At 32.0% G+C, this 144,179-nt stretch overlaps 7 protein-coding genes across 15 annotated transcripts; 5 read left to right on the plus strand and 2 right to left on the minus strand.

Annotated features, from left to right (window-relative positions):
- Positions 1 to 5,133: 5,133 nt before the first annotated feature.
- LOC148299694 (nuclear RNA export factor 2-like) lies at positions 5,134 to 20,133 on the minus strand. The gene is made up of 11 exons (XM_088275791.1): positions 19,944 to 20,133; positions 19,518 to 19,723; positions 16,415 to 16,507; positions 16,084 to 16,327; positions 14,699 to 14,825; positions 13,921 to 14,143; positions 12,394 to 12,586; positions 11,119 to 11,273; positions 10,416 to 10,619; positions 6,832 to 6,953; positions 5,134 to 6,465 (listed from the first exon to the last, which is right to left on the minus strand). Exons 2-11 carry the CDS (start codon positions 19,686 to 19,688, stop codon positions 6,393 to 6,395), a joined length of 1,605 nt encoding a protein of 534 aa, XP_088131917.1. The 5' UTR covers positions 19,689 to 19,723; positions 19,944 to 20,133; the 3' UTR covers positions 5,134 to 6,392.
- LOC148299695 (nuclear valosin-containing protein-like) lies at positions 7,331 to 10,380 on the plus strand. Its single transcript, XM_088275790.1, has one exon. The coding sequence runs from the start codon at positions 7,394 to 7,396 to the stop codon at positions 10,166 to 10,168; it is 2,775 nt and encodes a 924-aa protein (XP_088131916.1). The 5' UTR covers positions 7,331 to 7,393; the 3' UTR covers positions 10,169 to 10,380.
- Positions 20,134 to 21,420: 1,287 nt separating the features above from the next.
- On the plus strand, positions 21,421 to 32,340 carry LOC148299696 (uncharacterized). Of its 4 annotated transcripts, none has more exons than XM_088275795.1 (8): positions 21,421 to 21,634; positions 24,084 to 24,291; positions 24,759 to 24,920; positions 26,858 to 27,039; positions 27,738 to 27,856; positions 28,420 to 29,045; positions 30,700 to 31,011; positions 31,936 to 32,340. In XM_088275795.1, exons 2-8 carry the CDS (start codon positions 24,111 to 24,113, stop codon positions 32,073 to 32,075), a joined length of 1,722 nt encoding a protein of 573 aa, XP_088131921.1. In that variant the 5' UTR covers positions 21,421 to 21,634; positions 24,084 to 24,110; the 3' UTR covers positions 32,076 to 32,340. The 4 variants fall into 4 exon arrangements, with proteins under 4 accessions (XP_088131921.1, XP_088131922.1, XP_088131918.1 ...); XM_088275796.1 differs by having other exon boundaries at positions 28,420 to 28,703; XM_088275792.1 differs by having other exon boundaries at positions 21,421 to 21,507.
- Positions 32,341 to 37,523: 5,183 nt separating this feature from the next.
- Positions 37,524 to 53,126, plus strand: LOC148299697 (uncharacterized). Its single transcript, XM_088275803.1, has 10 exons — positions 37,524 to 37,587; positions 38,020 to 38,225; positions 38,744 to 38,899; positions 39,451 to 39,684; positions 43,656 to 43,901; positions 45,640 to 45,868; positions 46,904 to 47,037; positions 48,532 to 48,656; positions 49,894 to 50,019; positions 52,005 to 53,126. The coding sequence occupies exons 2-10, from the start codon at positions 38,039 to 38,041 to the stop codon at positions 52,011 to 52,013; spliced, it is 1,446 nt and encodes a 481-aa protein (XP_088131929.1). The 5' UTR covers positions 37,524 to 37,587; positions 38,020 to 38,038; the 3' UTR covers positions 52,014 to 53,126.
- Positions 53,127 to 64,303: 11,177 nt separating this feature from the next.
- On the plus strand, positions 64,304 to 83,867 carry LOC148299698 (insulin-like growth factor 1 receptor). 2 transcript variants are annotated; one of them, XM_088275805.1, is made up of 5 exons: positions 64,304 to 64,824; positions 78,763 to 78,962; positions 80,014 to 80,151; positions 81,066 to 81,237; positions 81,683 to 83,867. In XM_088275805.1, the coding sequence occupies exons 1-5, from the start codon at positions 64,423 to 64,425 to the stop codon at positions 83,774 to 83,776; spliced, it is 3,006 nt and encodes a 1,001-aa protein (XP_088131931.1). In that variant the 5' UTR covers positions 64,304 to 64,422; the 3' UTR covers positions 83,777 to 83,867. The 2 variants fall into 2 exon arrangements, with proteins under 2 accessions (XP_088131931.1, XP_088131932.1); XM_088275806.1 differs by lacking the exon at positions 64,304 to 64,824 and adding an exon at positions 78,135 to 78,565.
- A 3,356-nt stretch (positions 83,868 to 87,223) lies between these two features.
- Positions 87,224 to 112,432, minus strand: LOC148299699 (ammonium transporter Rh type A-like). 5 transcript variants are annotated; one of them, XM_088275800.1, is made up of 10 exons: positions 112,407 to 112,423; positions 110,943 to 111,053; positions 103,873 to 104,125; positions 99,684 to 99,875; positions 98,703 to 98,845; positions 97,289 to 97,439; positions 95,721 to 96,022; positions 93,601 to 93,774; positions 92,675 to 92,801; positions 87,224 to 87,506 (listed from the first exon to the last, which is right to left on the minus strand). In XM_088275800.1, the coding sequence occupies exons 3-10, from the start codon at positions 104,039 to 104,041 to the stop codon at positions 87,313 to 87,315; spliced, it is 1,452 nt and encodes a 483-aa protein (XP_088131926.1). In that variant the 5' UTR covers positions 104,042 to 104,125; positions 110,943 to 111,053; positions 112,407 to 112,423; the 3' UTR covers positions 87,224 to 87,312. The 5 variants fall into 5 exon arrangements, with proteins under 5 accessions (XP_088131926.1, XP_088131928.1, XP_088131924.1 ...); XM_088275802.1 differs by lacking the exon at positions 110,943 to 111,053 and having other exon boundaries at positions 112,407 to 112,432; XM_088275798.1 differs by lacking the exon at positions 112,407 to 112,423 and having other exon boundaries at positions 110,943 to 111,082.
- Positions 112,433 to 127,564: 15,132 nt separating this feature from the next.
- Positions 127,565 to 129,678, plus strand: LOC148299700 (uncharacterized). Its single transcript, XM_088275807.1, has one exon. The coding sequence runs from the start codon at positions 127,684 to 127,686 to the stop codon at positions 129,676 to 129,678; it is 1,995 nt and encodes a 664-aa protein (XP_088131933.1). The 5' UTR covers positions 127,565 to 127,683.
- The last annotated feature ends 14,501 nt before the right edge of the window (positions 129,679 to 144,179 follow it).

The following is a 144,179-nucleotide window of genomic DNA, read 5'->3' on the forward strand; positions in this document are numbered from 1 at the left end:
ATTTTTTGACATCTAAACAAAGATGAAGAAGAATATGGGAGTCTGGGCATTTACGGGGCCTACGACCAACATATGCAGGTTTAAGTGATCACTCTACACACGTGTAACACTGACCAATCCTACCCATGATCGACAACCACACAACTCAAATTCTTGGAACTTCTACATATATATATTTCAAATTTGAAACATAGGGCTTGAATTCACTAGAATTTCACTATAGACATCTATGGTGAGATGAAAAAAACTTTTTATTGAGCAGAAATTCTCTCATTTGTATTTGTAATAATATACATGAGAAACGCTTAGAAATATCTCTTTCATTTCTTTACTTTAGCTTATAATTTGACAAATTATAAGTTAAAAATTATTTTTATAAAAGTACCAAGCGTAGTCTAAACCCCATATAACTAATCATAACTGAAGCGTGAAACTTAATTCTCGGTCTTCTTCCGTTTCGTATCTAGCGTTTCAAGGACCAGGATTCTGAAACTCATAAAATTATGTGTTGTGAAGAAGATATTTACATGTATGTATGTAACCCTTGACAATTAAAAAAAACTAACCAACCATCTTACAGCAGAGAAAATTGAACGAAATTGAAAAACACACCACTATGTCTATGCAAACAATCTTCGCCTCTTCCATATTCATGCATCTCCTCATACATCCCCGCCAATTATTTTGACTTCTGCCCTGCCTATTTTAAGTTTCTTATTCTCTCTGCCTTCTACTACGGAGAAGCGGCGTGATGGTTAGTTAGTTATTTTTTGTTTAGATTGCACAAAAAAATTGAATAGGTAAAGAATCTTGTCAATATTTTGATAATCGGGAAAAGATCTTTCATTTATTATTAGAGAAAATGTGACTGTGGATACGTCATAAGGTCGATTCCCTCCCTTACATTTTCCAGAAACAAAACAAGGGTCTTTATGTAAACGGATTGGTTTCGTGTTGGTGTAGGTTTGGGAAGACAAGGGAGTAACAAGTTATCATAAGGGGAAGAATGCCTTTGTTTGCTTTTATGTCAATACCCTCAAGAAACTGAAAGCGTCACAAAAGTATGACATGTTATTTTTACATTCACGGTATATTTTTTATTCAGCACTCATAAAAGTCACAAAGGAACATATATGAAATTATGGTATGAAGTGTATTAATAGTTTTATGTACAACATTTTGAGCGAGTCCAAATACTTGTTCACAAATTTGGATTATCAAATTATTATTTATATTTTTGGCATCTCAACATAGATGAAGAAGAATATGGAAGTCTGGGCATTTACAGGGCTCATATGCGTCATAGGGTTGGGTAAGTGATGACTTTATGAACTGAAAAATTGAAAATCATGTTTTCAGGCGGGTGTCAAGTATATATGTACATGAATTTTATCCAGGAGTGATAACTTAACCAAGCCTATGACGATCTTAACCCCCGTAAATGTGCAGACTTCCATATTCTTTTTCATCCATGTTGGGATATTAAAAATGTAAACGATTTTATACAGTATAAAGCAATAAAATATAAAAAATAAATTCACCCAAATTATTGTTATTATCAAATATTTCAAGGATACTTTAATTTATTTTTAAAATGAATGACAATTAATAAATGATATTTAATAAAAATCCAACAATAATACACGTGGTTTGTTTTATTTCTTATCAGACCTTTTTATTTTAAATTTAAAAATCACAATGAAACCACCATCACTAATACTTTGAAGGCAGAAAAATTCAAAGCAATTGCACGATCGAAGAATAGTCTACCCTTTACGCAAAAACGCAGTAAAAAGACAATATGCTAAATGCACCTAATAAAACTTGCAGTAGACGCTAAATTTGTGGAAAGTACCTACGTGAGACTCAAAACACGATTTAAAACCTCTATTTCTTGGAACACGTCCCACATTTATGAATATACGCAAGCTTGTATTTTATTAATATTTAAATGCAATACATGAGTAAGCTAAGTGTATATAAAATTATATATATACCTAAAATCGTTTTTTTTTCATGTAACGCAGTGGAACGGCGTTCCGGCACCTTTTTTACGGATTTTTTTTTAATTTTCAAAATCAATTAGACGAGACAATTTTCGTGCTAACGTAATTACAATCTTTATACGCCAAACCTTAATAGTTTTCATAAATAACAATAATTGCCAGAAAAACCGTTAAAATTCAAACATGGCAGGAATAAAATCCTGGTTCTTTCATACGCCTTCATCATTCGTCATTTTAGAAGAACCCGAGACGAAAAGGAATTTAAAACAAAGCTGGCTTAAAAATGATATATTTTATTACGTACTTTTCTACACAGGTTCAGTAAAAGTGCAATTTTTCATTACTAACGAATGTACTAGTTTCCTCATAGTATGAATATGATGACCCTTCCGTACTATGCAAATAAATTGGCGAATTAAATGGTCGGTTAGTCAATGATTTCCTTTGGTGGTGAATCTAGTACCGGCCTTCTACGGTCGCGGTCGTTTGAAGAACTAAGACGTCAAGTCGGAAGGCGCCGAGCTTTTGGAGCCGACGACCTTTTTTAGTCATTGATATGAATTTAAACGAATGATTGACCTTTAAAAGGGCCCAAAAAACTTGCACAAGGGCAACAAGGAGGCAAAGACTTGAAGTGGAAGGGGCAAAGAATTTTTGACGGTGGGTGATGGCGCAATGTCTGAAATAATAACTAGACTTAAAGATAGGATTCCGCCGCCACTGGAAGTCATAGACAAACTACAAATCGGATGACCTGTCATTGCATTGAGGAATGTTTATATGATAATTGAATGCACGCGCTCTTAATTGATTTTTTTTTTCATATTTGATTTGTATTTGTAAATGGTTTATATTTCAATGCATATTTCTCTATAATATTACTCATTTGCTGCAACAACGATGTGATGCAATTTTTTTTCTAAAGAGACTGGCATATAAAAGTATTTTCTTTTTCGGTATTCAATAGTGATAAATACAGCGAACGTAATATTGATTACTATCGAAAACGAATAATACAAGCACTTTTATTTGTGAAATAGATACATATTATACAAAACCGTTCGTCTCATGCATACAAATCGTTTTTTTCTTCAATAATTCTAGTCACGAACCTCGCATCTTAGCGGCATCTTCCAATAGAAGGCGATATAGGCCTTAACTGAATGAATTCTATAATTTTATTCTTTTACAGTGAACACGTAATTAATTATCTGAGAAAACGACAGAAAAACATCGTTATTATGTTTAAATAATAAAAATAATAATAATAAATCTGGCAGTGCACAACGGAGTCTTGGTTCCAACTCTAATGTATGGAAGTAAAACATGGAGTTGGCAAAAGAAGGATGAAAGTAGACTGAATGCAGTCGAAATTCGATCGCTCAGAAGAATGTGCGACAAAACGATGTACGATAGATGTTCGAATAGTGAAATAAGGAAGGAATGCAAAGCTGAGATAAGCATTATCGGTAAAATGAAGAAAGGTGTGTTAAGATGGTTTGGACATGTAGAACGAATGAGTGAGGAAAGAACGGTAAAACAAGTTTACGAGGCGGATGTAATTGGAAAAAGGAACAGAGGAAGACCGAGAAAAACATGGCACGATCAGGTATGCCAAATACTTGAAAGTGGTCAGGATAGGAGTCGTAACAATCGGCGGGTATGTATGAGATGCATGAACGTGGAAGAGGCGAAGAATGTTTGCAAAGACAGAGTGGTGTGGCGTTCTATTCTCTCTGGCTACCCCTGCGGTGAAGCGGCGTGATGATTAGTTAGTTAGTTAGTATAAATCTTTATTCCAACTTGACTAAGTGGTGGGTGCAATACTTAGTCAGTTTTACAACATTTTTTATAAAATGAAATTAAAATTACAATAGTAAACAAATAAAAAAAATAAATGAAACAGCGAAAGAAAAAATAACGTTAATTTTTTGGAGAGATGTAGAAGATGAAGATTAGCTCGCTGGCAAACGCAGCACTGTGCTCCAGTGCCGCCACATGTCCAGCCCCCATCTGTGCTCCACAAGCCGCTTTCAAAAGTTTAATAATTGTAATCCTGACATTACAAAAATAATTGTTTTTAATTTTTCCTCAAGGGGACAGGTATGCGACCCGAGTGTCCTAGCCATTGCTACTTTTATTTTATTCCTCTGCTCTAGTACCTGTTATTCCTCTTTCGTTACCTTTCCCACATAGCAGTTATGTCCCTTATCAAACATACTTTATTCTTTTGTCTTCTGCGTGTGTCATGTCAGGTACCCCTGTCATCAACTTTCACTTGAGAGTTATTGTTCTTCTTTTGTGTAGCTCTAAATAGCGACTCGACAGTCCCGACCCTGCCCAATCTCGTATGTTACGGAGCCAGGAGATCCGTCTTCTGCCCACACCTCGACGACCCTATACTTTTCCTTTAATGATTAGGACCAATAATTCGTACTTCTTTCCTCTTAGCACATACCCCAGATAGGACACCTTCCGGACCTTGATTTCAATCAGCAACTGTCTCCCTGCTCTTGCTCTTTGGACCGCATTTGAGTTGCTAACCATATCGGTCGATGGAGTGTGTAGCATTTTACGGTGTAACCACATTTCGAATGCCTTTAATCGGTTCATAGTTTTGATCTTGAGGGTCCATGAAATTCCTAAATCCCTGAAACCGAAGCTCAAGATTAATCACTCTGCCTTCATATGATCATGGTAGAGTTAATACCGTGTTATTTCCGGGCAACACTGGGCTGTACTTTTAATAAATGAGAGCTTTAAAACTAAAAAAAAATCTACTTGCAATAAATAAGAACTTCAACATTATTAGAATGGCAGAGACTAGTCTATTTGTTCTAGAGATAATAGGAAAAAGAGGGCGAGGGAAGACTTCCTGCGGGTCCTTCTGGTTTATCCAAAACATGCAGGTCATCAATGCTAAGGGACCTACCAGGGTCAAATTAAAAAATACAGGAAAATTTTATTACTAATTTATGATTTATCCATTTCCAATGGAAGTAAATTTTAACCTACAATGGATACCAAATTTAAGTTTCTAGAGCCATTTAATTATTCTTACCTCTCGTATTTGAAAACAAGCCTCAATCTCATAATAAAACGGGGTAAAAAATAAAAACTCAAAACAGTTGTTTAGTTTATTGATTTAATACATTTAACATATAAACGCTTTTTTAAATACTTAACATCAAGATATTTACTATCGTAAGTATTTCAGAATCTTCCAAAGGAATTTGTCTTGTTTAAAATAAATTCTGATTATTTTATACATCATTACCAAACTATAAATGTCTTAAATCCCGCGGCCCGCAGCGCCCTTACGTGCGGCCCGCGGTCATGTATGACCAATTCATTTTTAAACCAGTGATATAAATGTGATGTTTTTTTTATACATCAACAAAATTTATGCGCTCCATTATTATCTATGAGCCAAGTCATGCATGTTGTTATAAAAACAGTGATCTATATCCATTCGCGTGCTCTTCAGCGTCGCCAATTTAAGGCAATTTCGAAAACCAGTTAAGGTGTTAAACTTCAACTATTGAAATAGATTTAGAAGAATTAAGTATAATAATAAAACCCTTATCCGCACCCCAATGGTGCATAGGGCACTGTGTCATATAAACGCAGTGTTATCTTGATCGTTTATACATGAAGGAAAGGTGATCAGCCCTCCGCTTCAGGTACCAGTCCATGGTAATTTTGAATAAATATTACAGTGAAAAAATCACTTATATTTATTTTACCCCCCTTGGGAATCGAACCCGGGACCTCCAGAACGGTAGCCGAGCGTGCTGACCATTACACTACGGAGGCGGACAGAATTAAGTGAGCCAAAAGAAACTCAAATCTAGCACTCGGTGGCCAATGATAAATTGTTTTTTTTTAAATTAAAATTGGTAATTTTGTTTGATTTATGTGTCCTAATCAATAATTTTGATTATTAAAATTTTCCAAAATGTTTACTATACAGACACATTTTTTGTTAATGTGTTTTCTTCTCACGTCTGGTCGAAGTAATGTTTTTTTTTCACAATTAACCTGATTGTACTTGCTGATTATCTGTGCATTCAAATTATTTATAATACTTTAAAAAAATATTATAAGTATGAAATTCGTTGTTATAAAAGTATTAAATATTTTTTTTCTAATGTCTGTATGTGGCCCTTCGGAAAATTTTAGGTCATCGGTGCGGCCCGGGTGGAATTTAGGTTGGCCAGGCCTGTCTTAAATGAAGATCACATAACTTGAAGAGATGAACCACATCATTTTTGAACCACACATACACTTTATAATACGTCTGTCATCACATATAACGGAATCGTTTTCAAGAAATGGTGATTCTTAATTTGGACCTGTCCAGTAAAATTTCCAAATAAGCAAACGTTATTCCTTTTGCAAAAGATTTATGACATCCAACAGTGCAGCTCGGAAGTTCCATCGATTTCGCTGCAAAAACCTGGAAATAATAATAAAATAATAAGTAAATAAATACATTTATCTAAATCATTTTATGTTATATTTTTCATTGCGTTGTATAATGTGAGAACCTAAGAGGTTTGCTCACTTCACAAGGATATAAATAAATAGATATGAGTGATACAAATAGACTATTAATTATTTTAATAATGCATTTTGTGTATTCACAAAATGCATTTTTAAAATAATCAAAAGTGTATACGATGAGTAATTATTTTTGATAAAATTTAGAAAAGTGTACCGTAGTTCGAATATTTACCAAACATTTAAATGTCAAATACATTTTTTAAATTTAGTTATTTTATATCCTCCTTATTTCATAAAAGATATATAATTTTTAACTCACTGTTTGGCATGGGAGTATGGTAGTTTAGTCACAACAATAAATAGTTCTACGATTCCATCCGTTACAGGCGCCTCCAGGAGGGATGGATCCAAGTTTATTAAACTCGGTTTGTCTTTAACAGTCTATAAAAAATGCAAAAAAAATTGTGTGTGTAATAAATTAAATAAAAAAGTTTGAAAAAATATAACGAAAAAAATAATTTCAACTACACATTTTAAATAACCCGCGTATAACCTTGAAAATTATCAGTGTTGCTATATTAAGAAAATATATATATAGTACGGAACGTTTTATTATCATATCAGCATTATAAAATTACAAGTTATGATACATTTTTTTTAATAACGTGATTATAAAAACAAAAATATCTAAAATTCTAATTTTGATATAAAGAAAATTTGAAACAAGAATAATGATTTGTTCTCAGTTTTCAGTACCTACGCACCCATGCGCAGACTTCATTTGACAGTGATACAAACTTAACAAAATAAAGTTGAACGTTTGTGACGCGGGCGTTCGGCGGGCAAGATCACATTTCTTTCGTGCGGATTAGTAAACGGCAATGAAGAAACAAACGCGGACCAAATTCAGCGATCCGTTAATAGTACCGCGCGTTAAAAATTATCTAGCCGAAAATGTTGACAAAACATTCGTCGACGTCAGTCAAATGGCCCGTTCCTTGAAAGAAAGATACCGGGAATACAACAACAGAAATGAAAGCGCCTTCTGTCAGATGGTGGAAGCCGCTTACAAAATCGTACTCCACAGCTACGGACTAGATGAGGGAACGTCTTCCGATGGTTCCGAAGAAGATTCTGACGATTTGGAGCTCCTGGACGACAGCAACGTGTTAAACGATCAACTGATGGCAATGTATAAAATGCAAGACAAAAAAAATCAGAAAAAGGATCGTAGCGGGAACGATAAAACCAGCGAACTGATCGACATAAGTAGTGACGACGAATCGAATAGTGGAAAAGCTCCGAAGCTCCCCAAATTGAACGACCAAATCACAATATCTACGCACATTCCGGATCTCAATCAACACAAATCCAAACAAGTCACTCCGGCAGTTAGCATAAACGCTACTAACGACAATAACACAAGTAAATACGACATAACCTCTACTCCGAACGACAATCACAGAAAAAGGAAATCGAACCACGAATCATCGAAAACAATTCAAAAACGAAAGGTTCCAGTAGAATCCGAGTCCAAATTAGAGTCGACCATGAGTAAAGTAACCTTTGAAGACATGGGAGGAATACTGTCCATACTAGAGCAAGTGTGCGATCTCATCATGCACATGCAACACCCGGAGGTGTACAAGCAGCTGGGGGTGAAGACTCCGCGGGGCGCTCTACTGCACGGGCCCCCGGGCACTGGCAAGACGCTACTCGCGCACGCTGTCGCGGGCAAGCTCAATCTGCCGCTGCTCGCCCTGCCCGCTACCGAGCTGGTCGGGGGGGTTTCCGGCGAGTCCGAGAAAAGGATCAGAGACCTGTTCGAGAAAGCCACAGCGTTAGCTCCCTGCGTATTATTTATAGACGAGATCGATTCCATTTGTGCCAATAGAATAAATGCGCAAAAAGACATGGAAAGGAGAATAGTTTCCCAGTTGTTATCCAGCTTAGATGCGCTTGGCGACAACGATATATCCGTATTGGTTCTGGCGGCTACCAACAACCCGGATACGCTGGATCCCGCTCTCCGCCGAGCGGGGCGGTTGGAACAAGAAATCGCACTCGGGATCCCTACTCTGAAGGCCAGAAAAGACATATTGCGAATTATGTGCCGCGGTCTCAATATGGACCAGAACGTGGACCTGGATATTGTAGCGCAGCTGACTCCCGGATTTGTCGGAGCTGATCTCCGAGCTCTGATGAACAAATCCAGTACAGTCGCTATCAAAAGAGTCTTCCACAACATCAAGAGACAAAATCTGTCTCTACCGGCAGAAAACACTTTTGCGAATGACCATAACGAATCGAATATTCCTTCCATTATTCCAGAGAGTGTAGGATCTGCTACGATAGAAACCCAAATTGAAAAAGCCAATGAATCCAATTTGAATGGGGACATTCTCAATTCTGAACCAAAACTCCCAGAAGACAACGTAAATCCAGATAATGCTGACGGCCCACCCAATTTGCCGGATGTTCCCTCGTTAGATGTTAATAATGCAAACGACATTGTGCCACCTGTCGCTGCGGATATTCCGGGTGAGAATATCGAAACCTGTTCCGTGAATCCGGCAGTAGAGGTTTGCGAAGACCTAAAACGAACGGAGTCTCCCCAATCTGAATTGAAGGATATACAAAAATTATTAGATGAAACGGAACCATTTACAGCGGAACAGTTATCGACGATGAGTATCACGCAAGAAGACATATTAGCGGCTTTAAAATCCACAAAGCCCTGCGCAATAAGAGAAGGGTTCGCGACAGTTCCCGATACTACTTGGGAAGACATAGGATCCTTGGGAGATGTGAGACGAGAATTACAACTAGCAGTTCTAGCCCCGGTGAAATATCCCGAACAATTAGAAGCTTTAGGCCTTTCCGTTCCTAGCGGAGTTCTGCTGTGCGGACCGCCGGGTTGTGGCAAAACTCTCCTCGCCAAGGCTGTAGCTAATGAAGCCGGAATAAACTTCATATCTGTTAAAGGACCTGAGTTGCTGAACATGTACGTAGGAGAAAGCGAGCGCGCAGTAAGGACATGTTTCCAGAGAGCTAGGAACTCGGCACCTTGCGTCATATTCTTCGACGAGTTTGATTCCCTGTGTCCTCGGAGAACGAGCGGAGACTCGGGCGGCGCCAGCAGAGTGGTCAACCAGCTGCTGACGGAAATGGATGGAATCGAAGGCAGAGAAGGCGTGTTCGTGTTGGCTGCGACCAATCGCCCGGACATAATAGACGCCGCCGTTTTGAGGCCGGGAAGATTGGACAGGGTTCTGTTTGTCGGAATGCCTCTGCTTCAAGACAGGATAGATATTCTGAAGGCCATCACTAAGAAAGGCACCAAGCCGCAGTTGGCGTCGGACGTGGAGGTAGAGGTGGTGGCAGCCGCCACCGAAGGATACACGGGGGCGGACTTGGCAGGACTGGTGAGGCTAGCGGCCACGCAGGCGCTCACCGACTTCATAACGGGCAGTATCCCCTCTTCTCCGCTACTCGTGTCCGCCACTCACTTCCAGAAAGCTCTCGTCAAGATGAAGCCTTCGGTGTCACCCAAAGAACAGCAGCATTATGAGAAACTGCGTTTAAAATATTCATCGCTGGGAGAAGAAAAACTCGATGTAGAAATGGATACAGAAGAATCAATGGACACTGTATAGTAAAAATATGCTAAAATTAAATCACTTTGTACAGATAATTTCGATTTTTTAACCAGACTCGAGTAAAAAAGTTATAGTTAAGTAATTTTTTGCATAATTTTTATAATTTAAGGGTTCTTGATTGTTTTTGACCATGTTTTATTAAAATTCTCATATCATTTAGTGTTGGTAGATCTTTGTAATAAAAAATAAATAAATGAATGAATACTGCATTACAATTATTTTATTTAAATTAAGGTTCACTTACCATAGTTGTAGCAAAAGCATTCGCTGCATTTTTACTCAGGTGTGAGCTGATATTTAAAAAGTCGTTGGTAATCTTGTACTGGTGTTTGTCATTTATTTTTGTCAGTATGAAGGTTCTCGTGAATTCATACAGGGGTTCGTCTTGGGAGAGAACTGCGGATGGTATCTTGAATACGCCTGATATTGTCAAAATTGTGGAAGGATCCTAAAGAAATATAAATTTAAGATAATTAGCAAACCCGGAACGATAAAATAACTCGAGATTATTCATATTAAACACATTACTAGTTTTAGACCAACTAATCCATCTACAGGTGTAGTGTAACTAATCTAAAAACATATTGATGTGTCGGAGTGCAAACGTGCATCGTGTAATTTTATCTTTATTTTCCAGGAGAGTAATTTAATACTTTAACATTTAACAATAAATGTGTGAATTTATCTTATTTATTATTTAATTTTTAAACATCACTTTTTTTGACATCTCCACATGGATGAAAAAGGATATGGAAGTCTGAGTATTTACAGGGCTTATAACCTGTCATAGGCTGGTTAAGTGATCACTCTACACATACAACATTCACCATTCTACCCGTGGTTGTAAATACATGTCACCGGTAGAGACGTTAATATCTGTCTACATAGTTTGTAGAAAATTAGTTCAGAACAGTTGCTAATTAATTAGAAATCTTCTCTTTGTTTACCGAATATCCTGTTACATCCACTGTGAAAGTAAGAGGGTCGTGTTCTGTTTTAGGGAGGAAACCCAGACATCCGATAATACCCCTCGGACCAAAAAAGACATTTCCTTTTAGTTTTGAAACAAGCAGATTATGGGACCTCTTGTGAAAATTAGAACCTGAAAATATTTTAAATTAAGTTCCTGCCGATAGTAATTATTGGTGTAATGTATTAAGAACACATATAAACATCCGTAATGTTAAACGTAAAGCACATACAAATGTACAATTGAATCGGTTAATTACCGAAGGGAATAAGTTTAAATATGCTCTTATTCACAGTTAACCTTTCCCTCCCGGTGATAGTATTTACTACAACTCATATAAAATACAATAGATATGGGCTCAGAATTTTTGTATTCCTCCATAATATAATTATGTATTACATGAAAGTATTATAATATGAAGTTATTCATTTGCAGGGATGGAAATTAATAATTGGAAAAAATTGGGAATAAAATCGCTAATACACAAATGTTTCTGTATGTGCGCGTGTGGCGTACTTTGTAAGTATACGCGCATGTCGTAACGGCATACCGTCTTACGTGACGTCAATAAAAGCAACATTTAGGAATATTCACATTTTTCCCATTATTAAACCACATTTTCATATGGTGTACAAAATACATACCCCCGGTGCACGGGGAAATTTTTAGCACCGTAAGGGAAGGGTTAATATAAAATTTAAGATTGTTTGCCTTTTTTAGAATTTATTATGCTAATTTAACATTGCCGACTTATTCCCTTTGGTTACTAATCATAGTTTTAAGGAAAAAAAATATACACATAAGTCTTAAAAATAAAAATAAAATTTTAGCATTTGGGCCAATTTTCAATTTTATATTTTTAGTATTGAAAATTGGCCCAAACGCTAAATTTTATTTTTATATTTAAGACTAATGTGTACATTTTATATTATAAGTTAAAAACTTATATGACTTTTATAAGATACGCTTCAAGTTTTCTATTTTATTAATTTGATGGCCACAGGCCCATTATACGCTTTTTCCGTTGGAAGTGTCACAGGAAAAAATGGAGTGGTACCTACATTTAACTGTCAAATGAACTGACTTAGTCCTTTTCTTTATTCTCTTTCTTTAGATCTCCCTAAAATAAATCGAACTGCATCAATATTGCTATATGGGAAAAATGGTGACTTATTCCCTTTGGTAATTAACCGATTCAATTGTGAAACCTAAGCCTACGGAAAATATATTTTTGATAACAATAAATATTTACCACAAGTCATCTGACAGGCAATATTAAAAATAGCTTTGTTGGAGTACATGTCTGTTAACAGTCCCCGTTCATCCGAATCAAACAATGTAAAATAAACCTCCATAAATTTGTTAACCAAAGGCGTAGCATTTCTGTCAACTGTAAAATTGCGGTGATTTACAGGGAGGCGATCTTGAAAAAATGACTTACCATCCTAAAAAACAAATAAAAACGGGTTTATACAATCAATATTTGAAGCACTAACTTTGTGATCTTATACTTTGCTTAAAATCACTAAACTGTGGCTTTTATTACATCAACCTGGCAAAATATTATAAAATACAAAAATGTAATACAGCGAAACCTTTATCTATCGTTACTCGAAAAGTCGTTTTCCCGTATGTGTCGTTTATTTATTCCATCCCAAATTCATTTCATACAAAAATAGGTCGCATTGATTGTTTCTCTAACACCATTTTACCACATTCATCGTTTAAATTACGCTGCATATTTGATATATTTTGTCTGTGTTTTTTACATTTTCCTCAATTTTCTCAATAGGGTATTTTCACTCGAGAGGAATATATAATTAAACATACTCAACCTATAAAGGATTGTATAAGGCCCGTTTTGTGTTTGATATAATCAATATTTTCACTTATCATTTTCTTTTGCAAAATTCGCCGTCGTAAAAACAATGTTTTCGTAAGTTGGTAACGAATGACGTCACAGAAACGAATCCACACTACTACTATTACATCTCTATAAAGCAGATACATAAAGGGATACGCCCCATAACACACCCGATAACGTATAGCGGTGTCCATTTTTCGTTTTATTCAAACCTTAATATCTCCCTTATTCTCTACAGATTCCAATAAGAATGTTACTGATAGTCTTGTGATTTTTAATATTAATTTACTAGCCGATAATAACACATCATGAAATTGATCCATTGTATTCCAATGTGTGGGATAGAAACTATCGAAACCTTGTGTGATGTAAGGTTGAAGGACACAGCAGAATAGGTCGATATTGATGAAGAGGAGCCGCTGCCTGTTACTTTATTTTCAGAAGCATGGACACTCTTTGAAACATTGAAAATTTTGTACTACGCGTATTCAATAACTGATCCCGAAAAAAATATTATTTGCAAAGCCCAAAATATACTGTTGACTTATGTAGATTGGGAGGACGGTATCTTTACTCGATAGTATCTCCTAGTGTATTGACCTCTTAATCCTGCATTCATTGTTTTCCCGCATTTATAGTTTGTTTCAATAGGTCCCTTCAAAAACGATAGAAGTTTTACCGAATAATGTTTGTTGTTTTAATATTAAAAATTTTGGCAGGTATATTTTTGCTAAAAAAAGTAGCACTTCACTCTTCTTTATAAAATACTTATGGTTCTTACAATGTTTGTATGGAGAAGTGCCCAATATGTATTCAAAGAAGAAAATAAAGGTTAATTCGAGCTATTTAGACTACAGATAACTGCAATGACCAAGAGAAAAATTGTTGTAGTATAAATTAGAATGTAAAACTTACCAATTTTATTATTAGGGGGAAAATAGCTTTGATATGATCTATATAATGTTCTTCTTGAACATAATTCATGCATATATCGTTCCCATCCAACCATAATTCTGTTATCTTATTTGACAATCCTTGCAGGGGCGTCAAGGCTGCCACTCCCGGTATAAGGTTATTTGAAAGATTTAGTGAATTCACAGCACAAAAAGTGGTTGGGATGTCTAATTCTGTTACTGATCTGGAATTTTATATAATATATATATGTGTGTGTGTGTGTGTAAATACTCATATCGCTCACTCCTTTCAAGAACGTCATAAATCAAAAAACTTCATTTTTCAGGAGAACGTTTTTAAAGTGTAAAAATATAATACAATGTATTAAAAATAAATATCAAGCCACTTATTGAACTTTTTACTGTGCAACAGATATTTTTAGGTAAAACCTGAGGTTTTTTCTCCATTTGAAAAATAATTAGTATATTTTAAAAAATAATTAAACTATACATTTTCTTCAAAATACAAAAACATCACTTTCTGCCCTGTAGCAGGTAAACATTATGTTAAAAATATGCCTCTTTTGCTGGGATACAGTACGTTTTCTGGGCATTCCGGAAGCATGCACAACTGAAAATTGACGATTTTTGATTTATGACGTTCTTGAAAGGAGTGAGCGATATGTGAATTATACAATAATAATAAACTACAGATTAGTTCATGCAATCATGCAGTTTAGTATCAATAATTACGTAGTTTTTAAATGAATATCATAATATCGTCAAAACTTCATACTAACTTTAAAATGTTTTCGGAGAGATTCAGTGTGTAAATGTGCGGTGATAATTCAAGAGTCTTTATTAAAAGCCTGATGATTTTTTGGTTTCCAGGATACGAGAGTGGAAAATAAATGACATCCAGAAAACCTGTGGAATATTTTTTTTTTACTACACATAAAATAAATAGTTTTTACAACATTTTGAGTGTGTCCAAATACTTGTTCACAAAATCTGGATTATCTCCAATTACAGGAGTTATTTTCATATTATTTTTTGACATCTCATCAAAGATGAAGAAGAATATGGAAGTCTGGGCATTTACGGGGCTGACGACCGTCATCGGCTGGTTTAAGTGATCTCACATCTATTGGTGAGATGTAAAGAAGCTTTTTACTAAGCAGAAACTCTTTTATTAGTATGTGAGGTCCGAATCCTGGATTATAATCACACACACGAGAAACGCCAGAAAATACCATTCTCATTTTTATTATTTAAGCTTATAATTTGAGTAGTGTGGTTGTCAATAATGGGTAGAATTGGTGAATGTTACACGTGTGTTAAGTGATCACTTAAACCAGCCGATGACGGTCGTCAGCCCCGTAAATGCCCAGACTTCCATATTCTTCTTCATCTTTGATGAGATGTCAAAAATAATATGAAAATGACTCCTGTAATTGGAGATATTCCAGATTTTGTGAACAAGTATTTGGACACACTCAAAATGTTGTAAATAAATTATCTGGTCAAATTATAAGCTTAAATAATAAAAATGAAAATGGTATTTTCTGGCGTTTCTCATGTGTGTGATTATAATCCAGGATTCGGACCTCACATACTAATAAAAGAGTTTCTGCTTAGTAAAAAGCTTCTTTACATCTCACCAATAGATGTCTCTAGTGAAGTTCTAGTGATTCAAGAACAAGGTTTCTAAATTGATTGATATATATAGAACTTCCAAGAATTTGAGTAGTGTGGTTGTCAATAATGGGTAGAATTGGTGAATGTTACACGTGTGTAAAGTGATCACTTAAACCAGCCGATGACGGTCGTCAGCCCCGTAAATGCCCAGACTTCCATATTCTTCTTCATCTTTGATGAGATGTCAAAAAATAATATAAATAGTTTTTAATGTGTAATAATTATGTAATCATATTTGCTACTTTACTGGGTATTGATTTTTGAGTGTATTATTAAACATTGTTTCTTTTTTACTTCTTCTCATTTCGATTCGATAAGATAATAATATTTACACAATGATTTATATTCTGTACTAACATCTGTTAATATTCAACAGCTGTGTACATAATGTGACGACCACTTGGTTTTTAGAAAACATGATCTCAAGTTACCGTATTGTAAGAATTTTCAAGTCTTACACACAAATAAGTAAATGCAGATTACAAACCAATGTTATGCTGAAAATTTGAGAGGTTCAATTCATTACTGCCCATATTGAAGCAATCCTTAATAACATTATGGATAAGTTTAAACGGGTTTATGTTCTTATGTGGAGGATCATTGTGTGCAACTTTTAAGCGAAAGGGCCATGCTGAATCATTTGCGCAGAAGAATTGGAATCCCATTGTTGAAATCTTCTTAATAGCTCTCTCGCATTTAGTAACATAAAACTTTTTCAGCATATGACCTTTCTGGAAATTATAAAACAATTGATTTTAAATTTGAAACGTAATTGATAATGTGAAAATATTTTTTTACTCCAAATTATTATTACAAACCTCTTGTAAAACTGGAACAAATTCAAATGGTGAAATTTTCTCCAGTATTCCATCAAAAATTTCACTTTTTGTATGCTTTCCAGGATCATCCACCTGAAAATTATATATTATTTTCCATAGTAGTTTGCACATTTGGCTTTTACTCACACAATATGGAAATATTCATGTCCAGTACACAACGGAGTTCTGGTTCCAACCCTTACGTATGGAAGCGAAGCATGGAGTTGGCAAAAGAAGGATGAATGCAGTCAAAATGCGATTCCTCAGACGAATGTGTGGCAAAACGATGTTTTATAGATGTTCGAATGATGAAATAAGGAAAGAATGCAAGGCTGAGATAAGTATTATCGATAAAATTAAGAAAGGTGTGTTGAGATGGTTTGGACATGTGGAACGTACGAGTGAGGAAAGAACGGTTAAACAAATTTATGAGGCGAATGTAGTTGGAAAAAGTAGCAGAGGAAGACCGAGGAAAACCTGGCACAATCAGGTATGTCAAATACTTGAAAGCGGCCGGGTCAGGAGTCGTAATAATCGTCGGGTATGTATGAGGAGATGCATGAATGTAGAAGAGGCGAAGAATGTTTGCAAAGACAGAGTGGTGTGGCGTTCGATTCTCTCTGCCTACCCCTGCGGAGAAGTGGCGTGATGGTTAGTTAGTTAGTTAGTTTGAAACACAACCGAGTGTTTTACATAGATTTTTGACACAACCAGAGAATAAGGATATGATTAATTTGGTTGTGCCAAGTCTTTCTTGTCCATCCTCATTCTGTTCTCCCATTCACATTTGCCATACCTATATACTATCTTAGCCATTCTCTCGTCATCCTTTTGCTCCTCATGTCCAACCAGCCTCGGTGAACCTTTTTATTTCAACTATCCCTAATTCCGTCATATGTTCCTTTCTAATATATTCATTTTTGTATTGTCATACTTATGTGTCCGCCTCCGTAGAGTAATGGTCAGCACGCTCGGCTACCGTTCTGGAGGTCCCGGGTTCGATTCCCAAGGGGGGTAAAATAAATATAGGTAATTTTTTCACTGTAATATTTATTTAATATTACCCTAGACTGGCACCTGAAGCAAAGGGCTGATCACCTTTCCTTCATGTGTATAACGATCAAGATAACACTGTGTTTATATGACGCAGTGCCCTATGCACCATTGGGGTGCGGATAAGGGTTTTATTATATTATCTACATACTAATATAGATTTTTTCCACACATTTTGCTAAGTGATTGGATTTCAACAGTACATATTCACTCTTTTTTCATGCTTCTTTTGCCAATCCTATATTTCATTTTCCATACATCAGTTGGCACTAGCACTCTTGTTTGATTGGCATGAAAATAGTTTTATGGTCAATCGCCATATTTAGAGTGGAATTAAAATTAATGAAACAATATTTGAACATAAAAAAAAATTGGACTCTTTAATTCACCATCTTGTGTACTATCAGGCTAGTTCCGCGGTGGGCTGCAGGGGGCTTGGAGAGATCTTGTTAAATTAAGAGAAATCAATATTCTCTGATTCATATTATCCGATCCCATACAAAAAATAAGTCATATCTATATTTTGTCGTTTGATGTGCATATAAGGTATTTTTACTATTTTTAATTATAATGTATTTTGGATAGTTTTTACAAACTTATACAATTCACCCCCAACCCTTCCACCCGCGAGCCCCTTATTAAATAATTGGCAGCCCACCCCTGGGCTAGTTGTACAGAAAAAAGAAAAGTGTTAAAAATTCAACAAACAGCTCGGCTGTTCAAACGTAAAACACAGTAAGGGACATTTTTTGTAGTACGTCATTTTTGCATTTTTGGACTAAGTAGAATCTACTTAGTCCAAAAATGCAAAAAAAACATACTACAAAAAAAATGTCCCTTACTGTGTTTTGAGTTTGGACAGCCGAGCTGTCACTAGAGGTATTTTATTTATTGTTTGGCTTTCACTTCGTGGTAAGATATGATGAAATTGTTGAAGAAAAATACTTGTTTTTTTACCACTTGAGTTTATTTTATTATGACAACAAGTTTATATTTAGACCTGAAGATGAAAGCACAGCTTCCGAAACTAGTCATCATAATAAAATAAACTCAAGTGGTGAAAAAAACAAGTGTTTTTCTTTTACAATTTTAAGTCACAAGAGGTAGCACATAAATTCCTAGTTATGCAACAGGTTGTTGCCTTTTATCAACTACTGCCGTAGTGGGATCCAATTTCTTCAGAAAGCTTAGTGGAGCTGACCAGTATGTTTCTCTGAATTCTAAGCTTTTCTGCATTTTTTTTAAAAATATTTATTTATTTAAATAATCCGCAAAGGCTCCATTTTAAAGGCTTGTCTGCAGGTAAGATTTTATGGATAGAGAAGGTAGATTTGTAAAATATACCACAATCATCCATACCAATTAATAGATGAATAAATAGATCTTTAGAAATTGGTAGGAATCCAACCCGCGATTCCAGTTTCGCAGTCAAGCATCTACCCAACTACGCCACATTACCTTTTAAAATTAGATAAAGTGATAAAAAAAATAACTGGTAGTTTTTACAGCAGTTGTATTACCTTTTACTTTACTTTGAAATGAATTCTGACAATTTATATCACCGTTTTCAAGGGTTAATAGCTATATAAATTTCCCATCTTAGAGGGCTGCCAGGACTTTGTTTCGGCATGCCTGCGTTATAGCATACCTTCATCCCTGTATGTTAAGTACTCTATATCAAGTATGTCAAACTCGCGGCTCGGGAGTATTTATTTTGCGGCCTGCGGATACCCGCGGTTATATTTTTCTTTTATTTTAATTCTTCATTGAATTTTTTTTTTTTGTTAGGGAACATATAATATTCTTTTACAAAATCATTAAGTTGGATCTATTGTACCTCATGACTGTCTTTGATGATAAGTTATTCACTTAAAGTTATATAAAAATGAAAATGAGATTTTTGATGAGGCCCGCCGGCGTACCCAATGTACCTTATGCGGCCCTTGGTGGTTTTTGAGTTGGACACCTCTGCTCTATATCATGTATCAATCTCGAATGTGAGAAAATGTTAAAAGAACCCTGCCATAAAGAGTAATGGGGAAATACGTACCGTTATGGAATACCACTTAGAGTCCACAAAATCCAAATCTTCAATTACATTTTGATTGCTTTTTCGGTCACGAGTTTTAGCCCTGAATGGTAATTCATTCAACTCATTCTCATCATCGCTATCAATACTAACATATTCATTATTTTCATCCGAAATGTCAATGGATATCATTTTGCGATTTTTATCTAAACCTAATATCCATAAACCTAAAATATAATATATTAACCCATTATAAAGTGTTTAAAACCTTGAAAATGTGTTTGCTTGGTCTTTAAACATCGTAAAAATTAGTAATAGTAATAATATTCATGGACATTGACATATGAAATTTAATGAACACTCCTTTTTGTGAAGCTACTTCTTTGAAGAAAAAAATTACATTTGGCTCAAATAACATCTGATACACTAAGTGAAACTCATCCTAACCTTCACAACCAGAAGTAGTATTTTTTTCTAGTTCTGAAAATGTGAGAAAACACGTGAAGAACACATCGAAATATGAAAACGCCGAAAACCGAGAAATTAATCAAATGACATTTTCTGAGACGTTTATTTTTGTTATGTTTTATTTTTAATATTGGTAAGATTGGTTTTGACCTGTTGCTGGCTTCGTACTATCACTTAGTGTTGCCCATGTATCAGTTTTCCGATTTCGGAAATATAAATGAATATGTTGACGAAACCCATACAAAAGTTTTCCCTTTCTGTTTTGATGAATTTTTGGGAGAAATTTAATATTATGAGCCAAAAAAATGACCGTGCAGCACCTTCCGCGTGATAGTATTGAGAAAAATAAAGAATAATGAAATCCAAATGAATATTTAGACGAAACCCATACAGCAGTTTTAATACATAAGGTTCCTTTCTGTTTTAATTCATTTTTGGGGAAACATTTCGGTATTTTTAATATTTTAAGCTAAAAAAAAAGGACCGTGCAGCATCGTTTGCGTGATAGAAGTGAGAAAATTAAAAAAATAACAGAGATTTATAATGAGAATCAAAGAGAGAGAGAGAGAAAGAGCATTTCTAAAAAAGACTAGAATACTAAATTTGGTGATTAATAATCCGTTTATTCAATATGTATAGTATCATTGATTGGCACTTTAATTGGTTTTACTGATATGGTTTGTAATATATGTCCTTATGAACTTAAATATGAGATAAATGTTCGTATTTCGGTGTTTTCGAGATAACGAGAAAAAATTGCATCTATTCCGGATTTTGTTGTCGATTCGTTGGATTTGTTATTTATGTACAGACCAAATTTTTCGAAAAGAAAGTTAATTACTTTTAAGACCTATAAAGTCCTTTCCTTCATTCTTATTCATTATTTCTTTGATTTTGCTAACAACTGTAGGTGTAAGTATGAGGGCTACACTCCAAGGTATCTTCTTTTTGTTGACTGCGCGTACTGTTACACTTGTTACTACTCCTGTGGCCGTCTTGGTTTTTCTTCACTCTCACGTAACGAAATGTACTTAATAATTGTGACCTGTCATTGAAATTTCACTGTCAATCTCATATCTCATCGAATCGCCGCTATAAAAGTGTCAGGTTGTGGTCCCGTGGTAAGTGTCGCGGACTCTTGAGTCAGAGTTCGAAACTACTCTACCACAATTTGATCCCTACTTTTGATAATAAGCCGCTTAGGCTCACAGAAATAGAATGAAAGTATTTTTGTAAATAATAAAATCACTCATATTTCTCTTTTTTAAAAAGAAAAGAAAGAAGTATCTTTTCAAAAAATTAAATATATTTTTTAAAGATTTCTTGCATTCGGAATTCCGAAATTGATAAGGAAAACGTCAGGAAAAGCAATTTAATATTGCTGTTGGTATCACTGTTTCGAGAATCTTCGGGAAGGTTGTATGCTGAGCTTTATTGATCGTTTTCCCCGGAGCCCAGTTTTCGCGATGTCATCTCGTCATTAGACTGCATTACGTGTTTTGGTTCTGTTGTGTCCACCAGTTGCGCCATACGGTGAAATAATGTGAGTATATATTTGTTGATTCTCTCCAAGCCGTTATCAATTCGTTTAGTTTGTTCGTCGAGGTTCCATCTGCATTGATTTTAATAGTTTATTCTGTTGGTCCTTTACTTTTTGCGTCTTAGTCGCGGTAAGTATTTTCCTTCTATATGAAGAATAATATTAATTAATAATATAACCAAATATTAGCTTTATTGTCTGATATTCTACGACCTTGTGAAGATTATAATGATTACCTCTTGGACAAAACATGTTTGAGGTCGTGTTTCCTCGCAGTTTAATTGCGAATGGATGTTAGTTTGCAAAATCTCAAGTCGCCATATTGAAATATGTATTTACATTACAATATGTTTGTATACTCCTTCCAAAGCCGATGCTAAAATCTGATTTTAAAGTTCCCTTTAAAATAAACAAAAATATTCATGGTATTTCTTTAAAACAAATCTGGACTCTGCTTTTTCGCTTCACAGGGCGTTGTCACTCATCGATCGAGATTTTTTTTCTTCATATGGAATAAAAATATTCTCTTTTGATCGCTTTTGATGAGTTTTTGTTTGCATTCGCATTGGATGGTCGAGTTGGCACAGTCAGCAGACGTTTGCATATATTTATTCAATACATATTTGTCATTTTCCATTTACATAGTGATGAAATTATGGCGCAATAATGCCGGTATGTCGCAACAGGTCAAACTGAACATTTATTGATTAACGTTAACGATGTTATTAGTTGTGTGATTTCATTGGTAGGTAGAGAGGATAGAATGTCGCATTACTGTTTTCCAGAATTTTTCCGCATATCGGACAATAATTAAAAAGCTGTTTTTTTCTGAATTTGTTGCTTGACTCAGGATCAATACAAATGAGGGTGTTGTGACGCAACAGGCGCTACACAGCTGCGCATTTATGGTGAAACAATTTCCCTTATGGACGGCACCTGCTGCCAATCTGTCGCATTTAACGACAGTATATAGCCTTTTTTTGTTTTCAAACAGTGTACCTACCATCAAAATTCTTAATTATAATTATTATTAAGGGAATTATACTTTTATTTTATTTGGATTTGAGTTTTTCCATTGGGCAGGAAAAGAACAAAGAACAGTAGACAAAGTTAAATGGAAGGTTTTCGTAACATTTATTGCTCATTCATCGTGAAATAGTGTCTGAACTATCATCTTCAACCAGATACAAATTATCCTGCGAATATTCGCTTGCATTTTCATTAGCTCTAATGTCCAGGTATCTAAATTTAGGATATAATTATCAAAAGTTAGCCATATTGGTTTTGGTCAAATTTTCACATTGATCCTGGTTTTTGTTTTAAATTCCTCATCCATCTTCTTAGGTTGCAGTACAAGTTTCAGTTGAATAATGGCAAGGAATTATGGAAAATGAAAAAAAATTATAAGAGAAAATAAAATCATGAGATTCTGACAAAATAGCCATTTTAAAAACGCTAAAAAAATATATTTATGAAATAACTTTTTGTAGATACTGTTCTCGTTGTGTGTAGCATTCATACACTGCTCATGTTTATACTCACTTTGAGACAAGTGAATAAGTATGAGTCAAAGGGACTAAAGGCGAGTTCTCACAAATTATGCATTGCAACATTTTTAGTGTGTCCAAATACTAGTTCACAATTTATTTTTTTTACATTTTTTGACATCTCAACATAGATGAAGAAGAATATGGATGTCTGGGTATTTACAGGGCTTATGACCTGTCGAAGGCTGGCTAAGTGATCACTCTACACACATTCATCATTCATAGATGAAGAAAAATATGGAAGTCTGGGTATTTACAGGGCTTATGACCTGTCATATACTGGTCAAGTGATCACTTTGCACACATTCAACATTCACCAATTTTACCCATGGTTGACAACCACACTACTGAAAATTTCTTCTTCTTATATAGAACTTCTAGACTTCTAGATATATTTATTAATCTCTTGATACAGTACATTGAGTTCACAACAGCCATCTATGTTAGATTGAGGAAAACTTTTATTAAAATTTAAGTAAAAGTTGTTTTATTTTATAAAAATACCCTACAGATTTTTTGTACTCTGTAATCCGAATGCTCCACTAGTCCGAACAGGAGGTACATTTTCGGCATTCGGATTTTAGAGATCCTGCTGTACTAACCCTGTTACTAATAAATAAATTATATTTTATAATTTATATTTGAAGCAATAACTTTGTGATTTTTCATTTTATAACTAATGTATAACTTTTGCAACAGAGAACTTAAATAAGATTACTTAGAAATATTAGAAATTAAAAAAAACAATTAATAATAATTTTAAACTAATAAATACACAAGTGATAGATTTTTCTAGAAGTCTGTTATTAAATATGTTTCCAATCACTCAACATCCCTGATACCTTTTGACTGTGACAGCTAATATACACAAAAAATAAAGCCACTTGGGATCTACCCAAGCTCTTTTGCTTAGCGTTTTAGTATTAAGAAGCGGTTAGCCTTGAAACCGGTAGACATTATGATTAAGTTATAATAATTATAGTGGTTATAAAACAAAGTTGTATTTTAATTATAAATTATATTTTCTTTCAGAACTCAGAACTCAAGAAATCGAGAAAAATGCAGCCCGAACAGAGCGTTTCGTTCAAGGTGTTCCTCATCACGCCCGATGGAGGCGATTCCGAAGTCAGGAGATTTGGGATTGACAGGAGCGCCGTGACCAGCTTCGAATATCTTAAAGCGAAGCTGTACTCCGTGTTCCCGGTGATGAATAATGGGCCCTTTACGGTTTCCTGGAAAGGTATATATTTTTTAAGATATTGGAGTATTAATGTAAACTATAGATGAATAAGTATGGAATGAATTACCTCTCCTTGTAAAAAATGCACCTTCTTTAATACCTTTTAAGAAACATCTGAGACATTACTACCTATCATTAGAATCCTAACTGTCCATCAAACCTCCTCCCTTAGTTTTTCCCTCTACCTCTTTCCCTAAACTCCCTTTTACCTTTCCCTTCCTTATTATCATCAATTTGTGATTCATGTTTTTTTAAATGTTAAAGTACTTACTATCTACCCTCTGATTGCAAACAGCTATACATATATGGTATCAAAAGTACGTGGCATATGGCGAGCTGTAATTACACTCCTTATCATTCATCGTTCACTTTGTGTGTATCATATTACCACACCACAAAGTTACCAATGCTTTTAATATACAATATATCAATAAATTACATTCTAAAATATGTGGTTATTCCCTTAGATAACGAAGGAGATGAAATCATGATTTCCAGCGATGAAGAGTTGCTCTTGGCTCTTTCGAGCACTCCGGATGACTTGAAGAAGTTGTATGTGAAGAAGCTGAACAAGACTACTGCTGCTGATGCGGCGCACGTTTTGTTCGGTGCCGCTACGTGCGGCCGAAGTAAGTTTCTTTGTTTTTTTTATGTATTCTCCATATTTTATTTTTGTATCATTTCATGCTTACGCGGGCGCTATTTGCGACTTCTTCAAACCCTTATCCGCACCCGATGGTGCATAGGGCACTGCATCATATAAACGTAGTGTTATCTTGACCGTTAACACATGAAGGAAAGGCAATCAGCCCTGCGCTGAACGTGCTGACCATTACACTACTGACCCAGACTTTGTGACAGTGCACGTAAAATATTTATATTTGTTTTCCGAATAGCTCAGGTACTTTGGGATATTTGAGTTGTTAGGAGTTCTCTTAACTCGATGCAAAGTATTCTTAACTGGCCATCCCGCAAACTGAATCACTCGCTTATGGTTTCCGAGATATCTACTCGAGTGAGTGTGGATACGTTTGAATTCTTCCGCTTAATTTGTGATATTCTTTTCATTGTAATGAGAAAAATTAGTTTGTGATGAATACCAACGGCTTATGCTATTTTACAGAACTGATTTGCGAATGGTGATGCCGATTGCCATTTTAAACCATTTTGTACCTTCAGATATTGATATCTTCTAGTTAGCGAGACATATTTCAGGATAGATATTTTCCTTTTGTTATAATCATTAGGTGTTCACACTCTTATGCATATTTAAAAAAATATTTTTCTAAATTTAATTCAACATTTATTATATGTATTAACTTAAGTAAAATTTTGCAATCTACAGAAATAGTTAAAGAGTGAAATGTTTCGGTGTCGACATGTTTTTGTTTTTACTTTGGGTACTTATTACGAATGGGCTGATACATTGTACCAGCTGAGTCAGACCAGAATTATGCTAAAAATAAATCAGAGCACAATGGAACAATGGAATTCCAACATAAATAATAATGATAACTAAAATCTAATGACTTGGGTGTTTTTCCACTGTGTGATAAAAATTCACGCAGTATATAATATGTTTTTGTAGAATATTATTTTTATACTATGCAAATAACCTATCCAATTGAGGTCACACTACCAATACATTACACATTGATGATTCATAAGCATGTATTGGCATATTTCTGGCATCTAGAACATCATTTGTTTACAAATATGTGACATTATTTCTTTGAATGCAACTTGTTTTAACGTGTAACTTAATTATCAACCAGAATATTAGTTTTCTTCTTTTTATAGATCCTCAGGATCTGTTGCTCTTGGCATGTTGACTGCCAGGTATCTCTCCACCTTTTTGGAGGTCTGCCTTTATTAAGTAGAGGTCTCCTTCAGAGTTTCCTTGAAGGGATATCTTTCATCATGATATCTTTCATCTTACACATGCTTCGGATATCAGTGTTTCTTACGCGGTCTTGCAACGTGTTTCTGGTTATAGATCGGAGAGTTTTCATCTCAGAGATTCGAAGTCGAGATTTCGTTCTAGAAGTATCTGCTCATGCCTCAATTCCATCATCATGTTTATTGGTTGAACACATGTTATGTATATTTTTTACTTTCCATTCTCATGTGTTTGTTCCTCCGCACTCAATTTCCGAGGCATCCGGATATAGCTGCAGCCTTCTTGATTTGTTTTAGAGTCTTACCATAGAGATTACCGATGCAACTAACGTCAACTCCAAGATACTTAAATTCCATCACCTGTTCAACGGCTCTGTTATTTACAACTAATTTGCATCTTACTGGACTCTTGGATATGGTCATGCTTTTAGTTTTGTCAATATATATCATCATGTTGCACTTTTCCCATGTCAAGTGAAACTTGAAAATAGATTCTGCTGTTAAGACGGCATCATCAACGTAGCAGACATTCCTGATTCTTTTCCCGCCCAGTTGGTAGCCCAGGTTCACGGTGGCAACCAAAATCTAATTTAATGAATGATAAACACAGTAAATGGACAATATTCTAGATATGTATAATTGAATACATAAATTGATGTTTTTACAGAGCGCACTTTTGATAACAACGCTGAGCATGTGGGAGTAGTGTGCGATGGCTGCGAAGGGCCCGTCATCGGGTATCGTTACAAGTGCTTTTCGTGCATTGATTTCGATCTGTGCTCCACGTGTGAAGAGAAGAAAATGCACTCGCAGCATTTCATGATTCGCATTCCTTCGCCCATTTCCTCTGTAAGTTTTTCTATTTTATAAATGTATAATTAATAAACCAGCTTCATACAGTACTTAAATATCTATAAAACAACCCATTTTTTAAAATGGCTATTTGTAAAAATTAAATATTTAACATTTTTGACTTTATCTGAAAAATAGTGGAAAATGCAGATTTTTGACTTTGGCATTGGCACAATGATATATTGTGAGGATATGATGAAAACATTTTTTGTTATTAATTATGTAAAAATGAAATCATTCTTTTAAGTTTAGAAGAGAGTTTTAAATTGAATGTTGGAGTAATATTCACTCTAGGACATGTCCTTACAACATTCTGAATATTAATTCTCGGTCAAAAGTAATTTGGTACTCTATGGTCAGTAAATAAAAGAGGTAAATCAAATTACCAACTATTTTCATTCTTTCATTCCTTACAAAATAAAAAGAGTGTTTTGAGATAATAATGCATTAAGTGTTTTGATACAATGCAGTTGTGTTGTATACACTACATACCACCATGATAAACAGTAAATGAAATGTGCTTCCTTTTTCTTTTAGTATTTCGCCATTGCACCACTATACATACCATATTGTATTTTACACATAAAAAAAGACTATAATTAAATTGACATGTGAAAATATTTTCACACGTTTTTTATGTAACCTTGTGTTTTTGGTTTATTTTTATATTGATGAGCATATTTTGATGATTTTAGTCGAAACTGCCCAAGATCTTTCCATCTAAGATGCGCAGGATTGTTGTGAATGGACCCCACGTAGTTTTGGAGAAGAACGAAGGACCAGAATGTCCTCACAAGAAACATCGCCGCGATAGGTAAGATCTTTTTTGTTAGCTAGTGTTAATTATAAAATAAATATATGCATACTGGTGATTTTGTCAAACAAAAAAAGTCAAATTCTAATTGATCAATTTTCCCGAATTCCTCCCAGTATTTATTCTATCGGTAAGACTGATCTATCCTAGTAAAAAAGCAACTTGAAATTATTTTACAAAAAATGACATAATAAAAAATACCACATCATACTTTGAATTAAGCATGTCAAGCTCGCGGCCTGTATTAAAAAAAAAATATTATATAAAATCATGACTAAAACCTTTACTTACTTTACATGTAATTATTATTATAATACAATATTTAAACTCGTTCAATTTAAATTCATTTTGTCGTAAAAATTATATAAAATCATGGTTTTTAACTCCTGCCTTGTGTATGTAACACAGAATTTTGTCTAGCTTCACACCAGTCTGATGATGTCGGTTGCTGGTCAAATAAAATTTATTTGGAAAAAATTAAATAGTTATTCTATTCTATAAAATGCAGCTCCACCGAGAAATGTCAGTACAAAACTTAAAACTTATTATTTTCCAATCTGCAGGCACCACGGAGGTAAAGGCCACCACGGGGGACGGCACGAGGCAAGGCACGAGGCGAAGCACGAGGCAAAGCACGAGGGCCAGCAGCGAATGGGAAAAGATTTTGCCAACTGGATGTCAAAAATGACTGGTTATATCAACGGATTCTCCAACCTGGCCGGAAGTTTCGATATCGAGTTGCCGAATGGCGCCGCCGGCGCTTCCGCTACTGCGCCCCCGACCACCCCGTCCGAGCCCCAAGCTTCCGCTAGCGCCGCAAATGCGAACGAAGCTAAGCCTCAAAATGGTAATATCCCTAGCCCATCCGACATGTATAACCGTCACGTTATGTTCGTGAACGGCTTCGGCAATAGGGTCGCTCATATTCTAGACCCTTTCGGGGCAACCATCGATATCAATCTCAGGGCTAGGCCTCAATCGAAGGCCGAGTGCTGTGCCCACGATGAAAAAGTAGTTCCTGAAGATGTTGCAACAGAGTATACCCCGACAGCTGATGAGTTACGTCCTCCCACCATTGACGTTGACGCTGAGGATGACTCGTCCTCCTCTGATGACTCGGATGCGAGTGTGTCTGAGAATGTGAAGCCCGAGGGATGGACACTTTTGAATACTGACGAACCTGTAAAAGGTTAGTTTTTGTCTAGAGCCAACTACATTTTAATATCTGGAAACCATCATTTCAGAATACACTAATAGATCTTTATACGCACTATTGCGCATGCTAATTTTCCAATTAAATTGGAAAATAATGCCTTCACATTTTCATTCTAACATACAGTTTGTCCGACCTCTATACGGTAGAATCGTAGCGTTAATTTTGTCCATCACAATCGGGACAATAATTTTGTCCATCACAAATCTGACTAAAGCGACTTCAGTATCATTTTGTTAATTGCTGTATGCACAGTATTTTTTAATTAATTTAAACCTTTGGTTACCAAAATCTGATATATCGGCTTTCGGTACTCTAGAGAGAAATATCGGATCCGTCAGATCGGACATCATGATTTATAAAAAGTATCAGATACATTTTGGACAGTATGTTAGGGATTCCTTCAGGTTTGTGCAAAGAAATTCATATTTTTTTTTTCTTCAATAAGTTATACATTAGATATTGAGAATTAAATGATCATTTATATCTTACAATGAGTTGTAATATTATACAAATTTATGTTTCCAAAACTTGAAAAAAAACGAGGAAAACAAAGTATGTATAAATATATAATATATAAAATATTATATACTTTGTTTTCCTCGTTTTTTTTTCAAGTTTTTGAAACATAAATTTGTGTAATACATATTACAACTCATTGTAAGATATAAATGATCATGTAATTCTCAATATCTAATGTATAACTTATTGAAGAAAAAAAAAAATTTTTTTTTTTAATATTTCCAAACAATGTATATATATAGTATACTAAACCAATTTTGTTTCCGTGTAAAATAAGCTGTGCTATTATTCAAATAAATATATTTTTACGTGTCAAGGTTAATCAACACAACAATATGCGATAAATTGATACAAATATAAAACATATATTGCGTAACTTAAAAAAATTAAAATGACTCAAACCCCTACTTTATTTCTTTCAACATCGGATGTCGTCAATTAGGTCGGGAAGTCGATAATTTGTTGAATTATGTGCGCAACCTAAAAAGGAGGTGGACATTAAGTGCATTAAGGCAGCATTTACTCCTTAGTCAATTTTTTATAGCGTTGCATACATTTAGTTAACCTGGAGAGATATTTTTGTCTTTATAAATTATCGAACATCTTTTATTTTTGAATTATTTATGTTTAAATTGCGGTATTTCTAGCATAGTAATCCCAAAAGTCCTGGTAGCCAAAGGGGTAAACTAACAAGCTCAAATAAATATGCATGGTAGTAAGATCAAATTGTTTGATACACCAAAAATTTTCCTTATACTTTTCAATTGATTGCACGATATGGGTTTTTCCATAGTGTAGGAAATGTTTCTAAGACATTTGTATTTTTTGACTTTGAACTGAATTGAAATTATGGGGGAGCAAAAATTTTGTAGTACTATTCAAATTATGGTAATATTCAAAGTACATATTTTGAATTAAAGAGCTTTTACTAAACAGTGGCACCTCTCATAACGAGCATAATTCGATCCAGAATGTTACTCGTTAAGTGAAACATTTTGTTGTTTTGACTAGCGCAGAAGTCCCGGCTCACAAGTGAATGTCTATTTAAATATGACAGTAGAATATAACCGTAATTGGAATTTTAAAATATATGTATATTTTATTTTAGAAAACAATCAGAGCGGCGCACCCATGCCGCCCCGCAATATTGCTTTTGACATGGAACAGATGACGCGTGAATTCAACAAGCAACTGGAGCTGCAGGCTCGCGCTATGAAGAACGAAGTTATGGCTGCATCGTCCGCCAATGTGGCTAGTGGTAATACCTACGCCGGAATCTACCCTCTGATTTCGGAGATGATTGCCAGGCCTTCTGCTCCTATTCAGAATGATCCTTCCCCGGCTCCGATGGAAGTTGTTGCCGAAGCCCCCAAACAGCCAACCCCACCGGCTGCCCCAGTTTCTTCCGTCAGACCTACGGGTAAGTCAATTCTAAAACCATAATCAAAGTAAACACGGCCTTTTTTATGTAAAACTCCCCTTAAATTTTTTGAATAACCATTAAAACAACTCGCTTTCTGAGGTTATATTTGATTTATTCTTCTTGTAACTCTTAGTTGCACTTGATGCCGCATAGGTCTGAAGGTTTTTTCTCCATTTGAAAAATATTTAGTATATTTAAAAAAATAATTAAATAATACCTTTTCTTCAAAATCCAAAAAAAACACTTTCAGACATGTAGCAGGTAAATATTAAGTTAAAAATATGCCTCTTTTGCTGGGATATAGTACATTTTCTGGGCATTCTGAAAACATGCACAACTAAAAATTGACGATTTTTGATTTATGACGTTTTTGAAAGGAGCGAATGAATTGTCACAAAATTGATTTTTAACAATCAAATTCAACTTGGTAGACTCGAAAAATCAGTGTTTGATTTAACATTTAATATGTAAACTAAAATTCATTTTATTTTTTGACTTCTCATCAAAAATGAAGAATATGGAAGTCTGGGCATTTACATTCACCAATTCTACCCATTATTGACAATCACACTACTCAAATTCTTGGAAGTTCTATATATATATATATGAACCAATTTAGAAACCTTGTTCTTGAATCACTAGAACTTCACTAGAGACATCTATTGGTGAGATATAAAGAAGCTTTTTATTAAGCAGAAACTCTTATATTAAAAACTCTAATGAAGTTCTAGTGATTCAAGAACAAGGTTTCTAAATTGGTTCATATAGCTCCGTGAATGCCCAGACCTTCATATTCTTCTTCATCTTTAATGACATGTCAAAAAATAATATGAAAATAACACCTGTAATTGGAGATAATCCAGATTGTGTGAACAAGTATTTGGACCCGCTCAAAATGTTGTAAAATTCGTTTGATTTCAGCTCCCCGTATCGCTGAAGCCTTTGACAGGATGCTGAGCATGGGTTTCAAGGATGACAACGGTAGGCTGGCCAGGCTCTTGGAAGCCAAGGATGGGAACATCAGTGCCGTCTTGGATATCCTGACCCAGAACATCCCTTGAACGAAGCGCTTGCTGGCAGCATTGGATATTCTCACCCACTGCGCTTACTAATAATCATATAGAATATATTCCAGTTTTATTCCTTCAACTTGTAGCGGCATACTTCATGCCCGTAGTCTTGGCCATGTCACCAAACCAATTGACATTTACTTAAAGATATGTTATTGTAGCATGTATACTTACTCATACATGATAAAATATTCCAAAACGTATTTGTCATTCAAATGTATACTTACTCATACATAATAAAATATTCCAAAACGTGTTTGTCATTTTCTGTTATGGGTTCATTCTATTTCATTTTATTTAGATGTTAATGAAGCATTCTATTTAAATACCTAAAAAAAATATATGCAGAGGATATGGAAATGTTCCGGCCTCAAACACCTTTTTCTAACTACTATACAATATTTTTATAAAGATTATATATTTATACCCATGTTTTTATTCCTATAACTTAAGAATAATACCTTTGTTTGTGTTGTATTTTTGGTTATGAAACCAAACCCTTTAGCATTTTGACCATTTATTTACCTGTTTTGTAATCAAAAGAACCAATTTTACTTTTAACATTCGTTCCTCTCAAATTCTGTGTTATTATTTTACTTTGATAATTTTGTATTTTTGTTATTTAATTTTGGAGTTGGTATTATTACTTATTCCTACAAAATAAAATTATTATGTTATACATATATCTAGCATTTTCTTCTTTAAGTTCCCGCAAAAGTCTTTTAATCACATCCCATTTTTATTTATTGAATCTTCTTCTTCAAATCCACTCCCCAGTGGTGCATAGGACACTGCATCATATAAACACAGTGTTATCTCGATCGCTAACACACGAAGGAAAGGTGATCAGCCCTCCGCTTCAGGTACCAGTCCAGGGTAATTGTATTGAATAAGTATTAAAGTGAAAAAATCACTTATATTTATTTGCCCCCCCTCCCTGGGAATCTAACCTGGGGCCTCCAGAACGGTAGTCGAGCGTGCTGACCATTGCACTACGGAGGCGGATGGATTTATTGAATACCTACTCTACGGATTTATTGAATACCTACAGTAATATGTACTGTAAAAGGATACAGAAAATAATGGATAAAATATGCTAAGCTAAATTAACCCTTCACTGCATAGTGTATCAAATTTTTTACATACCCAAAAGTTAGTGTTAAAACGTTCTTTAAAAATATAAGCAACCATTCTTTGTTGTTACTGATTAGATTCATAATTCACGTATATAGTTCACAATTTAGCCAAAAGACGCGCTATGAACGCCAAAATAATAACTTCACTTGTCTTTCGGAGACAAACTGTCAATGAAGTCATGAAGTAAAGGGTTAAATAAAGGCATTTCCATTATGAATGGGGTGGGACCCTTCATCTGATTGAAGTTGCCCCAAAGGACCAACCGATCGGCGATCAATAGTTACCCTGAGAACTCTTGGAGATCCAAAAGACTGACCATATGTCCCAACACACCGTCCCATCATCATACAGAGACCTGAGGTACCCACAGAGGCCCTGGATGCTGATCCATTATTGCCCTAAGTCAACTTATTAGCCAAAGAGCCAAATACAGTGAAACCTCTATCTATCGTTCCTCAAATAATCGTTTTCCCGGATGTGTCGTTTATTTCTTCTACCCGAATGCATTTCATACAAAAATAGATCGCATTTATCGTTTCTCTATCACCATTTTACCGCATTCATCGTTAGAATTACGCTGCATATTTGATATGTTTTAGCTGTTTTTTTTTTACATTCTCCTCAATGTTACATTCGATGACAATATGATAGAAACTATCGAAAGCCTGTGTGACGCAAGGTTGACAGACGCAGCAGGAGAGGTCAATATTGATAAAGAGGAGCTGCTGCCTGTACCTTTATTTTCAGAACCATGCACACTCTTTGAAAGATTGAAAATTTTCTTATACGCACAATGCCGAAAAAAAAAATATTTGCAAAGATGAAAACATACTGTTGACTTACGGAAATAAAACAGTAAAAAAAAAACACATGCTGATCACAGATTATTTAAAATAAAAAATAAACTTTAATATTTTTTGGTTCTGTTCAACTTTGTATTTTTTTTTAAAATAAATACATTTATTTACATCTAAACGTTGTATTCCTCTTATATGTAATTTGAACTTACCAATGGTTATTCAGATTAGTAGGACTGTATCTTCACTCGATAGCATCTCCTTGTGTATAAACTTCTTAATCCCGCTTTCATTGTTTTCCCGCATTCATAGTTAATTTCAATAGGTCCCTTTAAAAACGATAAGAGGTTTCACTGTATAAACATTACAACGATGAATTTTTTCCTTAAGAGCCAAATTTGTTTGCAATTCTAGTACACAAATTTCTAAATAAAGATTTAAATTACAAGAACACTAAAAAAACTTGATTTCACACTCGAAAAGGATTTCATTCATTGAAAGCATAAGCAATAAGGTATGCATAAGAACACTACTTATTGGGCCTCAAGCTAACCTTGCATATAAATCATTGATTTCCTGCAAAAATGTATCAAAAATACTTTTTGATGCAAGAATTAGGATTTTATTTGATAATGAACGCCAACGCTCGTTCCCAAATTACTTTAATTTGGGAACGAGCGTTGGGTTCATTATACAAGTCATCGAAAAATAGTGCCAACATTTAAAATCACTTATAAATATAACTATTACAGATAATTCAATGGTTGAAATGTCAAAAAAAAATCCTAATTAGAGATAATCCAGATTTGTGAACAAGTATTTGGACACATTCAAAATGTAAAGAATATGGGTATGGAAGTCTGGGTATCGACAGTGCTTACGACCTGTCATAGGCTGGTTAAGTGATCACTTTTAACATGTCGCTAGTTAAATTCCAAAGGGCCACAATGTAAAACAAAATTAAACTCTTTATTCCAAAAATGGTATCTAAATCATCAACATTTAATATTCAGAAAAAGACACCCATGATTCTAAATAAAAAGGACATTTCTAACGCTAGAATTTTTTTGCGTTGTGGCATTTAACCAGCGATGTGTAACATTCACCATTCTCCCTATGATCGACAACCACACTACTCAAATATAGTATCAATCTCATGACGTTCCATGCGTTTGTATTAAAAAAAATGTTGCTCATTCCCACACACTTTTTAAAAAAATAATCTTCAATCTAATTTGATTGGTCCACCGTGTGGGGATCATCCTCTCCCTCTCTTTCCCTCCTTTTTTCACTAGTTGTGATCAGTTTTTCACCGATCACAACTAGTCGTTTCAGACTATTCTCGTTGCCACGCGCAACGTGTCCAAAGAACTGGAGAATCCGTCGGGTACAGATATTGGCCAGAGTCAAGCCATCCAAGCGTAGTTCCTGGCGAATGGTCTCATTGGTGCGTCTAGCTGTCCATGGAATTCGGAGCATTCGGAGCTTGAAAATGATAATTACCTTAATTCCTACGCGTAGCTGTTATAAAAATAATTATATCTCTAAAATTAGTCTTCCTATTTAGTTAAATAAAAAGCATATCAAAATAAAAGATTGTTTATAATTTACTGTAATAAAGCAGGACCGTAATAAAGAAGCTTTGTTTCTTTGCAAAAAGCAACTAAGCAAAATCATTATACACATGGAACAAAAGGATTACGTTCGTTCCAAGAGCGGTGACCTGAGATTGTTGAGTTCGCATTTCAGCAGACGTGTTGAAATTCGGACTTTGAATTCAGCTTACCAAGACAATCGAACAATGCCTTCCCCAACCATATAAAAGGGGTATAGCCCGTGCAAAAACATCTTACTCCTCCACCAGGAATGCGACTTGCTCACGCGCCACCTGTCCAACGACATCACGAGACATCCATCTCATTTCTCCACCGGAAGCGTGACCAGCACCATCTCATTCCTCCACTGGGAGAGCGACCAGTACCATATCATTCCTCCGAAGATGTCCATCTCAATTCTACACCAGCGATGTGATTACTACGACCTCTGCGACCAGCACCTTCCTCGGCCTCGGAATTCTCGTACGCCGTCAACTCAGGAACTGTCTCACCTCTTTGTCCACGGACCCTTTGACCGACCTCGAGACATCGATCATTGTTCTCCACCCTTGGTCCAGAATTGCGAGTCACCCACAAACACACCTTGTGTATTGAACTACAATAAATGATACACAACCACACTGGGTTGTCTATCCTCCTCACCACAGCATTATCTACTGAATATGTACATATATATTTTAACCCATCCGCCTACCAGCCGCCAAACGTTGGTGGAAGGTATGTTTTTACATTTGCAAATCAGCCGCAGTTTAAGCCACGCCCCCATCCGTGGTTGTTCATATTATAAATATACTTTTGTGTGATATCTACAAATCAGCAAAGAAAGCTTTTTGTAATGCATTATTTCTTATAATTTTAATACAAATTTATTGACGACACTTGACCAAAGATGTTCCTGTAAGGATAGGATTATCCTTTTGATTGAAATATCAATTAAACTCAGTGAGACATCAAAACTATACATCCCAGGTGTAATGTTTTATAGCGTTATTTTTTCAAGTTTTCATGTTAATTTATCACATTTCTTATCTAGACACACGATAAAATATGTGCATAATAGTTATATGTACCATATTTATTGGTAAAACTGTAAAAGTTATAATTTTATGAGAGAGTTTATTTTTATAACTCGGTCGAATTTGAACGCCCTTGACGCCGCAGCCACGCGCATGGTGTGATTGGTCGGACTGTTGGACCGCACACTAAACATTAAATGTTTAGTGCGCGGTACCTTTTTCTGCATTTAAAGATTATTTCTATGTTTGTTCTCGTTTTATCAGGTGCAAAATATTAACGCCTCCTTGTTTGACAAACCATATCACCTCCCCTCCGGGCGGGGCAACTTTCTTACTTGCGGGGATACATTCAATTAGTGTCTGTATATACATGTTTTGAAAAAAAACAGATATGCGGATGGGTTAAATCCATATTTTAATTCCTATAATTTGTTTTTATTGGAAGGAGAATGAATGACTGCGGGAAAATGCTTTGCAATGGCCGAGGTGAGACTCTCAACCCAGTTGGCCACTTTTCCCGCGGGAGCGCAGAGGAGAATAAAGCAATAATGTGGGATTGCGACATAGACAGAGTGGTGTGGCATTCTATTCTTACTGCCTACCCCTACGAGAAGCAACGTGATGGTTAGTTAGTTAGGAATAAAATATTGTAGCTTGTGATGTATTTCTGGCTATGGAACCGAATCATTTTCCATTTTATTTTTACCCATTTTTAAAATTTAATAAGTGATTTATAAAGATAAAAAAAAGTCACATTAGATTAGTGAAATAATATTATTTCTGGTAATTTTACACTCAAAATCTTTGGTACATACCTATGCAACAGAAATGTTATGATTAATATAGGTTTATCTTTATTGATAAGTTAGTCAGAGTTAGTCTTATCACTAAAAAAAGTTGATAATGCTTTCCGCATAGGTCTTGAAGCAGCAAAAAGGTATGTTGAAAAGTTATTAAATTAAAATTGATTTATTTTTATATTTTATATTTTAAAGTTCAAATTATTGTAGTTTATTTAGAATATAAAGGCACCAATAGATTTGAAAAGAATATGAATGTGAATTATGTTCATTATTGTTTCCATAATACGTATGATGATATCATTTACACAAAAAAAGATAAGTGATTACAGTCATGTAGACTCAGCTATTTGGGCTTGTTCTTTTGTTCACTTATGTTGATAATATAATTATTGAAGTACTGTATTTAGTTACTGTATTAATAGTCATTATGGAAAAAAATATCAAAATTTGACTTATTAATCACAAATTTTCATATCAAAAGTTAATTCATTAATGTTGTATTTACGATATTTCGGTATTTCTGACATATTCTGTATGTCTCCATAAGAATTGTTTTGTTTCTTTAGAAATTGTGATACGGTAAAAATGCTGAAACCCGAAGATGGAGTTGAGTTCAAATTGTTCCTCTGCAGTACTCCCGATGATGACAAACCTGAAGTTAGAATGTGCTCAATGGACAGAGAGGCCGCAATGAAGCTTGCTTCCCTCAAAAAGCAGCTGTGTTCCATTTTTCCCGTAATTAAGAAAACATCTTTCATAGTTTTCTGGAAAGGTGTGTATGGAATCTTCTCATCTTTAACCACTTCACACTCGGTTTTTTTTTAAGAAATTGGTCCAACCTTTTTTTTTTATTGCATTTTATTATGTACTCGTAATTTTGAAACAACGTTTTTTAAAAAGTAAAAACTAATAAACCATCACGCCGCTTCACCGCAGGGGTAGGCAGAGAGAATAGAACGCCACACCACTCTGTCCTCTTCCACGTTCATGCATCTCCTCATACACACCCGCCGATTGTTTCGACTCCTAACCTGACCGCTTACAAGTATTTAACATACCTGATCGTGCCAAGTTTTTCTCGGTCTTCCTCTGTTTTTTTGTATGAAGATATCAAATGTGATCGAGCGCGGACATAACGCCAAGTGAACGCACTCACAGATGAGTGTGCGGATTTAACGTAAAAACTAATCCGCGCTCACCAGTGAGTGCGCGAGTGTGGAGTGGTTAAGGCACATAAAACCATGAATAATATCTGGGTTCAATTCATCATATTTCATGCTTATTTTTCAGATAGTGATGGAGATAAAATACAGATTTTGAGTGACGCAGAATTAATTTTAGCTCTTAACTCTCAACAAAGCGGCCCAAAAAAGCTGTATGTCGCAAAAGGTGATGTTTGCGCTGAAGTACACCTGTTACAAATTTCATTTATGCCTCCAGCTCCAAGTAATTACCTTTTTTATTTTATTTTTTATCATGTATACTTACATATTTTTATGACTACTTAGTAAATATTATACGAACAAGGGTATAATATTTCAAATGCATCTTCGCTTAGTAAATACCACTAAATGAGACACTTGTTTCGATGCATTCCGCATCATTTTCAAACACCCTAAGCTATATATTTGCTGGCTCGTAAGTGGCAAGGACACAAAGTGTTAATTTTGCAATCTGCAGTCCTGCGATTTCTCCCCTCTTTGTTCTGGTCCCATTCCGCACACCTCTCTGCGCATAGTACTGAGTAGTAAGTACATGCGAGGGATGTAGGAAATTTTAAATTACTGTTACGCATTGTTAAATAAATTATTGATTTTTCTCTTTTTTTGCTGCACTGTGTTATTTCAAAATCATGTAAAAAGTTAGTTTGGTGTAGTTCGGATCTAGAAAAACTGTTTTTCTTCTTCAATAACTACAGAAAAATTACTTAATATTATCCACGAATGTATCCACCTATGTATAATATGTATTTAATTTGTTCTCTTTTTAAATTTTAGACCGTACATTTAGTCCGACAATAGAACATACTGGAGTAGTTTGCGATGGTTGTAGGAAGCGCTTTATTAATGGATTTCGCTACAAATGCATCACATGTTCCGACTTCGACTTGTGCTCCACTTGTGAAGGAACCAATAAGCATCCAGAGCATTTTATGATTCGTGTTCCTCTGCCACTGAAATTCTTAAAATTAAAACTACGAAAACGTAAAGAAAATGAAGATGTAAAAATTGGTAAGAGCAGTTAAACATAGTCATTTTATGAGAGGTAAATCTGATGATGACACACTTCCATTGTATTTTTCACTGTACTATTGTATTATCATACCCAATGTGATCATATTTTAGATAAGTTTAAAAATAAAACAGTTTCCATACCTGTAGTTGTTTGGGAGTCAGGTTGTGGTCCCATAGAATTGTCGTGGGCTTCTAATACTGAGGACCATGGTGCAATTCCTTACTCCGCCATAGCTTGACTCCTATATTTTTCAAACAGTAGGCATACTTTCTAGAAAACATTTAAAAAAGAAGCACCTGTGTAGGTAAATAATAAGAACAAAAAATTGTTTTTCTGTCATTAGTTTTTTTTTTTTTTTAAACTACCTTTAATGACCAAATATCATGTGATGTCATATAAAGATGTCCATCCTTAGGGTGAAAGGTTTGAGTGTTTTCACACTATGTTTTACACACTATTTATCTTGATAACGTTTGATTTAAAACTTTTTCAGCTAGATGTAGTACAAGAAAATGATTGATGTTAAATACTTTTACTTTTTTTCTTCTTACTGTGACACTTCACGCTGAAGGTTGGCAATCATAAAGGCAATTTTAATTTTGTCTGCAGTCACTCTTAACAGCCACTTAATGCTATACAGTAGAACCACTTATAAATTTCAAAGCCAGAATATGTCTTCTTCGGATGCTAAGTTTACCTTGAGTGATACATTTAAGGTTTTAATTTAATATTTTTTTGTATAATTATGTTATTATTTTATGATGCTTTACAGGCATATAATAGGTAGCAGTAGTCAATAACCTATTGAAATTTGCTAGTATACATAATTAATGAGAAACCAAAAGAGTAACATATGATCAAAACATTGTATAAAATTAATTAAGGCAAATATATTTTATTAAAATTTGAAACATAGTTTTATTTAAGCATTGTCTGCATTACGAAGAAAGTCATGGGCATTCATGATTCCTCTCAATTTATCAATTTGTTTCTTACAATGTTCTGCAATGTTATTGATAAACGCACATACAGCAGCTATTTAACCTTAGATTACGGGACATTCATAAAATTTACAACGGGCATCCAATCTGTCAGGAGCACCGAGGCAACACATGTAAAGAATGACGTGACAATTAGCATGTATCTTAATTTTTTTACCTTTATTTTAAGTACACATTTTATATTAAGTTCTCAAAAGACATGTTGCACTTATTTTTTTAAATATTTTAGTAAATGTTTTTGGTAAAATGTGAGTTTTTTTATATCGTTGTATATTTTACAATAGTCCCATATTAAGATACGTCGAAACAAGTCCCGTGGTCTAGGGTTAAGTATCCATATTTTCTATAGGATTTTTTCAACCCTTTTTTACACCCAGTGCATAGGGCACTGCATCATAAAAACGCAGTATTATATTGATCGTTAACACACGAAGGAAAGGTAATCAGCCCTCCGCTTCAGGTACCAGTCCAGGGTAATATTGAATAATTATTAGAGTGAAAAAAAGCAACTTAGATCTATATTACCCCTCCCTGGGAATCGAACCCGGGACCTCTAATACGGTAGCCCAGCGTGGGAATTATACAGTGGAAAAAATTAAGAAGCATTTTAAAAAGTAAATACAGTATGCAGCTTTGTGATTTATAATTATTTAAAAAAATTCTTTACATTTCACATCTCATCATTCCATGGTTCATGCATTTATTTGGTTATATTAAAAAATAGGTAAGCTGGGGTTGGTATACAATATACAATATGGTATAAATCTAATTATTGTTTTTATGAATGTCCCACTAGTAGGACCCACAACGAGACATTGATACATTACAACAAAAAAAAACTATTACAAATAATGCAACATAAAATAAAGAAATTTATACAAGATTAAATGCAAGACTAAGCACAGCGAGATATTAACATTTGAATTCATATAAATATTTCAATAAAAAAACATATAAATTTAAATAATAAAAAAATATTAGTGATATATTTAGATGTCTTGTTCCTGTTTGATAATCTACCACATTATACATAAATAAATTGACGTTATTATGATGTTACAACAATAGTAAGAATATTCAGGGTAACAACTGCAAAAGAATTAAGAGGCACTTCTGTTCTGTACATCAAATAAAATGGTACATGGTCACAAGGCCACCCAATCCATTTGCTGGAACATAATATTACTATTGTAAATCAGTAAAAATATAAGGTTAATACTGGTTTACTGGTAATTAATTATAATAATAATACCCTTATCCGCACCCCAATGGTGATAGGGCACTGTATCTTATAAACGCAGTGTTATCTTGATCGTTTTACACATGAAGGAAAGGTGATCAGCCCTCCGCTTCAGGTACCAGTCCATGGTAATATTGAATAAATATTACAGTGAAAAAATTACCTATATTTATTTTTACCCCCCTTGGGAATCGAACCCGGGACCTCCAGAACGGTAGCCGAGCATGCTGACCATTACACTACGGAGGCGGACATTAATTATGAATGTGTCAAAAAGTTTTTAATACGGGACTACAGGCGGACCTAATATTTCACACATTTGACTTTCGCACAATTTGCTATTTCGCACATTTAAAAAAAAAACTTTTTTGGAAAAAAATGTTACAGAACTTACAGGTACTTCATGTTACAGAATTCTCTATGAAGAAAAGAAAAAAAAGTAGAATACAACTAACTCTTGAGAATTTTATTAAGAAAATATAATTTTTATTCAATATATACTTAGTAATTTGTAATAAATACAAATTTCAGTGTACAATTTTTGGTGTTTTTTTTATATTTTTTTTTACATCCCCCTACTTTTGAACATTTAACTTTCACACACATTTTCAGGAACCAATCATGTGCGAAAGTTGAGGTCTGCCTGTATATCGAGATGTATTAGATATTTTGGTTGAGACGATTTTTTTTTAACAAAGGAAAAATGGAAGTCTGCTTACAACCTTAACACACTTTGGATGGTAAGGATATTTTCACCTTCTGCGCCGGCCTCATTTCAAACGCAGAAAGTAAGAAATTATCCATTGTTTTTAAATGAATATTATATACCAATCTCTTTGTTTAAGTCTTAACGTAAATAATAATCAAATCCTGTTGCCAGCAGCCTGCAGGTGTAAAAAATACCATCCAAAATGTGTTAATAGCTCTCAACCCAGCATTGGATGGCACGAGTGATTTCTTCATGCACTGTAATATCTTTATACACACACCTCTAAAAATAGAGGCTTTGCGGCCAGAAAATTGTCAATGGATTCTTCACAAAACACTATTTTCTCCACAAACTCTGGTTTAAATCCTTAGTTCTGTAGGTTCTTAACCCATTTGGTAATGGCTAGCACACAAATCGCTCACTCCTTTCAACAACGTCATATATCAAAAAACTTTTTTAGGCAATCTTTTTAAAGTTTAAGAATACATATAATGAAATGTATTGAAAATAAATATCAAGCCACTTACTGAACTTTTTACTGCGCAACAGATCTTTTTAGGTAAAAGGTTTTTTCTCTTCTATTCGAAAAATATTTAGTAGGTATTTTTAAAAAATAATTGAACAACACCTTTTCTTCAAAATGCAAAAACAACAATTTCTGCCCTGTAGCGGGTAAATATTAAGTTAAAAATATGCGGCTTTTGCTGGCATATAGTACATTTTCTGGGCATTCCATAAACATTCACAACTGAAAATTGACGATTTTTGAAATATGACGTTGAAAAGAGTGAGCGAAATGTGACTATATACAAATGTGTCGAGAGTTTGCCAGTATCCAGGATAAATACTGGATATCAAAAGTATACTTGTTTTGTAATAATTTTCACTTTTTAAGGGAATTCATTTAATAAATGAAAAATTGTAAAATTTCATTCTTTTGGTCAGATGATCGGGTAAGAGAATGAGTATACAGGTTTTCAGTCTGGATTCCACTCACAAATTGTGTTGTTATTTTAGGACATAGCAAAAACACTTCTCAAGTTTTCCATAATGACTTCAACACTGACTTTGACTTAGAGGAGGTGACTAATATGTTCAACAAGCAAACAGAAGTACAAGATCAGGCATTGTGCGATGAGGCAACTACATTATCACCTTCTATTTGTGTTCCTGTTCAAGCCCCTAAAAATATAGGCTCAAAACCTCCAAAAGAACCGGAACCATCTGTTTCACCGACTACATCAGTTGTTGCCCACAATGTATGTAAGTAAACCTTTTATTATTAATTTTATCTCTAGTCATACAAAGGTCATAAATAATACATATATATATATATATATATATATATATATATATATATATATATATATATATATATATATATATATATATATATATATATATATATATATATATATATATATATATATATATATATATATATATATATATATATATATATATATATATATATATATATATATATATATATATATATATATATATATATATATATTTATATATATATATGTATATATATATATATATATATATATATATATATATACATATATATATGTATATACATATATATATATATATATATATATATATATATATATATATATATATATATATATATATATATATTTATATTTATATATATATACATATATATATGTATATACATATATATATATATATATATATATATATATATATATATATATATATATATATATATATATATATATATATATAAATATAAATATATATATATATATATATATATATATATATATATATATATATATATATATATATATATATATATATATATATATATATATATATATATATATATATATATATGTATATACATATATATATGTATATATATATAAATATAATATATATATATATATATATATATATATATATATATATATATATATATATATATATATATATATATATGTATATACATATATATATGTATATATATATATATATATATATATACATATATATATATAAATATATATATATATATATATATATATATATATATATATATATATATATATATATATATATATATATATATATATATATATATATATATATATATATATATATATATATATATATATATATATATATATATATATATATATATATATATATATATATATATATAAATAAAGAGCATAAAATATTTAGGTATACAAGTAGTCAAAAACTTAAAGTGGGATTTGCAAACTGAAAATACTAGATTTTTAAAAAAAAACTTACATCTACATTAAAACCTATGAGCAAAAGCTAAACTGACAGTACACAACGAAGTCCTGGTTCCAAACCTAATATATGGAAGTGAAACATGAAGGTAGATTGAATGTAGTCGAAATGCGAAATAAAACAGTAAAAAACAAATGTTCATCAAAGATTATTTAAAAAAAATAAACTTAAATTTTTTTTTGGTTCTGTTAAATAAATACATTTATTTCCATCTAAAATTTGTACTCTGTTTAGAATTTTAACCTAACCATTGTTATGCAGATAGGGAGGATGGTATCTTATACTCGATTGTATCTTCTTATGTATTTACTTCTTAATCCCGCATCCATTGTTTTCCCGCATTCATGGTTTATTTTAATAGGTCCCTTTAGAAACGATAGATAGAGGTTTCACTGTATTAGATATGTATTATAAATCAAGAGTGTACTGGCAAAAAACATTAACTCGAAAATGTGCAATTTTGACTTAATGATACAGTACTATGAAGTTTTCAACGTTCTATAAACTGGGAAAATACACTAAGTTGTTTGAAATGTCATATTTATGTGGAATTAAAAGAAAATTTAATTTTAAGTTTAATAGCGGGTACTTTATTCAGGCTAAAAGCTTTAAATAACATGGATTTTAAAGTGTACATTTTTTGCCAGTACATATCCACGATATGTTAATTATTGAATACATTGATTTGATTTGTTTGGTTTAGCCATGTCTCGGACGCTCCCGACTAGGTTCACCGAGCAGATGATTACGGGATTCGAGATCCCGGCACGTATCCGGACACTGCACAACCTGGTGATCCAGTATGCCTCGCAGGGCCGCTACGAGGTGGCCGTGCCCCTGTGCAAGCAGGCCATCGACGATCTGGAGAAGACTTCCGGCCACAATCACCCTGACGTGGCCACAATGCTCAATATCCTGGCCCTTGTATACAGGTCAGTGTATACTTACCTACTTATTGTAACTGCAGACAGTTGGTGGAATTCCATTTTTAAGTTTTGGATTGAATTGATTGGATTGAATTCTACATTTATTTACATCTCACTAACACTCTGTGTGTTTGATAATGTCTTAATAAGACGAAACGCGTCACATATTATCATATTTGTATATGTAAATAAAAGTAGAATTCAATCCCATAATCTTGTTTAATTTTGGACATATTGCCCAAAAATTTACACATATCTACTCGTAGTCAGTCAGATCCCGCAGCCCCAATTTCAGCTTTAAAAATAACAGCAGGAGGCGCGTTGAAGACACCTGGGTGAGGACCTATCCGACATCGGATCCATGTCAGTTAAGGAACTCTCACGAGAGGTGGTATCATACTTGATAAATATAGTGAAGGACATTGGTACCTTAAACCAAGCTAGGACCCCAAATGCTGAACCTTCTTCTAGTGGAACGGAAGGCCTGTTGATGACAGTCAACAATCCGGCTTTTCTTGAGGAGTTTCATGTGGTTTTCTCCTAGTAATAAGCAAATGCTGAGATGTTCCTGATCGGCCTACACTAGTTTATTCTTCCTGTTCCTAGCACAGATTAAAATAAAACATGTTCTTAACTAGAAGAAATAAAAATCGACTTATTGATTTAAAACCTTGTACATAATAATGCCTTCTGTCTGCTAATAGTGCCTGTAGCTGAGATATGACCTGCTGACAAATTTTCAGCACAGGACTTCCTGGGCTTGATAACCTGATGCCTTGTAAAAGAAACGCACATGATCGAGGCTCTCGGAGACATGGTACTTGACTTTCCTGACGACTGTTGTGACCATGGGCTTATGTCTTACTGCTAAATTACTGACTAAAATTAATGGTAGTCATTAATTGAAACATCTTATTATTATTATGTTCACACATTCAGAAATTTAGTTGAATTTGAAGAAGATTTTCTCTATTTATGATGCGAGTCACCTCACTGAAATTATTTAAAAAGTTTTATTTTATTTTTATCCGTTTGTTTTAGAGACCAAAACAATTACAAAGAAGCAATCATTTTGTTAAATGACGCCCTTAAGATTCGAGAAGCTACCATCGGAGAAAACCACGTGGCTGTTGCCGCTAACCTTAATAATTTGGCTGCAGCTTATGCAAAACTATGTAAATATATTTATACAATTTTAAAAAATCCCGGTAGAGTTTCACTTGTTAATGGATCAATGAGCTTTCATAAATTTCCACAAAGTTCAGAATTCAAGTCTTCAAACTATCAAATAAATATTCAACTTCAGAATAACATTAACGGCATACATTGAATATATGTAAAAAGGGTGTTGCTACCAACATTTTCACCCTCATTACAAAAATTATTCCTAACACAAATAATCAAGAGGGCATTTTTTTCTGAAATGGTGCTTAATAGGATCGATTCCCACCAATTATAAAATTAATTCATGAAAAATAAACACTTAAATTTTTTTGGACGTTTGTGATCATATTGTATTGTGTTATATTTTTCACAGTAATCCCCATTTTCCGCAGATAACCCTCCAAATGCAGGCTTTGTGGGCTATTTCTTAAAATGAAGTGTGATAGTACTTCTTCTTCTTCTTCTGTTTGTGTCATGTCAGGACCCCCTGATGTCGTCTATCACTTGAAAGTTATTGCCCTTGTCTTAAGCAGCTCTAAACAGCGCCTCGACGGTCCTGATCCCCATTCAATCTTCTATATTCCGGAGCCAGGATATCTGTCTTCTGCCCACACCTCATCGACCCTCTATTTTGTCTTTTATGATCAGGTGCAACAGCTCAAACTTCTCTCCTCTCACATGCCCCAGAAAGCAAACATATTTTTTTACACATATTGTGGAACCTCTCATAACGGACATAATTCGTTCCAGCATCTTGTTCAGCAAAACACTCGTTAAACGATACATTATTTCCCATTTAAATCCATGTAAAATACGATAATGCATTCCATGCTGAAAGAATGTTCAATTTTTTTATTAACATTTATTCAAATAAAATTACTTATAAATTGTTATGGAGTGTAACAACTTAGAATACAATTAAGATTTGAAAAAAAAACCTAAATTACAATATGATTTTGTGACAAATAATTAATTACTTACTAGTATTAATTACTAACCAGAAAACTGTATTTACCGATGCTTCAAATTTGGGGAAAATGTGTCATACCATTGTCATTGAATAAATTTGTAGCACGAATAGCCACCTCCTTATTTTAGGGTGATGCTTCTTAATTTACGATGCAACAGTTTGTCATGCTTTCAGCATTTCTCTTATTGTGCTAGAAGATTGTTACTCAGGTACTTTCTCCTTCTCCATTAATAAGCTCTCCTCCATAACTTCTCGCTGTGAAACACGATGCAACTGCATAAGCTCTTCGGTGATCAGATCTTGACTGTTTTCTTTCACAAGCTCTTCAATATCGTTTTTATCCAACACGAGCCCGGGCGCGGAAGTCCCGCCTCACAAGTGAATGTCGTGAAAATAGGACTTGTCTTTCCTCTATAAGTCGTTTTGTGAAATATCATTCGTTAAGGCAGCAAATTTTTAGATTTTTTTTTATCGTTATGTGAATTACTTGTTATGAGTGGTATTTATTCTCTATTTTTATTTTATTTCTGAACAGGTCAATACAAGGAGGCTGAACCGCTGTGCAGGCGTGCTCTGAAAATCCGCGAAGCCGCCTTAGGAAGCCAGCATCCCGATGTTGCCAAGCAGCTCAATAATTTGGGATTGCTATGCAAATCCCAGGTACTATTTAAAGAAAAATATTTAATTCTCTTCTTTTGGAACAAATACTGATTCCTGTGACATTTTTAACCGATCCTTTCCTGTGTTGTGTAACTAGTGTACTAATTGTTTCTTAATATCTCTTAAATATAATAAATACTGGGTCCAGATTTAAAGTATTTCTCCGTAATATATCTTACACATTAACCCATTACACAACTAATAAAGATGACATAATTTTTTCATACAATTTTGACACATTTTTTATTACAATAACATTCCGACACACAAAAAAAATGGTAAAACATAAAAGCATAATTTTGTTTTATTTATATCATTTTTATGAATAAAGTTATTGTCATTCAGTTTTAAAGTAAAAAGAAAATACTTTAAAGATAAACTGGCAAATCACCGGCTTTGTGAGTCAGTGACAAATTGACTTTAGCCGACGATTTGCCAGATTTGTGTTGCAATGGGTTAGTAATTTTTAATTTTGCGTTTCACAATACACTCGGGCCTCGTATAACACAATTATATGGTTCCTCAAAAACCCGTGTTATAAAAGTTTTGACGTTCATACAAAATTAGGGTTTGCGTTCCGAAAAAAAGTTTATTTGAATACTTATGTATGTACTTTATTTTTTAAAAACAAGCATATTATTTTTTGACATCTCATCAAAGATGAAGAATTATATGGAAGTCTGGGCGTTTACGGGGCTGACGACCGTCATAGGCTGGTTTAAGTGATTACTTTACGTAACATTCACCAATTCTACTCATTGTTGACAACCACACTACTCAAATTCTTGGATGTTCTATATATGTGAACCAATTTTGAAACATTATTCTTGAATCACTAGAACTTCACTAGAGACATCAATTGGTGAGATGAAAAGAAGCTTTTTATTGAGCAGAAACTCTTTTATTAGTATGTAAGGTCCGAATCCTGGATTATAATCACACACATGAGAAACGCCAGAAAACATCATTATCATTTTTATTATTTAGGCTTATAATTTGACCAGATAATTTATTTACAACATTTTGAGTGTGTCCAGCCTATGACGGTCGTCAGCCCCGTATATGCCCAGACTTCCACATTCTTCTTCATCTTTGATGAGATGTCAAAAAATGATATGAAAATAACTCCTGTAATTGGAGATAATCCAGATTTTGTGAACAAGTATTTGGACACACTCAGAATGTGTGTAATTTGTAAGCACAGTAAGGGAAACCTTATTTTTCTTTCAATTTCCAGGGGAAACATAATGAAGCAGAACGCTATTACCGGCGAGCTTTGGAGATCTATGAATCGAAACTTGGTTCCAATGACCTCACTGTTGCTAAAACAAAGAAAAATTTGGACTCCTTATATCGTTTGCAGGTATTTATTTGTAACTTATTTAGTACCTTAGTTCAATAGTCGCATAATCCCTAAGGCTACCTGTATGAAGATAAGGTGATCAGCCCGCTGCTTATGGTTTTTGGATCTAGGAAAGGAATATGTTTCATAGGATACAAATGAAGGACATATCTGCTATATGGGATACGAATTAGAGGAGAAATAGCAGATGAATTGTCCAAATCGAGGTTACGTTCCCGTACTTATATTAGCTGTTATCATTGTTAGCGTCTTATGCTATAAATAAATTACTCCTGGTAGGTATTTATATATGTGAGGCATGTTCTCAGCAGTAAATGTGTTTAGAAAAAAAAAATTTACAATTATGAGTAAAAAAAAAACAGGTATTTGTAAAATTCCAATTACAAAATTTCACATATCGCTCACTCCTTTCAAGAACGTCATAAATCAAAAAACTTGATTTCTCAGGAGAACGTTTCAAAAGTTTAAAAATATAATACTATTTATTAAAAATAAATATCAAGCCAATTATTGAACTTTTTACTGTGCAACAGATCTTTTTAGGTTAAACCTGAAGTTTTTTTTCCATTTGAAAAATAACTAGTTTATTTAAAAAAACAAAATAAACTGTACATTTTCTAAACAATGCAAAAACAGCACTTTCTGCCCTGTAGCGGGTAAATATTAAGTTAAAAATATGCCTCTTTTGCTGGGATAAAGTACATTTTCTGGGCATTCCGAAAACATGCACAACTGAAAATTGATGATTTTTGATTTATGACGTTCTTGAAAGGAGTGAGCGATATGTAATTTAATATAAATACCTGGAAGAGGGACGGGAGGGAGGAAAAGGGGAAATGGGAAAGATTAAAACTCAAGTCCAAGACAAATTATGTGAAAATTTGGAGACAACACAATATATATATCGACTTACTATGTACGCGATCTCAGTGCTGTCAATGTCGAATAGAACATATCAAAATTCCCATTTTCATTATTGATCGATTTTGATAAACGATAAATATAGGAACCTGTTAAGAGTTTGTTCTACTCGTCGGAAGCGCTAAGGTGTCAGTTGTCCTGGTGATCTGACCGGGAACTCTAAAACTTAGGGTGCTTGTACACTAATCGGAATTTTACTGTCCAGCAGAACTACTACGAAGTTTGACAGTTCAGCGTGATCATGTTCACGCGCACCGATCGAGCGCACCGATCCGGAGAAAGACCGACAAGTGCACAAGCCAATCATCCGTTTTTTTTCAGGCTACACCGGGGCGTAAAAAAACCTGACAGTAAAATTTTACCGTCCGGTACTTCAGTTAATGATAAACGGATTATTTGCTTGGATTGGCTTGTACTTTTAGCGGTCTTTCTTCAGATCGCTGCACTTGATTCGATCACGCTAAACTGTCATGGTCGCTTTTATTTGAAAAAAAATTCCGTGTAGAGCACAAGCGGCCTTATACGTTCCAGCAATTCCGATGAATCAATGTATGAGTTTAACAATCTATAAAAGATGATCACATCTGCTGATTTTCTGCGATCACCCAGAAAGTTCATTTTAAAGAAGACCGCAGAGTATACACTACTTGAGTGTTGTCTAGAAGATCTATAATTTAGGTTTTTATAATTTAAAAAAATCTGTTTTGAACTCCTTTAATTCTTCATTTAAAGATTTCATAACCAGGATTCCACACTTGAGATCTATATTCAAGGATGCTCCTAATATAAGCATAATACACGGTTTTCCTAGTATTTATATCTCTAAAAGGTTGTTTTTAAAATAAAACCCAAAGTGCGGTTAGCTTTGGAGATTATGCAGTTTATATGTTTATCAAAGGTCAATTAAGCGTCCAGTATTATGCCCTAATCTTTAGCTTCCGTCCTGTTCTTTAATATGGATCCACTCATAGAGTATTCGCCAAAGTTAAAATCAGAGTGTAAAAAAATGTGTTTAAAATGATATTTCTGAAAATTACTGATAGTTTTTTGTTTACTTCTCACAGGGAAAATAAAAGTCAACAGAAATTCTCCTCAAGCACACTAATGGGAATTCAAAAATACTGATGGTTGAGAGTCCCAACCCTCTTAGGTTCTACTTTTATCAAAGGCAGATATCATCCCTAATATAAAGAAATTATTATTACTATTTTATTCATTGGAATTACTGCTCCTGACACAGTTGTAAATTGATAGATCCATGGTAACATCGCATGGTACCAAACTGTGACAGGTCATCATTAGATTTGACTTTTGAAATGTAATTATAAAGACCATTTTCGTATATCTTTGATCTACCATTGTTATTTTTACTTTTCTCAGAGCATTGCAACTTTTAATGAAATGAAAAATATTTAGTATTTGAGCTTGCAGACTAGACTCTAAGCAGATAAGTTCAGTCAATATTGTAACCAGTCTTTTCATTGGATTTTTTCTTTGTATAAACAAATATTTAGTTCATATTCAACTTTGTCTTATTTTTAAAGGTTTTCTTATATTTTAAAAGTAAAAAAAGTTAATTGCATAAAACCCCATTTATTCTAGTTAGAAATTTTTGGGTACAAAAATTAAAATAAACACTCTCCTTACCCATTCATTGTTTTTTAAAAGTGTTTTATTAACCATACCACAAAGTTATTAATGTTTTTAACATACAATTTATTTTTATTTTTTATTTAGCTAGATATATTGGAAAATATCCTGATATCAAAATAGATTAGTAGATATAAAGCTAAAAATTGTGATATATCAAATTCATAAAGGTATTCAGGAAAAATGATATTAAAAAAACAAAAAATTGGTCTGAAAGGAAGCTCAGGTTGCCGTCATTCAACGGGCACCCAAAGAACATGTGATCTAGATCCTCCTCTTCAAGACGACATTCACACATGGCAGTATCCCGGACATGTATTCTAAGCATTTAAGCACCTTTAACGGTTCTTACATATGATTTGAATCATGAGTAAAAATGAACTTTTAATAACTCAAACTTATACCTGTATTTTATCATGAACATTGAAAATAAACAAAGATATTTGGGTTATTATTTGTTTACATATTCCTTAGTTTTATTTATACATATTTATGATGATATTATAATTCTGTTGATGTTAAATAAACTGATAATTTAACTTTTTGTGATTTTTATTTCATTATAAAAAACTAACTTACTAACCAACACGCCGCTTCTCCGCAGGGGTAGGAGGAGAGAATAGAACGCCACACCCATCTGTCATTGCGAACAAGCTTTGCCTCTTCCATATTCATGCATCTCCTCACACATGCCCCCTGACTATTCCGACTCTTGGTCTGTCCACAATTAAGTAGGTATTTGAAATACTAGGTCATGCCAAGTGATCATCATAAAAAAATTTAACAATAATTTTGTAAATATGTATTGTTCACTTAAATAAAAAAGTAGCAACCCGTCATACTTAAACTAAGAATTTATTTTTGTCCTTAAAACGGGATATCTACCAATGTTATGTAAAAGTATGTATATTCAAGAAAACAAATATTTTTTTCATAGTTTTTATGTATTAATAATAAAGAAGAATGTTGCTAAAGAAAATAAGAGGAATAATTAATTTAATATAAACATGAAAAAATTATGTTGTTTTATATTTTTCTGATGAACATATTTTCTTAAGTATAAGTGGGTTTGCTTTTAAATAAGAATTAAACTACAAACTACCGTACGTTTTCTGCACTTTAAAAAAAAAATACCGTTTGTTGCTCTTTTTTTGAAAACGGGACATTTCGACGTCCCGAAACTTTACTTGGGGACAACGGGACAGGTTATCTAAAAACGGGACGGTCCCGTTCAAAACGGGACGTATGGTCATTTTGGTCATACTTCAACAACAGCACATTTACGTAAGGAAAGTATAAGTTTTTATTTAAAGATGGGAGTTATATATTTTATTTACGTTGCTTATTATGTACAAGATTTAAAGATTATTAAGTGGATTTTTGTTTCTTCTAACTCAAAAAGACGTTTTATTTTAATCTGTACAGGAGCCTGGGTGAAGACCTTTCCGACATCGGATCCGTGATAGTTCATAAGGAAGTGTCACGAGAGGTGGTATCATTCATGAAAAAAATAGTTAAGGGCATTGGTACCATAAACCAAGCTAGGACACAAAATGCCGAGCCCTCTTCTAGTGGAACGGAAGGTCTGCTGACGACAGTTGACAGTCCGGCTTCTGAGATTTTAGTGGTTTTCTCCAGGCAGTGAGTAAATGCTGAGAAGTTCATGATTGACCCACACTAGTTATCCCTCCTGTTCTCAAAACAGATGAAATTTCCGAAGTTGTCAATCGAGCGTATTCATTATTGCATTTAAAATTTCACGTTGTAATGAAGAGTCCAACAAATACACATGTAGAAAATTTTCGGCGCCAGCTCCCATTTGTCAAAAATCCAACACTGTCGGGAACGCGGCTGCCATCTGTTGTCGTTGACTCCAAATTATAAATAATATGCGATATGAGTGGGCTGTTTTTTACTTTATAAAATTATATATCATTGTTATAACCAATTTTTTTTTAAACAACTTAACCTACCGATTTCAACAAGAACCTTGTCATCATCATCATGGTTTATTTTAATTAAAAATATACTCTCACCAAAATAATATATATATTATATACATAAATATATATATATATATTTATGTTTATATATATATATATATATATATATATATATATATATATATATATATATATATATATATATATATATATATATATATATATATATATATATATATATATATATATATATATATATATATATATATATATATATATATATATATATATATATATATATATATATATATATATATATATATATATATATATATATATATATATATATATATATATATATATATATATATATATATATATATATATATATATATATATATAAATTTATAAATAAAATATATATATATATATATATATATATATATATATATATATATATATATATATATATATATATAAATATATATATACATATATATATATATATAACGTGGTAATATTTTTCTTTGTAAATTGGTTGTAAATCATATGTAAAGTGGGTGTATCATAATAAAATAAACAATGTGTTGCTTTGTAATTAAAGTTAATTCTTAATTTATCTTTGTAATATTTTTCTATCTATCTATCTGATTCTGACAGTTCAGAATATTATATTTTTTCTATCTGATGTCTTTTGTTTTATTCAGTGCGACATCTGGTGGTAGAACTGTTTTATGTAGGTACTATTTGTAAGTACTTAATTAAATGTATAGGTATTTATATATATATATATATATATATATATATATATATATATATATATATATATATATATATATATATATATATATATAAATATATATATATATATAATATATATATATATATATATATATATATATATATATATATATATATATATATATATATATATATATATATATATATATATATATATATATATATATATATATATATATATATATATATATATATATATATATATATATATATATATATATATATATATATATATATATATATACATATACAATTATTATTATTATTATTATTTAATACCTGTATGTTTATTTTGTTGGTTTTAACCTTTTCGGGAGTATGGCCGTAAATGAACTTCGGTGCGAATTTTCCTCAAAGGAGTATCGACGTTAATTAACGTCGAAGTCTATCTGTCAGTTGGTATGATGTAATTTGTATAGTAATGACATCTGTGGATATTTGTAATTAACTTTGTCATAAAAGAAAACCTAGAGATGGTGAGCTTTATTTTTTATTTAAATTATTTTTACGTAATTTCTATCTTCAATATACAAAGATTTTATTTAAAAAAAATACATGTTTAATTTTTAAAAACCCACTCCCCAGTGAAAGTCGGACATCAATTATTGTAGGTACTCCTGGAAAGGTTAAATTCAGAAATAATTTTTAATTCAGGTATTGTAATTGTAACGTTCACATTCGCGGTTATGTCAATTTTTTTGAGCCAAATATTTGCACATTGACGGATTTGCTAATTATTTGGTAGACTTTTTTTTCATCTGCAGATGTTGATGGTACTACATTTTGGCGACAATGAAATTTCGCAGTGCAGACAACATACGCGGTGTTACATTTTACCCTTAAACATGACGATTGACGATTCATACAAAATTCAGATATGAGATACACAATCACGCAGAAAAGGATAACGAATCGAATGTCATAAAAAAATATTTTTTGAAAAAAAATGTTGAATTCGCGGTATTAGATGCTGAACGATGTTATGTTGTATATCTTCTGCATCTGCACTGTATGGATTATGCTCTTATTATACGGATGACTTCAGAATGAATCAAAATGGACAATGTCATCAATCATTGCATTTGCATCTAAAGTCCATACTCTGTCCGTAATGTAACTTATTACCTATGCATACGTACGAGTATATCCCTTCGTTCGTTTCAGACCGAAAGGTCATAATTATACCTATAATGACAGGTTAAGTAGGGTCAATTAGCTCTCATATCGTGATCTATAAATCGAGACACGAGTACGAGTGCCTTATTAACGCAGCTCAAAAAAAGTTCGACGTTATATTTTCAAATCGTTACGTCAAATTAACGTTTTGATCGATCTGGGCTTCGATTACAAACGCGTTATCTACGTAGCGTTGATAAATTTAACTCTCCTTCTATTCAGTACAAAAATAAAATTTACAGCATTTTGAGTGTGTCCAAATATTTCACACAATAATCTCGGACCTCACATACAAATGAAAGAGTTTCTGCTCAATAAAAAGTTTATTTCATCTACCATAGATGTCTCTAGTGAAATTCTAGTGCATTCAATCACTATGTTTCGAATTTGAACAATGTATTTAGAAGTTACAAGAATTTGAGTTGTGTGGTTATCAATCATGGGTAGAATTGGTGAATGTTACACGTATGTAAAGTGATCACTTAAATCAGCCTATGACGGTCGTAAGCCCCGTAAAAACCTAGACTTCTATATTCTCCTTCATCTATGTTGAGCTGTCAAAAAAACTTATTCTCTTTTTTATTACATAAGTATCCTAAATAAGCAAAGAAAAAAACTAAATGTATAGTCGCAGGAAGAGAGGAATTAAGGTTAAACATTGTACAAAATACTAAAAATATCAAGCAGGCAAAGGAATTTGTTTATTTGGGCAGCAGAATTACTCAGTTCTTGATCATAAATCTGGATTAATCCACATCTCAACATGGATGAAGATCTTCGTCTATGCTGAGATGTAAAAATAACTCCATAGTGGAGAAACCCACATTTGTAAAGTATTTGGACGCATTAACAAATGTTGCGAATATAAGTTTATATAATTAAAATATTAATAATTTATTTTAGTTAAAATAAATATGTATATAAACAGAACTTGTAAATGTCGCAATAAAAAAATGATAACCCGACATATATATTTATAATTTTACGCACAACATTGCACAATAAACATTAATATAGCTTTCAGTCAAGATAAAAAAATTATTGTGACGTCGTTATTCTATTCAAAATTACAAAGAAAATAGCCGGACACTGATAAAATGATACAGTAAATGAAAAGTGAGGCAATCGTCCAGTTTGATAAAACAGACATAAATTAGCTTTAATTATTTATTACATTTCTTAAATTATCGTTCAGATTATTTAAATTTATAAACATGAAATACTTTTTGCGCATTTGGTAAAGTAATAATTCAATATTAATTGTGTAAATTATACATCACACTCGGGTGAGTCATTTAATATAACATGAACTCAGTTGTCAAAAGTTCCCTTATGTAATCAATAAATAATAATAATAATATAATAATAACCATATCCGCTCCCTAGGTGGAGCATATGGAGTCCACAAACTGTCTCCAGGCTTTTCTGTCGGCTGCCAGCTCCCTTGCATCCTCCCAAGTCAGATCCGCGTCCCGAAGTTCTGACGAGAACTGCCGACGAATTGTCAGCAGTGGTCGTCCTGGGCGGCGCGAACCTGATGCCTTGTAATGTAATCAATTTGAGAAAAAATCTTAAAAGGGAGTGAAATAAATTAAAAAAAAAAAAAAACTTGAAGTATGTCTCTTTTGAAAAACGTTAACCGATGTTTTTTGGTGGGCAAATGCTCTTCATTTGTATTTATTATCCATTATTAAAATTCGGTCCATTAAAAAAATAATAGTTAAAAAAACATTTTTTGAGAATATTTTGTGTTTGTCAGAATAATATAAAAAAAGAGACTTTGTTAAAAAAAGAGACCGCGCTGAGACTCGCAATCCAGTCAGCCGCTCTTCCCGCGGGGGCGCAAAGAAGAGAACAACGCAAGAGTGTAGAATTGCGACATGGAATATCAGAGGACGTATGGATGGAAAAACTAATGAACTATGTGATGTGAGGAAGAGTAAGTGCTTAGATTTACTATGCGGCCGGGTCAGGAGTCGTAATAATCGTCGGGTATGTATGAGGAGATGCATGAATGTAGAAGAGGCAAAGAATGTTTGCAAAGACAGAGTGGTGTGGCGTTCGATTCTCTCTGCCTACCCCTGCGGGGAAGCGGCGTGATGGTTAGTTAGTTAGTTATATAAAAAAAGACATACCCCAATTCATATTATTAAATTGGAGAAGATTTTTAAAAGCTTTCTCAATCCAACACAGATGGCTGTTGTGAGCTCATATGTATTGTGTTATGAGATTGATCAAATATTTAGGAGTTCCAAAAGAAAGAGTAGTGTGGTTGTCAATCATGGGTAGAATACGGCTGTCCAAACTTAAAACACAGTGAGGGACATTTTTTTGTAGTACGTTTTTTTTGCATTTTTGGACTAAGTAGAACCTACTTAGTGCAAAAATGCAAAAAAAACTGTCCCTTACTGTGTTTTGAGTTTGGACAGCTGAATAATGTTGCACGTGTGTTAAGTGATCACATAACCAGCCTATGACAGGTCATATACCTCGTCAATATCCAGACTTCCATATATATATATATATATATATATTTATTTATATATATATATATATATATATATATATATATATATATATATATATATATATATATATATATATATATATATATATATATATATATATATATATATATGTATGTATATATAAATGCAGGAGGTACTACCAAGTTCATTTCTCAAAAGTCGAAGTAATTTGAATCATTAGTTTGTACATACATTGATTATGTGTGTGTTTTTCTCGAGTTAGATTAAGTAATGCTAAGTTAGATTATGCTTATACATATATTTTGTTGCTATGCGTGTTTTTCTATACACATATGTGATGCTAGCCATTATAAAACTATTTAATAACCGGATACCCACGTGGACTTCAGTTCGTGGAATTTATTAATCATCACAGGTAGATATATATTTCATGTGGTTTTATTTTGGAGGTCTCCTTGTTTATATAGCTATGTCGGCTATTTTGCTGCATAACATCGTATACTTACTTTGCTTACGGCCCAGTATTCGATAAGTCGCAATTATCTTAATTTTCTCTTAATCCAGTTAAGTATTGTTTGGTCGATGTTCTTTTCTGTTATGCTTCTAAGTATGACTTCCGTTGAGGTGTCATCAAAGCTTCCTCAATATCTAAGAATGCGCATAGGGCAATTGCTTTGCCCTCTATGGCTTTCTCCAGTCTGTCTGTTAATTCGAGCGGAGCGGATTCCCTGGACTTGTAGTTTGGTAGGCGTGTTGTCTAACATATAGGGGTTTTATCTTGAGATGTTTCTCCCTTATGTTTAGGTTTAGCACTTTCTCCATTGCTTTAACTAGGAAGGAGGTAAGGTTAAGTGGCCTGTAATATTTTACGTAATCAATTTTTCACTTAAAACACCGTTTTTGTATTAAAAAAATATTTTTTTCTTCCAATAATTATATGGTTTTGAAAAAGAAGAGTTATTGAAAGACTAGGAGTTTGGAAAAATTATGAAAATATTTTTTCTACGCATATTCCAAAAAAACAAAAAATATCCAGTATACATTCTAAAAATAAAAATTGTATTAATTTAATTCATAAGTGAAGAGTTTATGGTAAAATAGTATGTATGAAAATACGACGAAGCTTACGCTGTTCTGCCATAAAAGCGTTAGCGCGTTGTTTTAAGAAAAAAAAAACGCATACTTAGGCCTATACTTTCCGGTTGCTGTGTTTTTATCCCATCTGTTATTAATTTATCAATGATATTCTTGTACATTGGTCATTAAATGTATACTAAGGTTGATGATTAATATATTGGAAACATGGTCAAGGTCTCATCTCGCGAAGTTATTCACATCTATAGTATCAGTAGGTATCTGAACCTAATTAGCTATTATATATATGTTCATATACGAGTGTGTATGTGCCATCATGTTGTATTATCATCGTTCCAGGGCAATTTAATCGTGATCTGCGTTAGAAAATAAATTAATACTTTTATTTTCTTTAATGTTTTCCGCAGACACTTTGTGGCACATTTTAGTGGTGTGGAAGTTTTTGGTGAGAGTATTTTAATGTTTTTAATATTTTTGAATTAAAATAAACCCTGATGATGACAAGATTCTTGTCGAAACTGGTAGGTTAAATTGTATTAATAAAAAAGTGGTTAAAACTAAATCATTTAATTTGATAAAATTTAACACTTTTATAATTAAAACAAAATTTTGTTTTAAAATCACCATAAATAATTTATTATAACTTAATTAAAATGTCTACCGATTTCAAAGCTGACCGCTAATTTTATTAATCAGTCTTGAAAAAAAAAGCGGTCAGCTTTGAAACCGGTAGACATTATAATTGTTTAATTAAAATATTAAAAAAATTTTATATTTAATTATAAAATGGAGAATCAAGAAGTTATTGGTTGAAATATAAATTTTATAAATATTTTTACTATTTAATTGGTTAAAGTATAATTTTTCTTCTACTTCTTCCCTTAACCGTATGATCGATAATCCTGAAATTATCCAGAGCATTTGTCTGTATGTTCTCGAGCATGGTAGCCTAGCGCGCTAACCACTACACTTTATATTATTTTTAAATTAACTAAAATAACATATATTTTTATTAATTGTGTCGGTATAATATACCGACACAATATATTATATGAATAGAATAGATATAAAAAGTTTTTTTTTTATCCTGTTGAATCGTTTGATCCTCTGAAAATATTTTCTATATGAGTACTGTTACATTTTTGACCGTTTATTAAATTCGTATTGAAACGTGAATCGTGTTTTTCAAGCAATTTTTTTTTCGATATTTTTATTAAATGTGAATTTCGAGTGCAGCACCATACATTTGATAGAACTGAAACTTCTTGAAAAATAAAAATAAGAGAGATTTAGTACGCGAGAGAGAGCATCTAAAAATAAATATAACAATCTAAAATTTGTAAAAAACCTAAATAATTGCAAGTATCTAGGTCACAATAGACCTAATATGGTCGCAGTGACATAAGGGATGCAAGATCCCTTGACCTCACAACAAAATAAAATAAAATAAAAATAATTGAAAAATTATGCGATAAATATTTCTTACACAATGCATAGTACATCATTTGTTTATATATAGCGTCTGACGAGTACATGCGCGACACCATCTTATTTTATCACTTCGTATCATTGTATTTACGTCGCTCTCTTTTGCTCTACTCCCGTGGCATCGAAATGTATCTTCTTCTACGATATATCTTTCTACTCTCTCGTGTAACAAAATGTGCCTAATAAACGTGACGCGTCCTCGGAATATCTAGGGATTCTGAATTATTTTATTTGAATTTTTATTTGATTTCCACCAATCGTATTATGTCATTGTGTGTCTATATTACATACTCCAATTAATTCTATACTACCAGTCATTGCTAGTACTTAAAAAGTAGTCTTTTAATAAGGAATTCCGTGTACATACACTGAGAAACCGGATCCCAATTTTGAGTGAATATCGTTCACGAACCGTTGATCCGATTCGAAGAACGAACTTCTTGTTGATTCGGTCACTGGCTCACTAGTTCATAAGTCCACTAATTCACTGATTCACTGGCTCACTTAATCACTAATTTACTGACCCACTGACTTATTATTTCAGATTTTTGAGGAAAAATATTAGGTTTATGATTAATAAGTATATTTCGTCAAGTAAGACGATAACTACTTCTGAGGAAATCATTAAAAATAATCGGATAGGTACCTACTTTAAGTAATTTCTTAAAATATTCCCTAAATGTTGGTTTTGAATTTAATGTCAATTAACGTTATCATAGAAAATACTTTGTTAAATCATAAATTAGTTGTAAAATTTTCCAATAAACTTAAAACAAAACATTCTGATTTTTAACACTCGTAAGCGTTCTTTAAAAAAAGATTTCGCAATTCTGGCATACTTACGACGATCGTTTTATGTCACTTTTTGTATGGTATAATTTTTTTTGTTACTTGTAACGACATTTCATCAAATATTGATCAAGAATTTAAATAATTAGTCTTATAATTTATAATCGATACATTAAAAAAAAATTAAACCTTTTTTTAATGACATATGTGTATCATAACCTACTTTTTAATAGTTTCAGGATATTTAAGTGAATATATATATATATATATATATATATATATATATATATATATATATATATATATATATATATATATATATATATATATATATATATATATATATATATATATATATATATATATATATATATATTCTTTAAATGAAGAGTTTTTTTTTTATTTTGAAGAAAATTATATTTAAAATTGAGTGATAATTTAAATTTGTTTAACAGTTTAATTTCATTTCTTTCGTTTTTATATGTGAGGATAAAATGATAATATGAGGGGAATAGATTTGATTAATCGTTTAAGTTACTAAAATGTTTAACAGAATCACTGAATACCGCCAGTATTTTGTAAAATTAATATGCACGGTACTTATCCTACTTCATTATTTGTGGTTTAAAAAGGGTATTGGGGTAAAACGGATATTCATTTTTTAATGCTAGACAATATTTAAAATAAATGTTTGTTTGGTTGCATATAAGGACAAAGTTTAAACTAATATTAATCAGGCAAAAAAGCGGATAAATAAATTTAGAAAATGTGCTGCTAAGACAATTGAGATTGGTTTTCGTAATGTGTATTTACAAACGTAATATATTAAAACATTAGTGTTGTTTTATCTCTTATTGATTGAATTATATAAATGTAAAATACCGATTTTTAAAAATATTTGGAGTGATTTGGCTAGTCCCCTAGTAACTGGTCAAGATTAATTTATCTCGCGGTCTTACAGTACCTACACGCTAGTACCAACTATACATATACTGGCGTGTAGGCGTCAAGGTATAAACTTGTACCTACTCTTAGTGTGCTGGTCGTATTCATAAAACAGAGATGAAATATCACAACGAGTAATGTTTCACAATAGTGTGTGAAGAAAATAAACTGAAACAATGTTGCATATATTAGAGGTCAAAAATAAAATTCATTAATTTCAGTTGATATTGTGTATACGGTGATTCAACTTTAAGAGGTGGATATTAATTTAATATCACTAGATTGTTATTTATTCTGTCTCATTAAGTTACATTCAAATAAGTGATTAAACAATATCTAATAGTTAACTGATGAAACGATTTTAATATTTGATTTTGGACAAAGTGTTATAAATCACAGAAATTGGTAAGTTGGTACTTTATAATGTTAACGCATTAAATCGTTTGGTTTTTATTAATTTACCTTGGAAAAAAAACATAATAAAAAAAACAATTCTAGTCAGCAGAATTTAAATTATTAAAGAAGCGTCGAGTTATTTATGAATTTTTGTAACGAGGGTTTTAAAACAATATAATTGTAAGTGTAGTTTTTGAAACCGGCTGCGTGTCGGTTTAATTGCAGAATTCCGAGTGAGATGTCAGCTTGATAAAATTGCAATTAATTGTGAATGACAGGCGGTTTAATTTATTCGTTATCGGGTTACGGAGGGTCAGTCTTCGTAGATCCTCTCACCCGCGACCATCGAGTGCATTGTAATGGTCAATATCGATATTGATATCTCACCGCTCGATCTTTGCTGTTCGCTCTCGCGATCACTGCGAGAAATCGATACGGCGGTGCTTAGTGTTTACTGTTTTAAAATTAGTGCGCAAATTAACAGTCATGGCCGGTAATTTATTCACTCGATAGCCTACCATCTATAAATGTAAAACAAACGTAGCCGCTTCGGATTCCGTTCTCGAAATTCAAATGTGAGAAAAGTTTAAATTGCTGCATTTGGCGGTAGTTCGGAATGGTTCAAACGGCGCGAACGTCGGTTTTCTGAGAACATGTCGTTTGACGTTTGACAATAATTTTATAAAAAAAATCAGTCAAGACATCGACTAATGATGATTTTATTCGGGAAGATAATCATCGCGTTGACGTTTCATTTGTTATTTTGTGTGGGCTCGTTTCGCGCTCAGAAATTGGAGGGAAAAGTGTATCCGAACCAGGGAATATGTACGTCAAAAGATGTGAGAAATTCGCCCAGGCAGCTGGAAAGCATAAGGAATTGTACAGTTATCGTCGGATATCTGCAAATAGTGCTCATGGAAGATTTGCCAGATCACGCGTTCGACGGTTACTCCTTCCCAGAACTGAGAGAAGTGACACAGTTTGTGATTTTCTATCGAGTGGAAGGTTTGGCTTCGTTGAGTCAGCTTTTTCCAAACTTGTCCCTGATCAGGGGCCGAGAATTGATTGTCAACTATGCCCTGGTCATTTACGAGTTGCCGCAGCTCCAAGAGGTAAGTTTCCTACTCATTAGAACATTACGGTTTACATCGTGTCGGTAGGTAGTTTCTCAAAACGTTTGACCAAAGCAAAAAACAAAAATAAAAAACATTTTAGTAAAAAAGTGCTTTTTAAAAATTATATTATGAAAGTTGAGTCAAAATCGTACAAAATTTATCCCGAAATTGAAATTTTTAGCACATACATACAAAGTTATAGGGATATTATCATAAATACCTACATCACTTATTTTTATTTTCATTTTTATTGAAGTGTAATTGTTCCTCAATAAAAATTGTATATGTACCTATATATCTTTCGGTTTTTTAAATCCGTATTTTTTGGGGCTGGGTTGTCTTGATACTATAATATCGCGTACTTTGAGCCAGAGTTTCCAGGTTCGAATCAACACCTAGACTCCTATGTTTAAACGCAAGCCTTTGAGGCTTACCTGAAAATAATGTTGCATTGAATTATTTGTGCATACAATAACTGAAATATTAAAAAAATATATATATAACAAAATTTACAATAAAAATCAATGAATAACGTATTATTATTTAAGAATCTTAATCATCTTAGAGATCATTTGGTTCAGTTTTACATATCGCTCACTGCTTTCAAGAACGTCATAAATCAAAAAACTTGATTTTTCAGGAGATCGTTTTTAAAGTTTAAAAATATAACACAACGTATTAAAAATAAATATCAAGCCACTTATTGAACTTTTTACTGTGCAACAGATCTTTTTAGGTAAAACCTGAAGGTTTTTTTTCCGTTTGAAAAATATTTAGTATATTTATAAAAAAAATTAAACAATACCTTTTCTTCAAAATGCAAAAACAACATTTTCTGCCCTGTAGCGGGTAAATGTTAAGTTAAAAATATGCCTCTTTTGCTGGGATATAGAACATTTCCTGGGAATTCCGAAAACATGCACAGCTAAAAATTGACGATTTTTGATTTATGACGTTCTTGAAAGGAGTGAGCGATATATATATATCCTACTATACAAAATAAAACTTATTTTTACTTATGGATTTGGCGTTTTGTTTGTAGAACTCCATTTTAATTTTAATATTAAATATTAAAATCAAACACTGACTTCTTTACTGAATTTTATTTTATAATTAAAAATACATAAAATCAGTGGTTGATTTAAATACAGTGAAACTTCTTTCTATCGTTTTTCAAGGGACCTATCGCAATAAACTCTGAATGCGGGAAAACAATAAATGCGGGAAAACAATTTGTATGACATACCAGTAACTCGAGTGTACTTTTTTGCAAATTTGCACAAAAATAGTTGATTTTAGAAAAAAATAAAAAAAACGGAAATGGGTATCATGCAAATTGACAATAAAACCAATCGATAAGTATTCAAAATGGTTTATTTAAGAAAAAAAAGACAGTTGATTACTATTTTAAATTTTTATAGTCAAAAATATCAAATTTGGAGCGTAATTCAAACGATGAATGCGATAAAATGATGATAGAGAAACGATCAATGCGATCTATTTTTGTATGAATTGAATCCGGGGTAGAATAAATAAACGACACATCCGGGAAAACGATTATTCGAGGAACGATAGGTAGAGGTTTCACTGTATTTAATATTTAAACTTATTTTTATTTTACTCATACCATATCTACAGAAATAAAATAAACATATTTTTTTCTTCTTTTCATTCCAAAACATCTGGCTCTTAATCATTTTCGCTGTTTGTATTTTGAAAAGTCATGTGTTAAAATAATCGACTACTATAAAATATTTTATTTATAATTGTCGCATATTGTGCGTAGTGGTGTAGGTAACCAAATAAGATTGTACCGGGTGAATTTATTTCCTTTAAAAAAATCATTTTTACATATCGCTCACTCCTTTCAAGAACGTCATAAATCAAAAATGGTGAATTTTGAGTTGTGCATGTTTTCGGAATGCCCAGAAAATGTACTATATACCAGCAAAAGTGGCATATTTCAAACTTAATATTTACCCGCTACAGGGCAGAAAATGTTGTTTTTGCATTTTGAAGAAAAGGTAGTGTTTAATGATTTTTTTAAATATACTAAATATTTTTCAAATGGAGAAAAAACCTTCAGGTTTTACCTAAAAAGATCTGTTGCACAGTAAAAAAATCAATAAGTGGCTTGATGTTTATTTTTAATACATTGTGATTTCTTTTTAAACTTTAAAAACGTTCTCCTGAAAAATCAAGTTTTTTGATTTATGACGTTCTTGAAAGGAGTGAGCGATATTACTACTAATGGCCCTTATCCGCACCCAGTGGTGCTTAGGGCACATCAAATTGATGCAATGCTTCGATGATCATTAATTATATGAAGGCGAATAGATCAGTCCTGCGTTTCAGATACCATTACAGGCAGAGGCGTGCATTCTAAATGGGAAAAAAAGCACTGCCTACCCTGGATTACTCGCGTTCCATATAAAATCACGACCAGTGCCTACTATGCCTTATCCTTACCCAACCCTACTGCCTACCTTGATTAAAAACTTTGTGCACGCCACTGATTACAGGGTAATATTAAATAAATAAACGAATAATTTAAAAAAATATATTTATTGTGACCCTGAGAATCGAACCCGGGACCTCCAGCATTTAAACCAAATGCGGTAACAACTACACCTTCTACGCGGACAAATTTTATATATCAAATCAAAACCATTATCCGCACCCGATGGTGCATAGGGCACTGCGTCATATGAACCCAGTGTTATCTTGATCATTAATACATGAAAGAAAAAGGTGATCAGCCCTCCGCTTCAGGTGCCAGTCCAGGGTAATATAGAATAAATGTTAGAGTGAAAAAATCACTAGTATTTATTTGACCCCCCTGGAAATCGACCCGGGAACCTACAGTACGGTAGCCGAGTGTGCTGACCATTACGCCACGGAGGCGGACGGAATTTCATATGAGTAACCATTTATTTTCTCTAACTCTACTACTACTACTACTCTACTACTACTCTAATGTATGGAAGTGAAACATGGAGTTGGCAAAAGAAGGATGAAAGTAGACTGAATGCAGTCGAAATGCGATCTCTCAGAAGAATGTGTAACAAAACGATGTATGATAGATGTGCGAATAGTGAAATAAGGAAGGAATGCAAAGCTGAGATAAGCATTATCGATAAAATTAAGAAAGGTGTGTTGAGATGGTTTGGACATGTAGAACGAATGAGCGAGGAAAGAACGGTAAAACAAATTTATGAGGCGAATGTTAGCAGGAAAAGAAGCAGAGGAAGACCGAGAAAAACATGGCACGATCAGGTATGCCAAATACTTGAAAGTGGTCAGGTTAGGAGTCGCAACAATCGGCGGGTATGTATGAGGAGATGCATGAACGTGGAAGAGGCGAAGAATGTTTGCGAGGACAGAGTGGTGTGGCGCTCTATTCTCTCTGCCTACCCCTGCGGGGAAGCGGCGTTATGGTTAGTGTAGTAGTTTTAACCATTTATTTTTCATTTACAGTTTTGTTAGAAATCGTATTTTTAGGTGAATAAGAAACGAATTATTTATAGAGACGCCGCTATGCTCGTTTATACCAAAACTTATCTACATACAACCTGAACAATGCGGCGCATCTTGTGCAAATTTGACCTGGATTAATCAAAATATTGACTCTTTATAGCCGTGACGCCAGAAAATATATTGAGCGTAAAAGCAAACGGTAGAGGCATATGAAAACAAATTATATTGTGGCATAATTTCATATATCGCTCTCCTTTCAAGAACGTCATATATAAAAAATCGTCAATTTTAAGTTGTGCATGTTTTGCGGAATGTCTAGAAAATATACTATATGCCAGCCAAAGAGGCAAATTTTTAACTTAATATCTACCCGCTACTGGGCAGAAAGTGTTGTATATATATATATATATATATATATATATATATATATATATATATATATATATATATATATATATTTATATTTATATATATATATATATATATATATATATATATATATATATATATTTATATATATATATATATATATATATATATATATATATATATATATATATATATATATATATATATATATATATATATATATATATATATATATATATATATATATATATATATATATATATATATATATATATATATATATATATATATATATATATATTTATATTTATATATATATATATATATATATATATATATATATATATATATTTATATATATATATATATATATATATATATATATATATATATATATATATATATATATATTTATATATATATATATATATATATATATATATATATATATATATATATATATATATATATATATATATATATATATATATATATATATATACATACATACATTCCATTTAACCAGATTGTATTGTGCCACAGCAACGCGTAGCTAGGTACGGCTCGTTTGAACCTTCATAATGACTTGACAACCAGACGTTTCCAATATTAATATCGTACCAATAATTAAATCATAAAATAAATTCGATAATTAAATGTCAACTTGTGTCGCCAATTAGTCGTCGTGTGGACGAGTGTTAAGTTATCTAGGGTTGAAGGAAGGAATGGCCACAGAGGATAGAGTTAACGCCTGGGAATGAAAATATTGAATGAAATCCACTTGTTGACTGAGGATATGTTTTTTTTACCACCAATACACATATAGTTTGGTCTAATAAACAATTTCGTGAAAACATTACACAAGAACGGTCCTGGATTTTAATGTATTTTTAAGTTTCCAAGGAAAATGGAATGCCAGTATGATGGCAGATTTGTTGTTAAGAGAAAAAAAAAATTATGAACCATTTTAAATTCTGATCATTACTAAAGTTTATGTTATTATTTATGTAAAAATATAATTAAACATATAATGTAATTGAAGTAAATATGTTTCCATTTTTACTCCATTATTATCAAAACTTTTTAAAATCCCTTAGACTGAAACATGTTTAGATACCAACCTCAATTACATTTTTTAAAGTATATACATGCAAACAATAATATGGCTGTAACATGAAAACATGACGTGATAAAGCTTGTCACCATATAGACTTGGAATAAGAACGATTAACTAAGTACAAATCAGTCATCAAAATTCAAGTTTCATAATCATTATTGACTAGTGTAATTATTTAATATTGCTTTGGACTGATACATGAAACGCAGAATTGATCACCTCGCCTTTGTGTAAGTATAGATAAAGAATACACTGCATTAAAACGATGCACTGTCCTTTGCACCATTGGGTGCGGATGAGGGTAAGCAGTAGAAGTTGAATTGCGATTGTAGATTGTAGATCGAACACATGTAGGGATTTATGTAAGACTTTTTTCTGTCAATGTAATTAGAGCACTTGGGAATCATGTGTGGAATGTGATATCAGCTGTTCCTGACCAGCTCAGTTCCTGTTACTGAAAACGATTCCTCGAACTAAATTTTGAGTAATTGCTTCACATAAGATGATACGCACCTACATGTATCTGGAATTATATGAGTGGCGTGGAATTTGAGGACATCGATGGTTTTTGGATTCTCGACATATCGCTCACTCCTTTTAAAAATATTTTTAAAATTGTCAATTTTCAATTGCGCATGTTTTTGGGATGCCCAGAAAATGTACTATATCCCAGCAAAAGCGGCATATTTTTAACTTAATATTTACCCGCTACAGGGCAGAAAGTATTGTTTTTGCGTTTTGAAGAAAAGGTATTGTTTAAGTTTTTTTTTAAATATACAAAATATTTTTCAAATGGAGAAAAAAGTCAGGTTATACGTAAAAAGATCTGTTGCACAGTGAAAAGTTCAACAGGTGGCTTGATATTTATTTTTAAAACGTTTAATTATATTTTTAAACATTAAAAACGATCTCCTGAAAAATCAAGTTTTTTTATATATATGACGTTGTTGAAAGGAGTGAGCGATATTATCAACCAAATTTATGTTATAATATGATTCGCAAAATTGTTTAATCGGAGAATGTCCGATCAAACAATTTTGCGACTCGGTTTTTTTCAACAATGGCAGTTTTATTTTATCCTTATTTCTAGTATTATGTTCATGACAATTTTTGTTTAAAACTATTTTATCCCGAAAATATTTTGGTAAATTATCATTTTATAATTTGTCAGGAAAATATTTTATAAGGGAGCTCATTGTATTCTTTAAATATGGTCAGGCAGTTTCGATCAACGGAAATCGCAAGATTATTTTATCTAGTTTTCGTTAATTAAACTCGAATTTCGTCAATTTGAAATTGAAAGATGTAGTTACGTCAGGATGAGGCTACTTGTCATATTGCTGATGTAACGTTGACAAATTATGAAACCGCGTTATTTATTGTCGAGCAAATATGAATGGGATGCCACAATCGTACGTATTATCAATCGAATTAGATTTTTTCTATGATGTTACGTTTGATCTCTTTATTTAATTTAAACTTTATATTGACTTCTCTTGTTGGAACTGCGTTATTTAAAATAAAATAATCACTACTTATATAGTTCTTTTTTACATAAATTTGATTTTGACAGTGATCGGGTTTCGTCGTAACCGACCAGTCTGATGTTGAAACCCGGTCACTGGACAAATAAAATTTGTCTAAAAAAATAAAAATGTGGAAAAAGCTTTATAGTTGTTATTTTATTGTATTAAATCTCTTTGTAACAGGAGCTAAGCAATGGCATGTGCCATTTTTAACCATAATTATCATGTGCATCAATTGTTTTTTTTTTTGTCAATTGTATTTAGAAATGTTGTTATTTTTTTCTTACCAGGTAACAAAAATTACGTAAAAAAATATACTAGGCTAGTTTATTTTAAATTACCTAACGTCCAAGCGAATCTGAAATCTATCTACGGCTTATGCAATACCGCCTATCGTGATTCTACTTAGGCTTCATCTTTTTAAGTTTTATGGCCTATACCTACTCGTGAGTGGATTTATTCTTTATGATTAAAATATATATAATTTCATGTAATTCATGAGTGAAAATTCTAGGCCAAAACACTCGCTTTAAACTAGGCTGGTCCTCAATTTCTGTACCTATATATATTATACTATATACCCTTGGATCTCTGTACTTCCTAGCCCCATCCGGCTAAAATCAACTTTGGATTTTTTTTAATTAACAGAGGATATGACAATTTTATCTGGATGCAGGTAGTAACTATCTCTACAATAGTTAATTTCTGTTTGTTTTTCGTGAGATTTTTTTTATAAAACTGGAAGTTTAAGCTTATCTTGATATATTTGGTTGTCAATTAATTTATTTTAAATATGGTTAGTGATTAAAATATTAGTTATTCTTACACGAGTATTTATAAAAAAATATGTGATATTCATATTACACGGTTCATTAAAAGCGATTGCAGAAACAAATATATATGTATGTACATATACAAACTTTAAAGAGAATTAAAAAATATTTATATTAAAACAGAATTATTAAAATACATTAAAGATGTCACCGAGAGAAATCAATTTAAGGGAAGAGAATATATATTTTTTTTAAAGAAAAAGAGAAATATTTGTGTTTTCATTATTAACAAAAATACTTCAATTTTATGCTATTTTTGTGAGCCTAAGCCGCTCATTATTAGAAATAGGTATCGAATTGTGGTATAGAGGGTTCGAACCGAGAAACTCCGATTACGAAGAATTTTGACACGCCCAAATTTTAGGTTCTGATTGATCTGGTCGTGTCACGTCTTTTTTGGCCTTCCTCGTTCTGTTATCCAGTTAACATTTGCCAAAAATACTTTTTTTGATCAAACTCTCGTTATCCATTCTCTCCACATATCCATACTACCTGAAAGAACTTTTCTTGATCATTTCATCTATCCGTAATTCATATATATTATATAATTTATTGTTTCGGCATTCATTTTGTGGTAAGACATGGTTAAATTATAAATAAAAACACTCATTTTTTCCAGATGAGTATTATTTTATAATGACTAGTTTTGGTAGCTACAGATGCTTCCGTCTGCGTTTTTAAATATAAACTTTTTACATTAAAACCCGTAGATGGAAGCATGTGTAGCTTCCAAAAGTAGCCGTAACAATATAGCACTCAAGTAGTAAAAACCAAGTATTTTATTAATGATTCTGATATCTTTATTTTTTTATTTATTTATTTTTTTAATTTATTATTTATTTATTTTGGTTAACAAAAGCAACATATGTAAAACAAATAAAAGATATAATTTAAACAAGCCTATTATAGTGCACGTGTGAAGAGAAAATGTAGTGTATAGAGAAAATGTGCATGTGTGAAGTGTGTAAGAGGGTGTGTGTGTGTGTGTGTGTGCGTTAGTGCGTGCGTGCGGGCGCGCGCGTGTGTGTGTGTGTGTGTGATGTTGATTCTAGTAGGCACATACATACAATGCAAAGAAGCATAAATTTTTAAGATCCTGAGAGGACCATATGCTCACCATTCGACTTTTCAACACGGATTTTCCGCAATTAAAAATGTCAACTTGGTTAAAACATGTCATAAAACGATTTTCCATACATTTGTCTGAGGGAATGTGATATCAATTCATCAAATTCATATGGTGCGTCTGTATGAAACATTTTTTTGTTGTGTAGAGAGTTGAATAAACCCCCCTTTGTAAACAGAGGATTTGCAGATATGACATTGTGCGATGAATTGGTACGCAACCTACGCGTGTGAAGCTGATTAGTTAAATTACCGACTGATGAACCCGCCAATGTCAGCTGTGACGTGTGACATAGTTAACCCTTTGGTTACCACTGGTCGATATATCAGCTTTCGGTTTACTGGTCACCACATAAGAATGCCAACCTAACACTCAACATACTATCTGCGGGCGGATTCGCGCTCATAATAGAGATAAACATCTCTGGAAAGAAGTGATAACATTTAACCATACTGTATACATCGATATGAGATCAAAAAATGCTGCAAAAGTCATGCGTAAAAATAACTTACACGCAATTTATGATGAGTCGAGTGAAAAGGTAAAATTACCCTTCCCGCCGAACGCCACTAGTCGAGTGAAACGGTAAAATTACCCTTAAGAAATCATTTGTGTTATATGCAAGCATGTAGTAGTAGTTAAATCACGAGTTTCGATTGGCTGCACGTCTGTTTGTATACAGTAACCATGTCTGATGTTTCGAAGTTGGGACAAGGAAGGGCTTTGTGTGGATAAACCAAAGATTAAATACTTGAATATACCACTTTAATGAGTTTTATTTTATTTACGACTAGTTTCGAAAACGACAGATGGTTTCATCTGGTACAAATTAAAACCAATTTGTTTTAATTTGTACCAGAAGATGAAAATATGTCGTTTTCGAAACTAGTCGTAAATAAAATAAAACTCATTAAAGTGGTATGTTCAAGTGTTTAATTTTAATAAAATAATCATGTCATTCCACAAAGTTAATGCCGAATCAATAAATAATACAAAGAAATCGTGTTAAATGTTTGTAAAAAACATTTAGAATAAACGTAAAGCGTTGATGGAGGTAATATTAATGTTAATATTTATTCAATTAACGAAGAAAAAATACATTTTTAAATACGTATTTTGATTAATTCAAATATTTTTCAAATATTATTATTTTTTTAAGCTAAACATTTGCATATTGAGATATTCATAATTTATTTATATTTCTAAAAATATTTATATTTATATATTTATAAAATAATAAAAAAATATTTTGTTTAAATGTTCCTTCACCCTGAATCTGTACTTATATTGTCTGCGTTTTTATATTAACCTGTCTAACTAATCTCTCAGACTAAAAATCAGACGTCTATTGCATTACTATTGCATTTTTATCCTGGTGCCAATGTTCAAATCAAAACTTAAAGCAAATAATGTTAAAAATAAATTATAATATGTTTATAATTTTTCACCAATTCTGAAAATGTGATTTAAAAAACGGGAAAAACTCCTAAATGTTGCTTTTATGGAGCATTGCGCAGCGAATACGTTTTTCGTGGCGACAACTTGTTTTTAGAGTTTTTGGCATCGTAAGGGAAGGGTAATTAACTATAACCTAAGTATGAGTATTTCAATGTTTTAGAATTAGTACATAAACCCTGATGATGACAAGGTTCCTGTCAAAACCAGTTGGAAAAAATGTACCGATAAAAAGTGGTTAAAACAAAGTTGTTTTATCTTATAAAGTTTATAAAATGTGCCACTAAGTATTTGCGAAAAACATTCAAGAAATGTGTTATTTATGTTGAAATCGATTTTTTTTTTCTTGGCATGGTAACCCCTAAAGTCCCGGTAACCAAAGGGTTAACGTTTATAAACACTGATAAACCTAACGATGATATGTACAATTTCAATGTCGAGACCTTGACCTTAACTTCATCGTTCGTAAAAAATGCACACTTTTATCAGCTCATATACTTTCTAAAACACGTGTAAGAATAAAGCAACCGAGAAGGCACTTGGGAAAAGAGATCAACGCATCATTTCGGCTGTCCAAACTCAAAACACAGTAGGGGACATTTTTTTTTTCTATACGATGTTTTGCATTTTTGAACTAAGTAGATTCTACTTAATCCAAAAATGCAAAAAAAACGTACCACAAAAAATGTCCCTTACTGTGTTTTGAATTTGGACAGCCGATTTGGCACATTGTACCGAAGTGATAAATCTACAAAAATAAATGTTTTTTTACAAAATTTCGAGTGTGTTCAAATACTTGTTCACAAAAATCTGCATTGTAGATAAATTATATGTGATTATAATCCAGGATTCGGACCTCACATACCAATAAAAGAGTTTTTGCTCAATAAAAAGCTGCTTTTCATCTCACCAATAGATTTCTCTGGTGAAGTTCTAGTGATTCAAGAACAGCGTTTCAAAATTGGTTCATATATATGTATAGAACTTTCAAGAAGAGTGAGTGAGAAGCTTCTTCGTCTCACCAATAGATGTCACTAGTGAAATTTCTTGTGATACATGCAAAATGTTACACGTGTTAAAAGTGATCACTTAAACCAGCCCATGACGGTCATCAGCCCCGTAAATGCCCAGACTTCCATTTTCTCCTTCATCTTTGATGAGATGTCAAAAAAATAATATAAAATAAAAGTTTGTTCAAAATCTCAAATCATCTCAAGTTATGCACGGATTATTATGAAATTTTGACACAATGTTGGTATTTTTTTGACACCTCAACATAGACGAAGATGCATATGTAAGACTGGGCATTTACGAGGCTTACGACCGTCATTAGCTGGTTTAATTGATCACTTTACACACGTGTATATCACTTATAATATCACAAAAGTGATCAATAAACCAGTCTATGATCAAGATAACACTGCGTTTATGTGATGGAGTGCCCTATGCATCATCAGGTGCGGATGAGGGTTTGAAGAACCTTCATCTCCACCCAATGATAAATACGTCATATCATTGATTCAGTGTTATCTTGATCGTTGATTACGTCAAAAGGTGATCAGTCTTTCGCTTAAGTGTATGTCCACCGTAATTTTGTGTATATGTATATTAGAGTAAAAAATCACATATATTATTTTAATATTTTTCCCTGGGAATTGAACCGGGTACCTCTAGCACAGTCGCCGAATGTACTAATTAATTACTACACGACGGATGTAGAGGCGTAGTTGACTGTTACGTGACCAAAACACATTTTCTCTGTATGTATCCAAGTAAGTTGTAGTTGTATGTTACGTAATATGTATATGTGTGTCGCCTAATTTCGAAATCCGCCAGATCCAATTTTATAAGATTTAAAAATAAATGCTCCATCGGAATGCCAATTGTAGGTTTTATTGTATTAAATATTTATATACTTGAAAACCCTACTAAAAATACTTAAAATCAGCGTTGTATTTCAAATTCCGCTATATTCATGAAACTTGCCTTCTGACCCATATCAGCCAATTAGAGAGCGGGATAGGTCAAAAATTAAGATGACGTCATTATCGGTTTGTTTCTCGTGTTTTTTTTATGCTGAAAAAAAAAATTGGAAAATTCTCTATTTCATAATATTTTATCTAAGATAGACAAATCTTTGAAACATGAATGTTACCCGGAGAATTTTGCGTTTTTGTAAAATCGACTTACATGGATCTGGCGGATTTTGAAAGTAGGCGATACATATATTAGTATTAATAAAATAAAGCCAAACAAATTTTGGTATAAATTGAACACTTGCGTATACATATCTAACAGTGGTAATATTTATAGTTTTTCATCTATACAAAACATCGTTTTGAAAAAAATATATATGGGTGTCTCTACTTTTTTTAAATATCAAATAATACGGAAGTCTGAGCATCCCAGGGCTTGCGACCTGGCATATGACATAGAATGGTTTGAACTATTGTTGCGTTCACCATTCTGCCCATTATTGAATCCATATTATATTAGTTGCATTTTCAATAGATTTGGAAATATGGCTGATTATGGCGCCATCAGTTGAGAATTTTGTGGTATTTAATATTAACATGTATTTTCAAACCCTTATACGCACCCGATGGTGCATAGGGCACTGCATCATATGAACGCATTGTTATCTTGATCGTCAACCTTTGAAGGAAAGGTGACCAGACCCCCGCTTCAGGTACAGGGTAATATTGAATAAATATAACTTATATTTATTTAACCTCTCCATGGGAATCGAACCCGAGACCCCTAATACTGTCTAGCGTGCCGACCACTGCAGTTTTCCTCTATTATTATTTATAACTTCATTTGCCTCGTAAATGTGTTTTGCCTCATAAATTCCCAGACCCATGTTTTTCTTCATCTATGTTGAGATGTCGAAATAAAAAGTAATATAGCTGATTATTCTATACATTACTATGCAACATCCTTTATGTTTTTCATTATCGATTCAAGACACGTGCATCGAATTTACTAAAATATTTACGATAATTACCTAATACTGCAGTAATAAAACGTGCTTATAGAGTACAAAATAGGTAAATGATTGCACATATTGATAAAGTGCATTATTTGTACGGTCTTATGGATGACATTATTTGCACATTGTGCGCATTTAATGGAGTTACGCGACATTTGCCAATATTTACTTATTACTGTTTGGCTTGTCTTGCCATTGAAATGCTATTTATATTTGTTGAAAGACTTTATATGTAAGGTTTACCCATCTTTTATAATAAGTTTCTGTGTTTGATTAGTGATCAGTTAACGTGAATTCAGAGCGTTTTGTGGAGATGTGAGACGACTTCACAATGTTTGGCTTGTCTTTCAAATGAAAATGTTATTTATGTGTGTTGAATGACTGCATACATAAGGTTAAACCGTAAACAGGAGAATGGTCGTATATACCAGTGCTCCGCAACCGGTGTGCCTTGGCACACTGGTGTGCCGTGAGCCAGACACAGGTGTGCCGCGATCAAATTCAATGTATATGACATTTTACAATTTTTCATCATGTATTTAATACACGATGAAAAATAATTTTTCATAATATTGTCTGTTTTTCAAAATGTAAGATATAATAATTCTCTCACTCTCAATCCTTTTCCGAACCCCAATGGTGCATAGGGCACTGCATCACATTAACGCAGTGTTATCTTGATGGTTAACAAATGAACGAAAGGTGATTACCCCTCCGCTTCGCGTAGCATTGAATAAATATTAGACTGAAAAAATCATATATATTTTTTGAACCCCCCCCTGGAAATCGAGCCCGGGACCTCCATAACGGTAGCTGAGCGTGCTGACCATTACACTACGGAGGGTAATAATTACTACAATTAAATAATTTTTCAATGGTCTATGTAGGTACTTTTGGTGTGCCGCGGAATACTAGGAATAATTTTAGTGTGTCGTAGAGAAAAGGTTGCAGAGCACTGGTATATACGATCATACTCCTGGAAAGGTTAATGCCGAGTGCTCGTATCGCGCACGTTCTGAGTGGTAATGTGTCCGTTGCAGATAGGGCTCAAGTCGCTGACGATCATCCAGCGGGGGTCCGTGCGCGTGGAGAAGAACCCCCAGCTGTGCTTCGCGGAGACCGTCAGCTGGGAGAAGATCACCGGCCGCAGGAGGGGGCACTACTTCGGCGGGAACGGGCCCGCCATGTGCCCGGGGCCCGAGTCGTGCCGCGGCTGCGACGACGGCTGCTGGAACGCGATGTAAAGGCGGAGACTGACCGGAGCATTTCGTCGTAACGTAACACGTTACGACGCGAGCATTCAGGCAGTCAGTACACCGAGCCGAGCGCTCCATCCATAGTTTCGGATGCTCGGTGATGCTCGCCGCGAGCGATGTTACGACGTTATGTTACGACGAAATGCTCCGGTCAGTCTCCACCTTAATGCACGCGCACGTTCACGCGCGCAAACTCACTTATGTATATACACACACACGCTCACACACAAACATCTGACTTCCAAGTGACACCAGCTACGGTTTATGCAACACTATTTATCATAGTCCTACTTAGGCTCCACATTTTATAGGCTATCATGAGTTTGAATGGGTTTACTCTTTATGATTAAAGTGACTGGTTAAATGTATTTCTTCAGTGAAAAATTTAGGCAAAAACACTCGCTCTCTCCCCCTCTCTCTTTCTCTCGTACATACACACACACACACACACATATATATATATATATATATATATATATATATATATATATATATATATATATATATATATATATATATATATATATATATGTATATATATATATATATATATATATATATATATATATATATATATATATATATATATATATATATATATATATATATATATATATATAAATATATATATAAATATGTGTGTGTGTGTGTGTGCGTGTGTACATATTTACTTTTTTTATATCCATGGTATATTTATACATACATCCTACTAGATGGGTAAAAGTTGACTCTTAAAATTTCCTATTCCAATACTTAGCTTGGCGATTTGTAATTAATTTCTTTTTCGAATGGCGAAACGCTAATTATTAACTCTATACCCTTTAAAGGATTCCTAATGTTTCAAAATATTTACGTGAAAGACTAAGTATTAAATAAATTTTGCATACGTTGTTTGATAATTATGGTGTACACGTAACAATTTTAAAAATTGTAGTTTAACTGAGTAAAATTTGAATTGAAAATCGATGGATTTTGACGCAGGGCCGAATCAATTAATGAAAACCAACTTTATTATGTTAATTTATTTTGTTTCAGGAATTGTCAACGATCCCTTTCTTCTATGAAGTGTCACCCTGAATGTCTGGGAGGTTGCACCAGTATAGGGTCACTGTGCTACCGTTGCAAACACCTGATAAATGATAACATATGTGTGGAAACTTGCCCTCCAAATAAGTAAGTTTGTATTGATGACTTTCAAAATGTTCCAAATACTTGTTTTGTGAATAAAAATAAGTGTTCAAATTATAAGCTGCATTAAACAAATGATAATCATGTTTTGAGGCGTTTCCCAAAATGTAAAAATAATCTGAGGTTCAGATGTTGCATACATCTAAATAAAAGGGTCTTTGCTAAATAAAAGCTTTTTCAATCCAACATAGATGGCTGTTGTATGAGATAACTCATATGCACTGTGTCATGAGATTAATGATATGTTTGTCCGCCTCCGTGGTGCAATGGTCAGCGTGTTTAGCTACCGTGCTGAAGGTCCCGGGTTCGATTCCCAGGGGGGTGATAATAAATATTAGGTATTTTGCACTGTAATATTTATTTAATATTACCCTGGACTGGTTCCTGAAGCGCAAGAGTGATCACCTTGCCTTCATGTAAGTAATGATCAAGATAACACTGCGTCAATTCGATGCAGTGCCCTATGCACCATTGGGTGCGGATAAGGGTTATAAGTAATAAAGTAAGTATATCTAGGAGTCCCAAAAATTTTAATAGTGTGGTTATCAATGATGGGTAGATTGGAAATGTTGCACGTGTGTACAGTGATTGACCCTTGAGGTGGTATTTTACAAAAATGTATATTTTCCAAATTTATTATTACGGGCCATAAACCCTGTTAATACCCAGATTTCCATATTCGTCTTCATCTATGTTGAGATGTAAAAAAATGTATAGATAACATTCATTGCAGCAGTGTTCGAATTATGGTATAAGTGGCCCTGTGTGAATGTGCGTATTTATGTTATGTTGCTTTTTTTTTAAATGGATGCTTTACTTACCATATGAACCTTAGGGCCTTGCGCATATCACATCAAGGTTTGGAATATAGATGAATAAATAAATCAATTATATTTTAGGTACGAGTACGCGCCTGCTTTCCAATGCATCAGCGAAGAACTGTGCCGCAAAATGTACAACAAGGAGGGCTGGACTTGGGATGGGAAATGTGTAAAGAGATGCCCGGCCGGGTACGAACTGAAGATCAAGAATGGCAAAAAGACCTGCGAGTATTGCGAAAAGTGCATCACGGTGAGGCTTCATTTGATTGATAAAAAAATACATAAATTGTTTCATATATCTGAAATAATTATGCTTTTGAGAAACGGTTTCTACATTGGAGACTTGAAATTATGAAAAATATGTTTTCGTTGAAAAAAAAATCTTAAATTTTTTAAAAAAATATTTTCTGTATTATTCTGACGGAGTTGACGGAGTTATTGAATGTTCCACTCTATCCAGCTATGCTTTCCTGGGGCAATGAGTGAACAATGCATAAAACACTCTTTTTTTATTAGTTATTAATGCCTAAAATGTTTCTATGTCTAAAATAATATAAGTGTATGATAATAAACGTAAGTAATTAGAAATCAATGAAAAAGTTTATTTTTTTATTTTTATTGTGTTAGTTGTATAATTACTAAAAAAACGTGATTTTGGTCAGCTGTTTATTTATTTATTTATTTTTTGTTTGCAGTACTGCTACGGTATGAATATTAACTCCCTCGCAGATGCCCAGCAAAGCGGCGGGTGTCATATAGTGAACGGTTCTGTGGAGATTCGTCTGGACGAAGAGCACAGCATCGATATGATGAAAGAAATGGAAGACCATCTCGGGAGCATAGAAGAAATCAGGGGCTTTCTGAAAATATATCGTTCCGTATCGTTAACTTCTTTGGATTTCTTCAAAAACTTGACCAAAATCCACGGCGACGAGCTGGTGTTCGATAGATACGCGTTGGTCGTGTATGAAATGAGCAACCTCCAGACCACTTGGGATTGGTCAAAAAAGAAAAACTTGACCTTTGGAAATGGGACAATCTTCTTCCATAACAACGCAAAATTATGCCTGTCAGAAATCAACGATTTGGTCAAGTTGACTAACATTAACAACGCGACGTTGACAACGCAGGACGTATCTAACGAATCTAACGGTTACAAAATTATATGTCAAAAATTGGTTTTGGTAACGGAGAGTAAAGTTTTAGGTAAGACAAACGCCACCATCAGCTGGGAACGCTTCAAGCCGAGCAATGAAAACCAACGTATTTTAGGTTATTTATTGTTTTATATGGAAGAACCCGATAATGATATAACTCCAGATTTTGGAAGAGATTCTTGCTACGATCACGAATGGGTTTCCGTATACATAAAGGAACCGGAAAAACCACTTCCTAAAATAATGACCTACAACTTGACGGATCTCAATCCTTCCACCAAATACGCTTTTTATGTTGAGACCTATAATTCTATCAAAGGGCACTATGTGACTGGTGTGACAGGAAAGCACGGCCAAAGCGTCGTGAAATTCTTCACCACGGAAACGGATATCCCATCCATGCCATTCGATGTCAGAACTAGCAACGTCACCGAAAGCTCCATTACGATCAATTGGTCGGATGACCCCAACTATAAGGGTACGATCACGCGTTACGTGATCGAAATGTACATCCAACTGGACGACGTTAAACATTTGGATACCAGGAACTACTGCCATAGTCCTTTGGAGCTGTCGCAGATAGAAGAAAAAGAGGAATCGTCAGAAATCGACGCGAATACAGAAGAAAAGTGCGATTGCGACGAGATTCCCGATAAAGCGTACTGGGAAAGGTTTATGGCCAAACAAGCGGTATCAAGTCACGAGATCTTTTCTAAATCGGGATCCGCTATGCTTTGCAAAAACGAAGTAGACGAGGAGCCGAGCGAACGATCTTTCGATATTTTAAACGAAATCAAATGCGGCGCGGTGGATTACAAACGTTACGATATAGAAGTGAACGAAACAGAAATCCACCAAAGGCAAGTGAGACGCTCAGTTTTCGAAGTCCCGAAAGATTTCGTGAACGAACCCACACTCAGACCCGCCATTCGGAACGTGACCAAAAACGATAAATACCACTTCTTTTCCGCCGAATTCGAACCCCAACACAAGAACTATACTCTCTTCAACCTGTTACACCACACCAAGTACATCATCTATATTTCCGCTTGCATGGGTAACCAAACATCAGACTGCGGACCGATTTCCATCACCGCCCAGAGAACGCTGAAAAACGACACGGCCGATGACGTGGTGGATATCTCTTCCATAGTGCTGAAGTACTCGGCAGTGGTGCTGTATTGGGAAGAGCCTAAGAATCCGAACGGCGCCATACTCTCATTTACGATCGAATACACCAGAATGGACATTCCCAACTTTAAGCCTATTCAGGAATGCGTGACGCGGTTGGATCACGAGAAGAACGGGGGAAGTTACGCGTTGAATTATCTTCACCACGGGAACTATAGCGTTAAAGTTAGAGCTACGTCCTTAGCGGGAGATGGACAGTTCACGAAGCTCCATTATTTCTATGTCCCGATTTCTGATCTCATCTTCAACGTTGGCCTTTTCCTAGGCATCGGGGCAGGAGTCGCAATCGGTATTATAGCCACGATATATTTCTACCACAGAAAGAAGTATCCGTGCAGGTCGGACGAGAGAGAGCTAATGGAAAACGATTATTTCGACGAAAGAAGTAGCATGACTGGCCTAGAAGGCGGAGAAGAAACAGAATTGATAGAATTAACCTGATCCTAAACAAATTTGACTTATGCTAAACATACTTGATTCAATAGTTGAGATATACCAAAAAATAGTACAAAATAAACCAAAACCGAATAAATCAATATATTCGTAAATAAGTGTAAATAAATATGTATAATCTATATTTATTTTCGAGTTATTCAATCAAGTATTTTTAGAAAATAATGTAAGAAATATAGAAATAGGGCAATATTTTGAAAGCCCGTAGTTGTATTTTTTTCATGGAGACTGAGTAATTTTAATATTTTAAGATAGCCTAATGACTTGATATATTTATTGTTCCTGTGTTTGAGTTTTAGGATTATTTTTTTAACATTAAGCAATTGTTTTATTTTTTTTAAATTATTTGAAAAAAAAAAGTTTTTACATCGAATACATTTTTTTTTTGATTTCGGAAGCGATTGTACTTAAAATCGTAAAATTTTTCAAAATTAAAAAAAGTCCGGGAACAAATCGGAAAACATATTATGATTGTCTAAATTTGACAATTTTTTATGTCGGTTTGTCAATAAGCAATTTCGCAATATTGTCCTGTAGGCGTGTCAATAAGCTAAATAATTTGTCAAAAATGTATAATCTGAAAATTCGTAATTTTGACTATTTTTTTCATTTTAATATCGTCAAAATCTTGTGTGCTGTCGCAAAAAAGTTTAAAGTGTTGAAGTGTTTTCATGCTTTTTGCTACCATTTTTCTCAAAAATGTGAATTCAAATATTCTCGCAGTCAGATGTGATGCGAGTAGAATAGGATCGATATACCATAATAATATTTTTTGCTGTTTTTATAATATTTTATCACACTCCATGGTCGATGTAAAATACTCCATGATACATTTTACTGCTAATTTAGAAATACAGTAAAACCTCGATATAACGAACTGATTGGAGGAAGGGGGTGTTTGTTAAAGTCGAATGTCCGTTATATAAAAAAATTTTTTTTTTTGAATACATGAAAACTTAATTTTAAAATAAGTAAACAATACAAAACACAAACAAAATTGTATTTATTGTCTTCGGACACTCGTCGTGAAGTGACTTTGCTATTTGATTTCGACGCGCTTGCTTTCGGAAAGGAAGTTTTTTTGCACTTTTGAAGTTTGGTGTTTTTTTAAATCTTCTTCTTCTTTTTATAGATCCTCGGGATCTGTCTATGCCGTCATCTGTCGCTCTTGGGATGTTGACTGCCAGCTATCTCTCCACCTTTTTGGAGGTCTGCCTGGGGGTCTACGTCCTTCAGGGTTTCCTTGAAGGGAGATACGTGGAAGTCTGTCCTCTGACATTTTGTTTACATGCTCATTCCAGTATCGCCGTCGTTTTTATCCCTACCTCACGATGTCTTCCGTCTTATAATCAATTCTCTAAAATAACGAGAATGCGTAAAATATAATTGAACTCCGTCATCTGACGAATATTCAATAATTGTACCGGATTTTTTGTCGATTTTATCCGAAATTCGTTAAAAAGAGGTTCGTCATAACGAGGTTTTACTGTAATGGGTTCGCAATTTTATTCCTTTGATATTTTCAATGACAAAAGTAAATAATTTAACGACTTATTCAAAGAGAATTTGACTTTTTAATACATCATAGAAGATTAAAAAAATAGTAAAAAAATATTTAACTCAACAATTTTTTTTAATAAAGTTATACTAAGTATATAAAACGAAAATGTAGATTGCTAACTTTCATATTATTTTTTAAATATTAAAATTTTTTATTTGACTTAAAATTTAAAAATTTTCTAACCAAAGCTGTATCGATTGGCACATAAACAGGTTCCAAAATATTCTCCACAAAAATTAACATATACTTATTTCACATTTTATTATTTGTAACAAAGCGCTGGTTTATAATTTCTTAAATGTGTTTTAATTGCAAAAATGTTAAATATATACTTATCTTAAAACGTCATATTTTTAAACATAGATTATTTTTTTTATGTATGTATGATATTGTAAAGAATCCATTTTCATTGTTTTTTGCTGTTAAGTATACTTCAGATTTTCGATATGGACGTTTAAATGGAAATATAAGAGAAAAATAAGCTGTCGTAATTTTTAAAGAAAATCATCATTTTTAATCAATGTTTTACTTACTAAATACCACTATTTCGTAAAATCTACTGTGACACTTGTTTCGATGCATTCGATGATGCGGAATGCATCGAAACACGTGTCACAGTAGATTTTACGAAATAGTGGTATTTACTAAGTAAAACATTAATTAAAAATGGATAGATTTTACCACAAAGTGACTGCCGAATCAATTAATGAGAAAATCATCATGTTTAATTCAGTCACCGTGCATACTTTTTCATACAAAACTCGTATTATACCAAAGAAGAACTAAAGGTGTCACATTAAATCATTTGAATATGGCCGATTTTTTGTTGGTGTCAACTCTTTTAGAAATCTAAATTAAATATTAAAATTCATGTAAAAATTGCAAATGGACTCCATAAAATTTCGTTGAGTGATTTGATTATATATGCCTTGATTATTAATACTGTTATTTTACGTTTTACTAATAAACAATGTACATAATAATAAACAGTTTTGAAACTAACTAACACTAACTAACGCAATGTAAATCATGATTTATTTATTTTTTATTTTTTAGTTACCATATCATTAAACAGCCTTTTGAATAAATAAAATGATCAGATGAAAAGTTCTGACTTAAAATAAAATAAACTGTTTTTTTTATATTTTTTATTTCCCAAATGATATTTTTTTTTAATTTTATTTCTTAAGTACAAGTACGAGTAACCTGTTATATTTGTTTTTATTTTTAAATCATCATCTAATTACTAATAAAAAAACACACACACAAAATAAATACAATAATTTTGCCAGCGAGCTGATTGATCTTCATCTACTACATCTCTCCAAAAAAAATACTTAATTTTTAATTGTTTTTCTTTCGCGGTTTCTTTTCTTTATTTTTTATTTCTTTATTGTTGTAATTTTAATTTAATTTAATAAAAAAAATGTTGTAAAACATATATGGCTGACTAAGTATTGCACCCACTTAGTAAAGCTGGAATAAAGAGTTATTATTATTATTATTAATAATAAAAAATAATTATACAACTCTCAAGCATAAACAATAAATAATTCATGTAAGTCCCTCTCTAAGAACAACTGAGTAGTCTCTTTATTGGAGAGAACAGTGCAAGTAATTGTAATTGCAGTAAGATTGTCGAAAGTGTAAATGTCTAGCAACTTAAATTAATTATTTAAAAAAATCACAAAACTAAGGTCAAATCAATTAATATTAAAAAGTTAAATTGAAATAATATGAAGTTAAATTTTAATAAAAAAAAGGAATCTCACCCATGGTTTTGAATACTGGAGAGAAGCAATATTTCTTTCTATGCATCAAGGTTCCCAATGTATTTTATCATTACTCTAATTAGTATGTTAAATAAAACAAGCTTTTGTAAAAATTAAATAATATTTAATAAACATGATCAATCATAATTCAAATCAAATTAAATATGAAATACAAGAATACATCCGTTGTTCTAAAAATTATCCATAGGTATTTCTTGTTCAAAAGTTGGGTTTGTATGACTGAGGTCTTTGGGTATTTCAGTAGAAGGTTTTCGGATATCCGAATGAGACGATTCGGATGTGTGTGGTAGTTCCCAACCGAACTCATCGTCGTATTTTTTATTTTCTGGAAGAGACCCTACTAATGGCGTCCTGATGAAGAAACCTGGAAAAAACGCATATTTTCTATCAATGTGGGGCAAAAAGATGTATGATAGATGTTAGAATGGTGATAAATAAGGAAAAATGCAAGGCTGAGACAAGCATTATCGATAAAACTAAGAAAGTGTTGAAATGGTTTAGACATGTAGAACATATAAGTGAGAAAAGAAGTGTAAAACATATTTATGAAACTATATTATTGGAAATAGGAGAAAAGGAAGACTAAGTATGTCAACTACTTGAAATCGGTCAGACCAGGAGTAGGAATAATCGGTGAGTATGTATAAGTAGATGCGTGAAAGTGGATGAGGCGAAGATTGTTTGCAAAGATAGATTGCTGTGGCGTTCTAATCTCTCTGCCTACCCCTGTAGAAGCTGAGTGACAGTCAGTTAGTTTCTGCGTTTATGATGTGATATATCGCTCACTCCTTTCAACAACGTCATATATCAAAAAAAGTTCATTTTTCTGGAGATCGTTTTTAATGTTTAAGAATATAATAAAATGTATTACAAATAAATTTAACTTTTTTAACTTTTTACTGCGCAACAGATCTTTTTATGTAAAACCTGATATTAAGTATAGTTAAGAAAATAATTAAACATTACCTTTTCTTCAAAATGCAAAAACAACACTTTCTGCACTATAGCGGGTAAATATTAAGTTAAAAATATGCCGCTTTTGCTGGGATATAGTATATTTTCTGGGCATTCCGAAAACGTGCACAACTGAAAATGGTCGATTATTGAAATATGATGTTTTTGAAAGGAGTGAGCGATATATGAGTTTAATAGCACCACTGTATATAGCACCACTAATGTGTTTTACTAAGGTATGTGTTTGACCGACGTATTATAAAGATTTAGTCCGCCTCCGTAGTGTAATGGTCAGCATGCTCGCCTACCGTTCTGGAGGTCCCGGGTTCAATTCCCAAGGGGGTTTAATAAATATAAGTGATTTTTTCACTCTAATATTTATTCAATATTACACTGGACTGACCTGAAGTGGAGGGCTGATCACCTTTCCTTGATGTGTAATCGATCGAGATAACACTGCGTTTATATGAAGCAGTGCCCTATGCACCATTGGGGTACGGTAAGGGTTTTATTATTATTTTTTATTTATTGTAAATATACATGGTTAGTAATTTTCACTTAAATCGAGTGAAGGCTTAAAAAAATAAGTTGCGGTCCGTTTGGCAAAAACTTATTATTGAATTAATAAGCGAAATGTCGAAGAGATTAATAGTTGCACCTCCCCCGGTCTCTGTCCGAGAGCCTTTTTCAATTTATCAATATTAATAATCCGCACGGATAACAAGATTTATTTTTAAACTCAGACGCCGACAAAGATATGCTTAAAAGTAAACACACCTAAAGTCCGCAGAAATTAAGTCTGAACGAATTAATAACAAAAAAGTTTTTACATAGAATTGGCGTTTAATTTGTAGAACTCCATTTTAATTTATACATACTTATATTGAATATTAAAATCAAACACTGATTTTAAGAGTATACCTGTATTTTTTTTTTTAAATTAAAAATACATTAAATTAAAATTTGTGACAATTGTTTCCTTGTTATGGCATTTTCAACTACTGCGACAGTAGTTTAAAAAGATATAACAAGGCGAAACAACTGTCAATTTAATTTAATTTTGTTTGTTTTTTATAATAAAATACAATTTAGTAGACTCAAAAAATCAGTGTTTGACTTTCAAAATTTAATATATAAAAAACAATAAAGTTATTATTAAAATTAACTGGTAAATTATTTTGTTTGCAAAATTAATCTGTATATCAAAACGGTTAAAATGAAGGTAATTTTTTGGCCTTTATTATAAATTAATATTTATTACGTACCAGTATTCATTTATAGCAATTCTAACGACTGTTTTTTGGCAAAATTTTTCATGAATCATACGATATAAAATTAAAGTAACTTTAAACATAAATAGTAAATTCACTCACAAGTAGGTATTGCCTATAAAACTTGTAAAGTTAAAGCCTAAGCAGAACCATGGCCCTTATAAGCGGTGTTGCATAAGACGTAGCTAGATTTTAGAGTTACTTAATTAAGTTAAGATAATTAAAAAAACAGCGATTCTTGTAAAATATTTGATGGGAAGATTATTATAAATTTTATTTCATTAATTAATTATTATAAACCAATAAATGTTATTTTATTACTGTAGGTTTTTAAATAGTCATGTTAAAGCCTTCTACCTAACATTTTTATTGCAATTTATTTATTGTTTTGGCATTAACTTTGTGGTAAGACATGTTACAATGATTAAAGAAAACAATTGTTTTATACCACTTGAGTTTTATTAGTGACTACATGTTTCAGAAGTTAAACTTCCACCATTCAGTTATTATGTATACAGACCTGAAGGATGGAAGTTTAACTTCTGAAACATGTAGTCTTTAATAAAACTCAAGTGGTATAAAACAAGTGTTTTCTTTATTCATTGTATTTATTGCAACATAATTGATTTGTTTTTCTTCGTTTGATTACGCAGTTAAATTACCATTAAAGGGTTTTTAATTTTTTATATTATTAAAATCTAAAATGTGTTGTTAAAAATCGAGTGTAAATATATATTTTTTAATTTAAATTTATTTTATGGTTATTAAAATACTTTATTTTTATCTTTAGTTGTGAAGTGAGGTGTTTTACTGTGAACGTGTAATGACAGTGAAATAATAACCGAAAGTTCACATCATTTTGATTTAAATACTCGTGTATTTGAGAAAACATATGTGAATGCTACATTCTACACTAATTTTCTAAGTGTTTGCATGCATTTAAACTAGCAGATACAAACATTTGTTGATTCTGATAATTTTTAGCTACAGTTGAAAGAAGAAATACTGGGTCATTATCCTCTGGAACATCCCAGAAAGGATCGTCTCGATACAAATGATCTCTTGAATCCAAAAAGCCTGCCAATGGATGACGTAGAAGCTTACCTTATGTATCATGAAAATATATTAGAAATTAAAATTGAGATTACCAAGTAAAATTTAAATACAATCCTGAAATTTTATTGCAGTTTTAAATATTACAATATCCTTTTTGAACACAATAACTGTTTAAAAACCACTTCTTTATTCGAACAGTGACTTTTATTGTAGTGTTATCAAAAGCATGGATCGCCTTCAACCAGATAAGCTTTTAGCTATAAGGTTTTTGGAAAATGATTAAACGCTCTTTCATCCTTATTTAGAAACTATGCCTATTTGAAAAGTTAATTTTATAAATCCTCCACACTTGTCTATAAATCCGTGTCTTAAATCATGTTTTGTCTTGATTCAAAATTGGAAAAAATATTTTGTTAATAACAATATAATAAAGTTAATAACAATATAATAAAGTGCAGTGTACTCAAAGGTAATAAATTACAAAAGAGATGCACCATACACATAGATATATGATCTAAAGATAATAGAGTAGACCATGAAATAGATATACCAAAGTGAATGACAATATAATATTCAGCACCCTGTATTGAAACCATAGACATCGTCGGGCAAAACATACAATAGTAAATAATCCACAATCTCACGAGAAAAGAAAATCAGTAAAAAAAATGTGTCAGGAATCAGGTAAAAATTTCATTTAATTTCAGATTTATTTTCAATTGTTCTGGGTGTTTGTGTTGTATTTTTCACATTTAACTTCCCATCTTTACTATCCTACCAGCAGACTAGCATCCAAAATAGACGCTTTGCGGGTTATTCCTTTAATAATAAATAAAAAAGTTAATATAACTTTTAGTATTTTGTCATTATCAAGTGAAGATTTTTGTATATTGATATGTTCTATATACATATAATTATTATATAGTTTTTGTTAAAATAAATATGTCTAATGCTAATCAGAAGACAGACTAATATATTTTAATTACAGACATTTAGATGGAAAGGGTAGGAATGGGATATAAGAAAAATATCAAAACATCTCAAATTAAATTTCTTGAATTCATTTTTCAATTGGTGGTGATCGATTCATAGTCTAGCACCCATCCAATTACGTCACAGCGCCTTTTTTACTTATTCATTTTGTAGGGTGTAGAATTTTCGGACTAGGTTTGGATGAAGAAAATAAACCTTTCTTATCCACTCACTCCGTACAGATGCACACTTAGAGTCTGTCCTTTATTTTTGCATATTTTTTACTTACCTATTCGAATTAATATAAGAGTATTGGTATCATAGCCTATGTATCTAATGCACCTAATAATATTGAAAGCTGTCCCACCGCATGCCCAGATCTGATAAGGAAGCATCTAGGCTTCCTGACAGATCTGCACTTACTAAGCAATTTTTTTAAAAACTAAATTGAAAATGTGACACAATATAAAATTGTATCCCGATTTTACTGTGCATTTACATTTAAAAGCTTTCAATATACCTGTCACTGCCAATCTAAATAAATATAAGATTGTAAGTCCATCACCAAATTTTCTAGAAGTACCCCGGTGTAGGCAGTAAAAGGGATTAGTATTTAGTTAGTTATTAGTCAGCTAGATCCGATTCCGACTCGACGTTGGCCGGTACACAGACGCCCACAACCCCGACCAGCACAGCAGACAGACACGGAACAGTGAAAAGACATTTACAGATAATGGTCAGTCATCGCATTTCCACTCAACCATTATTCATCGACACTCTATTTAATATAATTATAAAGAAAAAAAGCATATGGGTTACGGACAGATCCCCTAACTTCGGAATATACGAGATTGGATGAGGATCAGAATCGTCGAGGCGCTGTTTAGAGCTGCCCAAGACAAGGATTATTACTTTCAAGTGATTGTCGACGTCAGGGAGACCTGACACGACAGAATTTGACATTAAATATACCCTTATATAATATTTTGTCTTCTTCAAACCTTTATCCGCACCCAGTGGTGCATAGGGCACTTCATCATATTAACGCAGTGTTATCTTGATCGTTAACAAATGAAGGAAAGGTGATCAGCCCTCCGCTTCAGATACCAGTCCAGGGTAAATATTGAATAAATATTAGAGTGAAAAAATCACTTACATTTATTTGACCCCCCCACTAGGAATTGAACCCGGGACCTCCAGAATGGTAGCCGAGCGTGCTGACCATAACACTACGGAGGCGGACATTTTGCGAATATTTTGTATATTCAATTAAACTCACCAGTTAATGCGCCAGTAACAATTGCAAGAGCTAGAGTAATCAATACACCCGCAAATTGGAACAAGGCTTGTTTTCCACTCGTTCTTCCTGTTGAATCGGTTCCGTTGTCAATGGCTGCTATTTGTTGCTAAAACGAACAATTACAAAATAAAATATATATAAAAAAAAATAAAATAAATTGATAAAAGCTTAATAACAGAACTAATGCATCTTATAATATGGGAGAGGTTTAGGAACGAGAAATAAGGGACGTCTACAAATACGCTGGGATGAGGATCTAAAAATGAATATCAACTCACAACATTTTGAGTGTGTCTAAATACTTGTTCACAAAATCTGGATTATCTCTAATTACAGGAGTTATTTTCATATTATTTTTGACATCAAAGATGAAGAAGAATATGGAAGTTTTTCATATGTTTCAAAATTGGTTCATATATATAGAACTTCCAAGAATTTGAGTAGTGTGGTTGTCAATAATGGGTAGAATTGGTGAATGTTACGCGTGTGTAAAATGATCACTTTAACCAGCCTATGACGGTCGTCAGCCCCGTAAATGCCCAGACTCCATACCCTTCTTTATCTTTGATGAGATGTCAAAAAATAATATACAGGCTTGTTTTTTATTTTCTTAATAATTTAAAGTATGATGATGCATAGTAAAATAATATGTTGTGTTTTTTTATACTTCGAATGTTGCTCATTGGACCCTTTGACGATTTAAATTTTAAACGGGAAAAATATTTTCTGATCAAATATGGAAAAAATGTAAATGCCCAGACTTCCGTATTCTTCTTCATCTTTGATGAGATATAATTTTTTTATTTGAATATTAACTCATTTATAACTTAGTATCTAACGATAAAGGCTTCTGAATATAGGAAAAATTAATATTCTGTGAAGACAAATTGTAGAAATATACGTACTTGGATATCCATTCCCATTGCTGGAAATATGGTGTAGAGTGAACTATTGTAGTTGCTTTCGTTGGCAAAAAGAGCCAAAATCATTGCGATTAATCCAGATAAAACTCCGGGCATTCCGTGAAGATTGTGGACTCCGCATGTGTCGTGCAGACGAAGGACTGAGGTTATCTTAGGCTGAAAGAGTAATACACAGGATTGATAAAAGTCATAAAAATTCAACATTTCAAAAATCTGTTTACAAAGTATGAAAGAAATCCTATGAATTGGAAAAGAACATCTTTGAATAAAAAACTTATTTGTGCTTAAAAATTAAGCAAAAAAGTTGCAGTATTAAATATGTATAGAGACAATACCTTATATTGTCTTAGAACGTAGACAATAAAATTGTATTCCTTATATGATATTCAAATAAACGTATGATAAAATAAAAAAATTAACATAATAAATAAAATAAAATAAAAACTTTTTTGGTACTTGTTTTCCAACCCGATACGACAAGCACCTTGTCTTCTTTATGGATAGCACCAAAAATAAAAAAAAGTGGATAAAACAAAGTTTGTGATATATTTTTTTAGAATAGAACGCCACACCACTCTGTCTTTGCAAACAATCTTCACCTCTTTCACATTAATGCTTCTCTTCATACATACCCGCCTATTATGTTGACCCTTAACCTGACCACTTTTAAGTACATATTTGAAATACTTGATCCAGCCAAGTTTTCCTCGAAGTGGTGTGGCGTTCTATTCTCTGAAAAAAAAAACTTATTTGTGCTTAAAAATTAAGCAAAAAAGTTGCAGTATTAAATATGTATAGAGACAATACCTTATATTGTCTTAGAACGTAGATAATAATATTGTATTCCTTATATGATATTCAAATAAACGTATGATAAAATAAAAAAATTAACATAATAAATAAAATAAAATAAAAACTTTTTTGGTACTTGTTTTCCAACCCGATACGACAAGCACCTTGTCTTCTTTATGGATAGCACCAAAAATAAAAAAAAAGTGGATAAAACAAAGTTTGTGATATATTTTTTTAGAATAGAACGCCACACCACTCTGTCTTTGCAAACAATCTTCACCTCTTTCACATTAATGCTTCTCTTCATACACACCCGCCTATTATGTTGACCCTTAACCTGACCACTTTTAAGTACATATTTGAAATACTTGATCCAGCCAAGTTTTCCTCGAAGTGGTGTGGCGTTCTATTCTCTGTCTTCCTTTGTAGCGAAGCGGCGGGATGGTTAGTTAGTTAGTTAGTTTTAAAGTAAATTAATCAGATAATAAGTTAAGTACTTGCATCTAAGGTAGACGTCTCCCGGGCAGACCACCTAAGAGATGGATTGACAGCTGGAAATCGACATCGCAGGAGGCTAATCACTTTAAAAAACAGGCCACAAGGCCTACACCAAGAAGCATAAATTAAGTAAGTGTCGGGTTGTGGTCCCGTGGTTAGTGTCGCAAACTCTTGAGCCAAAGTTTCTCAGTTCGATCCCACTCTACCACAATTCGATACCTATTTGTAATAATGAGCCGCCTAGGCTCACAGGAAAAGTATGAAATTGAAGTATTTTTGTAAATAATTCTGGAAATTGGGACACACATAATTTGTCTTGGACTTCAACTTTGATCATTCCCTTTTCCCCATTTCTTCCCTTCCTTCGAGGGAAGATCTGGAAGAGGTTCCAGGTATTTAAGTATTTTTTATGAAAAACACAAATATTTCTCTTTGATAATTATTTAAATTGATCGAAGATGTCGTAAGGTGGGGAAGGCAACGAAGGAGACAATGGTATGCGCATGTGAGGAGAATGGAACCACCCATACTCCCCTCACATCGCACTGTACGGCCAACCCCATGGTAGACTACTCCCGGGCAGACCACCAAAGAGATGGGTCGATAGCTGGGAATCGACGTCGCAGGAGACGAATCCCTCTTAAAAACAGGCAGCAAGGCTTATAATAATAATAAGAAGAAGTAGAAGAAGAAGAAAAGAAGAAGAAGAAGAAGAAGGATAAGAAGGAGAAGAAGAAGGAGAAGAAGAAGAAGAAGAAGAAGAAGAAGAAGAAGAATTATTTTTTAAAAAATAAGTAGAGAATTAGGCTTACAGTTAAGTACTTGTATCCAAGAACCGACAGGCATCCTGCGATCATTCCGACTAATAACGCGCCGAACGGGTGCAGCATCAGATTGCACACGGATCCCACAGCTACGCCTCCCGCCAGCGTGGAGTTCTGGACGTGGACCATGTCGAACTTCTTCTCCGAGCTGCTGAGGGACGACACGACGAACGCCGTGGCAGTGCAGGAGGCCAGGGACAGATAGGTGTTGATCACGGCGCGGTACTGTTCGTCTCCGACTACCAGACCACCGTTGAACGAAGGCCAGAAGACCCAGAGGAAAAGCGTGCCTATAAAGACATTCGTAAATTTATATCACTTAAATTCTATATTGTATTTATTTGATTTTTAATTTTCAATTTTTTTTATTTGGAAAAAAAACCAACAGAGAATAATAACATGTAAGTATACATCTTAATTATTGAAAAAAGCTCAATTACCGGTTTTCGCAGTTAAAATATTTTATTTAACAGTTAAAATATTTTTCTATTATTTAATAATAATTGTCCGCCTCCGTAGTGTAATGATTAGCGTGTTCAGCTACTGTGCTGGAGGTCCCGAATTCAATTCCCAGTGGAGGGGGGTGAAATATATATTAGTCATTTTACACTGTAAAATTAATTTATTACTACCCTGGACCCGCCCCTGAAGCGCAGGAGTGATCATCGGGCCCTTACGTAAGTAACGATTAAGATCAACACTGCGTCAATACGATGCAGTGCCCTATGCACCATTGGGTGCGGATAAGGGTTAGAAGAAGAAGAAAAAGACATTTCCACTTTCTCATACTAGTTACGCTGAGCCTCTCCAAAAAAGAGACTAAGCCCTTGTGCTTGGAGAGGGACTTACACTCATGTTTATTGATTGTATTTAAATAATGATATTCACAATACATATTTTTCTTTGTATTTTTTTTTCAATGAACATGTAAATTCTCATCATTTTTTAAAGAATTTTCTCTCTTTTTATATCTGTAGAGAGGTAATTGAAAAATTTGTTTCCCAAATATTTGTAGTTTTGTTGTAATTGTTTAGTGTCGCATTTTGCTACTATAAAATCATTTAGGAACTCAATAATGATGTTTGTTTGTGGATTTAAACGTTTATCACCCTTTAAAGGAAATCAATAATAAAAACAATGCTGTGTTTTAAAAATGTAAATAATTATAAGCAGGTACCTAACACTTTATATAAAAGTACAATATTTTTGGGTTTTTATAACAAATGAATTTAATTTATTTTTATTTAGTCGCCTTTTTATTTAATATTTCAGAATAAAAAACTTATCATATCAAAATTGAAAAAAAGATCTAAAAACAATTTATAAAAAAAAACTATTATTTTTATATAGCGTCTGATATTTTGACCAATTTTTTGATTGGCGAAAAACCCCGTTTATATTCTACTGGGATCAAAGATAATAAATATTATATTTTAATTCATTTGAATATTAGTAATTATCATTAGTTATTAGTTTTATTGAAATATACCGAAGGAAATTCTTCTCCAGCAGTTCAAGGATACCCAGATCTGCTTGTTAAAATTATTATAAATTACCAATCATGGCGAATAAGTCGGAAGAATAGCTTGCTCCTTCCAATTCATTGGATGAAGGGTCGTTCTCCTTGGGTCTAAGCATAAAACTCACGGCAAGGCCGAAATATGCTCCAAAGGTGTGCACAACGATGGACCCGCCTACATCCGTTATCTAAGGAATAAAAATTATAAATGTGAAATATTTTAATATTGGTATTTGCATGTAAAAGATGTGCAAACAATATGTACATCAACATATTAATTTGGCAAACATTTTAAGATAGTTTATTTAAACTATTTTCTCTTTATTTGTTTAAACTTTTATTACTAATCTGAAAAAGTGTTTTTCGTAGTAAAATTTTACGTTTGATACTAACATAATCCATCACTCTATGAGCTTGTAGGATGACAAAACTATAAAAGAAGATTATTATTATAAGGCAATTTTTACGCATTTGCGACCCCTAATAAAGAAGTTCTGTCATCCCATGAACTCGCTTAGTGTATTATATGTTGAAGAAAACCTGATTAGAAATTGCTTAAAAGCAGTTTATCTGGGCTTCAATATATTTTATGTATTTTGTACGTTAAGTTGTAATTCATTGATAAATAAAAATAGTTGAAAATTTGTTCTTAATTATGGCGTTATTGGTGCGATTGAAGGAAGAAATTGAAGCAAAAAACAACCGAAATGAAGAAGGTTTATCAGTAATCCCATTAATTACTCAGTGATGTGTTATATGTTAAAAAAAGCAGAATAGAAACTGCTGAATTATCAATTTATTTTTATTTTAATGTATTTTGTATGTTAAATTGTAATTCATTAGTATAGAACTATAGAACATATTCATAAAAAATATGAAAAAAATTGTGTCAACAAAAGGAATTTAGAATACGTATGTATCCATACCTAACCCTACAGCATTTTAATATTTCGGTATCCTTCGTAAAACATATTTAAAACGTTTCCAGAATAAAATATTCATACATTATTTAAATTTGAATACAAAATCCATTTGTAACATATAATAACATCAAATAATGCCTTAAACCTTTACATGTAATTATTATTGTAATACAATACTAAACTCTTTCAATTAAAATTCATTTTATCATAAAATTATATAAAATCATGGTTTTCAACTCCTGCCGTGTTGTGTTTATAGTTTTGTCTAGCCACACACCAGTCTCACGATGTCAGTTACGACGAAACCCGGTTGCTGGTCAAATAAAATTAATGTGGAAAAAGTTACATTGTTGTTATTTTATTATATATTTAAAACGTTCAAAGAAAAGGTCTTAGTTCAGTTCTCATTGTTACATGCTGTATTGTACCTTAAATACATAGATGCATTTTTCATTTTGAATAGAGTTGAAACTTTCGGGTTGACATGTTCACAATGTTTAGCATAGTATAATATGTTCAAGTTTGTACCTTCAATACGTCAATCAGTAAATATTCATTGGCAGCGAAGATTACGATCTCCACAATACCCATTACAATAAGTTGGAAAAAAGTTGTCTGACCCAAGACTGCTCCCATGGATATCAACACACTAGCTGCAGCGATATCGGCTCCTGATAACATTTATATAAATACATTAGAAAAAGACAAGTACATGCTGATGAATGTTGACAAATATAAAGTTAAGGTTTTTGGTAAAGATGAACAAGGCTTTTTTTCCATGTAACGCGGTGGAACGACGTTCCGCCACCTATTATCACGGATATTTTATTTTATTTTAATAAACAATTAGACGAAACAATGTTTGCATTCGTTATTACAATCTTTATTTATACAATTAAACAAAATAATAAACTAAGGTATTATAATAAATATTTAAAAGATATATCAGATTAGAAAAATAAGTAAAAAGCTTGACATGTAGTGAGTTCTTTTTGGTAAAAAAAGCCCTAAAGATGTATAATCTAGTTTTGAAAGAAACTGAGATGGTTTTTGAAAGAGAGGAATAATTTGGGTTTCAAAAGAAACTGGAATGGTTTTTGAAAATAATGAATAATCGGGGGTTGGAAAAAATCAGGCTTTTTGAAGTTGTGGTTTTTTAATGAGAAGAATAATGAATATATGGGTGTAAAATATTAGTAAATGGAAAAATTACGGAACAGATAGTGTTTTCCAGGGACAGAAAAATTGATAAATAAATTTAAAAAAGTGTGAATGGTGCGTCAAATTCAGTTAAAGCAAATGAAATCCTACATCCCGATATTTTTTTATTATTTTTATTAAGCCACCACTCGTTTACGTACAATGATTTTAGATGTTTTACGACATCTACAATATCGATATCAACATTTTGTTTATGATATCTACAATAAATCTCTAAAGTTTAATTGATTTTTCGGGGAAAATTATTAAGGAATATATGCACTGCATGTTTGCTTTTGCAAAACTCACCTATTAGGGTTTTAAGGCTAACAAGAATCTTCCCATCTTCCATCGTGAAGAACCCTCTGCAGACGATGGCCCACTGAATCATGAGGGCTGCCAAAAGGAGGTTGAACCCAACAGCGCTGTATCCATATCGTTTGAGAAAGGTCATAAGAAAACCAAATCCAATAAAAATCATGACATGGATATCCTGAAACACTGAAAAATAAAACGGATAGCGTTTATTATAAAAGTCATTCGTTTTTTGTGATTCATTTTAAAATTTCTATTCATAGCTTTATTTATATTACGATTCGAAAAATCTACTGTATATTATTTCTTCGTCGACGTCAATTTGTGAGGTTAGTAGTTTTTTTTAAGCAGAAAACTTTTATTAAATTGTAATATGCGTTGCTATAACCCTACACAATTATAATTTATTTATTAAAATCTTCTTGTTAAGATTATAAATATATATGTGGGTTTATTGCTAAGAAGCAATATCTTCCAACCAACCAAAACAGACTAGTGATACTGGTGATAGAGGGCAGGTAATGCTTGTGTATAAGTATTAAGAAAAAAATATTATTAATTGCAATATGAATAGAGAGACTTATGTCATTTTTTCAAAAGTATGTACTCGTATATGAATTTACAGATGAATTTATATGTATGTTTATTTTCATTTATGTTTAAAATTAAAAAAAGAAAGGCGTTGAAGGGGGAACCAAGAAAGAACGATGTGATTCACGAATAGGGTTAAAATATAATATTGAAATAATATTAAAACTATAATCAAAACATTCAAATAATTTTACCCATCAAATTGGTAGTGTTTTCTAGAATTTCATATTGTCTGGGCTCCCCTCTAGTTGAAGGTGTGTATTCCACGAGCCCCACAAATATCACTAACATGGCAGCTTGAATAAATCCACAGCAGATCGTCATTTTCAACATTTGTATTCGGTTCCATGTAGCCCTGTTATTTTGGTGAAACGTGCGTGCGCGTACATTTGTCGACTCCATTATTATAGAGTATAAATTCAAAAAATATAAGACCTTTAGTTTTACAAAAGTGTAGGGCCTGCACTGGAAGAGAGTCGCTTCTAACAGAAAACTGTGGTAGTCCAAGAGGAAGGCCTTTGTTCAATACTGGGCACACGAATAAGGCTGAAGAAAGTAGTAATTTTACAATTTAACTGCGAAAAAACGTTCTTCATTTATTAAAAGTCAATAATTTTTTTGGTAATAAATTATATTTAATTCCAAATAATTTTGTACTAAAAACGAAAAATGACAAAATGATGAAAAATTTATTTGACAAAATAAAAATAAAATTTGATAATTTAATTTATGATAATTTTAAGGGAGATGACTGTTAAATTCAGGAATTATTCAACAAAACGTTATTACGACTTGAATTATTATATTTTATTGTAATATTGTGCTTGACAAACGCGTCTGCAACTGAACGAAGTCCCAAGTAAGCAAAACGATATTCTGTATCTTCATTTTCTCGAATACATTACAGTAAACCCCCCTATAACGTTGAAATAGGTACCGCGTTATCGGAGGAAACTTAATAGGGGTTCAATAAATTAAAATGGTATTTTAATTTAAAATGACTCATTTCAGTCATTTCCGCTACTTAAAATGTAAAAATACAGTTTCAAATATCAACCCCTCATAACCCCTATCCGCCTCTGTTTATGAATGGTCAGCACGCTCAGCTACCGTACCGGAGGTCCCAGGTTCAGTTCCCAGGGTGGTCAAATAAAAAAGTGATTTTTCACTCTAATGTTTATTCAATACCACCCTGGACTAGTCTCGAAGCGGAGGGCTGATCACTTAAGTCAGAGTTTCTCGGCTCGAACCCACTCTACCACAATTTGATACCTATTTCTAATAACCGAGAGTATGAAATTGAAATGTTTGTGTAAATAATAAAAAAAGTTCCCTCCGATAACGCGGTACCTATCTCAACGTTGTAGGGGGGTTCGCTGTATATATAGGGTAGGAACAAAAGAAACTATTTTTATTTGTCTATTTTTACATATATCTTATAATCTTTGTTCCTCTTCGAACAAATAAGCGGAAGTTTTGAAGGCAGGGCCGGCGCTAGGGAAATCTCGCCGCAAACATTGTCTCGTTAAATTTATGCGCTCCATAAGAACAGTTGTAAAGGTTCAGAGTTGTGGGCGCATTTTATTTTCTTATTTCCAGATAACCAGATATACCGTGTTGATTTATTTACATCTCTGCTGTATTGAAATTCGAGAATAAAATATATGTTCAATAAATGAATCATACTTAATTGTGAAATTCAATTTAAAAATATTCACAATATTTTAATTCCGTTCACTTTTGGTTTGCAAAAAAAAACCAACAAATTTTGGGTTGAATATCTTTTTAAAAAAATAATTTTTAAGTAGGATACAAGACAGAATTTGTGAACAAACATCAGGACTCACTCGAGATATCTATATAAATAAATAAAATATTATTGTTGACAATTATAGATAACGGAAAATATCCTGTCATAGGCTGGTTAAGTGATTACTTTACACACGTGTAGCATTCACCATTCTCGCTACAACCACATTACTTAAATTTTGAAAGTCTATGAAAGTATATACCACATATGATCAATCTCATCTCCAATAAAATGTAAAATATTATAGCTCCTATGTAGAGAACCCAGATTTGTAGGGCCTAAGTGACTAAGTAGGGCCATGATAGGCAGTGTTGCATAAGACGTAGCTATATTTCAGAGTCACTTGGACGTTAGGTATTAAAAAATCACATGTTAAGACTTTTAAATTCTCATTTCAATATGTTTCTGAATTAAATCGCTCACTCCTTTCAATAACGTCATTTATCAAAAAACTTTATTTTTCTGGAGATCGTTTTTAAAGTTTGAGAATAAAATAAAATGTATTAAAAATAAATATCAAGCCACGTTTTGAACTTTTTACTGTGCAACAGATGTTTTTAGGTAGAACCTGAAGTTTTTTCTCCATTTGAAAAATATTAAGTACATTTAAAAAAATAATAAAACAATACCTTTTCTTCAAAATGCAAATACAACACTTTCTGCCCTGTAGCGGGTAAATATCAAGTTTAAAATATGCCGCTTTTGCTGGGATATAGTACATTTTCTGAGCATTCCGAAAACATTCATAACTGAAAATTGACGATTTTTTTTATATATGACGTTGTTGAAAGGAGTGAGTGAAATGGAATCGTAAAAAAAAGTAGTTCATTACATTTACATGATTTAACTAGTCATCGTAAAAATTCTGCTGTAAATATTATTTCAAGACATCCTTGATATTATGTTTGAGGTGGATTTTATTTTATATAAAAGAGTCAGTACAAAACAAGGGTCGATTTTATTCAGGTTTTCAGGGCCCTATTTTTTTAGGGAAAGAAATTCATTTAAGTTTTTTACGAAGTTTCAGGATATTTTCAGTTCTCGTTGGGATTTAAGGGGAATTCACACTCTTCTTTGTTCAGATTCTCAGTATCCTTTGTTTTGTTTTTTTTTTCGAATATCGGGAGATATAAAGAAACCCCTTGGGACACCTCATTCGATAACGGTGGCACATCCGAACGTATCTCAACGAAGAGAAACCTTATATTTGAGGGTATTAATCAGTCAAAACAGTGATCTACAACCCTCAGTTCGCGGACCAGAACCGGTCCGTGAATCAAATGGCGTTGAGTTATAAAAACTACGAGACGACAATTCAACCGGTGTTATGGATTAAAGTCAGAATCCTGAGATTCCCACAACACCACTCAAATCCCTTTTGCCAATTCCATCATCCGATATGTGTGAAATAAGCTTTTATGCAGTGACAGAAACCAAAACCAAAAAAACGGAATAAACAGGACGCAACCAACACTTTCATTGTCTCCTATTAACCCCAGATGAAACAGTTCTGTTGCAAAGAAACAAGCTAAGGGTTCTCATTCATTTAGCGTTCTAGTGCGTTTAAATGTGAAATCACTTTTTATATATTTTTACTGTAACTGTATTTTATTTAAATTAAATTAAATAAAAATGATTAAACTGAAACAATCTTAAACATAAATAATAAATGAACACTCTCCCTTCATAAAAAATTGTAAAATTACCAAACGTTGGCCGGTACGTAGCGATAAAAAGATTTGGGACCACTGGGTTAAAATATATATTTATTTTAATACTTACTAGCATAACTTGAATTCATTTCACTCTGTTTCGTCCTTTTAATGGAGGCATCTGCAGCCTTGTCGTAGTCCGTTAGGAATCCATATGTAATTATTAGAAGAATTTGGAATATCATAATGATAAATAAATCAAATTTCACGCAGGAAACCATTTTTGACAGTGATCCCATCTAGCGGTACTCCTCAGAACTAATGTAGTTTAAAACGGTTCGTGTCTCATATGAATTTCGTGGCTAGTGCTCAACAGATGTCACCTGCAAAAATAAATAAAAGTAAGATGATACAGATTTCTCATAAAAGTTATAAAAACAAACCCGTAATATCATTATTTTATATTTAGAGGCTTGTCAGTAGGTAAGGTAGTAAGGATAGAAAATTTTAATTTGAAATATAAATTACCGGAAATTACTTGAAATATAGATTAATTGGAAAGAAATATTTATTGAATTCAAACCACAATAAGCGGGAATGGAACCCGCGAATGCCCAATATTCATTATTATTTTCATACAGTATATTAATAGCTTCTTTGTCTCTATAGAGATTTTTTCGAAGTTTTGAACACAATCAGAATATTGTAAATGGATCAGAACAGCTTTCTGGATGGAAAGGGCCGAACGGGTGTTTACTTTGAGCTTTTTCTGTGTATATAACATGAAATATAAAGAAAGTTAAAATTCATAATTACGTTTTATTGTTCAAGGTAGTTTTGGCTGGAGGATTTGCTTCGGAAGGCAATTTAATATATTGTGGAAAAAAAGATGAAAAAATAATAATATTTATTTAAAGTTATTTTTCATTACTTTTGATTTTAGCAAGCTTTTTATTTATTTGGTCATGAGTTGTCGACTTATCGTACAAAAATGATTTTTTGTTCATTCGGTGTGAAATTTCACATACTTAGTTGTCTTGTATTCAAATAAATTCTTTCTTTCACCTAAATAAAAGCTTAAAAGCGCAGGTGAAAAGCTATTAACATTAAATAGCTTACTTATTAGGTGTTATCCATATTTTGTTAAAAGAAAATAATTTAATTTACGAATAGATTTGCAAATAAACACATCTAGAGATTGAAAATATTTTTTTAACATCTCGGTAAAAGTGTTTTTCTCCCATTTCAGTTAGATACTTCAAAAGTAAAATGTAATTAAACTTTTTATTAGCATTTCATCGAAAATGAAGAAGAATATAGAAGTCTGATTATTTACAGCATTTATGGCCTGTCGTAGGCTGGTTAAGTGATTACTTTACACAATGCAACATTCACCATTTTACCCATATCAAACGTGTATAAAGTGATCACTTAACAAGCCTATGGCAGGCTATAAGCCGTGTAAATGTCCAGACACCCATATTCTTCTACCTCTCTATTGAGATGTCAAAGAAATGTAAAAAATAACTTCTAAATGGAGGATTCCCAGAATTGTGAACAAGTATTTGGACAAACTGAAAATTTTGCGTAATTAAATGATTTATTTTTGTTGAAATATTTATCACACATTGTTTCAGCGGTGGGTTGCAGGGGGCTCGGAGGGGCTCGCGCGAGTCCCTTGTTAAGTTTGTTGCCCTTTGTTACACTTTGTTGCCTTTTGAAATTTCTCGAGAAATGTCGTGCAAATTTTCTTTATTGTTGAATATTTTGTTGTTGCATATTAATTATTTTTTTATTTATTTTTCATTATTATGTATTTTAGATAGTAAAAACAAAATGACACCCCCCCCTTCCCCCTCCCCTTGCTAAAAAATTGGCAGCCCACCCCTGCATTGTTTACTATCCCCACACGATGATACATACAGGAAAGCAGTATTATTTTTATCATAAGTTACATTAAGGCAAGGTCATCAGACCCGCTCTTCAGATAGTTCAAGGTGATTTTGTATAAATAATAAAGTGAAAAATCCTAAAATTTATTAAAACCCTCTGGGAATCGAACCAGGGACCGCTAGCACGGTAGCCCAGTTCACCATCACTAAACTACTTTATTTTACCATGCATAAACTTTGCTCTCCAAAAAAACTGTCGTAACTGACGTTTACACGGGATTACAGTTTGGGACAGTTTTATTTCTATATTCTATTTTTCATATGCTCGCTGAGTTTCATACTTGTACTATTCACCATTTAACGGGTTACAAGTATTTAAGTATTTTTGTAAATAAATCAATAAAAATGCAATCCTTCCGAAATTAACCTTTTTCATATCTTGAACGCATAGCATAAATTTTATATTAAATTTATGAAAATAACTGCGAACAAAAATGCTCTACTGTATGTAATATGTGTAATTTGTGCGATCCTACTGGACACATATTGTCATATATGTACATATATAAATGTGTTATATGTGTGGTTACGTATGTTTTTTTTTGTATAGAAAAGATCCACTACCTTGTGACTCTAGCCCGACCAGGTACTTGTAAGTAAAACTTTTTAAGGTTTTAAAATAATTTTAAATTTTTCAGATCGACCAAACGAAAGTTAATTTTTTCATATCATAGAAGTAATCATAATTATTTTAATAAAAAAAAAACACAAGTTAAGGTAAAGTAAAATACAAATTTATTATAAAAAATATCTGCACTTATTGAGTTGGTATATTTTTTTCTAGGGGGAGTTGTAGAGAAACTAAAAAAAATAAATGTAGTCAAATGCATGTCCACTAAGTTCTACTAATACCAAAAATAAGCCAAATATCAACAACACCTGTATATTATTTTATTTTTTTATTTTTTGACATCTCATAAAAGATGAAGAAGAATATGGAAGTCTGGGCTGACTACCGTCATAGGCTGGATTAAGTGATCACTTTACACACGTGTAACATTCACCAATTCTACCCATTATTCTTCTTCATCTTTGATTAGATGTCAAAAAATAATATGAAAATTAACTCTTACAATAATAGGTATGCCCAGACTTCCATATTCTTTTTCATCTTTTATGAGATGTCAAAAAATAATATGAAAATTAACTCCTATAATTGGAGATAATCCAGATTTGTGAACAAGTATTTGGACACACTCAAAATGTTCTAAACATCTGTATATTAATTTTTAAATATAATAATAATTTAAAATATGATATATGCTCACTTTGAAACACTTACAAGACACTATGTAAACATGTTTAGTTATCGAAAGCGAGACGCCGACGTATAGCGTGTACGCTACGTAGATGTACGGATGCACGTAGAATGAAGGTACGTAGGTTAGCAGTACGTATAACCTCTTCACGTACCGTAATGTAAGAGGCTTCAATGTACACTGTCGTGTTTGCCGATCCGACATCCTGCTTTGTTGACCCTTCTGATAACGATGCAGTGATTGGTTTACTACTTGGACACGAACAATGATTCCCAATGTTTGGAGCTAAATTAATACCACCGGATTACGGTCATTTCACATCAAGAGATTGGAATCATAGCCAGGGATTTAGCGTTAGTTAACGTAATTTATCAGTCACAGGGAAAATCAGTTATAAGGCAAAATAAAATAGAGGTACTCGTGTGACCTGTGTCATAAATATGAATTCGTGTCGGGTTGTGGTCCACTCTACCACAATTTGATACCTTTTTCTAATAATGAGCCGCTTAGGCTCACAGAAATAGCGTGAAGTTGAAATATTTGTTTAAATAATAAGACACAAATATTACCCTTTAAAAATTAATAAACTGTTTTACTTGGTACTCGTAAATACCATAAATTCTTATAACATAAAGAAGAATATGGAAGTCTGGGTATTTACAGGGCTTACGACCGTCTTAGGCTGGTTTAAGTGAACACTTTATACACGTGTAATATTCACCAATTCTACTATGATTGACAACCGCACTCAATTTCTTGGAAATATATATATATATATATATATATATATATATATATATATATATATATATATATATATATATATAGATAAATATATATATATATATATATATATATATATATATATATATATATATATATATAGATAAATATATATATATATATATATATATATATATATATATATATATATATATATATATATATATATATATATATATATAGATAAATATATATATATATATATATATATATATATATATATATATATATATATATATATATATATAGATATATATATATATATATATATATATATATATATATATATATATATATATATATATATATATATATATATATATATATATATATATATATATATATATATATATATATACATATAAATATATATATATATATATATATATATATATATATATATATATATATATATATATATATATATATAAATATATATATATATATTTATATATATATACATATATATATACATATTATATATATATATATATATATATATATATATATATATATATATATATATATATATATATATATATATATATATATATATATATATATATATATATATATATTTATATATATATATATGTGTATTTATATATATATATATATATATATATATATATATATATATATATATATATATACATATATATATATATATATATATATATATATATATATATATATATATATATATATATATATATATATATATATATATATATATATATATATATATATATATATATATATATATATATATATATATATATATATATATATATATATATGTATATGTTTATTTAATTTTTTTTTAAATTTACTTAATAGATAACCATGATGAGAGCTTAAATATTTAGATAAATTGAGATGCTCTGTTTAAAGATTCTCATCGTAAAAACTTCAATGACAATTTTAAACAAATGACTAATTTATGTACATAATTACTTATTTTATCACGTTCAAAAGAAACAATGAAATCTGGTACACAAGGATTGTTCCACAGAGAAGTAAAATGATAGTTATAATTCAGAATACATAATATGTTTACTTATCGTCATTCTCGTAATAATTTTTGTTGTTGTATTACTTAAAATCGATGATATAAATAGTTGGGAAAACATTAGTCACCTCTTATAAATATAGGAAGATAAATGTCTATACAATTATTTGATTGCGTATTGTATATCCGATTATATTAGGTATACGTATGTTTTGTTCACCTCCGTAGTAGAACGGTTAGTGCGTTCATCTATCGTGCTGGAAGTCCTGAATTCGATTCCCGAAGTGGGGTCAATATAAATATAAGTGCCTTTCACTCTCGTACTTATTTAATTTAACCTTGGACTGGTACATGAAGGCTGATCACTCTACCTCCATGTAATTAACGATTAAGATTACATTGAGTCGATGGGATGCAGTGCCCTATGAACCATTGGATGCGGATAAGAGTTTGAAGAATAACGCATACATGATAATTTTCACGTATTGATAGCGTATAATTTACACGAGTAAGAGCTAGTATGGGTATACTAGAAAATTAAAAATCTTCAACCGAAAACCTTTTTTTACGTCCTAAAATTCACAGCGATGATATTTTTTCACAATATTTTGAGTGTTCCAAATACTTTTTCCACTAATCCGGATTTATCCACATGGAAGTTAATTATACATTTTTGATGGATGCAAAGTGATTACTTTACCAGCCTTTGACAGGTCATAAGATCAGTAAATATCCAGACCTCTATATTCATCTATATGGAGATGTCATAAATGTATGATATTTTTTATTTCACATAATTTCTCAGTTTTACTTGCCATAATTTTTCCAACGGTTTTCCTTTTTTTTTGGTTTTAATTTTTTCAATACGAGACGAGTTTTATTTTAAGTGATATTTTTGAAATCGTGAGCTGAAAATTCATTATTTCAAATGTTCTTAAAATTAAAGCGTATTTATATTTTTTATTTGTGGGTATTTTTTAAAATTTTTATAATTGCGTCAGTGAAAGTAATATGTCTAATAAGTATTTAAACACTTGTATTAGACCACTAATTGATTTTTTATTTCATTTTGCACTAATCGTGTGAAATGAAATAAAACTTAAATAAATTATAATTAGTGGTCTAAAACAAATGTTTCATTTTTTATAATCAACATATCATTCCACAAAGTTAATACCAAATCAACAAATAATATTATTATCTATGTTATTGTAATATTCTACTAAACTGGATTTTTTTTCCATAAAAATAAAACTAATTTTAACGTTTGTGCGCTAAGGCATCGATATATGTATGTATGCATTTCAATTTTCCATCACCGTGCACCGGGGAAATCAATTTATTACCTCAAAGAATCTTTTTCGAGGTACGGAACTCATTTCACAGGAAAAATAATTATGCCTTCTATATTTCATCTTATGCCGGTTTCCGTGGGAAATCAAAGTATGATTTCATTTGAATACAGAAATTTCATATAACGTATGTAAAGGATATTAAATTCATAATTTTATCGTTACTTAATTGAATTTCTAGGGTAGGATTAAATTTATATTTAACGATGTAGAAAATAAGAGTACATTTTTTGTTTGACAAGTTTAAATTGTTTTCATATAAAAGATTAATCCTTTTTAAACAAAAATATAAATATAATTAAACAAAATGAATTATTTTCATTGTTTTACACACATATACATAAATACACACACATACATAAATACACATAAATACAAATTTTTACTCCACTATTTATTATAAATAATAAATAGTGCAGTAAAAATCTTACATACTTATTGACTTTAACCCTTGTAGAGAAATAAACACAGACAAAACAGTAGATATGTCAACTTTATATTATAAAATATTTTATAAAATATATATATATATATTTTTAATTTTTATATTATATTATAAATAAATGAAAGTTATTTCAGACAACTATGGTAGACCATATTTGTAGCTTAAAAAAGGACTACGGCTGGATGAAAATACTTTACGTAAGAGAATAACGTATGAATGTATCAATAAAATAAATAAATAACTTTTTTTCGGTTGGTACCGATTCGTATTATTTATCCAATTGGATCACGATATTTAAAAAAAACCTTAACCTATTTTTTCCACTTGGTATTAAATAATAAAATCATTTTACACAGTAGGTTCTCATAATAATTTCATAAAGAAAACAAAACATTACCGAAAATGGCGATCACGAAGTTTATGAAAGGGTAGTTTTCAGTTTTCAGCGAGGAGCGTTGATGCAGCCTGAAAGATGGACAGGCGCGCACCCCGATGATTCCTGAGAAGACTAATCCAGAATATTTAAATTTTATTACTGCTCTAATTGCTTACGTTGGTAGAACACTCTAGTTTTTAATCTATTGTTAACTTTTATAGTCGAACTCAGTTCTAGAGTATCAAAACATGCCTGAAAACCTTTTTATATATATATATATATTTTTTAGTAATGTTAGTATATATCGAAACCGGTAGACAAAAACTCTCGTTGAGTTGTTAAATACTTACATTACTTATATTTTTGTAAAGAAATATTTATGTTAAAATGACCAACCAACTTACAAAGTAAATGATTTAAATATTTATTGTAGAATATCTGCTGAGATTAATATCCGAAAAGTATTACATTTATATAATATTTATTTACAAAAATGTTAGTAATATTAGTATAAACCACTCACCATGATTTTTTTATCTACTGGTTTTGAGACGTACCCGTCTCTTCATCAGGACAATTACTACAACAGCATACAAACAATACTACACGTCACCACCACAGCACTATTTACATACTTACAACTGCACAAAATGTTGATCACATCCATTTTTGGTCGACTAACTATTATAATGAAAACGCATATATGAGATGGCCAAATGATAAAAAAATACTCAGCATTTTAAATCTACCCACAACCTTTATCTATTATAATTATGAATAGCTTTTCAATACATGGTTTCGTTATTTAATGACTTTATGGACAATGGAACCAGATTATACGCCTTTATACAGTAATATTCACAGTTTCTTGACCAAATAAAGTATATGTTTGATTTTGTTACATGCTTTCGTTGTTTTAATTTTTTTTGCAATTCACAAAACTTTATAATTACAAATACAAAAAAAAATTTTCATAGAAAAAAGATTCCACAAAGGCATGGCCTGTGTGGGTATACATTTTATTTAAGGTTATAATAAGGGGCATTGGCAATAATACAATATATATCAGGAATAAAAATAGATTAAAAGTGCTAATGTAAACTACAAATATTTGATTTTAACAGAAAACAAAAAATTAAAAACAAAAGATAATAAAAAAAAAATTACACTCTGTGTGTTATACGTTTAAAAGAAGAAATTACTGAGATATGTTTTTTTAAATTAATAATATAAGCAAAAGATTTAATCGAAAAAACTTACTTAAGAAAAAACGATAATTAATGTCTAACATATAGTCTTCATGGAATGAATTAAACAATTTTTGATCTTGTGGGTATATGTATGTGTGTGATATTAGTCTCACCAATTTATTATTTAAAATTTAAACACGTATATGAAATATTAGAAATGTTTTGAAATTCACCTACTCAATAGAGGTTTCTGGTATATCTATATTATGTTAAAATTTGTGTTGTTCATACATACCCGTTTGCGAGACGAAGAATCTATCTTGGGAGATGTTTATTTTGCTAACACACTGAAGTAATTATTTATCTTATTTTATTGAATTGCTTTATTTTTTATTATCTTATTGAAAAATAAAATTGTTTTATAACATAAAAATACTAATACCAATAGATTGAAGAAGTCATAAAATCCGAGGCGTGAGATTAAAAAGTGAACTGGGCTTAGTTATAAAATGAGCTAAGTAGTGAAAAACTATTTCCTTTTCGATAGTTTTCTTATAGTTATAGTAAATTACTTCTCTTGCCCATATTCGTGTGGTATATTGTGCACGGCTTCAGAATGAGGTGTTAACTCGATCGTTGATCACGTGAGATTTTGGCCGACTAACTATTATATTGAAAACGCATATATGACATCGCCGAATGATAAAATCTACGAGTATTTCAAATCTACCCACTTCCATTATCCAATTATAAAAAGGTTTTTTTATTATTTTTATTTAATGACTTTATTTATAGGACAGTGCGAATAGGTTAAACAGCTTTATTACGTAATATTCACAGTTCCTTGACCAAACGAGGTATATGTTTGATGCGTTTTTGATCTTGTGGTTCTATGTATGTTTTCATATGGTGTGTTGCTGGTTTCAACAACTTTTTAACAAAAAAATAAAACACTTTTATAGAAAATTAGGTAAATTTTGAAATTCACCTACTCGATAGAGGATTCTGGTATTTCTATATTATGTTGAAAATTGTGTTGTTCACACATACCCGTTTTCGAGAAACCCGTCTTGTAGAATCTATCTTGGGAGATGTTTATTTTGCTAACACACTTACGTAATTATTTATCTTATTTATTGAATTGCTTTCTTTTTTATCATCTTATTGAATAATAAATTATTCAATAAGATAATAAATCAATAAAAGATAATAAATCCGAGACGTGATATTAAAAAGTGAATTGGGCTTGGTTATAAAAATGAGATAAGTAGTGAAAAACTATTTCCTTTTCGTTAGTTTTCCTATCATTCTTATAGTATATTACTTATTATACTTAATACTTCTTCTCTTATCCTTATTCATGTGGTATATTGAACACGGCTTCGGAATAAGGTGTTTACTCGATTGTTGCTTAAAATAAAGCATTTCAATATATCTAGCTATTGATTGCACAGTATACTAGAGAACCCTAATTGTAAATCAAGGACTTACTTTTCTTAGCTTTAGAACTTTTCAATGCATAAGGATAATACAATCAAAATGAATTATTTGAATTTTATTCGATTTAATTTTTTGCTAAAATTATGGATAAAATAAAGCATATTTTTATCGCTACTTTTTAATAAAAAGTACAAATGTATTTATTTATTTTTATAAACCAATATTAAAGACATCTCAACATTCATGAAGAAAAATATGGAAGTCTGTGTATTTACATGGATTAAGACATCTCATAGGCTGGTTTAATGATCACTTTATTCACTTGAAACATTCACCATTCTACCAAAGAACAACCACACTACTCAAATTTTCAGCCCATGACAGGTCGTTGGCGCTGTAAATACCCAGATTTTCATATTCTTCTTCATCTATGTTCAAATTTAAAAAAAATAAAAGTAACTTCCAAGTAAACAAACAAAGATTTATGAGCAAGGATTTGAACACACCCAGTGCATTTCTTATCTTCATTTTACATTATCACTTACTAAGTATTTTTCAACATATTTTTATTTTTCTAGAAGCTATTAATGAAACTTGAAATAAAATTTATATCCATACACCAGGCTTATGTTATTGTTTTATTTGTTTTATAATAGTAACATATTTCATATATGCAGGTATAATGAAAAATATATATAATCAAATTTGTGAAATTTTGTATTTCTGACTTAGTGTATTTTAGCTTTAAGCACGATAACTTATAACAAGTTTATCGCTCTTCCCGATTATTTTTAATGCGAGCTTTAAGTCATTAAAAACGCGACCACGGTGTATGCTTGAAAAATTGCATGCTGTTTCGCACAAACCAAAGTTTATTAGAAAATATCTGTACCCGTACACGCGTCGCTGTGGCGCAGTCTGTTTAAATGAAAAAAAAGAGATAGCACACATTTGTAATGTTCAATTTCTAAATTCTTGGACACAATACATTTTAGAATATATCAAGAAGCATTCTGTCCTCAATGAGCAATGATTAATATTTCACGTATTGTTGTTACCTTCAATAGATGGCGCTGTCTTTGAGGTCAAAAATGATTTGATTATAATGATGTTTCAAAATTTAAAAGCAATATGTGAAGAACGTATGATAGATGTTTGAATGGTGATATAAGGAAAGAATGCAATGCTTCGTATAAGTGATTTTTGCACTAATATTTATTCAATATTACCTTAGACTGGTACCGGAAGAGGAGGGCTGATCATCTTTCCTTTATTTGTCAACGATCAATATAACACTGCGTTTATATGACGCAGTGCCCTATGCACCATTAGGGTGCGGACAAGGGTTTAAATAAAAAAAAACATGTATGAGAAGATGAATGTGGATGTCGTTGATTTTTGAAAAGTGTGACAAAAATGTGACATTCTATTCTCTCTGCCTACCCGTGCAGAAAGTGGCGTGTTGTTAGGTCGATTTTGGTTAGTTGACATGTGAATAACTGTAAGAGATTTAAGATTTAAGCCAAGGAATACTTTCATATTAATTAATAATAGATGGTGCCTAAAAATGCTAAACTTTGGTGTAGACAGGTGCTAGAAATATAAAAAAGTTGGAAGATCATTATAAAAGAATAATGTAGTATAAATTAAGCACACGTAACGAAATTTTTCATGAATTATTTTTTTCATTAGACAATTTTTGATTAATTTAATTTTCACAAACGTTCAAATTACGTTAAGCGGTGTTGCATAAGCCGTAGCTAGATTTCAGGGTCACTTGGACGTTAGATAATTAAAAATAAACGCCGATTCTCAAAAGCGGGTAACAGGAGATCAGCACTGCTACGGTTGAGAATGACTTAGTACATGGGTGGTCAACATTTTCAGTAGCCGGGCCAGATTTTAGAAATGAGATTTCCTACCGGGCCGTAAAACCAAATTTATTTAATTATTCAAAGTAAACAAGATGTAATATTTTTCTTTGTAAGTTAGTGGGTGTATAATAATAAAATAAACAGTGTGTTGCTTTGTAACTAAAGTAACGAAGGTAAAAGTTTATTCTTAATTAATCTTTTATAAATTACATATATAATGTTAGTTCAACAAACACAATATTTTTCTATCTATCTGATTCTCTTGTTTTTCCCAGTGCGACGCATGGCGATATCTGGTGGTAGATTTGCGCGATCTGTTTTACCGACTGTTACAATATTGAAAGACAGTACTATATGTAGGTATTTAATAAAATCAGTATGTTTATATTTATTTATATATACATATTTAATAGGTAGTTTTCAAACTTATTTGCATGTTTAGCCTCGCAATGCCGTTTAATGTTATACTTTTTCAAGATAGAAACATAATTTTTGCATATCAGGCATGTTTTCTTTGTTTTAAATTCCACGATAAAATAGTTTAAAGTCCATCTGTCTTAAAAACTTTTCAGTTCTTCTGTTACTCTTCTTTTCTTTAGTCCAACGTCTTTACTACTTGACGCCATTATGGGTCTTGAAATTGTCACGATAGTGAAATACTCCCATATACGGGATATGATACGAAGTACGCACAATGTTCTTTTGGTGATTTTGTGTACACTAAAGGAAAAATGTGTGATTTAGAAAAAAAATTTAAAAAAATGGCTGGCCGCGGGTTGGCCACCCTTGACTTAGTATCAAGTCTGAATGAAATGAAATTATTAAACTCTTCCGTTTTGTTACCGATTCTGTTGGCGTGCTGTCGAGAACCCAATTTGCGGCATGTCAGCAGTACCGAGAGACCCCCGTGAATAAATTATATCGTCCTGTTGTTTTGACAAACCGACAACCTAACGACAGAGCCAAACTAAACTTTTCTACAATTTATTTTGCATATTAAAAGCATTGATCTGTCCGCCTGTCCGCCTGGAGGTCCCGGGTTTGATTCCCAGAGGGGAGTCAAATCAATATAAGTGATTTTTTTCACTCTAATATTTATTTAATATTACCCAAGACTGGTACCTAGCGCGGAGAGCTGATCACCTTTCACGATCAAGTGCAGTGCAGTGCCGTTTGCACTTTTGGGTGCGGATAAGGGTAAGAAAAAAAAAACATTAAAAACTTGGTGTGGTAATAAAACACTCTCCTTATGATCCATTGTTTACTTTGTGTAATACCACTTTAATAAATATTTATTCGTGACTACCGGTTTCGGAAAATCGTTCCATCGTCAGGTCATTACCATTTTATCATACGGCGTTTGAAAATGATGCGTAATGCATCGAAACACGAAACACGTAAAAAATTACCAAGTAAAACTTTTATTAAAAATTAATTGATAAAGACTAACCTATAATAAACAATCAATAAAATTTTACTTAAGTCTGCTTTAAAAAATGTTCCCATTGTGATTCCTCTGTCTTCATTCTCTCTGTTTCAAATAATGGTAAAAATTTTCGTTTTATATCAATAGGTCACCGTTGCAATTTCACTTAGTCTACGATTGATGATTGGATGGTTATTTAGAAAACGGTAGTCATGAAGAAGTGTTTTAAGTGGTATTATACAAAGTGGTTGATGAATGATAAGGAGAGTGTTAGTAGTAGTTGTCAAAATCTCCATACGTACAATGCTACATTTTTTATTTTGTATATATTTTTTTTTCATATCCATTTTTACAATTTCACATTTACAATTATAACGCTGACTCCTTTCAAGAACGTCATAAATCAAAATACTTGATTTTTCAGGAGAACGTTTTTTAAGTTTAAAAATAAAATACAATGTATTAGAAAAAAATATCAAGCCACTTATTGAACTTTTTACTACGCAACAGATCTTTTTAGGTAAAACCTGAAGGTTTTTTCTCCATCTGAAAAATAAAAGTCACCCAGCGTGCTATGGAGAGATCCATGCTCGGAGTGTCGCTAAAAGATAGAATCCGAAACGAGGAAATACGCAGAAGAACTCAAGTAGTGGATGCTACCCAACGAATAGGCACACTCAAGTGGCAATGGGCAGGACATATCTGTCGAAGAGACGACGGTCGATGGGGAAGAAAAGTATTGGAATGGAACTGGCAAACGAAGCATCGGCCGACCCCCTACAAGATGGACTGACGATATAAGAAGAATAGCGGGAGTGACCTGGATGCGAAAGGCGGAGGATCGAAGAAAATGGAGACTCATGCGGGAGGCCTACGTTCAACAGTGGATGGACACAGGCTGATGATGATGATGAAAAATATTTAGGATATTTAAAAAAATAATTAAACAATACCTTTTCTCAAAATTCAAAAACAACACTTTCTGCCCAGTAGCGGGTAAATATTAAGTTTAAAATATGCCATTTTTGCTGGGATATAGTACATTTTCTGGGCATTCCGAAAACATGCACAACTGAAAGTCGACGATTTTTGATTTATGACGTTCTTGAAAGGAGTGAGCAATATGTCATTTTACACATAATTTTTTTTTAGTCATTTTTCGTTCATGAGTCATGCAATAGTGTAGGCCTAATGATACGATCTATTCCCAACACACATTTAAATAAAAACATATTTATTTAGTTATTAGAAATAAAAATCCACTTAATGATCTATAAGCTTGTACATAATAAGCAAGGTAAATAATAAATGCAATTCCCATCTAAAAAATATATAAATTAGAAAAGTGTTATTTACAGTTCGACTCTGATCGCAGTCTTTAACAAATGGTTCTCATTGTTGGAAATCTATAGATTATTTGTAACTGGATAATGTGATAAAAAGGTGACTCCTCAATAAATAATTATTTGTCTATCCATGCTATGCTTTAGAACGCATATAAAATCATTATATTTTTTACCAGAGGAAACTCAGATACTGGTAAAATACGAATTTAGTACATTTATTTTCAACAAACTGTACCCGGCCATGGTTTATATGAATAAATGGAAAAGGAAAAAAATATATAGCGCACATTTCCAATGTTTAATTTCACGATTCTTGTGGAGCAATGAAAATATCGAGAATAAACGAAAAAACATTGCAATCGAAAACAAATAAAAAAAATCTTCTTAACAGAAGCTGTCAACAAGCACGCTGTCTGCCATGAACAATGTTTATTATTGCGTGTGCTGTTGTAACGTTCCATATGGTACTTTCATTGACCTCCATGACCTCCAGCATGGTAGCCAAATATGGTAAATATAGTGGAAAAAACGATCAAATTATATTAACATTGCATCAATTTAATGCAGTGCCCTATGCACCATTGGGTGCGAATAACGGTCAGTAGTAGTGTGTTTTGTATATAAATATATATTTATATATATATATATATATATATATATATATATATATATATATATATATATATATATGTAAAAATATATATTTATATATATGTATATATTTATATATATATATATATATATATATATATATATATATATATATATATATATATATATATTTATGTAAATATATATATATATATATATATATATATATATATATATATATATATATATATATATATATATATATATATATATATATATATATATATATATATATATATATATATATATATATATATATATATATATATATATATATATATTTATATATATATATATATATATATATATATATATATATATATATATATAATATATATATATATATATATATATTTATATACATATATATATATATATATATATATATATATATATATATATATATATATATATATATATATATATATATATAAATGTGTGGTCACAGATCATTATTGACTAAATTTCTCCTACAGAACTTCAGTACATCGAGGGCCTTTGGGTATGAAACCACATCTTCTAATTGACATTCAAATATTCATATATTCTTTGCAAATGCAGTTTTAAATACTTAATTGCACTGCTGCATTTAATCATCTCCAGAATCAATATATTCTCACGGACACCGTAGGCACCTTCTGAATATGTAAAATATTGATTTAATGATAATTCTCGCAGAGCGAAAGAACATAATTGTTCGTATTTACAATGAACGGATGTGATTACAAGTCATCCAGGGAGATGAGATTTTTAAACCATGATCTCGTATATTATGCTGTTGGTGCCATCCATCTTATTGTTACAGATGCTGAGAAATATTCAAGGATCAACTTGGCTGGATCTAACAGGGGGATTTAAATCCCCCATATATGAATTTTAATTCAATAACCTTAGTATTATAAGAGCTACTTACTATTTTTTGTAATCTGAAATATAATATTTAAAAAAATCCTTTTTTGTTTTTATGACTTCAAATCGTTAACTGTTTCAACAGGCGCCGAGGCGTAGTAAGGTCGTCTGCGAAACTGGCGTTGTGGGTTCGATATTCGCCGATTGCAAAATTGATTCAATAAATATTTACTTTCAATTCGTTTGGGTGTTTGTGATGTATTTTTCACATTCACCTTCCCTATCCTTACTATCTTTCCTGTAAACAAGCATGTAAAATATAAGCTTTGCGGGTTATTCCTTTAAATCACAAAAATGTTTTCACAACATTTTTAGTGTGTATAAATCGTTGTTCTCTCAAAATCTGGTTAAATCCACTTAGGAGTTACTTTGTATTTGACTTCTAAATCGTTGTTCAAAATAAGGCACTCAGTTAAGTAAAAAACTTACTCAACTCAACCAAAGATGCTGTAGAAAGCTCAAGTGTGAGTACAAAAAGTTGAACAGTGTGGTTATCAATCACGGGTAGAATGTTAAATGTTACACGTGTATAAAATGATCACTTAAACCAGCCTATGACGGATCGTTAACTCTGTAAATACCCAGATTTCCATATTCCCTTAATCAAATGTTGAGATGTCAAAAATGTGAAAATAAAATAAACATAAACAATAGATAATACGTGTAAGTCCCTCTCCAAGCACAAGAGCTTAGTCTCTTTATGTGAGAGAACTGCGTTTATTATTTTACGATTGTAAAGTAGAAATGTCTAGAAAATGAATTAAATCATAAAAAAACTCTAGTAACTTTATTAAATAAATAAAAAAAATAAAAATCCCCAAAATGTATGAGCAGTATCTTGCGGCTGTAAAAAAATACAACGTCTTTATCATTTGTCTTTATTAAAGAATAACAATGTTAATCTTATTTAACTGCTTGTACAAAGGGTATCTGTGCGTATGAAGCTACATAATATAGACGTGGTAATATTGCGTAATTTAATACGCGTCGAACGAGCCTCCATTTCATTTTTTCTTATAGTCGAAAGCGTTTGATGTATGAAACATGTAATACATTTCGTTACTAGACCATTATCTGTTATTATCATCATTCGCGTTCCCGTACTAAATGGTCGTAAAAGATACCTAAATAAACCCGTGACCGTAAACTGTTCAGTAAACAAAACGAAAGTGAGGTCAAACGGAGAAGTAAAACTGAAATTAGCACGTTATCAGATAATATCGTATCATTTGCAACGCAAAAATAAACAGAGGATCACGAACCACTGTGATTCGTTTGGTTTTTTATGACTCTTTTCGCACAGTGTTTGGTTGACATCTTATTAAATGTATGGTTTTTAATTAGACGACCCGTTGGTGACCCTTTTTACGCGCTTTCTAACTAGGGAGACCATTTTAAGTGTATGTAAAAAACCAAGTACTATATGTACTGAAATATTATGAATATTATGTAAAACCAAAAACATAACAATTTTCCTATAACCTGGTAAAGGGTTTTAGGAAAATTTTCTTTTGATAATCAATACTGATTCAATATTTTGATTATTAAGAATATTATCTGCTTTTGTTAACATAATATGGTATTGCTCAAAATTTGGATGGATTAAAACACATTATATAATAAAATTGTAACTTTGTTTTAACAGTTACATTTTAATTATAAAATGGAAAATATAACAATATTTTGAGTGTGTCCAAATACTTGTTAAAAAATCTGGATTATCTCCTCATAAGAAGAATATGGAAGTCTGGGCATTTACAGGGCTACGTCATAGGCTTGGTTAAGTGATCACTTTACACGCGTGTAACATTGACTAATTCTACCCATGATCGACAACCACACTACTCTACTCAATATATTTAGGTGTTCCAAATTTTTTTGAGGTATGGTTGTCAATCATGGGTAGTTCTTCTTCATAGTTGAGATGTCAAAAATGTAAAATATAACAGATTTTGTATAATATGCTGGATGTGAAAAAAAAATAGTTTCAAGTTTTCTTGTGATGATAATGCATATTCAATATTTGGAGTGTGTCTGTTTTTGTTATCAAAATATGGATATTCTCACAATATTTGCTTATATTTTTGAATGGACATGGATCAGTATAAATCTAACACAACGGTTTCAGAAATATAATAAAAGACAAATATTTTAGGTAATGCTGACTGCAAACAATATCCAGCATTATATCATTACATCACGACGTACCAATGTAGTATGTGCATTCTAGTTGATTAAAGTAAATATCGACGCACAAAAAATGGTAGATTTATTTTTAAGATTTCGTTTAAAGTATAGTTCTTCTTCTCTTCTGTTCGTATCATGTCTGGCCCCCCTGACGTCGACTATCACTTGAGAGTAATTTTCCTTGTATTGGGGAGCTCTAAACAGCGCCTCAACGGTTCTGATCCCTACCCAATCTCGTATATTCCGGAGCCAGGAGATCTGTCTTCTGCCCACACCTTGTCAACCCTCTATTTCGCCTTTTATGATGAGGTGCAATAGCTCGTACTTCTCTCCTCTCAGCACATGCCCCAGATAGGACACCTTCCGGACCTTGATATCAGTCACAGACTAACTAATTTGATATCAGTCAGCAACTGTCTCCCTGCTGTTGTTTTTGGAGCACATTTTCGTTCCATAGATAATATAGTTGCGTGCTTGATTATTGAGCATATACGATGAATCGCAACTTAGATTTCATTAAAATATGCGGTTATAAAATAAAAGTTATTGATGGGTGAGGAGTTAAAAATAAAAAAAATTCAATGTGTATTCTAAAAACAAGAAGAATTCCAAAACATATTCTAAAAAAAATGCGAGTAAAAACACGTTTGACCTCTAGCGTAGCCATCCGCCTTCTGAATTTAAAGATTGCGAGTTCCTCCCTTAATCAATAGTTTGAGACACAATTGGTACAACTGTTGAATAAAATAAATTCACGAGTTAAAAAGTAGTAATGGAAACAACATGATAGGAAAAGTAGATGAATGTTTAATTATGTTTAGGTACATGTGTGCTCGTTGTTTATTGATTCCCTGTTTAATTAAAGTCCCGGTCTGGGATATTCCACTGTTATTGTTGATCGTAAACATGGGGGAGGCCTTTGTCCAACCCCTAAAAATAATCCCCGGCGGTTTCCTCTATTTGTGTCTATATATTCGGGCTCTTTGTGGGGAAGAGAAATGTATCGATAACTCTTTTTTCCGCACTGATTTATGGTACTCGTACGACACCATGTCTCTGTTTTTTTTTATGTAATGTACATAGTATGGTGAATTTAAGCACGATATGAGTACCTACCAATATGTAACTAATAACATAAGTTTTTATTTATTTATGAACATTAATAACTAATTTTATTATTATTATACAATTAGCTATTAATGTTCATAAATAGGTTCATTAACATTTAAGGAATAATTTAATTTTTTTTTTTTTTAATATATATTTATATATGTCTATATGTTTATATATATATATATATATATATATATATATATATATATATATATATATATATATATATATATATATATATATATATATATATATATATATATATATATATATATTTATATATATATATTTATATATATACAGTGGGTGGCCATATTATTAGGGACACTTCGAATTTCCTGTAATTTTCATTATTAAATGAATTTAATGAACAAATAATTTGGTTTTTTGAATATTTTTTTATTGATTAGGGTGCTTTATTTAGAATTCAGAAACTATATTATCATGGATTTAATAATAACAATTTATTTTTATCATAAAAAGTGATTATTCAACAATTTCGAAAAAATCTTAATTTTTAGTAATAATACCCTTTGCTGCGATTACAACCTGCACACGTCAGGGCATACTTTTTAATACAGATTTTTGCATTGTGCCAGAGATTAGGGTTATTATGCCATACCCTGATAAGAGTTTCTATCATTTGCCGCTTGGTGGTGATGACTTCTTTAGCAATCTCACGTTTCGTTAGTTCCCAAAGGTTTTCAATGGGGTTCATATCCAGCTAATTCCCCGGGTAAGGAAAAACACAAAAGTTTTTTCAGCCAGGAATGTGATAACACTCCTGGCTTTGTGACACAATACCGAATCATGCATTAACACATACTCTTCATCGCCAGGGAACCATTCTTGAACCTCGGCTGGAGTCGACTTTTCAGTACTCGCTGGTACTGGTCTTGCCTCATGGTCCCTTCCATGATAAAGAGGCATCCCATACCCTTAAATGAGATTACAGACCACAACATTATGCTTACAGGGTGTTTTTAACCATCTCCACAAGGCAGTCTGGGTGGGATTTTTCTCCTGGGCCACGTCGGAAAAATAAATTTTTTCCCACCAAAATTTTAAATGTTGACTCGTCCAAGAAGCAGACCTGTGATGTATTACCATAATTTCAAAAATACACATATTTTTTATCTTCTTAATTTATTATACGAATACAAGCCATAAATATTCGAATCCAGTCCAAAACAGTTTACATTCCGGTGTTCTTTGGCCCATAGGAGTCGTTTTTTCTTCATGCTTCAGTCAGGCGTAGTTTTTTGGTTGGACGTCGACCCATTAGATTTACTTCAACTAACCGTCTCTGAACTGTCCTTTTGGATACGTTGATTCCTTCATCGTTTATCAACAGAAATCAACAACAATTAGACAATCAACAGACTTTTTACGATTTTGGAAATAGATGTCCCTGATTTTATGGGCACCACGCGGAGTTGTGATGCTTTTTCTGCCTTTTTTTCCGACGCGGGCTGATTCTAGACGCAAGTTTTTATCAATTTTTCTTTATATCCGATGGACTCCTGACTTTGAAACATCTGTAAGTGCTGCTATTTCTCTCTGGAAATATGTGGAATGAAGTAGTAAGGTTATAACTTCCCTACATTTTCTCGGAGATATGTTTGAAGACTTGCCCATACTTAAATTGAGAATATTATGGTTCAGTTCAAACTAAACTGAATTTTATTTAAAAATTAATGAAATTAACTTATTGAATTAGCAAAACTAATAAATTATTAAACAACACTTATGTTTTTATGGTCTTGAACTCAAAAAACTTACACCAAAATGGTTTTAAAAAATATCAACTGAGCTCACACCAATATCATTTTTCACTAATCAACATCCAAATGAAAAAAAACTTACTTATTTGATATTTCACAATATTGATACATCTTCAAAACAATAATTATGATACCAGCAACAAAAATACATAAGAAAAAATAATTATAACTAATTAATTTGACCAAAAAATTCATTTAAACTTGAAAATTACAAAAAAGTACAAGTGTCCCTAATAATTTGGCCACCCACTGTATATATATATATATATATATATATATATATATATATATATATATATATATATATATATATATATATATATATATATATATATATATATATATATATATATATATATATATATATACATGTATATATTAATACATATTTCTAGGAGTTACAACAAAATTTGTATTCGAGGAATATGGTTTATGAAAAAAGGATTGTAAAATGTGGTATTACACAAATTTCTACTCAAAGTCATATTTGTGCTACAATTGACACCTTCTTGCACTTGCTATTAAAATGTCAATTGAATCATAAATATAACTTCCGAAATTTGAGTTATGTATTTGACACAGTCCTTATCGTTTACTTTGTGGAATACCACTTAAAAAACAGTACTTCGTGACTACCGGTTTCGGAATAATCATAACATCATCAGGTCAAATGTAGATTAAAATGGAATTGTTACGGTCTGACACTTATACAATACAAATAAAAAATAAACGTTATATTACCATACCACAAAGTTAACAATGCTTTTAATATACAAAATAATGTGTTAAAATTTGTCAATCATGGTGAATGTTACACGTAAATAAAGTAAACACTATAACTAGCATACGACAGATAGTGAACTTCGTAAATACTTAGACATCCATATTGTTTTTCATATAAAGTTACCATATATCATTTAATAATATAAATTATACTAGACAAACACTCGAAATTTGAACACACTCGAAATTTCATTTCTTTTATGAATATTCTTCTTACTTTGTGTCATTTTATTATTTTTTTTTGCATTTAAATCGAGATTTCAGACTGTATTTCAATTTCCTTGTTGTCAGAATCCCATTCCGGTGTAATCTGAAATCAACCTTGAATTTCCTTCTAATAAGTTGAAAATGTAAGGTAGCTCTCTAAAGATCATAAACCACAAAGAAAAGTAGGTACGTGAGTTTATTTCGTAAAATTTATTACTTTTAACAATTAGCTCTCAACTTTTAAGACTTTTTATAGACAAGGATGGTAATTAAAACATAATAATAAAGACGATTAAAATTGTAATTGCGGTAGTGATCGGTACTGATTACACAGTAATTTCTTTGTATGTAAAACGTTTACATTATAGGTGTCTGAAATGAGACGAAGCTTTTGTCGTTTTTTTTTACTATTTATATATCGCTCACTCCTTTCAAGAACGTCATAAATCAAAAAACTTGATTTTTCAGGAGAACGTTTTTAATGTATGAAAATATAACACAATGTATTAAAAATAAATATTAAGCCACTTATTGAACGTTTTACTGTGCAACAGATTTTTTAGGTAAAACCTGAAGGTTTTTTTCTCCATTTGAAAAATATTAAGTTTATTTAAGAAAATAATTAAACAATACATTTTCTTAAAAATGCAAAAACTACATTTTTTGCCCTGTAGCGGGTAAATATTAAGTTAAAAATATGCCTCTTTTGCTGGGATATAGTATATTTTCTGGGCATTCCGAAAACATGCACAACTGAAAATTGACGAATTTTGATTTATGACGTTCTTGAAAGGAGTGGGCGATATGTAAACGGATATGAAAATTTGAGCATTCCAGGGTTAACGACTTGGCATTTGGCTGGCATATTTTTTGTTGTTGAAAATTAGTGGTTTACAAAATGTGAAATTTTAATGATTCGAAAGTACAAAAGAAGCAAATAAATACGAACAGAATCATACAACAGTGCAAATATAAATCTTTGACAAATAATGCAATATGAATGTCATAGAGTAGATTGGTTAACATAACACAAGTGTATAAAATAATCACTTATTCCAGCTATATGCTAACCCTAAAATGTTCAGACTTCCATACCCTCCGTAAAATAAAGGAATTATTGAACTGAGATACCTAAGATACCATATACACCGTATGGTGAAAAATCCAGTGTCTCATTGAAAATTGTCAACAAACCATTAAATCACGCTTAATTTATACATTCGCTTTAGGCGTTGTATTAATGGCGCTAAGATTTTTTAAAGTTAAACGACGAATGACGTCACAAAAAACATATACCTCATAACGTCAAGCTTGACTTTAATTAGAGTAACATAAAATTATAAATATGAAATAAAATCGGACTTATATATAAAATCTGCCTATGAACCACATTATTATGCAACATAACATAAAATTGGCGAGAAATAGATTTTAAATCATTTTGAATTAAAAAAACTACCATTATCATTTTAAAAAAACTTATGCAAAAAAATGTATGCGTAAATTAAATTGCAGAATACTTTTGGTAAGGAAACAAATAAATAAAATACTTTAAAACTTTGGAAGGGAACAATTTAGCCCTGACTGTTGAAAAAATTACAGCAGCGTTGATACAGAAAATGTTTGTCAAAATTTTAGTAACAACAAGCCCCGAAATGTTAGCAGCCTATCGTCACTTTTGTTCATTCTCATTTGATTATCTGTCATTTATTGTCTATGGTTAATTTTGACAGCTGGGTTTGTTTTGACAATGTAACTATAAAATATGTTCTTTAGTTTGTGTCCATTTCAATGGAATTTAAATCAATTTTATGAATTAAAGTTGTTGTTATAAAAATGAGTGCAGTTTGAAATGACGTTGGACAACCATAAAATAGTAAACAAACATAATATAGATTATCTGAAATCGCTAAATGATGGCGCCAAAATATTCTATAAAGTAGAGCGGCCGTCCTTTAATATGTCTTCAATCTCGCGTGATGGATGTGATGATAGATCAATAAAACGAAATTATTTTTACGACGATGACTTCAGTAATTCGTTCTTACAATCCAAAGATACATTTTCCAACCCTGCAACTATTGAGCGAGTATTACAGATTGATTCTCAAGTCTTCGGGAACACAGAAGGGAATGTTTACACAATATTAACGAATAGCATACAGAGAATATTTACAGAAGAAGATATCGAATCATCTGATAAATATAGCAACGACTTATATAGTCTTCCTTCTGCGTTACCACAAAAAGAAATACTCAAACCATGGAAGATTTCCGACCGCAATGTAAATTGTGAGCTTGTAAATAATAATCTTAATGATTTGAAATCTGATGATGTTAAAGTTTTTAATGATTTGGATGTTATTAAACCATCTTACGAAATCATAGTGGAGTCAATAATAGAAGACGATTTGTCAGATTCTACGGATAAGACAATTGACTTATTACCACCAGCTCCAGACACTGGAAGTTCTAACTGTTCAGTGGATGTTTACTCCGAGTGTGAAAATGTATCACACGCGTTAGAAATATTGAAGCATATTGAAGGTAAGGATAGTTCTGAAATGATAAACAATGAATTAGACTTGAATCCATCTCTTCTTTCATCTGAAATGTGTGAATATTGTGACTATACTAACCCGAAGCCAGCTGCCTTGAGCCGGCATATGAAAATCCACAATAAAAAACTAAACGAGTGCTCAACGTGTGGAAAATCTTTCAAATCCAAGTCACGTTTACGTGCGCACGAAAATATACACAAAATAACCAAACTGCATAGATGCGCCGAATGTGACAAGTCGTTTTCTACGTCCAGTGAATTAGGGCGACATATACGCTATCGGCATGCGCATAATACTTTATTCAAGTGCCATCTGTGTACTTACTCTTGTTTGGAACTTCCCAAGTTGAAACGACACATATTCACCCATAACGGAGAGCAGTCTTTTCATTGCGAACAGTGTTCATTTTCATCCCCTGACACACATCAATTCAAGCTGCATTTGAATGAACATAATATCGATAAACCTCTTAACTGCGATACGTGTGGTGTGAATTTTACAAAGCCGAATTTGCTGCAAGTTCATAAATTAACACACAAGGGAAAGCCGATGTATTCTTGCGCTCTTTGTCAGTGTACATTCAGTATCAAGTCGCATCTGATAAATCATATCGAGAATTTGCACACGTCTGTGAAGCCGATAGAATGTAATAAGTGCGGTAGGTGTCTCCCAGATGCTTACAGCTTGAAAATTCATAAGAAAATACATGCCGGCGAGAAGTTAAAGTGCGAGTATTGTCCTTATCAGTCTAAACACAAACGCCAGTTGAACTTGCATATGCTTTTCCACACCGGAGCTAATCTCAGTAAGAAGCATGCGGTCCTTTCGTTTCTCGCGAGAAGGAAAAACTACAGCTGCCAAAAATGCGGCGGAAAATTCAGCAGCATCAATGCCCTCAAGAAACATTTCTTTTCTCATTTTGCAAGCTCTAACTGCAAGGTAAATATATCTTTTAAAACTGACAAACAAAAGAAAATCGCTATCTGTAAGCAGAATTTATTGGAAGACGGACCTAAGAGTGAAAATGAGGTAAGTTTAGAAGATCTGGATGAACTGACTATCTTGGACGACTTAAAACTACCGGTTGATAGCGATATCGACCAAGTACTCAACATGAACCCGCAGTCAGATTTGCCCGAGAATATATTGGATCAGTTGGATGAAATGTACGATGAGGAGTGTTTAAAATGTGATTCCAGGAATACCGAAAATGAGTTGATTAACTGTTTAGGACTCGATGAATTAATGGATATTGAAGATGATATTTCACTTAGCTCTGTTTTTTAATGATTTCAGAAATATTAATATTGTTGTTTACTAATTTTTGTGTCACTTGTATTGTTAAAAATTATTGTATATACATATAATTTTTCTGGTAAATTTACTGAGCCACATAGTATTTGTTACAGAGTAAGGGCGTTTGTCCACTACACGGAATTTTACCGTCCGGCACGTCAGTTAGCGTTTTAAAACGATGTTTGGCTTGGATTGGCTTGTGCTTTTGTCCATCTTTTTTCGGATCGGTGCTCTTGATCGGTGCGTGAACACGTTGCGCATAAATTCGATCACGCTAAACTGTTGTAGTCGCTTTCATTTTTCAAAACCGGACTGCCGGAAGGTAAAATTCCAGGTAGTGGACAAGCGCCCTTACACTAAGTTTAAATTATTGTAATATAATTATGTATTCATAAGAAAATATATTCTTATCATATTTTTTATATTGAGAATAAAGTTTACTCCCTTACTAGAATTGCAGACGTTGCTGTGAATGTCAGTGGAGTTTTAATTACTAAAAGTATTAACCGCCTTTTGGGTTATAATTGAAAAAGTCGGTAAAAAATTATGTATTTTTTTTCATTAGATATCTCAATTACGAAACTTATTTACTATGTACCAGGCAATTAAAAAAATAATCCAGTAATGACCCTTTTTATATCCTTTGGTTCTTAACATATGATGTCACCGGATAATTTTTTGCAATAATTTTCTATTGAATATTTTAGCAAATATATTTTGTATCAATCACATAATCTTGACATATTCTATAAATGAGGTACCCAGCAATATTGACCTCGAAATACTAAACGAAATATTACATATTGGTATGCGTAGGGCAAGTAGGGACAATTTGATCACAAACGTTTCTGTGGTTGCGGGTATATTATTTTGTACCCGAAAGTATGGGATACGGCTTGTTGCGTTTGGGCTTTAATATGGAGGACGTATCACGTACATTCATATAGGTAGGGCGGTTAAACATTTTGTATAATTTCTATTAGAGTCTTTTTCAGTGAGAACATCACAAGTATACTAAAAAACAATAATAAACAATGATTAAAGAAAACACTTGTTTTTTACCACTTGAGTTTTATTATAGACTACATGTTTCGGAAGTTAAACTTCCATCATTCAGGTCTGTATAATAACATAAAATAAATAAATAAATAAAACCCTTATCCGCACCCCAATGGTGCATAGGGCACTGCGTCATATAAACGCAGTGTTATCTTGATCGTTTACACATGAAGGAAAGGTGATCAGCCCTCCGCTTCAGGTACCAGTCCAGGGTAATATTGAATAAATATGACAGTGAAAAAATCACTTTTATTTATTTTACACCCCTTGGGAATCGAACCCGGGACCTCCAGAACGGTCGTCGAGCGTGCTGACCATTACACTACGGAGGCGGATAATAACATAAAACAAGTGTTTTCTTTAATCATTGTAACATGTCTTACCACAAAGTTAATGCTGAAACAATAAATAAAATAACAATAATAAATGTGAAAATCATCATTTTATTGTCAGTTTTATAGTATTATGAAAATATGTACTTTATTAGACAGTGATGTCTTTAATTTCATACTATTTTCGCATTGTTTAATTATTTATTTAAATGTGTCTATTTAACTCTAACCGTAGTGCTTTGTGCTCTGCAGAATGAATTAAAAAAAAATGAAAACACGGATTCATTAATTACTACAATAAATGTATTTTGAGCAATATAAAATGTTATACAAACAATAAATAAATATGGTAGATTTTAGCCCCTAGGGTCATATGGTTAGACAACAGTATTATGGTTGGGGCAGTATGCCCCAAAAAGTTAAGGAATTTATAAATGAAATTGAAAGATATCTGTTTCCAAAAATACTTAATATTTACCTTTTGCTGTGTAATAATTACCACATAGAGTATCTGCTATAAGTAGATTATATCTTTCTTATAAAGTATAAAAAAGTGCAGTAGTAAGAAAATGTACTTCCATTTTTATATTAAAAACAATATTAACCTGTCTGGGTGTGAGTTTCTCCGGACAAAACTGTATCTGAGGAGTGAATTTGTTTTTGTTTTTTTTTTTACTTTTAAATTTTTATATTATAGTCGATGCTATAAGCAACATGTTTTCTTGAATAAACAAAGATATTTACCCCAGTAAACATGATTTATATCAAAATTATCGAAATATCGATAAATCATGTTTTTAACATGTTTTTATATAAATCGTGTCATAAATCATATTTTATATCGGCCGTACATGTACGTCCAAACTCCTTTGAGAAAAGTTTTGTATGGCCGTACATGTACGGCCATACTCCCGGACAGGTTAATCAAACATGATATTGAGATTAAGATTTGTATAGTATAATGTAATATTATATTTTTTAATGTTATTTTATTTATTCAATGTTTATGCTGTTATTGGGTCATTCCGGAACGATTTACAATTAAAAAATTTAGACAATACTATGTTTTTATGATATTTTGTACTGCAAGGGTTACCATATTTGGCAAACTGAGGCATTTGTTGGTAAATGAAGTTACAAATGCTATCATTTTAAAATCATTATTTGATATAATTTTTTTCACAATTTGGATTGTTACATACATGTATCTTTTATTTTGTAAACCCTTGAACACGAAGTCTGCATGTTATGTTAATTTTTATCATTATTATTGTTATTCTTCTTCTAACCCTTACACGCACCTAATGGTGCATAGGACACTGAAGGCAAGACGTTCATTTCTGTGCTTCAAATTAATTCATTATCATTGTGATAATTGTTATTAATTCAGTATTATGTATTTCTCTTTAATATTTAAATTTTTTATTAATATTTTTCTTATTCATGTTATACCAAATATAAATAACAAAATGTAAGTTGTGTAAGTATTATGGTGGAGACTAACCGGAGCATTTCGTCGTAACGTAACACGTTACGATACGAGCAGTCAGTACACCGAGCCGAGTGCTCCATCCATAGTTTCGGATGCTTAGTGATACTCGCCGCGAGCGACTTTATGTTACGACAAAATGATCCGGTCAGTCTCCACCTTTATATATATGTATGTTACCACTCTCTGGGATTTTATCTACCTGTTTCGAGACATATCTGTCTCCTTTTTAGGACAATCACTTCACTCATTCATTTATTTATTTGTATCTGCCTCAAGCCTCAAGGCTTTTATTTCACCTGCTAGCTTTCCTGAAGTTCCAAGTCAGCAGTGGACGTCCTGAGTGGAGGACCCCTGGTGCTTTGTACAAGAGCTATCAACCACAATCATTACTCTAGTCATACAAAATATTAATCACGTTCGTTGTCAACCTGTCCGAAGGCCGACAGTTTGGTAGTGATAGTCAAATGTTCATGAGATTATAAGTAGTTATTATCATTAATCTCTGTAGAACTGATACTCATAAAATGTAGAAAGCAGATTTATGTGCCAAATTATTTAGGATAATTATCGCTCTGCAAATTCTAGATATTGTATCTCTCTTCGTACTATATGACGGAATAGAATTATACATAATATATTATTTTGATAATTTTCAAAACGTTTTTATAAATATTTTCCACATATTATACTATATTTATTATTCAATTTGAAATACTTCCCGTTGTTAAGTGTATGTATATATTAACTGTGATTATTCCCAAATATGGTGTAAAAGTTATTTTATGAATGAAATTTTTGAGGTAACAAAGTAAAAACGCCTTTGTGCAATAATAATTTTTTTTTGCAGAAATCAAAATTAAATTGGTTTATTTATAATCTCTTTCAATATTGTAATAAATGTTTATTATTTATGAACATGAAATAATTATTATTGCATTAAAGCGCTTTTGCTTTTGAATCTTGATTAGTTTTTAGTTAAATATACATATATTATGAAAATAACATTTTTATTATATTTATTATGGTTCTTTGATTCTAGTCAAGATTATTGAATATTTACAAGGTGTTGAGAGATATACATACTTATAATTATTCAGGGTATGTGTGACCTGTGATGTTATGATTATTTTAATTCATTTAGCGTATTCTCACACTGTTCAAACAACAAGAATGCGAGTCTACAAATTTGTTTATAGAATTTCTACATTTTCCCTTGTGGAAATATTTGCTTCAGAAATATTATCACACTTAGGACGTCAAAGATATTTCTACCTGTTCCGTCAATTGATGCTTAAGCACGGGAATGGTATTTTTACCTTCTGCGCCGGCTTCATTTTAAAGTCAGAAATAAATGAATTATTTAATATTTGTATATGAATATTATGTACCAATCTCTTTGTAAAAGTCTACACTATATGTACACAATTGTAAAATCCCGTCGCCAGCGGTCTACAGGCGTAAAAAACACCTGTCCGAAATGTGTTAATGGAAGCATGTGACTTAATCATCATTTTATGTGAAAATTTTTGCTTATGCTATAGATATAGAATGTTTGAAATCTTATAGAAGTCTAGAAGGCACAGTGTATTATGGAAATTTATTTGTTCACAAACAAAGCATTCTTTCTCATGTTTATCCCAGTTACAAAATCAGTAAAATAAAATATTACATACATAAGCGTAGTTGTATAAAGAATTGCCTTTAAATAGTATTGTAATGCCTTAATAAGATTTAAAACAACTGTTTTAGATCAATGAAATCCTTATTTCTCCTATTATATATCTATAATCAGTGACTCTACGGTGAATGGTGAGTCTTCTATCAAGTAAGCAGTCTTGTTTCATATATATTTTTAGAACTTTATTTGATCTTTAGGGCTTCCAGAAATGAGATTCTAATCACTCTTTTAATCTGCAGGTGTCAAGCTTTTTAAGTCAAGCACCCCCAGCTTAAATATTTTGTCTATTCAGGAAACAAAATTGTCAGAATGTTCCCTTAAATAGAGAAGGGAGGAATACAAGCATATTGCCCACTTCCCAGCCCTCCATTTGTGTCCTGGGATGTCTAGTGTTGCGTAGAATATCTCTCCAGTATTCACAGGAGGGTGGTATCACCTCGTTTGAAAACCTATGGATTAATGCATTTGATTGCTGCGTTCTGCAGTTCTCTTTCCTTTAATACAACTCATTCTTACTGTATGCATTTCTTGTGTATAAATGTGCTTAGTATTCATAATAAAGGGGAAAGCTCCTCATAGTATATTAAATCCACACTGTGTAAATTTTACTCTTTTGAAATTACAACCAATATATGTGGAGGTTCTCACCAAAACGTTACATTTTTATTATAAATGATTTAAGTAATCAGGAATTCTAGCTTGTAAAATTGTTACGTTTTGGTATGATTTAATGATTTCCTTTTGATTTAACACAGGATTGGTCACTTTTTGTCACAATTTTAAGATTTCGATAGAATACAGTAAACAACAGATTTTCTTTTAAAGGATTTTTTTAAATGTAATATTGGAAATGTAACTTTTTGGTGAGGACCTTCAAATATGTATGTATATGTATTATTGGCTTGATCAATGTAGTATCCAGTGCATTGTATTTGTTGTATTATGATAATACGTTATAATATGATACGTATGAAATATAATATATGGGTCATCGCATTGTTACAAAACCTGGTTTAGATCCGTTTTCTTAGAAACGGCTAGTGACAGTATGAATTTTTAATTGTTTATTTACCAACACCTAATATTCAATACCAAATATATTTAAAAAATACATATTTATAGACATGTTAAAAAAATAAATAATAAAAATAAATAAATTATAAATATAAATTTAGTTTAAACCCATTGTGAACTAGCATCAACAATAAGAGTAGTACATTTTTGAAAAATATTATACATTATTTCATTTGTTTCTTCACATTAAAATTGTTTTATTGCTAATTTTAAAGTTTAAATATTATTTATGAATAAAAATTATGAAAAAAATTCTTGAGTTTTCCTAAAATATAAATTAATTGCAATCCATTATTCCTGTTTTTATTTATTTCAGAGATTGAGGTGGAGAGTGTTTTCTCCTATTTTTTAAACTTCAAAAATTTACAGAATTTTGGGGTGTGTAAAAAATCAGGGGTTTCGGCAACTGGTTTCGACTTTGAAGCTTGTCATTTTCAGGAATAGAAATGTACATTTTCATCATTGAATGTGACAAGATTTTTGTCAAAACCAGTTAAAGAAAAGCACCAAAAGTAAAAAAGGTTAAAAAACAAAGTTCTAGTTTTATTTTATAAATATATTTTTAATCGTCCAATTACATAATTTATTTATTAGGCTGGATGATTTATTGTAAAAAAAGAGTATCCCGAATTTCAGTTAAGGATGAATTAAAACTCATACGAACTTGTCATAAAACTAACAGTTAGCCACAATTATATAATTTATTGATTCGGCATTAACTTTGTGGAATGACATGATTATTTTATTAAAATTAAACACTTGAATAATCCACTTTATCGAGTTTTATTTTTATTTACGACTAGTTTCGAAAACGACAATTGTTTTCATCTTCTGGTACAAATTAAAACTGTTTCCTTTTACAAAAAATGTTGTTCATTAACCCCCTTACCTATATTTATTAACCTATATATACACCTAAATATATTTTTATTCGTTAGTTTTAATTTGTACCAGAAGATGAAAACAATTGTCGTTTTCGAAACTAGTCGTAAATAAAAATAAAACTCGATAAAGTGGATTATCCAAGTGTTTAATTTTAATAAAATAACCGTTAGCCAAACCAATGACTGCGCGAAAACAAAAAAGTTTTGAAACGAAACTATACATTTTAAATTACGTACCAAACTAAGCGCTTTCCAACTATTGAGCTTTTAAGGATTGCTGCCTACTGCTGAAAAATCACCATTCTGCTAACCAAATGTCGTATCTGTGTTTTCGCATATTTTACAAGAGAGTTTTTTTTTATGTTTTCGGTTATTACCGTTCGTTTAATCCGTAAACTTTGCACTCAGAAAAAGTTTTTTTTCAAAGGTACATTATATTTTTATTCATCATCACAGAGTTTAAAAGTAATATTTACCATAATATAAATATTAATTAATTAATTATTATTATACATGAAAATTATACATGACAGTATGTAGACACTGGATGTTTCACCCTATGGATTAAATAACATATCAATATTACAGGTGTCTTAAAATGAGATGAAATATTTGCGTTTTATATGAAAGAAGATTAATTTATTATTATGATTAATGTATCATCCGTTGGGTGAATAATAAAGAATCTAATTAACTGGTCAAAAAGAAATGTCTAAAAATTCAAATATTATATCAGGCCCCCTCCCCTAAAGAAATTTAGATGTCTAATAATAGATAAAATGGTGAACATTACACAAGTGTATAAAATGATCACTCGAGCTAGCCAAATGCCAGGTCATAAGCCCTGGAATGCGTTGACATTAATCTTCTTTTATATAAAAAAACGATAAATGTATCTTTTCAAGGTGATACACCAATAATACTAATTTAATTATTAATTCTTAAAACAGATACGAAAATTAATAAATTGTTAGGTGTTTCTTCATTTTTGAAAGATACATACATAATACAAATATGAAACAAAATCAACATACGTATATGTACGATTTGAAGATTTCAATAAAACTGATCCCAAATGAAATTCCGCAAAAACGTCAGTTACATCAGTTCATCGGGAGAGCGACGAAATGTCAACCCCCTAAATGTGGAAAGAGCGCCAAGCGGTCCAATTAAAGTCTACTCCGATGAAAGCATTCTAATAAGTCACAAACGCCGCAGTTTCAGGTAATTGTCATTCAAGTATCAGCAGTTTCAGTTTTCAAATAGTTTAATCTAGTCAAAAAGGAATTAAATTTTACGTAGAGAGTAAAATGGCGATCTTTTTTGCGTATTTTGCAAAGAAATCTTTTGAGCCCTAACCTCACCTAATGGAGCAGAGGGTATCGCTTTGGATCAGTGCAGTGTTCTCTTGATCGTGCCTTAAACGAAGGAAACGCGATGAGACGTGTGCTACTGAATTTTTAGATCTATGGGAGTAATTCATATATCGTAGTCGTACAGGATAATGTGACCAACTACCAAAACGTAAAATGTTCAGGAGGGCCAATTAAGTCACTATTGCTTGGCAAGAAAATAAACATCAATGCAGTTAGTAATTTTTAACTAGTCAATATATTATACTGCCAAGTTTAAAATCGTTTGGGATTTTTTCAGGGCAATATTAAGCTAGTAAAATATCAAATAGTCAATGATCACGTTTTTGTAAAACTATGCACTTGGTCACTTTTTCCTGTATGACTACGATATTATATGTGCATACATAAACGCGACAAATTTTGGAGGAAGTTGGAAAAAAGTCGTTTAGCCTAAGTTTGTTCCTATTTGCTGCTATTCTACTTTTGCTACTTACTTTTTCTTCTCCATTCCCTTTTCCATGTAGCCATGATGTCCAACAACATGTTCTCCTTCATTTTAATTTATCAAACTCCACTCATACGAGTATATTTCAAAATAAGACAATACTAATGGGCGGATAAAAATAATAATCGAAATAATATCGTGTTTATCCTATACGGTGCTCTATGCACAATTTAGGTGTGGTAAGGGGTCAAAATCTATAATAAATTCAGTCTTAACCCTTTATTAATTTAAAATAACAAACTTCAGAGATTATACAAGAAATTCATATTATATTATGATTTTTATTGATATTTCAACGCAGATAGAAAAATCGATTTGAGGTTGGATTAGGGAAGTCTGAGCATTTACAGGGGTTCCATATTTCCACCTGAAATGAAAATTTTCAATGCTGAGATATTAATAAAAAATTGATTAAAAAAGTGGAGCAAATCCAAAATTTAGACCCACTCAAAATATTTTAATTCATATCATTAAATACAACTGTTTAAACATATGGTACATACATGTGCTGTATTTTATTTGATTTTTTATTATAATGTATTTAGGTGGATAGCTAACCATTTATTAACTAATTCATCAATCTTTTTTTGGCAGCTACAGATAATTTTTGTTGCTGTTAAGTGTAATACAATATCAAGATATTTGTTGATATCTCAACATGGATGAAGGAATTTATTGAGATGAGAATGATTAAAACCTTGTCCAGTTTTCTTCATCTATATTGCTATACATTGTAGATAAAAAAAACTTGATAAAAATAACACCTCAGTGGAGCAAATATTAGGAGGATTAAAAAAAAGTGTATTAAAAGCATTGATAATTTTGAGTAGGCACACATATCGCTCACTCCTTTCAAGAACGTAATAAATCAAAAAACTTGATTTTTCAGGAGAACGTTTTTAAAGTTTAAAAATATAGTACAATATATTAAAAATAAATACCAAGCCACTTACTGAACTTTATACTGTGCAACAGATCTTTCAAGGTAAACCCTGAAGGTTTTTTCTCCATTTGAAAAATATTTAGTATATTTAAAAAAATAATTAAACAATACCTTTTCTTCAAAATGCAAAAACAACACTTTCTGCTCTGTAGCGGGTAAATATTGAGTTAAAAATATGCCTCTTTTGCTGGGATATAGTACATTTTTTGGGCATTCCGAAAACATGGATGACTGAAAATTGACGGTTTTTGATTTATGACGTTCTTGAAAGGAGTGAGCGATATAACACTGTCCTTATTATTCCTATTATAAATGTGTAATACTACTTTAAAACTTTTATTTTACAAAGTAAACGATGAATGATAAGAAGAGTGATAAAAATTTGACACTCTCAAAATATCGTAATTCCCTAGTTCACAATTAAAAGTAAATAAAAAGCTTATTCGTCGTATATTTGGGTGTCATTTTTTGGATGTTATTGTAGGCCATCTTTCAGATAAACAAAGTTGGACACGAAAACAATGTTTGCTTAAAACTACGAGTAGAACAATGGACGACCTTTTCCAATTTATTTGCAGAATCTGCAACAAAGTTAAGGTTCTGATTGTAGATACAAATGGAGAAACGCAAAGTTGCAATGCAGCGTCGGCTACTTCCTATCTTTTATATTCTTAGTCCAATGCAATGAATGGAATTAATTAAACTTCTTACAAAAACCTAAGGCATACTTTCAATGGGAAGGCTTCGCACGAACCGGGTATAATTTTATCCACCTACTAATAACGAGTCTTAAGGACTCCTTCATATTTCTTATACTTTAGCTACTTAAGCATTTTACACAGGTTCTAATAAAGAGGAAGTACGTAAAGAGGTTGGAATCGCAATTCTGTACAGTTTTCAATTCTATGCCAGCCACGCAAGATTGTAATTTTAATATGAGTATCACCAATGTATCACCACAATATTTTCAGTTTTTTCTGTTAGTCAAATCAAGGAACACCGTTTCACAGCTTATCTACAAAAATATTTACAGCAAAATATATAAACTTTGTGTCCAAAAGTTGCTCACCGATTTCTTTGAAATTTCAACACAATATTGCATTTAAATACGAGTGTGTTTTTTAAATACATTTGTGACAGGTATTAAAAAAAAAATTAAACATATTTTTACCGTAATAGCAGCGCCATCGTTTGAATGTAATAGCAAAACACGCAACACTGAACTTCGCTAATGATAACGTGCTTCTTGACAGATGCTGTCATGTAGCATATTCAATATTTTCGATTGCATTGTTGTTTCATATTTATTATATATTATTAATTCTTCAGAAGCATTTTGAAATTAGACATATTAAAAATGTGCGGTTTATACTTTCTTTATTTTGGATATAACCAGTCTGAGCCACAGTAACTCGTAGACTGGTACATCTGGTATGTACATATAAAATGAATGATTTCGTTAACTTTTCGAATACGATTCATTGTTAACAGAGCGTTAAAATAATAAAAACAGTTATAACAGAATAATTTGATATGAAAATTGTTACTTGAAAAAATCACACGGTTGAATATGCATTTTTACACGAATGCAATCGCTTTGAAATGCAATTAAAACTGCACTGTATTTTCAGGACCTAATGTTATGGAAACACGACTTCATTGTATTTATGTTAGTAACGCACAGGTTAATATTTGAATAAATTCCATGTGGGATCGGACAATTGAATTTATCTCATTGTACGGTGATTTTTTTTCGAATTGCACCCATAAAACATATGTTGTACAACACAGTAAAAAACAAAAAATACCATAAAATGCAAAGTTTGCCATTCAAATGAATACATAATGCTGTTCCGTCTTGGCCAAGCTCGATGTGGTTAGGCTACTGTTGCACGGTCAGATTAATTTGAATAAAGACGAAAAAAAAACTGGTTTTATCTCCAAGGAACTATATTGATAAATAAAATATTTTAAGATTTGTGAATATGTATTTGAATACATTCAAAATTTTGTAAATTAAAACAACTGGTCAAATAATAAGATATGTAACAATAATCCGAGGTTCGAATCTTGCATATATCTGAATATGTTATTTAAAGCTTTATTAATCTAACATAGATGAATACATATTGAAAAAATATTTTGTGGGGGTTTTATTTTTTAAAAGGAATATTTCCGCAAAGCTTCTACTTTTACAGGCTTGTCTGCAGGTAGGAAAGTAAGGATAGGGAAGGTAAATTTGAAAAATATATCACAAACACCTAGACGTATTTGAAAATTTATCTTGAATTTATTTTACACTTGGCTGGAATCGAACCCGTGACGCCAGTTTTGCAGTCAACCGCCTACCCAAGTACGTCGCGGCGCCTTTCAAATAACTCATTTCTTTTCAAAACCATAATATATTTATTTCGAAGAAAGACTTATTTTTTCAGAACAAAAACGGTGTTTGAAACAAAAATCAATTACGTTTAATGTTACCTGTGTTTAAAGAAAATAACGTTGTGGTCTATCAATTATCCCATATAAAAGAATACTAGATATTGAGAAACAACATTTTTAAAAACATTATTTTAAAAATTAATCACTTGTAAAAGCCACTTAATGAATTTGATTTTATAACTCACGACTAGTTTTGAAAACAACTGTAGTTTTCGAAACTAGTGTAATGAAATAAAACCCATTAAGTGGTACTATACAATTGTTTAATTTTTAATATAAACAACAGGTCATAATGCCAACCATGTCATAATGTCATTAATGCCGAATCAATAAATAATTAGTTGTGTGTCCAAATCTTTTTCTTCTTCTTCTTCTTCTTTTAGGACAAGTTCCTGTCACTCTCCGGTCCGCTCCTGGGAGGTGAAAGACCAGCTGTCCGCTGCTATCCTCACCACTCGATCTGACTTCGCTCTTCCCACATGATTTCTCCAGAAACGTCTTCTTTCTCTTCCCCATCGCACAACATTTTCAACATTGCGGATTTTTCTTCAAGTGATGATTTTAAAAGTGTATTTTTTTTATCCAAGTGATGATTTTAAAACTCCCAGTAATCGGCGTTTGTGCCAAGTCGTTCGATTATCACTATTGATCACCGTGCAATGAGTCGCTAATGGCCAGGTACTCGAAGTTCTCAGCAAATACACGCCGGTAGGAAACAAACTGCCGGCATTTCTTTCAGACGGACGGAAGATTGGGTCAGGTAGATAGCGTTGAATAATTGCAAATGCTTCGCGGCTTGAATGCCAAAGTGACTGCAAACACAGCGGATTAATCTTATCAGGGGGCAGAGCAAAAAGCGAGTTTTAGCGCAGAGCTATGCATTTCTGATGGATAGGAATACGACAGAGCGAGGCTAATTACTTTTTGCGCCGTCAAAACTTCCCCCCTTTTGGAATTTGACTTATAATGCTCTGTTGGTGGTGTTCCCCGCACTACGCTTCGAGAATAATTTTACTTCGAGTGCGGCCCAAACTCCTGTTGCCAAGTTAGCCTACTTGTTTCGACTGTGTATGAGACTTTATTCGACAACTTTGTGTAGGAATTATTCTTACACGTAACAATGAATGACAGTTTAAATTGAAAATTATTATTTACAACATTTTGAGTGTGTCCTAATACTTGTTCACAAATCTGGATTATCTCCAATTACGGGAGTATTTTTCATATTACTTTTTGACGTCTCATCAAAGATGAAGAAGAATATGGAAGTCTGGGTATTTGTGGGGCTGACGACCGTCATAGGCTGGTTTAAGTCATCACTTTACACAGCGTAACATTAACCAATTCTACCCATTATTGACAACCACATTACTCAAATTCTTAGAAGTTCTATATATATGAACCATTTCTGAAACATTGCTCTTTAATCTCACCAATAGATGTCTCTAGTGAAGTTCTGGTGATTAAAGAGCAATGTTTCAGAAATGGTTCATATATATAGAGCTTCCAAGATTAATACTATTGTGGTTGTCAATAATGGGTAGAATAGGTGAATGTTACACGTGTGTGAAGTGATCACCTAAACCAGACTATGACGATCGTCAGCCCCGTAAATGCCCAGACTTCTATATTCTTCATCATCTTTGATGAGATGTCAAAAAATGATTTGTAAAAACATTGTCCTGATGAAGAGACGGGTACGTCTCGAAACCGGTAGACATAAAAATCTCGTTGAGTGGTTAAATACTAATATTGTTAACGTTTTTGTTTAAAAAAATAAGTAAAAATAAAACAATCCGCATGCCTTGTATGTCGTGTATTAAACCAAGTACTCACTTAAGAAACAAAATAAATCCAACAATGAATGCATAAATATTTCAAATTCATAAATAAATTTCGTACCAAGCATGCAATGAATGGTTTTGGATTCAGTTTAACTATTGAACATAATTGACCTGGCTTGCTGGAATTTAAAAAAAAATACATATCCTTTGAATGAATATAAATATTTTGGTTTTATTAATTCATTGGAAATATCGCTTTGAAATAGGTTTTTATTTAATTACAATAACAAAGTTTTAATTTAACGGAGTGGAATTCAGTGATAATACACAAGGACTATGTAGGTACTAGGGAATGCGTTTCCGGTTTTTTGGTAAATCGGTTTGCGAGAATCATGGCTTAATTTCACTTTGATTAATTTATATAAAAGTATTTATTTTTAATTAAAGTTTTACTTAGTAAATACCAATTTTAAAAAAATGTGAATGTTGAATTGAATTTAACAATGCTGAACATTACAAATTGTATAAAACGCTCACTTAAACCAGTCAATGTCATATCGTAAGCCCTATAAATGCCCGGACTTATATAAACTTCTTCTTTGTTTGAGATATCAAGAAAATAATCTTAATACTTGATTTTCTATTATTTATATTATAATAACAAATTGAAAATATTTTTTAAAAATTTGTTGTGACTACTGGTATTAAGTTATAAGGTGGCTTGGTGGGTCTCTGCAAGAAAGAAAATATGTATATGAATTTAAAAATGAATATGTATATGTTTGTGTATATGCCTGTTTATTTAACAAATAAATGAAAAACTTTTTTTAACCGAATTACCGGTAGCGCCATTATCCGGTTATTTTGTAAACCCTGTTTATATAAGTACATAGGTAGGTATCTTTGTTTATATTAATGGAAAACTGATTTTTATTATCTCCTCT

The sequence above is a fragment of the Brachycentrus maculatus genome, unplaced genomic scaffold (genome assembly GCF_059751285.1).
Source record: "Brachycentrus maculatus isolate JH-2025_06_01 unplaced genomic scaffold, ASM5975128v1 h1tg000992l, whole genome shotgun sequence".
Taxonomy (NCBI): domain Eukaryota; kingdom Metazoa; phylum Arthropoda; class Insecta; order Trichoptera; family Brachycentridae; genus Brachycentrus; species Brachycentrus maculatus.

Coding starts and splice junctions, on each gene's coding strand:
- LOC148299695 (XM_088275790.1), top strand. CDS start 7,394: ATGAAGAAACAAACGCGGACCAAATTCAGCGATCCGTTAATAGTACCG.
- LOC148299694 (XM_088275791.1), bottom strand. CDS start 19,688: ATGATATCCATTGACATTTCGGATGAAAATAATGAATATGTTAGTATT. Junction 14,144..14,698: donor CTCTCCGAAAACATTTTAAA/GTTAGTATGAAG, acceptor ATAAAATTCCAG/ATCAGTAACAGAATTAGACA. Junction 6,466..6,831: donor CCATACTCCCATGCCAAACA/GTGAGTTAAAAA, acceptor TATTATTTCCAG/GTTTTTGCAGCGAAATCGAT.
- LOC148299696 (XM_088275795.1), top strand. CDS start 24,111: ATGCAGCCCGAACAGAGCGTTTCGTTCAAGGTGTTCCTCATCACGCCC. Junction 24,292..24,758: donor CTTTACGGTTTCCTGGAAAG/GTATATATTTTT, acceptor TTATTCCCTTAG/ATAACGAAGGAGATGAAATC. Junction 27,040..27,737: donor TTCCTTCGCCCATTTCCTCT/GTAAGTTTTTCT, acceptor TGATGATTTTAG/TCGAAACTGCCCAAGATCTT.
- LOC148299697 (XM_088275803.1), top strand. CDS start 38,039: ATGCTGAAACCCGAAGATGGAGTTGAGTTCAAATTGTTCCTCTGCAGT. Junction 38,900..39,450: donor ATTTATGCCTCCAGCTCCAA/GTAATTACCTTT, acceptor TTTAAATTTTAG/ACCGTACATTTAGTCCGACA. Junction 47,038..48,531: donor TGCAGCTTATGCAAAACTAT/GTAAATATATTT, acceptor ATTTCTGAACAG/GTCAATACAAGGAGGCTGAA.
- LOC148299698 (XM_088275805.1), top strand. CDS start 64,423: ATGATGATTTTATTCGGGAAGATAATCATCGCGTTGACGTTTCATTTG. Junction 64,825..78,762: donor AGTTGCCGCAGCTCCAAGAG/GTAAGTTTCCTA, acceptor TGTCCGTTGCAG/ATAGGGCTCAAGTCGCTGAC. Junction 78,963..80,013: donor GACGGCTGCTGGAACGCGAT/GTAAAGGCGGAG, acceptor ATTTTGTTTCAG/GAATTGTCAACGATCCCTTT.
- LOC148299699 (XM_088275802.1), bottom strand. CDS start 104,041: ATGGGATCACTGTCAAAAATGGTTTCCTGCGTGAAATTTGATTTATTT. Junction 97,440..98,702: donor TACTGATTGACGTATTGAAG/GTACAAACTTGA, acceptor TTTATTCCTTAG/ATAACGGATGTAGGCGGGTC. Junction 92,802..93,600: donor CAATGGGAATGGATATCCAA/GTACGTATATTT, acceptor TGTTCGTTTTAG/CAACAAATAGCAGCCATTGA.
- LOC148299700 (XM_088275807.1), top strand. CDS start 127,684: ATGACGTTGGACAACCATAAAATAGTAAACAAACATAATATAGATTAT.